At 33.4% G+C, this 144179-nt stretch overlaps 12 protein-coding genes and 3 long non-coding RNA genes across 24 annotated transcripts in view; 8 read left to right on the forward strand and 7 right to left on the reverse strand.

Moving 5' to 3' along the window:
- LOC100777251 (syntaxin-71) overlaps positions 1–2480 on the forward strand; it is a 3643-nt gene extending 1163 nt beyond the window's left edge. The window contains exons 3-9 of the mRNA XM_006592620.3: positions 512–674; positions 764–849; positions 981–1049; positions 1158–1202; positions 1291–1353; positions 1440–1516; positions 2264–2480. Of these exons, the coding sequence (XP_006592683.1) occupies positions 512–674; positions 764–849; positions 981–1049; positions 1158–1202; positions 1291–1353; positions 1440–1516; positions 2264–2276 (516 nt within the window). The 3' untranslated portion in view covers positions 2277–2480. The remainder of the gene's footprint in view (positions 1–511; positions 675–763; positions 850–980; positions 1050–1157; positions 1203–1290; positions 1354–1439; positions 1517–2263) is intronic.
- Positions 2481–2704: 224 nt separating this feature from the next.
- LOC100777776 (NAC domain-containing protein 2) lies at positions 2705–5137 on the reverse strand. Its single transcript, XM_003539361.5, has 3 exons — positions 4857–5137; positions 4464–4750; positions 2705–3700 (listed from the first exon to the last, which is right to left on the reverse strand). The coding sequence occupies exons 1-3, from the start codon at positions 5029–5031 to the stop codon at positions 3113–3115; spliced, it is 1050 nt and encodes a 349-aa protein (XP_003539409.1). The 5' UTR covers positions 5032–5137; the 3' UTR covers positions 2705–3112.
- Positions 5138–37113: 31976 nt separating this feature from the next.
- On the forward strand, positions 37114–40007 carry LOC100815213 (zinc finger protein BALDIBIS). Its single transcript, XM_003540123.5, has 4 exons — positions 37114–37320; positions 37431–37679; positions 37817–38216; positions 38924–40007. Exons 2-4 carry the CDS (start codon positions 37538–37540, stop codon positions 39882–39884), a joined length of 1503 nt encoding a protein of 500 aa, XP_003540171.1. The 5' UTR covers positions 37114–37320; positions 37431–37537; the 3' UTR covers positions 39885–40007.
- An 11399-nt stretch (positions 40008–51406) lies between these two features.
- On the forward strand, positions 51407–59497 carry LOC102662941 (putative aconitate hydratase, cytoplasmic). 10 transcript variants are annotated; one of them, XM_006592621.3, is made up of 15 exons: positions 51411–51732; positions 52626–53059; positions 53159–53283; positions 54270–54487; positions 54577–54665; positions 55138–55184; positions 55267–55346; positions 55441–55606; positions 55697–55758; positions 55880–55956; positions 58055–58096; positions 58292–58366; positions 58472–58614; positions 59129–59196; positions 59308–59497. In XM_006592621.3, exons 8-15 carry the CDS (start codon positions 55559–55561, stop codon positions 59438–59440), a joined length of 648 nt encoding a protein of 215 aa, XP_006592684.1. In that variant the 5' UTR covers positions 51411–51732; positions 52626–53059; positions 53159–53283; positions 54270–54487; positions 54577–54665; positions 55138–55184; positions 55267–55346; positions 55441–55558; the 3' UTR covers positions 59441–59497. The 10 variants fall into 10 exon arrangements, with proteins under 10 accessions (XP_040863106.1, XP_040863105.1, XP_006592684.1 ...); XM_006592622.3 differs by having other exon boundaries at positions 51411–51686; XM_041007170.1 differs by having other exon boundaries at positions 51411–51686; positions 53210–53283.
- A 15405-nt stretch (positions 59498–74902) lies between these two features.
- Positions 74903–77454, reverse strand: LOC100815739 (double-stranded RNA-binding protein 2-like). The gene is made up of 3 exons (NM_001358363.1): positions 77012–77454; positions 76222–76441; positions 74903–75851 (listed from the first exon to the last, which is right to left on the reverse strand). The coding sequence occupies exons 1-3, from the start codon at positions 77255–77257 to the stop codon at positions 75082–75084; spliced, it is 1236 nt and encodes a 411-aa protein (NP_001345292.1). The 5' UTR covers positions 77258–77454; the 3' UTR covers positions 74903–75081.
- Positions 77455–81399: 3945 nt separating this feature from the next.
- On the reverse strand, positions 81400–82464 carry LOC121173167 (uncharacterized). The gene is made up of 3 exons (XM_041007242.1): positions 82327–82464; positions 81955–82236; positions 81400–81450 (listed from the first exon to the last, which is right to left on the reverse strand). Exons 1-3 carry the CDS (start codon positions 82462–82464, stop codon positions 81400–81402), a joined length of 471 nt encoding a protein of 156 aa, XP_040863176.1.
- Positions 82465–88477: 6013 nt separating this feature from the next.
- LOC121173168 (uncharacterized) lies at positions 88478–92903 on the forward strand. Its single transcript, XM_041007243.1, has 13 exons — positions 88478–89290; positions 89377–89573; positions 89695–89983; positions 90082–90294; positions 90386–90451; positions 90547–90651; positions 90750–91445; positions 91544–91797; positions 91886–92053; positions 92125–92229; positions 92330–92402; positions 92500–92595; positions 92696–92903. Exons 1-13 carry the CDS (start codon positions 88478–88480, stop codon positions 92801–92803), a joined length of 3183 nt encoding a protein of 1060 aa, XP_040863177.1. The 3' UTR covers positions 92804–92903.
- LOC100813928 (WD repeat-containing protein 91) lies at positions 92849–94196 on the forward strand. Its single transcript, XM_041007244.1, has 6 exons — positions 92849–92866; positions 93234–93344; positions 93447–93541; positions 93654–93716; positions 93897–93972; positions 94047–94196. Exons 1-6 carry the CDS (start codon positions 92849–92851, stop codon positions 94194–94196), a joined length of 513 nt encoding a protein of 170 aa, XP_040863178.1.
- A 443-nt stretch (positions 94197–94639) lies between these two features.
- LOC121173125 (uncharacterized) lies at positions 94640–95170 on the forward strand. The gene is made up of 3 exons (XR_005887420.1): positions 94640–94715; positions 94896–94971; positions 95046–95170. It is a non-coding gene; the product is annotated as an uncharacterized lncRNA (long non-coding RNA).
- A 4006-nt stretch (positions 95171–99176) lies between these two features.
- Positions 99177–99701, forward strand: LOC121173126 (uncharacterized). The gene is made up of 3 exons (XR_005887421.1): positions 99177–99318; positions 99391–99555; positions 99691–99701. It is a non-coding gene; the product is annotated as an uncharacterized lncRNA (long non-coding RNA).
- Positions 99700–101291, forward strand: LOC121173127 (uncharacterized). The gene is made up of 4 exons (XR_005887422.1): positions 99700–100296; positions 100372–100482; positions 100775–100851; positions 100932–101291. It is a non-coding gene; the product is annotated as an uncharacterized lncRNA (long non-coding RNA).
- A 16237-nt stretch (positions 101292–117528) lies between these two features.
- Positions 117529–122531, reverse strand: LOC100816794 (vacuolar fusion protein MON1 homolog). Its single transcript, XM_003540126.4, has 14 exons — positions 121963–122531; positions 120944–121023; positions 120763–120834; positions 120588–120627; positions 120408–120509; positions 120094–120215; positions 119736–119868; positions 119572–119663; positions 119236–119317; positions 119084–119148; positions 118615–118902; positions 118447–118538; positions 118029–118093; positions 117529–117695 (listed from the first exon to the last, which is right to left on the reverse strand). Exons 1-14 carry the CDS (start codon positions 122377–122379, stop codon positions 117600–117602), a joined length of 1746 nt encoding a protein of 581 aa, XP_003540174.2. The 5' UTR covers positions 122380–122531; the 3' UTR covers positions 117529–117599.
- Positions 122532–129952: 7421 nt separating this feature from the next.
- LOC121173128 (probable transcription factor At5g61620) lies at positions 129953–130976 on the reverse strand. Its single transcript, XM_041007173.1, has 2 exons — positions 130513–130976; positions 129953–130425 (listed from the first exon to the last, which is right to left on the reverse strand). Exons 1-2 carry the CDS (start codon positions 130794–130796, stop codon positions 130086–130088), a joined length of 624 nt encoding a protein of 207 aa, XP_040863107.1. The 5' UTR covers positions 130797–130976; the 3' UTR covers positions 129953–130085.
- Positions 130977–132771: 1795 nt separating this feature from the next.
- On the reverse strand, positions 132772–133533 carry LOC100817341 (uncharacterized). The gene has a single exon (XM_003540127.5). The coding sequence runs from the start codon at positions 133437–133439 to the stop codon at positions 132990–132992; it is 450 nt and encodes a 149-aa protein (XP_003540175.1). The 5' UTR covers positions 133440–133533; the 3' UTR covers positions 132772–132989.
- An 8472-nt stretch (positions 133534–142005) lies between these two features.
- Positions 142006–142359, reverse strand: LOC102668920 (probable carotenoid cleavage dioxygenase 4, chloroplastic). Its single transcript, XM_006593189.1, has one exon. It carries the CDS (start codon positions 142357–142359, stop codon positions 142006–142008), a length of 354 nt encoding a protein of 117 aa, XP_006593252.1.
- Positions 142360–144179: the final 1820 nt, after the last annotated feature.

Here is a 144179-nt window from a genome sequence, read left to right on the forward strand (position 1 = left end):
ACAGAAAGAAAACCAATTCTAAGTGATCATTGTTTAAACCATAATGAATTTTTATGTTTTTTATGTCATTAGAAGGAATGACTTTTCACACAAGAGATGACTGTGATCATGGACTTGAATAATTTGTCTGCTGGTTTCATTTCATTTAACCTGCTTTAAAAACATGTTCCATTCTTTTGATGGTTTGTTTTCACTAGAGTCCCTTTGTCACTTGTAGAGGGTTGGCTAAAACTAGATATTGTGTTTCAGAAACCTTTCAAATGTGCCCAATGGCCCACCTTCTACTGGTGTATGTTTCAGCAAGAAATCAATGGATAAAAATAAAAACAAACAAGGCTATGCTTTAGTATATTTAAATAAAAACCAATGCTATTTAAATATATTTTCAAAAGAGGGAAGGTTTTAGTATGCTTCAGTTTGCTTTGTTTCTTGGGGTCTATGCTATCTTCGATTAGCAATAATGGAAGAAAGGTTTTGGTTGCGTTTCAAAATCTAATACTATCAATAACAGGTTAAAGGTCTCACAAAAGAGGATATGGCCATACGTCAGGATCTTGTTCTGGCATTGCCAGAGAGAATCCAAGCAATACCAGATGGTATTTCTGGTGCTGCTGTTCAAACTGCAGGATGGACTGCTACCTCATCTCAGCCGCATATCAAGTTTGATTCATCAGGTCATCGGCGTTGCTTATACTAAATGCATTTAATAGCAGCATTTGAATTAAGTTTCAATACTGATTGTCTCTTTCGTTCCCAACCTCAGAGGGGCATCTTGACAGTGATTATTTCCAGCAAAGTGAAGAATCCAGTCAGTTCCGACAAGAGTATGAGATGCGCAGGACGAAACAGGTAAGCAAGATTTCTTGAGTATTTCAATTACCTTGTCTGTTAATTTCTAAATTAGGTTTATAATCATTTTATGGTATTTTGCCACTGGCTGATCTACAGTCTTAAGATGATTTAAATTTTTATTTGTACAGGATGAAGGACTTGATATCATATCAGAGGGACTGGAAACCTTGAAGGATCTGGCACAGGATATGAATGAGGTTTGTTGTGTTGTGCATCTAGCTCGGTTTAGGAGTTTTGTTGAAACATGTTGGATTTCAAGAGAATAATCATTTTCTCATATTTCCCTTCCCCCCAACTATGCTCAGGAAATTGATCGGCAAGTTCCTTTAATGGATGAAATTGACAGAAAGGTAAAATAGTTATTTATTCAGTCTTGCTTTTCTATGTTCAGATAGATAGTTTTCACAAAATAATACCATGCGTGACCTGATTATACAGGTGGATAGGGCAGCAGCTGATGTGAGAAACACTAACGTAAGGCTGAAGAAAACTCTCACCGAGGTAATTGACGTGATTAATTGCACTGTCCTCCTTTCTGCGGAAATTTGCAAGTTTACATTGAATTTCAATTTTTGTTTCCTCTACAGATAAGGTCTAGTCGAAATTTCTGCATCGACATCGTTCTGCTCTGTGTTCTTCTTGGAATCGTTTTGTATTTATACAAGTAAGTTCATTGTCATATCCCTAATTCCGAGCCTTCTAATTGAAACATTGTCGGTGACAAAAACATTTGCTTATGTTGTCCAAAATTTACTTTCTCTGTTATTAATTTGCTTTTACTATTGAACTCTGCAAACAGCTGCTTGATTTCTTACATGAAATACCACTGCTCATTTGTGTACTTTACAAGACTACTTATCGTGACTGCTTTTTGGCACACTACTAAGTGAGGTCATCTATCTAGATTTTGTAACATGTACTGGCCTAGATACCCGTTTTTGTGCCCTTTGTGTTTCGTGGCACCCTATATTTGAATGAATTGTGAAGTGCTTTGACATTGATTGCAGCAGTAATACTAGTCTCATTATCATCATGTGCTTTGCACTATTATATAGGAAAGCCTTTGCTACTTCAATTTGCTGAGTTGTATGATAAATTCTGTTACATGCGTATAATTGATCATGTTATTATGATGGTGGGACATTGGATGTACTTTATTTAGTTGTTTTAAAGCCAATTAACAGGAATAAGCCATATTACTTGTGTCTGCAAGCATGGTCTTTTTCTGCTTTAATTGTATGATTGGTATTCATTGGTTGTGAAGATGACATCTCTGATACATTAAATATCAGCTACTATTTTATTCATCATAACAAAACATGCCATGAGTGTTGATATTTATTTATTTTATGCTAATTCTGCCCTCTTTCTTTCTTCTCCTGGTTAACACAACATCTTCTCTTTATTTCAGTGCTCTGAGGTGACTTGATATTGAATTCTTTCCCTTGATGTACTGGTGTCCGTTTGTAATATGGTATTACATCCTTGCGCTATCTGAGGGCTTTCAGTGTAATTTTCCAATATTACATCATGGTTCAGCTGCTGGATAATGGCAACATATATTATACCAATGTGCTTTGTAATCCTTTGATGTATTAATGGCCACTTTGATATGTCTTTTCTATAAATCTTGCCTACTATTTCTCTTTGACTGAAAGTCTCTGTATACTAGTTAGAAGATTGATGTTTGGGGCACGTCTGTCTTTTAACTCCATTCTCCCATAACCTCTCAAAAACAACTTTTCATTATTAAGTATTAGCTCAATCTACCGTTAATGTTAAAACAATGGCTGAAACACACGGTGCAAAGTGCAACGTAAAAGTTTTGATGTCCACATATATATGCATTTACTTGAAGTTCATGATGATTTATGCTGATTCATCGCTGAAGTGTTTGGCTTAGTACTTCAATATGACTTTCAAATAACACGTAACTCCTGTAAGTTGCAGAAATACAGAATACAAATTGTATCTACACGTTATAATTACTAGGTAGGATAAAGTTCTAGTTGAACTGACACAGGGCACGCTCAAGAAGCTAGTTGGCCGGGGCATTGTTTACAAGGAATTTCATGAATGCATGGAAACTTCTATATGTAGCTATTGCCCCATGTTGACTATGCATAAAGAAATACAGCAATAATTCGCCGGAATAGGGCCCATTATCCTTCAGGTTTCTCCTACGTCTTAAGTTGTATAATCCATGAAAATCTACCTGTGAAGTAAAGGGACGTTGACTGTCTTATAATAAATACCTTCATCACTGATGGTACCTTCCTGAAAAGTCTAATTCGTTTAGCTCTTGAAAATTGATGGTAGGATCTGGTGGGTTCCCATTGAAAATGTCATCTTGAGAATGGTTTTGGTTGTAGCAATTCAATTCTCTACTGTTCAACACTTTGCTAGTAGATCCGTCCATTCTGTTATCAGTGTTGAACTTCCTGTTGAAAGAAATGAGATTTCCATACTGTTCATCTTCATTGGATTTTCTTGTCAGTGGGTTGAAGTAACTTTCCAATGAAGGAATTGTCGTTTGAGAATTCCCTTTAGTGAAACCATCTTCATAATCTGAAACTACATTGTTGCCTTTGCAACCCTTAAAGCTCAGATTTGGCATGCTTTCAATGGGAGGAATAGGTCCACCAACAAGAATAGAGGCTATGATTTGATAGTCTTTATATTGATAATCAGGGATCATGTCAGCCCGACAGTTCATTTTTGTTGGGTTTTCTTCACTCCTCAGTAGTTTTGCTGACAAGTTTAGTTCACTAGGACTCTCTTGATTTTCACATGAATTCTTCTGAGAGTAGCCTTTATATCGAACCCGGCATAGTACCCAGTCATCCAACTGTGACAGCAAGAGGTATCCTTATTATTGCATCGAGTTCATGTATTATGAACTAGGGGATCACATATTCAGAAGCACATATGAAAATAGTGTGAATAGACGTAGCACGTTGCCTAGTACAAACAAAATCCTATATTATCTTTTCTTGGTATAAAATGATTGGTGTGTCTCACATTAATATATAGAATTTTAGTAACCATAAATCTAATTTACGTGAACAAAACTGAATTCTAAATTCATACCTTAGAGAAGTTGCCCGGTCCATGCTGTTCATCAATGGAATCTATATTATACTTTACTACGCTGTTCAATTGGCTTTGTCATGAGTTTTTAGTAGAATGGTGAAGGGAGAAATACCAAAATTCTATCCATGAAGTTGAAGTTAATTTTTTATGTTAAAATTTTTTATTTTAAAAAAACTGTTTAAGTTTGATATATCATTAAAATTGGGAGTGAGATTTTTAATCATGAATTCTTTTTTCTCCCTTTTAATAGGGGCACCAATCCGACCCTTAGCAGGACCATCAAGTATTGAACTCGGTGGAAAAATTTGTGCAGATATTTGTTTTATTTAAACTGTTATATGCTGCATTTCTTTATTCAATAGATTTTAAGTTCCTAGTAATCATGTATTTGATGAGGTGGTTTAAAGCTGCTCTTAAGAACTATGAAACAAAACGGAATGACTATAAATATCCTGTTATGTTAAACTAGTTATTTTCTCCCCCAAGGAACCATAATGTTTATTTACAAGAACACTTACTCTCATGGAGCCTTTTAGCCTTGAGGATTTGATGGTTGTGTCAACCAACCTATACTCATTCATGATCCAATCTGTCTTAGCACCCTTAGGAGGTCGACCTGAATAAAACACCAGAGCTTTCTTCACACCTATGCGCCTCGATCCGCAAGAAGAAAGAATTGGCTTGTCAGTTCCAGTTGCCTTCCAGTATCCTGAGGCTGCAGCCCTGTTTGGCCTCAATCCATTCGGGTACTTCCTGTCTCTCGGGCTAAAGAAATACCATTCTTCCTCTCCAAACAAGGACTTATCTGCACATTCACAACAACAACAACATAAAAAAAGATTCATTTTTCTCAACTGTATAAACTCAAACAAGACTTAGTAAACACAACGAGTGCATGGCAAAGGACAAACTCGGTAGCTCCCACGGGTTATACTTATAGAGATCAATTTCAGCAATAATGCAAGCTGGAAGTGGACGTGAACTGACTTTGTTTTCCAAGTAATGAACTATGAGTTCTTCATCGGAAGGGTGGAATCTAAAGCCAGGTGGAAAAGAGTAATTAGAGCCATGTTGATCTCCCTCCATCAAAGAAAATACTTTGTTCTTGACAAAAGGAGAGACCAAGGGAATCAATAAGTGCGATAATACCAATTTGGCTCCCTTGAAATAAGAGAGTAAAGTGTCATCTACTTATCCGCATTATATATATAATATTTCTCTAGTCCCATGCAGATATTGCTAACATTGTGGAGAAGATATTAGACACAGGAACCAATTAGTTGCATGTAAAGTTTGAGAGAAGAAGACAGAGAAACCCATCAATTTGGCTTTACTCAATGAAATTGACCTTCACCTACGTACTAGATAGCAACTTGCGCATGAGAGAGGTAATATATTATCTGCTTAACACCTCATCAGCACAATGCATAGTAGTTCTGCTATAAATTGAGCTTTGCAGAAAATTAAAATTGAGATTTAAAATTGATATTGTGACATAATAAGTTAGTGTCACTTTCGCAATGGTATTGTAGATAGTAGTACTCTTGTGCAAAAAAGAAAAATGTATCCAAAATGAAGCAGATTCACAGGTGAAGATAAGTTACTTGTTTGATTGGATTACACAATGCAGACCAGCAATTTATATAGCCTCTGACACCGACTCTCTAATTCTCTATTAATCATTCATACCTAATAATCATCCAATAGGGTCTTTCAAAATCAGTAGTTTTCGGATGGTTTTTTTTTTTTTGGCAAATCAACTACGTAGTAGTTAAATTTGGATTCCTTTATTTTTCCCATCTTTTCAGTTTTCCTTTGACTAAACAAGTCTTTGAAATTATTTTTTTCTCTTTTATCATAATTTTTTAATTACCATAATTTGGGTCTTTGGTTTTTATTGGTAAGATTCCAAAATATTTTCACAAGTTTCAATTTCAATCCTTTGAACAGAAATTAATCACATTTAAAATTCTTGATCCTCCCTAAAAATATATACCATGGCAATCAAATTCAATACTACTATTTTATTAGGAGAGTAAAACTCATTCTTTTTTAAAAAAAAATAATTATATGCTTTCAATATTTTCTGTTCTCCTTTCCAGATGTATTACACACATTATTCTTGTAATTAAGAAGAAAAAATTCTCTTAAATATCTCAAATTATATTTCTTTTATTTTTATTCTAAACTGAATTTCAATGATTTAAAAAATATCAATAATTAAAAATAATTTTATATTAAAATTTAAAGTATTCATTATAGATCTAAAACAAAATTTCTGTAAACAATAATATAAATTTTAATTATAATATAATTTATATATTAAAATATTTTGTTATTCAAAAATAAATATTTATAATATACAATACACAAGTTATAATATTAAAATTTAGATCTAATTACCATTAATTTCATAATAGTTTCGGGTAATTATTCCTAAAATAACAAATGGAAATTACTAATTTTTCTTAAAAAACTATTATGAATATCATTATGATACTTGTTGAAAATTAAAATATTTAATATTTTAATACATTAGACATTATATTTTTTAAAGTAATTTTAATTCTTTTCTAGACTTGTCAATGTGATTAAAGAATCAATAAATACAAAGTATTTATTGAAAATTATGATTCACTAATAATATTAAATATAATAATTATAAGAGAAAAAAATCATTTTTAATTTATCAAGAAGATCTTTTCCAATACTAATTAGCCTTTATCCATTTTTTTTTTCCTATTTAACAGTATAGTCTCACAAGAATTAAAGATGCTCTTGAGAGCTTAGTGAGTCTGATGGCATAGGTTTCTGCGCTAAGCTTCTGTCCCCGTAGAACTTCTCGAGTTGTCTTATTACAAAGACATAATAAAGCTTCTTCTGGTTCTTGAAATGATAAGTGTTCTAATGCCTTGAAACTTCCTCATTTGAATATTAGCTTTGTCCTCATTTCTTGTCCTCTTTTCCCTCCTTTCCGGATGAAATAACACTGTAGAGTTTCCAAACAGTGAACTACTTATAAACCAAGTTACGTGGGGACTACACCACGCCTTACATGAATACATGAGTTTTTTAAATTATTTTTCATTATTCAAATGGTAGCAAAGAATGAAAAATGTCGTAACCGGCATCTTACTAATAAAAATAGTGTTAATCAAAAGCAACAGAGGAAAAGATCACCTTAATTCAAACATAATTTGAACTATCATTTTGGTCGCAAACAAACCGATGAAACCCAGGTTGTCAATTTGGTCGTGACCAGCGAAAGCAGCTTTTGATTTGGAACTTACCTGGCATAAGTCGTAAATAATCAAAACACAGGTTCACGTTGACAGAAAAAACTTAGTTCCAATCGATTTTGTTTGTCATCTTTTGCCCATTAAGACCTCGAATCCTAGGAGGGTGTTTTCATGCGTCCATCTCTAAGTTATTTAACTAGTAGCCAAGCATTTTACTGTGCAGTGAGGTCGTCCAACTTCACATGATGTTTGATAAGCTTAATTTAAATAATAAAAAGTATCTACTCTAATGGCATAAGCATTATGCTTGTGAGCTAATTGATTTATAAAACACAAAAACGATTTTAAAAATATTATATAACTTAAACATGTCTGTAAAATCCTTAAGTTATGGTTTGGTTGTGTGTAATGAAAAAGAAGATAAGATAATTGATAAAAAAAATATTTGAATTAAAGTAGTGTATAATAAAGATATAAGACTCACAAAATTTTAATTTGAAAATTTGATCTCAGTTTTTCTCTATTCAAAAACAACCAAACTATAACTATATGATTTGTAGTTAAATAAGCGACAAGTTAAAAAGAAAGAGAAGCAAATTTAACCATATCTCATCTGTTATAGTTTTACTTAAGTAATAGTAGTAATGAGGAAATTGCCAATTTAGTTCCTAAAACAATAAGAATCGGTCAAATTAATTAAGGATATTTACTAAACAATAAAGGTTCTTGAAATTATAAATTATCAATTAATTAGTTACAGATATTTACTAATTTGTGATTCTTTTTCCTCTGTTATGTGATTGTGAGTGTTATCAACCTCAACAATGTCACATATCTTGGTTTTGGTATTACCATGGTAAGACTTTTTTTTTATTATCAAAATCAGTTATTTCATAAAATTAATTATCAAACTGAATATTTTACAAAATTATTTACTTTTATTATGGATGATTTTTGTCACATAAGATATAAAAGGTGTCATACCAAATGACATCTTGTGTTTCTTTTTTTAGGTGTTACCTTAATATATTTCATTAATAGCAATTTAATGATTAGATCATGTGTCTCATTTTCACTTAATTTAACATCAATAAACCTCACACTAAATTATATGTTTAATGATAAGATCTCATGTCACGATTTCATTAAATTTAATGTCGGTGAGTGATGAAACATATCGGGGTGGTAACTCCTATCATAAGAAAAAAAAACACATTTCAATTAAAAAAAAAGAAGAAGTCCCACGATAACATTCTTTTTATTGAGTAGATTAGATGGCTGTTGCATAACTAATAGATATATCAGAAAATCAAAGATATACTAAAGGGAAAAGTTGATTATTATTATGCTAACTCAACTTTTGAGAGGATCATTTTTAACAATAGTAAAAAAAATAAATTTGAATCATATTAGATAATTAATATTTTGTCACGTGACTATTTAAAAAATTCATATTAGATGACTTATGACTTTTGTGTTTTATTAATCTTAGATAAGATCTAATATTTTATGTTTATTTTTGTCACTCTCTTGTAAAAAAGGCCATCTCATATTCCATATGTATATAAAGTATCAAATGGAAACTCCCGTAAGAAATGAAAATAAGAAATATATAATAATATTATATCATATTTAAATAGTAAAAAATAAAAAGCAAATACATACTATTTTTTGTTATTAATTATTTAATTACTAATTAACTTTTAATTTGAATAATCTATGTATAATGTTATATGATTAGATTTATAATTCTTACATTCAATTTTTCTCGCTGAAGATATATATTTTTGTCCCTATATATGTTTGTACATTTAAGTAAGAAAATACTATACAACTTTTTTTCAGCTGTACGAACAATGATTCTGTTAATCAATCGTTGACTTATATTTATTTATATATTACTTCTATCTTTTATTTATTTTTTAATTCTCTATCTTTGCTCACATAGTTAATACTCAACTAATCTTATGAGGTTAAATTTATTTTCAAGAGTTATGCTATTTGGTTCCAAATTTGTTTGAATGAAGGTGTACAAATTAATTAGGAAAAAAGCTAAACTGAGAGAGCAATTACGAATTTTAGTATCTAATCAAATCTGTATTTGCACTAGTTTTTTTTATATATATCTTTGGAAGTTATCTGATGTGATATTTGAATTTAAATTAATTCTTATCTTAGGAAGTTAGTTTCACAAATCCTTCCCAATTGACCTCTGTTGTATCCATATTTTTTGAACACCATGATACCAAGAAAGAGATAAAGGAGAAAATAAAATACGTATTGGTTACATTCTATGTACTATAGTTTTTGTATATCTTAGGAAGTTATCTTATCTGATTTTGATATAATATTTGACTTTGAACTAATTTTTATCTTGGGAACTAAGTTTCACAAATCCTTTCCAATTGTTGTATTCATATATATTATGTACACACTTAATGTAATTCATACACATTTAATTTTCTTCTTATTTGTTTCTTTCTTGATATCAATTGGTGTTCATAAAATGATGATTCTCAAGTTGGAAAGGTTCAGATCAAAGGAAAACAATTCATGACTTGAGAAAATTTCAAGCGACAGTTTAGAAACATTCTTGTAGTTCTTTATTAGTTACATCGCCATCAAAGTTTCATGGAAAGAACATTAATAACGGAGTTACTAACAAATAACTATGAAATTTGTTTAGTTCATGTGGCAAGAAGTTATGTGAGAGTAAGGAGTTTGGTTTTGTATGCTTCTCCAACATGCATGGAGTCTAGTAGTCCTCTAAGTACTTTTCATGGCTGCATGCAAGATCCTTTCTCTCTTTCTCTTTTCGTTTTAGTCTTATTCGTCTCTTTGCCTTAACACACTCTCAATAACTTCAAAGAAAACCCGTCCAATTTGAACTCTGAGAATTATAACGATGTTTAGTAATGATGTTTTATATCTTGTAGATTGGAACGTTCCTTCTAAGGTAGGATGAAATGTGCTTATTTTGCGCTATACCCAATCTAAGTGTTGGGTTCAGGGTAGAGAGTTGTTTATGGCTAAGGAATTCTTCATCATTAGATTTGAGGTAGTATTCAGTTAGAAGATTTGTTAATCCATACCTGACTTTGTTAATTGAAAACACGTTAATAATTATCAAACATTAAGTTATTTATGTTCTTTAAGCAATTTTAATTTGAAAAGCATCTAGTTTGAGCTTTATGTCAAAACAAAACTCATAATTAAACAAAATTGTAACCGAATCTCTTTTTACAATTTTCATTACTTTTTTCCGAACTCATTATTTATCATATATGGCCAAAGGAAAAAGAGTCCTAACTTTTTACCAGCTCCTTTTATATTTTTCTCGGGACCCATGTCTTTGTGACCCCTACTCATTGGCAACTAAATCACATGCAATATCAGTCTTCTTTACTTTGCCTAATTAAATTGTAAAATTATGGTTGCATTCTAAATCTTAATCATTTCTTTTTTAAGAGGCAAGGATGGTTATTTTGAGTAGGATAAGAGGACAAATTCGTTAGCTTTCTCCATCAATAAGTAAGAGGCCCAATGTACATTTATGTAAAATAAGTATTGATATGAATCAAATAATGTAAACAAAAAAGTGTAGTTCTTTACTTATTTAGCTTCTGTAAGTGTAACCTTTTAGAAATTTTCTGCCTTGGTCTTTAGTGACGTCATAAATTAAACTTTATCTCCGTTATCATATTTTTATAGAAGTCTCTCTTTTTGCTGGATAAAATAAATTAGAAATAATATTTGTGTTCAAATTTGTATCCTTCCGAAAATTATTCAAGGCTCCGGCTATTGATTTCTGTTCATTCTAAGCCACAATGATATTAAATTATTTTATTAAAGTTGTGTGTTTGTGCTATATGTATATATGATCATTTTATTTGTATTATGTTTATATGCGACGTTTTTTATATATAAATGATCAATGTTAAATCTTGATAATTTATATATAAATGTATAACCTAGAATTTATTTTCATCCCAAGTACTTAAAACCCAATGCGTGTAAAAGTCGTGATAAAAAAATCCAACAACTTAATAAAAATTGAAACAAATTGAGAAAGCAAACACATTTGATTCGGAGATCCAAAAGACCTTTTCTGTTTTTCTCTTTATTCTTCAAATTGTTACCATTTTTTTAAGAGTTATATTTTTTAAGTTTAATGATCAGGATAAAACAAACTTACCATAAAAATTCGTTATTAATATGATTTTTTCTCTTAAAACATTTAGCCGTTATCAATTTAAATACGAGAATTTAATCAATAATCATTTATAAGTAATATAGTAATTTTTTGCAAACAAATTTACATATTTATTTTGGTATTTAACAAATTTACATATTAATATAACCAGCATAATTTACTTTTGCTATTCAAAATGAGTTGGATCTAATTTGTTGGGCCATTTTCTAATTATAAATAACTAGTTGCATGGCTAGTGTTGCACATTTGATAGAATAACCCATTATATATTTATGTGACTTTTCTTACTATATTTCTTATATCTAGCTGACTTCAGTTTTCTTTTAAAAAAATATCTTACTGACTTTTATTCTGATTTCTGACACACACGTATTTATTAATTCTGATTGGGAGATCCAAAAGACCTTTCTGTTTTTCTCTTTATTCTTCAAATTGTTACACTTTTTTTTAAGAGTTATATTATTTTGGGTTGAATGATCATGACAGGATAAAACAAACTTATCATAAAAATCATAATTCGTTATTAATATAATTTTTAAAATAATTATCATAAACATCAACAAATTTGTCATACATATAAATCGTGATTGAATAAAAATATAAAAATATTTTATATTAATGGATAATCTTTTTTCTCTATTGTTTTTATATATGTTTTTTTTACATTTTTTTCGATTTTTTTTTCTTAATCCTTCTTCATTACATTATCTTATTCCAAAGCTTTCATCTCTTTTCTTTTTATCTTTCTTTTAGTTGTCTAACAATTAAGCTATATAAATGGAATTTCTGGTTTTCTTTATTTTGGATTATGCAAACACTCAAAATGTTAAGTACGTATTTTTTGAGTTATTTATTTATAACATATTTCTAGAATATTTTCTTACTACTTATCTTTTATATATCAAATTATTCATATTCCCACACTCTTTCTCTTCTTTTTATATATATTTGCGTCTTGTATAATTACCCAACAAACAAGATGAATAATTTTAATAATGATTTATTACATTATTAGACAATAATCATAACTAGCAAAGAGATGAGATATATATAGTTGTATTATTGCATGCATGTTGTGTAAAAATTCTTAAGGGGTTTCCTAGATTATCAATTATAGAAAATCAACAGGATCTTGAAACTTATGATTCTCACTAACAATAAATAAATAGATAATGCATACTTTTCTCCACAGAAAGACTTCTCTCCGGTGTACTTTGATTTCCTTGAAAGAGGAGAGAAACAAAATTTCACTTCCTTAGACTATTTTTTCTACCTCTCTACGGTTGTGATGGCTATAGATGAGAGATAACTTTTATGTCAGGAGGGGGACCTCATTTCACGTTAGTGGGTATTAACCCCCTTTTATAATCACTATTCCCACCAAGTAGCAGTTACCTTCAGAAACTTCTCCTATTTAACCCAATTACAGTTTAGTCCTTAATTATTAATTATTTATTTATTAGTCCCTATATAAGTCACATGTCTCTCACATGAGACATTAATTCTAACATTCTCCCACTTGACTCGTGTGACATTACTAAACATTATGAACTAAATAAATAAATAGATTAAACTAACATAATGCGCATTAAAAAAATGACTAAATTGTTCTATACATTGGGTACATCATATATAATTTCATGATTAAGGATATGAATTAATTTGAGCCATGACAATTGTGCATCATCTAATCGACATAGCCCCTTCCATGTACTACAAATTAGTCTTTTCCTTAATATGACCATTAGTTAGGAATACATAATTGGTCCAACATAATGTCTTCATTCAAGACAAAACCTGTTAACATTACTCTAACACAAACATTCATGCAAATATAGAGAACAGGTAATCAAAAACATATCATAATTGAGCTCAGAGCACTACTACAAATTGTGATTTAGCGACTGACAAATTCAGTCGCTAAATCATCAAATCGGTCGCTAAAAGTGTTAGTCGCTAAATCCTCAAAGTTTAATCAAATGCAATGTAAAAGTTTAATAAGTTCAAATTCATAACTAACGTGGCATAATCAAACTAAAATAAATAATAACCAAGAGTCAACGATCATTTCCCATGTCATGAGGACGATCAACCTGAGCATCATTAACATGGTGCTCAGTTCCATCTGCTATGGTAGCCGATAGACTAGGAGTTGGCATGATAGACTGAATATGCAAGTGTTGTAATATGCGCTGCATTTGCTCATTTTGTTGACGAATTTGCTCATTTTGTTCTTGCATCTGTTGTCGCATCTCCTGACTTTGGTGGTCATGATTCTCCATCAGCTGCAATATCTTTTCCTCAAGTGTCTTCTCCTTATTTGCCTTTGCCAAAAGCTCAGCATTCAATTTATTAATTGTCTCACGCATTTCCTCTATTTGGTCTTCCACAAGAGCAATAAAAGTAGATGGAGTTGATTTTGAGCAACTAAACTTTTTGCTTAAAGTACCTAGCCCGTACACGTTCCCCTTGTAATTTGGACCTCCAACAACATTCAAATATATTTCATTATCATTAACAGAAGTAGCAGTGTTAGGGAAATCCTGTGTAGATGTGTCTTCCTCTGTCGAATGTTGTAAGATTTCATTTCGACGATGTTGATATTTTTCCTTCAATATAAAGTGAGGTACGAAGAAAAATTGTTAAATGTGTAGACACATAAGGATTAATATTCAAGAAAATCACCACTAATACATGAAAAAATTGACTTTAATATACTATAGTAGGCTTCAAAGTTATACTAGCCAATCACAAACATTTAACACTAGCTAAAGAAAAACAAATGAAGATGTGTAAATAGGTTCAAGAGATATTAACCAAAGGTAAGAGTTCATTTATAATATCAGCCACTATATATCAAATAAAGTGATATGATTAGAAAAAGCAACTTAAAGCAAATTTGCGTGACTTGTCATTGACCCATTCTCCCGACTTCAATTTCTTAGTTTTCTCCATCACCTCCCAAAAAGTTGGTGGTCTTTGAAACTCCTTTGACTACATAAATTTAAAAAGTTAAAACTATAAAACATTTAACTAATTACATTGAATTGAAAATCAATGAGGTACACACACACATACACATACACACACACAAAGTGAAATTACCAACTTTTCAAAGTGAGCTACAGTAGATATGGAACCACCACAGTATGCTGAGGCTCCTCTATCAACAGATCGATTCACCTTGGCGATGGAGCTCTTGTTTAGGAAATCTGTAGAACCTCAATGTTCATCCAAGGCTGCTCGAACATTGGTCGTAATCCACTTTCCTTTATCTTGACCATTCCTGATCTTGTTCATTGCACTTTTCAAAATGCGTGAACCTTTTGTCTCAAAAATAGCTCTAATGGCTCACTCTTCTTGTGGATGCCACCTATACTATTTCTGAATAAAATAGGAAACAAGAACTAAATTAGAAATGATACAAGAAACAATACATTTTAAATTAAACCACAAATCAAGTTACCTTAAACTCTCCAAACAACCTATCACGAAGGTCAACTGACACCGTCAACCAACTTGCAGCTGGTTCATCAAATTTTGCCCTAATGATATTTGATATGATATTAGAACACCCATATGTTGGTTGAAACCTATGTATAAAGACATTGTCAATACCATATTTAAAAAACATTTTAAGAAAAAATAATAGTTAAATAAAATGCACTTACTCTCCTTTATATGCACGAATGAAAGGCCTCTGATCAATAATATGTTCACAATTTGGATCTGGTGGGTACTCAGGTGTAAGAGAATCATCTGGTGCTGAAGGTGAAGCATCTCTAATAGGGGTAGTGGGAATTGACTCCCTTACAAAGGTAGGATTTGGTTGGTCTTAAGCTGTAAGAAGTGTGTTTGGAGTCGGTGCAACAACATGAATCATTGACTCTGAGGTTGATATGTGAATGGATGAGGTGGAAGGGTTGGTGGTAATTGGAGCTCCCAAACTAAGACTACGTCTTCTACCACGATTAAATATTCTACGACCACCACCTCTACCTCTGTCTGCCATCTGCGTGTTTGATTTTGTTAAACACACACACACATATGATATTTAAGAACAAATAAATAAAAAAATGAAGTACCACAAGCAATACACTTTAGTAAACAAATAAATCCAAGTTGTTAATGAAAACTTACATAAACATTTTTTCTACACCAAAATAGGTCACTTATCTTCTTTTTCATATTCACTACAAGAGTAAAAGTAATAATTATTACAAACCACAGTCATACAAATGTAAAAATACACACATACATATACACAATGAACATAAGACATGCAATCAACTTTAATGTATGAATTACCTAAGAAGTATTTGTATAATCAAAATCACTCTCAATGTCATTCTCACTTAACATGCATTCATCCTCGTCTGGTTCAACCAAGTCTAGTTGTTTGAGTAAATCTGCATCTATCTCTTCTCCACCTCCATCAACATCCGTAAGAGATTCATTAATGACATCAAGGTCAAGTTCCAACACTTCTTGAAGCCCTACAAGCTCATCATCTTGGTATGGAGCCTCTTGCTTAGTTTCACTTACTATATTGTCAGTGATTCTGTTGTGGGCTTTTGTCTTCATTACGGCTAACCATCCTCGATGTCCCTCGGGATATGTTGTGTAATAAACTTGTTCTGCTTGTTGTGCAAATATGAATGGGTTATATGCTTTAGTATATCTTTTTCATTGTCTTACTTCAACAATCTCATACTTTTTATCTACTCGTGTCCCTATATAAGGAGTATTATCAAACCAATCACACTTGAATAGAACTAACTTCATCAATGGGATGCCAATATACTCCAATTGAATAATATCAGACAACATTCCTTAAAAATCATATTCTAGTTGGCCATCAGTTCCTCGTACATGAACATCATAATTAGAAGAATTCATGCCTTCATTCCAGCTAACTATTTGAAATTTGTATCCATTTATAATGTAGATAGGCCATGATTCAACTTTTCTCTTAGGTCCCCATGCCAAATTAACCAATATTGAATCTTGAATATTATTTTATGGATTTAGAACCTAAAAAATTTAACAATTAACACCATATATAACACTGTGTCATTATGGAAGAAATGTTATTTCAATAATATATAAGGTGTTAACCTACATATTGCTTGAACCATGTAGGAAAGTTGGATAAAATGTCTTGGTTAAGTTGAGCATCCGAAGTAGTGGGATTCAACTCCCTCAAAAAATTCTCATAAATATTGGAAAAGAGAAAACAAATTACTCGACGTAAAAAACATAACATCATTAAAATATTAATTAGAGTTATAAAAGTATTAAAATCATCTTACTTTAAATATGACTCAACCTCTGGACAATTTTGAAGAGCGTACAAGTGAGCAACATGAAGATCAACTTGGTCCAAAAAATATGTTTTGGATTTACCACTCGCTCTTCCTGGGTAATTGAAAACTGATATAGGAGGAGAAGATGAAGAACCTTCATCCGCATCAACATTTTGAGGCATCCTAGTCCTTCTTGTTGCAATTTGATCAGGATAGTAAAACGAGACAAAGGTAGATGTCTCCTCCACTAAGTACGCTTCACAAATCGATCCCTCAACTCTAGCTTTATTCTTGACTTTATTTTTGAGGGAGTGTAAAATCCTAAAATTAATATGAATAAGTATTTTTAAAAATGACTATATGTATATAATACAATGGTGTATAAATGATTACTCATTTTATACCTCTCGAAAAGATACATCCAACGATATTGAACTGGACCACCAAGTCTTGCCTCATAAGGTAAATGAACTGGAAGATGCTCCATTGAATCAAAGAAGCTTGGTGGGAATATTTGTTCTAACATACACAACAACATTGGTATGTTATTTTCCATAATTCTTAGTTGTTCAACATTTAAAGTTGTTGAAGTTAGTTCTTTGAAAAATTGGCTAAGTTCAACAAGTGGTTTCCAAATAGGTTTTGGTAATGAGTTAAATGCAATTGGAAGCAACCGTTGCATGAAAACATGACAATCATGACTTTTCATTCCATTAATTTTTCCCTTGTTAAGATCCACACACCGACCTAAATTGGAGGCATAGCCATCTGGTAACTTTAGTTCTTTGACCCATTTAACAACAGCGAGTCTCTCGAATTTGGTCATTGCATAAGCTGCCTTTGGTTTAAAGAACTTGCCACGACCAACATCTACTAGCTCAAGCTCCTTCCGATTACATATTTCTGTTAAATCTATTCGAGCATTGTGTGTATCCTTACTTTTGCCATTGATGTCTATCACAATGTTAAAGACATTCATAAACACATTTTTCTGTGTGTGCGTGACATCAATGTTATGATGCAAAAGCTGGGTTTTCCAATATGGTAACAACCAAAATATACTTTGTTTCTTCCAATTATGTTCAACACCATAACCAGGAAAATCTTTTTCTTCTTGCGACTCAAGGCAGAGCCGTAAATGTGCAACTCTATTCCAAACGTCAAGACTAGACAAACGTGGAGGAAGGGGTGAGGTCTCAACGTGACCCTTCTTGAATGACTTTTTATTCCTCCTATATGCATGATTAAGCGGAAGAAATTGGCGATGACAATCAAAATAACAGACCTTGTGAAAATTTAAAGTTGTGAATGCCTTTGATCGTTCCATACATATGGGACAACCAAGTCTGCCAGTAGTTGTCCAACCTGACAACATCCCATAAGCCGGGAAGTCATTGATTGTCCACATCAAAGTAGCCTTCATCAAAAAATTCTGCTTCAATGACACATCAAAAGTTGGTATGCCATCATTCCATAAGGTGCATAAGTCATCTATCAGTGTTGCAAGTACACATCAATCTTGTGCCTTGGATCTAATGGACCTGGAATTAAGACAGTTAAAAACATAAATTTTCTCTTCATGCACATGCCATGCGGAAGATTATATAGAGTTAAGATAATCGGCCAACAAGAGTAAGTCTTCCCAAATTGACCAAAAGGACTAAATCCATCTAAACATAATCCCAATTTGACATTCCTAGGGTCCTGACTAAATTCTGGATGCATTCTATCAAAATGCTTCCATGCTTCACCATCAGATGGATGACACATGATATTCGGGTCCCTCTGATTTTCACTATACCATCTCATGTGAGATGCAGTGGCCATTGAAGAGTACAATCTTTTTAGTCTTGGAATGAGTGGAAAGTACCACATTTTTTTAACATGAATTTTTTTTTCAATCCCTCTCCTATTAACTTTCAAGTACCGATCACTTTTACAAAATAAGCAATTAGTTATACTCTTATCTGTATTTTCTTTGTAATACAACATGCATCCGTTCGAGCAACAATCAATTTTCAAACAACCGAGACCCAATTTCTCACTAACCTCTTAGCTTGATAAAAATTACTAACCATAGTATTGTTTTTTGGCATGGTGTCGCCCATAAGTTGAACCATACGATTAAAACACCCTTCTGACATATTATAATCAGATTTCAAGCTAAGACAGGCCAAAGAAGCTAACAATTCTGAATGATGCTCGCATCTTTCCCACAATGGTGCTTGAGCAGTTGCAAGCATATCAAAGAACTTTTGAGCTTCAGGATTAGGATTTTCCTCCATGCATTCTGTCTCAATTACACCTTGTTGTTCTATGTATTGGCCAATTGATGGTCTAGCATGATCCATGATCATTTTCTCATAAGGATTCAATTATTTCCTTGCCTACCACTTTCGTAGTATGAACCTTGCAACACTATTGGAGGAAATTGTGGTAACTTTTCACCGTGGTTTGTCCACCAATAATAAATTGGCATGAACCCTTCCTTATAAAGATCCCTCATCACATCATCCACAAACTTGAAAACTTTACATTGCATTTCTTGCAGGGACACCTTGTTTGTTCTCCTTGCATTTGAAACATGTCCTGACTAGTAACAAACTGTACAAATTCAAACACTCCTTCTCTAAACTCATTTGTCCAATGTTTATTACCATCCAACCTTTGATACATCCACTTTCGATTCTTAGGAATCTCCATTGATACAAACTACCAACAAGAAATCTCCATTAAGAAACGTCAAGAAGTAAGACAATATAATCATGAAATGAAATGATTTGGTAGTATTCAATGGAGTGTGTTCATGCAACCACACAAGAGACATACTATTATAGTGTTTGCATGGAAGTTGAAACAGTCAAGTTAATGTTTATTTACTATGATTGATTTTAAACTTTAGATAAAGTAAGGTTGATGATGGAACATGGATATTGTGTATTACAAGTACCTCGATGTAGGTATAATTAGACTTGCATGGACCACTAAAAGTAGTAGGCTTCAGCAAGAATGTTTGTTTTACATGTATGATGAGGCGAAATATGTGAGTTGCTCTGGCATGTGGCTTTGCAAGCCTTTAGAAAGGCCTGTTGAATGTACATTTACAAAAGTTTAAGATTGTGTGTAAGGCATAATTGTGGCATGGAACCGAGCAAATGAAAAAATTATTCAAATTAATGTTATCATTTCTATGAAACACTATAATTAACACAATGAAGAAAAACTCCTGCCCGAAATTAATAAAACACATTATATTAAATCTTAATTAATTAATAGGGAAAAATAGTGCAAACTTACACATGCAATGCTCTTTTTTCTAATATCATTCATGTTCCTTAATCAATCTGTGTCCCGTGATCTAAGGGCTAGCTTGGATAAGTCTTTTTTATTTAAAAAAATTAAAATCGTGTCTATTCTGTGGAATTAATGAATTATAGTAGTACTATACTAGTGGAGAAAAATAAAATAATAGTCTTCCTTTTGAATAAATGATAAATAGGGATTTTTTTTCTTCTTCCTCCCACTTTTTTATGTTGACATATTTTCTGTATAGGGGGCTTTTAAAGCGTTCAAATTATCTAATAGGCCGTCCTACTTGCACGCGACTGCGGAGGTTGGGGATGTGAATATTCAATAAACTTTTATGTAAAAATTTTGTACCCAAAGAAAAAGTATTTTTAAATCAAATTTTATAAATTAACAAAAACTATTGTTCAGAGCTTAGTTCAAATAAGGTAATTATAAATTTACTTACATTTAATTGTGAGCCTAAAAAAATATAAAATAGAAAAGAATGATTAATTTTAAATTATCTAATGAATTATCTTTAACTTAAATTTAAATATATTTAATTAAGTAATTTATTGTATCAATATTATAACATATACGGCAACAATTTAAACATGAACAAAAATGACAAACCAAGAGAGGGGTCCAATGAGATGTGTTGGCCACTATAGCTGGTTTCTCTGTTGTTTGCAATCCACGTACACATCAAACCATCTTGTACTAAAATTGTTCAAAATTCAAAAACACTTAATTAATTAGACAAAACCATTAACTTATATTAAATAATTATAAAATACAATAGACTATAATATAATATATAAAAGCTTAGATTTGTGCGGAAATGAAAAAATAGAGTAAGCAAAAAAGATGAAATAAGTACTGTAAGAGCCATTGATACAAAATAGAAGAGAGGAAGGAATAGTGCATGCTACGGCAACAAATGTAGATAGGATTCAAAAGGTGAAACCCTAATAAAAGAGGAAGAGCAGTGAAAAAAAAAGAAGAACTGAGAAGAGGATAGAGAAGGAGAGTGATATGTAGACCTTTACTCTCCTATTCCTAAATGCACCGTATTATTATTATTATTATTATTATTATTATTATTATTATTATTATTATTATTATTATTATTATTATTATTATTATTATTATTATTATTATTATTATTATTATTATTATTAATTATTATTATTATTATTATTATTATTATTATTATTATTATTATTATTATTATTATTATTATTATTATTATTATTATTATTATTATTATTATTATTATTATTATTATTATTATTATTATTATTATTATTATTATTATTATTATTATTATTATTATTATTATTTATTATTATTATTATTATTATTATTATTATTATTATTATTATTATTATTATTATTATTATTATTATTATTATTACAGTTTCTCTACTCCTTTTTTTCTTCTTTTTTTTTTCGTTTCTTTCTATCTTTTCTTTTTTTTAAGAGTGACACGTTGCTTCTTTTTTTCACGCTTCGTTTCTTTTTTATTTCTTTTTCTTCTACTGTTCTTTCTTCTTCTTTTTTTTTCATTTTGTTTTTTTATTCTCTTTTTTTTCCTTTTTTTCGTTTTGTTTTTCTTCTTCTTCTTTTCATTTTTTTTGCATCTTTCTTTTTTTCACGTTTTTTGTTTTTCTTTTCATGTCTTCTTTCCTTTTTCTTCTTTTCTTCTTTTCTTTTTTTTTTCTTTTCATCATTTTTTACGTCCTTTTTTCTTCTTCTTTCTTTTCTCTTCTTTTCTTTTCTTTTTTTTTCTCTATTTTTTCTTTATTTTCTTTCTTATCTCTTTTTTTTCTCATTCATTTTTTGTTTTTTTTTCCTTATTCTTCTTCTTATTATTATTATTATTATTATTATTATTTATACATTTTTTCTTTTCTTTTCTATATTTTTTTTTCTCTTTTTTTTCCATTTTTTCATATGTTTGCTTTTTTTATTCTTTTTTTCTTGCACGTTTTCTTGTTTATTTTTTCCTTCTCTTTTTCTTTTTTTCTTCTTTTTTCTTTTTTTTTCTTTTGGACCCGGATAGATTAGAGTTTGACAATCAAATCAGTCCCCTTATTTTTTTCGTTCATGATCTGAGTTCTCCTATATTTCAAAATTTACTATATTAGTCCTCAAAGCTAATTTTAACTGTTGACTTATCGTTCAGTGTTAAATTTTAAACATTGACTACACTAGAAATTTGACCAATATTTTCTTAAAGAATAAGAAGTTTAAAAAATGCTTGAAAGGACTACAACCATGGTCCTTGGAGTGAATGACACGTTCTTTAATCATTACAACCATGTGGTCATTTGAATATTTGATGCAAAATATAGTATTAATATAAATTTTATGCCAAAATAGTTCAAAATTCAAAGTTTATTTTTTAAAAAATTTATTATATTTTTATACTCTTATATATTATCTTTAAAATATAATATATAAGATTAAATTTTATTTTTTCACATAAAATAGAATGTGTATACTTATATAAGCTTTATTTTATATTATATTATAAATGATATTATGTAAGACTAAAAACATAATAAATTTTAAAAAATAAACTTTGAATTTTGAACTATTTTCACCTAAAACTTATATTAATACTATATTTTGTTCCAAACATTCAAATGAGTAGTTCGGTGTAGTGTAAAAACTTATATTAATACTATATTTTGTATCAAATATTCAAATGAGTAGTTGGATGTAATGTAAATGAGTGTATTTCATCCTTCAAAGACTATAGTTCTAGTCCTTCTTCAAACTTTTTAAAGTTTAGACAAGTTTCCTTTGAGGTGGATACCTGAATGCCAAGTATAGCTCGTAATAATCTATCTTCGGGGGAATACGAGGATTCTTTTGCCATTTGAGGTGTTAATTTACCCACTAAAATATCGCCCGTTTCTACCCATGATCCGAGGATCACAGTTCCATTTTTGTCTAAATTTCTGAGTAAATGGGCTTCTAGATGTGGAATTTTATTAATGATTCTTTTAGAACCATAGCTTGTCATATGAGTTTGAATTTCATATTTCCGTATGTGAAAAGAAGTATAAATATCTTCGTAGCCCAGACGCTTTTTAAGAAAATGTTGGTAAACTTTCTAGCATTTTAAAATTCTTAATTTCACAAATTTTGTTTATGACATATTTTTACAATATAAGGGGTATATATTTATTATAATTTTTAAATAATTTTATAAAATAAAAAATTATTTTGTATAAAACACAAATAAAAATACTAATGATAACCACAATTTATTTATCTTAATAAAATAATGTAAATATTGTTCTTTTAATTTTATTAGAAATCATCAAAATATAATTAAAAATAATATATAATTATTATGATTTACAAAATAATGAAATTATTGATTTGTTAATTTAAAAATATTACTAATACATTAATTTCAATAATTTTCAAGAATAAAAGTATTTAAAAATATTACATATTTATTATGATTTATAATAAATTAAAAATTTAACTTCTTAATTTTTCTAGAAAAATAAATAAACTCGGTCGCAAATTCAGTCGCTATCGACATAACATGTGACCCAAACAAATTGGGTGGCTAACGGTAAGTCCAAATTGGTCTCTAATTCCGTCACTAAAGCACTTTTGAATTTATGTCTGCATCGCGACTGAAGTAGCGACTGAGGTATTCAGTGACGTTTCCCTTCGGTCGCGAATACGGTCACTGGGGCAACTTAGCTACTAATTATAATTTTGAACGCAAATGCCTCTCTGATTGCTATTTCGGTCACTAACAGCGACTGAATAGTTTCGGTCGCTAGTTTCGGTCACTAAACTTTATTTTTCCAGTAGTGGAGTGTCACTAAAATGCATAAGATAAATTACACTTAATGATCATCAATAACAATAATGTTCATACTTTCAACATGTTCTATAATGTCTTGGGTGGTAATCCATTATTCAAAGGGTCAGCTATCATAAGGTTTGTGCTAATATATTTCTATTGACACTCTTTGTTTTTTAACTTCTTTCTTCACGACAAAGTACTTCAATTCCACATGTTTAGCACCCTTACCCTATGTTTCGATGGAGCAATTTAGCAGGAGAATTCATTTTTTCAAGGAATTTAAAATTATTCATGATAAAATAGCTTGTTTGGATAAAGTATTTGAAAGGAGATTTAATTTCTGGTATTTTTATGAATTATTTTGATTGACTAAAATATTGGGATTTCAAATTCTCTCAAAAAATATAGAATTTGAAATTCTTTTTTCGGAGATGCTCACTCTAACTCACGTTCTTGCTCGCGACTCTTTTTCGCTCATCACTCACAACTACGGGTGACTAAAGTTTTTACGACCGATATCAACATAAGTTGTTTTTCACTGACGTTAGCCGAGGTTTTTTCGGTCAAAGTTTTTTTGTATGATGTTAACCAAAGCTATTTTTTGCCGATATCGGCTAAGATTTTGTTTTAGATGATGTTGGTTAGGGTTATTTTCTCACTGACGTCACTCATGGGAAATCTTTGCTAATGTCGACCAATGATTTTTTTGGTCATTGTCATCCAGGTTTTTTCAGTTGATGTTGACCAATGATGTTTTTGGCCAACGTTGGTTAGATTTTTTCTACTGACATCGGTCATGACTAAATTTTGAGTAAACACTTGTTAGGGTTTTTCAGTTGACGTCAGCTAGGTTTTTCTAGCCAACATTAGCCAAAGTTATTTTTAGCCAATATCGGTTAAGGTTATTTTTTAGGTGATGTTAGCTAGGGTGTTTTGGCTGATGTCAACTAGATTTTCTTAGCTGACGTCAGTTAGGATTTTTTTGTTGACATTGACTAGGGTTTTTTGGCTGACATCAATCAGAGCTATTTCTTAACCACATTAGCTAGGTTTTTTGGTTGATGTTGGCTAGGGTTTTCTCTGCTAACACCAGCTAGGAATTTTTTACCAACATCGAGCATGACTATTTTTAGTTGACATCAACTAGGTTCTTACAGTCGACATCTACTAGAGTTTTTTCGGTCAACATCGGTCAGAGCTATTTTTTAATCAACATCAGCCAAGGCTATTTTATATCCAATGTTGGGTAGGGTTTTTTGTCTAACATTTGTCAGGGCTATTTTTTTTTAGCCAACTTCGACTAGGGATTTTTCGGCCAATTTTGATCAATGATGTTTTTCGGCTGACATCGGGTAGGTTCTATTAGTTGGCATCGACCAAGATATTTTTCAGCCGATATTGAGTAGATTTTTTTGTCAACGCCTATTAGGATTTTTTAGGTCGACGTTGGCTAAAAATAGCATTGGTTAATATCGTTCGAAAAGACCTTAGCCGGTGTCGGCCAAAAAAACCATAGTCGACGTTGGTAAAAAAAATCTAGCTAACATTAGCTGAAAAATAGACTCAACCAATGTTAGCCAAAAAATAGCTCCGGCTGACGTCAGCTGACAAATATTTCCAGCATACTTTGACAAAAAAAAATCTTATTTAATGTCGACAAAAAATAGCATTGGTTGATGTCGGTTTAAAAACATCACTGGTTGTGGTCAGGCAAAACAACCCTAGTTAAAATTATCAATATTTTGTATTTATAAATTATTAAAAATTGAAAATATTTTTTTATTAGTATTTCAAAATTAGATTGTGTTTATTTTCTATGAAGTTTAATATTAAAATTCCATCTATTTAAAATATAAAATTGAAATTTTGCATATGGAGGAAATTGAATTGCCTTATCCAAACAAAGAATTTAAAATGGAAGAAATTTGAATTGATTTATCCAAACAAAGCATTTGAAAAATGAAGGAAATTAAAATCAAAGCAATTCAAATTCTAGGTATTTCAAATTCCTTGAAATTCCTAATTCAAACACAAGGTTAAAGTACTTGTCGTTCATACAAATTACTGGTGCAGAGTTGTCATAATACATTTTCAGCGGCCTAACAATACTGTCGACAATTCCAAGCCCTGAATATAAAGTTCCGCAGCCAATTAGCCTGAATTATAGCCTCAAAACATACTACAAATTTAGCTTTCAGATGCAAAAACAGTTTAGGCATACAAAATTGCTTCCATTTGTTTTCGTTCCATATCATTTCTAGGACATTGTGCGAGACTAAATTTGTCTCCTTTCTAAATTAGAACAGGTGATGTTAAACACCTTTCCATCTTGAATCTCTCTAGTACTTTATTGATACATGCTTTCTAAGGTAATCCTAACAATCCTTGTGATCTATATTGGAATATTTATATCCCTATCACATAGCTTACCTCACCCATATCTTTCACTTCAAAGTTTCTAGAGAGAAATTTCTTAGTCTCATGAAGAAGACCAAGATCGTTAGTTGCAAGTAAGATATCATCAATATACAGAATTAGAAAATAACCTTACTCCCACTGACCTTTAGATATATACATCGATCAACAATATTTTCCTTAAATCTAAAGGAAACAATGGTATCATTAAACCTCAAATACCATTGGCGGAAAGCTTGCTTTAAGACTGTATATTGATTTCTTTAGTTTGCACACCATGTGCTCCTTTCCCTCAACTGAAAACCCCATTGGTTGGTCCATATAAACATTCTCCTCTAAATCTCCATTAAGAAATGCAGTTTTCACACCCATCTGATGTAGCCCTAAGTCATAATGGGCCACTAATGCCATGATAATCCTGAAAGAATCCTTTCGTGAGATCGGTGAAAACATCTCTTTATAATCAATGTCATCTATCTGAGTAAATCCCTTAGCAACAAGTCTAGCCTTGTAACATTTGAAGTTGTCATGAGGGTCATGTTTAGTCTTGAAGACCTACTTACAACCAACTCTCTTACAATCCTTTGGTAATTGTACAAGGTCGTCCCAATCATTATTATGTTCCATGGAATTTATCTCTTCTTTCATGGCATTTAACCACTTCTCAAAATTATCACAACTTATAGCTTGTGAAAATGAAACTGGATCATTATCATTAATGCTTAAGTTTGTTTTTGTACCATGTAGGTATACCACATAGTCATTCAAAATAGCTGGTCTCCTTTCTCTTTGAGACCTCCTTAATGCTACTTCCCGTGGTTCTTCCATAATAGGTTCATTATGTATCATGGGCTCATTATGGTGTTGTGCTTCTTCATTATTGTTTGTAATAGTAACTAAAGGATCAATCACCTTACTGCTAGAGGCACAAGCTAAAGGAACTTGCACTCTAACTTCTTTAATTTCCACTTCTTGTGGAACTGTACTCCCATTGATTTCATCATTTTCAATAAACCTTGCATTTCCAGTTTCGACAATTCTCATATTATGATTAAGACAATAAAACATATACCCCTTTGACTTTTCTGGATATCCAATGAAATATCCACTGATTGTTCTTGCATCCAATTTTCTTTCTTGGGGATTATAAATCCTTATTTCTGTTTGGCAACCCCAAACATGCAAGTGCCTTATACTAGGTGTCCTATTTGTCCACAGTTCAAAAGGTGTATTTGGAACTGCCTTACTAGAAACCCTATTCAACAAATACATAACAGTTTTCAAAGTATACGTCCACAAAGATATGGGTAAAGTTGAATTGATTAACATACTCCTAACCATATCCATTAAAGTTTTGTTATGCCTTTCTCATACACCATTTTGTTGTGGTGTACCAGACATTGTGTATTGCACACAAATGCCATGTTTTTGAAGAAGCTTAGCAAGTGGATCTGGGTGTTGCCCAATTTCATCGTATCTTCTATAATACTCACCACCTCTATAAGATCTAATAATTTTCACCTTTCTGTCTAATTGTCTTTTTACTTCATTCAAGTAAATTTCTAAGGCATCCACTACCTGAGATTTCTCATGCAGTAAGTAGACATAACCGTAACGTGAATAATCATCAATAAAGGTGATAAAGTATCTTTCATTTCCAAAAGAACTAACATCAAAAGGTCCATAAATATCAGTATGCACAATTTCAAGAAGCTGAGTGCTTCTTGTAGCTCCTTTCTTTGTATGTTTTGCTTGTTTTCCCTTAATACAACCCACACAAATATTTAGATCCGTAAAATCTAGATAAGGAAGAATTTCATTCTTTATTAATCTTTCCATCCTATCTCTAGAAAAGCGACCTAAACGTTTATGTCACAAGAAAGTAGATCGTTTATTCACTAAACTACGTTTAATGTCAACATTATAATGCAGAGTTAAAAAAGTTTCAGCAAACAACCCATCTAATTTCAATTTACATAAACCATCACAAAGAATACCAGTACCAATGAGATTATTATGCTTAAATAAACTGAAACATTCATTACCAAAATTAAAAGAGTATCCAGTAACATCAAGTTTAGATGATGAAACTAAATTCCTAGATAAACTAGGTACGTAAAAAGTTTCCAGTAAATCTAAACGATGTCCAATGTCGAGTTTTAAACAATAAGTCTCGACTGCTTCCACTGGAGCTTTCACTCTATTCCCCATGAAGATGAACTTCTCATTTGGGCATATGGTTTGGATTGTAAAGAATCCCTGCATATTGTTAGAAACATGATTCATACATCCAGAATTAATCCTCCATGTATTATGGGGAACTTCAGTTAAGTTTGATTGAAAACATACATGAGCATTAAGCTCACCTTTCTTTTCGAACCAAGACTTACACTTTAGGCAATCCTTCTAGAAATGTCCTGCTTTCCTACAAAATTGACAATTATTGCCCTTTGATACCTTCTTCTGGATTTGCAAAGAGTCGTCATTGATCTTTAATGACTTTTTGCCTTTATCATGCTTCTTCATAAATTTCTTTCTAGCTCCTTGATTCCCTTGGTGGCTTACATAATGACCTGAGTGACTTCCTTGATTCTTAAGCCTCATTTCTTCTTGAACTAACATACTGTGCAATTCATGCACATTCCATTTATCTTTCATGATATTAATTATAGCTCATTTGGAATGGGTCATACTCAGACGATAATGAGTTTAGAATAAACTAAACAAGAAAGTTCTCATTCACAGCCATTCCCAAGCTCTTAAGTCTTGCTGCAATGTTTGTCATCTCAATGACATGTTCATACATAGTACGTGAACCATCAAACTTTATGGTGCCAATGTACTCATTAATGTCCCAACAACATACTTATCAGCTGTTTGAGAGTGCTCTCCCACTAATCCCATAAACTTTTAGCACTTTCGATTTTAGGGATGTGGAAGCAATGCCTTCCAAGGTTATTTTGATGATGCCAAAGAATCAAGAGTTAAGCAAAGTTTCAAGCAAAGATTCAAGAATCAAGTTTCAAGATTCAAGATTCAAGAATCAAGTTTCAAGAATCAAGATTCAAGAATAATCAAGATCAAGATTCAAGAATCAAGAAGAAGGCTCAGTCAAGATAAGTATTAAAAAGTTTTTCAAAACATTGAGTAGCACATGAAGTTTTCAAAAAATATTTTACCAAAGAGTTTTACTCTCTGGTAATCGATTACCAGAAGGTAGTAATCGATTACCAGTAGCCAGCATTGTTTTTCAAACTAATTTACAAAGCTGTAATCGATTACCATAATCATGTAATCGATTACCAGTGTTTTAAAACGTTAAGATTTTCAAAATTCAAAATGAAGAGTCACGTCTGTTGATGTGTAATCGATTACACCTTAATGGTAATCGATTACCAGTGACTGTTTTCGAAAAACTCATTTCCAAAAGTCACAATTCTTCAAGTGACTTGTTTCTGAAGATTCTTTCAAAAGTCATAACTTTTTAAGTAATTAGTTTTAAAGGAATTGCCAAGAGTTACAAGTTTTGACTTGAGTCATCAAGAAATTATAAATATGTGACCTTGGCATGAAACAAAAATCATTGATCTTAATCATCTCTTTCAATCAATCTTTCAATATTTTCTTTCATCTCTTTCAACAGATTTTTTCTGATTCATCTTCTCTTCATCTTTCTAAAAGTTTTTGTTCAAAACTTTCTCTTCCAAGAAAAGTTCTTTGTTCAAAAACTTGTGTTATTAATCTTTTTCATTCTCTTCTCCCTTTGCCAAAATGAATTCAACAAGGACTAATCGCCTGAATTCTTTTTGTTTCTCTCTTCTCCCTTTTCCAAAAGAACGAAGGACTAACCGCCTAAATTCTTTTGTGTCTCCCTTCTCCCTTTTCAAAGAATTCAAAAGGACATAGTCTGAGAATTCTTTTGATTCTTCCTTTTCCCTTAAACAAAAGATTTCAAAGGACTAACCGCTTGAGAACTTTGTCTTAACACATTGGAGAGTACATCTTTTGTGGTACAAGTAGAGGGTACATCTACTTGAGTTGTTGTAACTGAGAACAAGAGAGGGCACATCTCTTATGGATCAGTTCAAGTGGAGGGTACATCCACTTGGTTGTTCAAAGAGAACAAAGGAGGGTACATCCCTTGTGGATTTTTGCTTGTAATGATTTTTACAAGGTTGAAAGAAATCTCAAGGACCGCAGGTTGCTTGGGGACTGGATTTAGGCACAGGTTGTTGCTGAACCAGTATTAATTCTTGTATTTGTCTTTTTCTTCCCTACACTCTTTAATTTCCGCTGTGCACTTTAATTATCGCTTTTACTTTTGGTTAAATTTCTATTTCTGTTCTTTACTTTCTTAACATTATAGTAAAAGCCTAATTGAATCTAGTAACATTAAGAAAGATAGTTTTTTAATTAGTAAAGGTTCATTAATAATTAATTCAACCCCCCTTCTTAATTATTTCGAGGCCACTTGATCCAACAAGGGAGAGTTGTCTTAATCCTATTTGCAACAGTCATTCTCATTTACATTAGGTTGAGTCTGTTAGATCTTTCTCAAGTTTTATAATGGGTTTCTCTTCATTGCTACTAGCATCAATAATAGTAACAAACTTCTCTTCTAACATAGCAAGACCAAGATCCAAAACACCGAGGTGAAATTGGACTTGCTCATTCCAGTCAGAGAAGTTACGTCCATTAAAATTGGCACAGATGATACATGAGAATTCAGTGAATTGGAAACATATATTACATAATAAAATTCACATAAATGTTTTGAGACATAAAATACATGTCATACATATGATTCATTCAGATAACAATCAATGCATATTGATGTTCTCCTTTAGGTGATACACCAACACACAACATACAAACATGATGATGCTAATAAAAATTCTTAAATTTTTTTTGGCAATTAAATATGCATCAATTAATAGTATCTATTTCCTTTCGGTATATAAACCCTATACTTTTCATTACAAAACCAATAAACCTGAAAAAGATGGATTATTTTGTGAAAGAATTTTTGGGCCTATAAAAAGTGGGATTTGTGCTTGTGGAAATTATCGAGTAATCAGAGATAAAAAGGACGACCCAAAATTTTGTGAACAATGCGGAGTAGAATTTATTGATTCTCGGATACGTAGATATCAAATGGGCTATATAAAACTAGCATGCCTAGTAACTCATGTGTATAAAACTAATGATACACACAAATCGCCTATAATTATATTCATTAATTATAAGAACAACTAATCAACATTTGGGCTATCCATAAATGCCTTATAACAATGAATTTCAATTACCCATAAATCAATAATCAATAACTTAGCATCCATTATTCTATGAGTAATTGAAATAATCATTAATTTGGAATTAAATAATTAACCTTATAAATTTGGCCACTTTGGTGACTAACAAATTTAACATACATTTAATTCCAACCAAATATATATGGCCTGCACATACTTATTGCTATTAAAAATTCATAGCCATTTTATTAATTTTATTCTAGGCCATAAAATAATATTCACATTTATTTGTGTTTTGCATTCAAACACGTTCAAAGAAATATACAACATATATATATTTACTGCTATCAATAATTTCAAAGCATTCACGTTAATTTAATTACAGGGTATAAACTTTTAATCCTTTAATCATGTTTAATAATAATTTTCGGGAAAAAATAAGCAAGTGAGATTGAAAATAGCAAAAAAGGGTCACAAATAGCAATTTCAAAATTCCTTCGCCCCCGCCACGAACATGGGTGCCACCGGCGGATGCTTTCTCCATTAGAAATAAAAACTAGTAGTGTTAATGGCTTTTTCCACATTCAATATATGTTAAAGGAAAAACCAATATCAGTCATTATAATCAAATTAAATTAGATAGCACAAAACGATAAATCTAAAATCTTTCCCCAAATTTAATATATACAATTCAAAGTACTCACTACGTACAAATATCATAAGTTTTTCTTCATTGAACACAATCAAAATAATATAATTTTACGCATTCATACTTGTGATTTGAAAGCTAATTTAATTGATACCCTTTTCAATATAAGATTCCATACTTGCAGCAAAAAAAAATCCATAAATTTCATAATTAAGGTTCATGCATAATTGGGAGAAATTAAATCATTCCTAAATTTCATAAATAGGGTTCATGCATAATTGGGATAAATAAAATCATTCTTGGAGAATCATAAATTTCATAACATATGTTCTGATACCACATGTAAAAATTCATAAGGGGTTTCCTAGATTATCAATTATAGAAAACCAACAGGATCTTGAAACCTATGATTCTCACAAATAATAAATAAACAGATAATGCATACATTTCTCCATAAGAAGACTTTTCTCCAGTATACTTTGATTTCCTTGAAAGATGAGAGAAACAAAATTTGACTATTCTTTCTACCTCTCTACGGTTGTGATGACTATAGATGAGAGATAACTAAGAGGACCTCATTTCACGTTAGTGGATATTAACCCCCTTTTATAATCACTACTCTTATCAAATAGCAGTTACCTTCAGATTTCCTATTTAACCCAATTACAATTTAATCTTTAATTATTAATTATTTATTTATTAGTCCCTATATAAGTCGCATGTCTCTCACATGAGACATTAATTCTTAATTCTAACATGTTGTAGAGGTATCATTTTGATGGCTAAAGAGATTTGATGGGAACAAGAAATAGAGTTTGCCAAGTATCATTGGATGCCAAAGAGGACGATTATATTCTTAGATTTAGGGGTTTGGTAAATTTGATTGTTTTTCTCTTAAAACATTTAGCGGTTATCAATTGAAATACGGAGAATTTAATCAATCATTTATAAGTAATATAGTAATTTTTTGCAAACAAATTTACATATTAATATAACCAACATAATTTACTTTTGCTATTCAAAATAAGTTGTATCTAATTTGTTGGCCCGTTTTCTAATTATAAATAACTAGTTGCATGGCTAGTGTTGCACACTTTATAGAACAACATATTATATATTTATGTGACTTTTCTTACTATATTTCTTATATCTAACTGACTTCAATTTTCTTTTAAAAAAATATCTTACTGACTTTTATTCTGATTTCTGACACACACACGTATTTATTAATTTGAATATTTTAATTCGAACAGGGTTTAATTACAATGCATACATGTGAACATTCTCCCTAGATTTGAAAAATCGGATTTCAAACTCGTGACAAACAATGGGGTATTTTATGAATTAATTAAATACCAGCACAGACATAGACGCGTGGAATATTTTTTGGGAGCCCCCATTACTATTAGAAATTGTTATGTATTCCAAGACATTACGTTTTTATAAACCGATTAATATCTATAGAACATGTATTCAAGATTGGTTTTTAAGTTATGAAAAAGAATTACTAAAATTTAAATTACGTATTACGTATTACGTATTACGTATTACGTGAAGATTAATTCAAATCATGATAGTTTTGTAATTTAAATGTCACTAATTTTTTCCATTTCCAGAGCTGCTAGAAGGTTGGTTTTCGTAAATGATGACTTCACGATAGAAAGAAAAAAAGTACCAAACATTTGCAAATGCGTACTACCTTGATTCCAAAAAGAAGTGTATACAGGTTAAGGATGAGGACATTTTTTTTTTCTGAAACAAATTATATGATCCCTCGCGCCTATGCCCTTTGAGCGAAAGATTAGATGCCAAAGCCGAAAAAAGCAGAAGCAAATCAATAAAATAATCATGGGTGCATGTTTAGCCACGATTGTTATTTATTTCTTGATCACGTTCACGTTCAACTTTTATCGTTGAGTATTATAGACGTACCATAGATTAATATAAATTGGATACGTTATGAATGTTAATACGTTTTTTTTTCTTTCAATAGAAGGTTTACAAAATGTGTTTTGATTCTTAAACTTTCAATTAAACTTAGATTAGTTCATGTAGTTTTAAATTGATGAATTTAATTTTTTAACTTTTAAAATATGTAAATTTAGTCTTTCAACTTATCATTTATTAACTGTTTTTTACTGTTATAAAATTAGAAAAAAATATTAAATTCATATATTTTAAAAAAATTAAGGAACTAAATTCACCAATTCAAAAATATAAAAGCGAAATTCAATTTTAACTGAAAAATTAAAATTCAAAAACACATTTTGCTCTTATTATTATTTTCTGTGGTCGAGCAAACAAAGCAAAGCTAAAGAAAGAAGACGAAAAATTGCGCAGGACACCAGATCATGATGTAGGCCACGGGGGCGAATTTATGGAGAAAAGTGAAGCAATATGAATGATACTTGCTAAGGAGTTATCTTATAATTTTGTGTTAATTATCGCAATGTTCAATAAAATAAGTATCACTAATTATTTAAAAATACATAAACATATTTAAATTTTTGAAAATATAAAAATATCAAATTCTTCATAAATAAGTGAAATGAAAAAAATTATACAATAACAGAATTTTAAATTATTCTTAATTAATAATTATTCTCTTAAAAATAATAATTAAACATGATAATAAATGTTTTAATTTATGATAATTATCAAATTTTTAATTCTTATATAATATTTAAACAAGAGAGGGATAGAGAATTACAGGGGATATGCTTGTTCCGATCTAAGAATCACATTTCCATCTCAAGCAAGTATCAATAAAAAATATCTATAATCAAAATAAAATTATCTGTTAAATTAATTTAAATTTAAATATTAATATTTATTCATAAAAAGTATATAAATAAATGTGATGGTAATTGTTTTAATATTCATTCCACTCACATTTGAGCATATATGATATATTAATTTTAAAATAAAAATTAATATTATACTATTTTTCTAGTTTGTAATTGTTGGAGTACAACCTTGATATCAAACTCTATATTGGTTAGAAATGAGAAAATTAAATACTATGTAAACAAGGATAAGATATATAAATTTAAGTTTTAAGATTTTGAGTTAAGATTATTTATAGTCCATTATAAAATAAAAAAGTTGGGTATTTAACTTCTTATATGCACAACAATTGGTATCAACCTTAAGCTTTTAAAATAAATTATGATGTCAAATTCACTTATTACAACAATAGTTATAAAATTCAAAATCTTATTTTAATAACTTAATTTTCTAATATTAAAATTATTATTATGCGTATTGCGTAATACTGTTGCTAGGCCACCTTGCTTCAACTTTCAAGTAACAGGTACCAATATTCAGATACAGATAAATACAAAAAATGAATACTAAAATTATTATTCGTTCAAATATAAAGATAAAAGCAGTTTTTTTTTTCTAAGACAAAAATAAAAACAAATATTATATATTATAATATTGTGTCCAATCTGCTGCAATCGTGATCGTATTCGACACTACAACCGGTACCCGTTATCTCGTGGCTTTGTTGTTGTAGTATCAAACTTTCTCTCACTCACATAATCGTTTTTGTGTTGTGGGCTCCCATTTCCATCCCCAACCAGTTAAGACTCACGGACAGCATCAGCACCACCCTCTTTCTCTCTCTTCCATCTTTGTCCTGAGATTACCCTATTCATCACTACCAGTATAATGATGCAACTATGGCATAATCATTTTCACAGTTGGCTGTAAAGTGTCATGATATTTGTATACTACTCTAAAATGGAGTGAATATATTTTTTTTATTTGTAGAAATACAAATATCAACGAAAAGTTTTAACTTTTAACAACTCTTGAGTTAGATCCGTCTTTAAGGCAGATTAAAAGTAATCTTGATAACTAATATATTAATTAAGAGTAAGGGTAATTGTTAAAACAAAAAAGAGAGAAATGGTATATGCTTGTATAGCATGTTATACAACAAATTAAAGTGTACAATCAAAAAAAGAGAGAAAAGATAAAGAAATTTGAATTTGAAATGTAAGGTGAGAGAAAGAGATAGACATAAAAAATTTGTTCTATAAATTGTTGTATGTGTATCATAAATCAATTTACTCATCAAATTATTATTATTTTAATTTAGAAAAGAGCCAAAACGAGCAGGAAACAAGAAGACATACAGCTAACTAACGAATAAAAGAGATGGGTGATCATCAGCCAGCAAATGAAAGAAAAGAAAATCTGGGGGACATTAAACTATATATATTGCAACCCCAATCCAAAATAACCCATCCCATGTTTTGCCAAAACATCTGCTGGGAAATTTGTATGTTATGCCAAGAAAGGCTATCCGTATTGGCTTAATTAAAGCATAGATTTCGTTAATCAGAGAGCTAGCTGGGTGCAAGTTAGAGCATCTACCAAGAATTTTATTTATTTAAAAATGATTTAAACTTTCTATTAAAAAAAAGATGATTTAAATTATCATATTTGACCACCTTATGAAAAATTAAAATAATTAATGCATGATATAACAAAAATATTGAAATAACTATAATGAGACAATTAACACTTTAATTAACATGATTTTTGAATGAATAATTTAGGGGTTTTGCTTGTATATTAATGAACATAATGAGTATATCTTGAAAATTTTAATAGTAACTGATATTTTATTTTATTAAGATGATAATTAAACCAAAGTTAAATATGAAATTTATTAGGAATGTCTCCCTTCTAAAAACATAAGCAAGTACTCTAGGTAATGGCAAGGTGAAGAAGCAATGCTAGCCAGCTCCATCAGTCTACGAAATTAAGAAAGATATAGATAAATGTATGTATATGAAATTGAAATATTGATCGATGAATGCACGTGCTGGGTCTAACTCAAATAACAGTGCGAAGTGCCTCGAAAACTTGTATAATTTGACTTGGTATAGAATTACACTGTTACTTTGATTAGTAGCTATTGCCTATTGGAATATATGAAGTGCGAAAGCGAGAGGCAGAGAAAGAAAGAAAGTGGTCCAGCTTAGTCTATGGCTGACTGACACCCATAGCAGCCGTGTTGATAAGGAGAGAAATTTAATAACACATTCAGTGGGCAGCAACAATCAATTTTTTATTCTTTCTCTCCTCTCTTTCACCAATTCTCCAAAAATTCAACCCCCCAAACTCAAGCATTTCTGCTGTCAGCGCGATTCACATGTACGTAACACACCACCCAATTTCATTTTCTTCTATACTATATATCTATGTACCTTTTCTTGTCTCAAATCCAAATTTTAAATTTCTTGGATGTTACTTTCTTTATGCAGTGCCTATGTCACGGTTTGTTGTCTGCTTCAAAGCTTTTGTACTTTCGGAATTTGCAAGGTATAGCTTGTTAATTTAGGACAGTTTTCAATTTTCTTCGGTTCCAAACATGATGTCTCAAGAAGCAATACCTGCTCCTTCCAACAATAACAACCTCAGAGACTCCACGGTTCAACTTCATGAACCAAACTCAAACCCTAATCCTAACCCTAATTCGGTTAAGAGAAAAAGAAGCCTACCCGGAACACCAGGCAAGTTATTATTTAATTAAATCCTTCTCTTCTGCATACTATATATGTACTTACTGTTCTGATTCTTAATTCAGAAAAAATATATTTGTAATTAATTACGGGTTAATTATGTGGTTGTGGTTGCATGGACCAAGCAGATCCGAATGCAGAAGTGATTGCTCTGTCGCCAAAGTCGCTGATGGCTACCAACCGATTCATCTGCGAAGTATGCAACAAGGGTTTCCAGAGGGACCAGAACCTGCAGCTGCACCGGCGAGGGCACAACTTGCCGTGGAAGCTGCGGCAGAGAAACAAGGAAGAGGTGGTGAAGAAGAAGGTGTACGTTTGTCCAGAGAAGACTTGTGTGCACCACGACCCTTGCAGAGCCCTGGGGGACCTCACCGGGATAAAAAAGCACTTCAGTAGAAAGCACGGTGAGAAGAAGTGGAAGTGCGAAAAGTGCTCCAAGAAATACGCTGTTCAATCTGACTGGAAAGCCCATAACAAGATTTGTGGGACTAGACAGTACAAATGTGACTGTGGTACAATATTCTCCAGGTAGCTATTAATACAACTATATTACCCCACCCCTTCAATATATCATCAACCTCATTCAATTAATTATATATTAGTACTTCATTTGTTGCTTTAATTATGTCCATTGTAGTCAAAGAAGCTCAACATCCTTATGCATGCATGTATGCTTAATATATTATGAGTATAAGTTAATTTTTTTTATCCAGTTTTATTAGAAATACTAGTTGGAGGTATTTGAACCTGACTTTTTTCTCCATCCCTTCTCCTTTTATCATTTCCCTATCCCTCTAAACTGATATGAAAAAAAAAATTATATATTAGACTTAAATATAAATAAATTTAACCAATTTTGTCATATTTAACACTATTACTCCTAAATATCCTTCATTTAATTCTAATTCTATTTTCAATGATTTTTTTCTTAATAATAAGTTTTAATGAAATACATTTTAAAAATAATTTTATTTTATACTTTGAGATTGGTAAAATTATACACTATCAACTAACTTTCTTAATTAATACAAAATTAATTGTTTTTGCTTGTATAAGAGTTGAGAAGCTATAAGTTAATTTGATTTGTCAAACTATTTATGACACCAGATAAAATATATCATGTGTCTAATTCATTGAATTTAATGCATGCCGGGACATGAATTAAATAAGTTTTTGACTTGAGAAACGGAGAATAATGTTGAGGAATTAATTGTTATACTTGTGTGACAATTCAGGAAGGACAGCTTTGTAACGCATAGGGCTTTTTGTGACGCCATGGCGGAGCAAAATGCGAGGCTTCCGTCGGTTTTGTCAAACCTTGGAAGCGAGATTTTGATGAATGCTGCTCAAGCTCCAAGAGTAATGCCACAGGGTTTACAATTACATGGGTTTCATTCAGAGTTTGGTGGGCCAGGCCAAGAACCATACATTGGAAATTTTGCGGATGTGAACCATCATGAGCATAAGCTAAGGATGCCACTATGGCTAGACCAGACCAATAATCCTCTTCAGCTTAATCATCATCATCCTCTAAGCGTTTCAAGCAACTCTTCAAGTTTGTTCTCACCAGGAACAACTTTGGCTGAAGTGAATAACATGTTTGGGACATCGTCGTCGTCACAGGGACAGTGGCTGAATTACCGATACCCCCCAGAAGCAATATCATTTACACATGCCAATGTTTCTATGGCTCATGGGCTGAAGCTAGAGCAAGAAGAAAACAAAGGAAACTTGTCGCATAGCGTGAGCTCTTTGTACCCAAGTCACATGGAATCTGCAAGGATATTGAGTGATAATAATAATTCGGCCTTCGACAACTCCAACTTTGGCTTGTTGGACCCGAACAACATCTCAAGCACGTCCAGCAACAACAACCGCCACAACAATAACGTGGTTGAAATTCAGAAATTGTTCAGGCAAGGAAACCAGCTGGCTGAGAACTTCAACCACATCGTGAATTCCCAAGCAAGCACCAACATTGGAGATCAAGGGTTTTCATTGAGTAGCATGAATAAGGGCTTGGAGCACATGGTGATGCCGCGGATTGAAGAGTGGGAAAGTGGAGAACCAAAAAGAATGGAGAATCAACAGGTACTACAATCAAGTACTTCCAACACCGAAGAGCACTTAACCAAAGATTTCATGGGTGTTGGAGCAGTGATGAACCTGCAAAGCCAGTTCCATGGACATTACTGATCATGGAGATAGCGAGCTAGGTTCAAAAATAATTAATGAAGTTAAGGTTAAGGTAGTGAAGTTTTATGATACATGAGAAATATTAGAATCATACTCTTTAATTAATATATTCTTTTGATCAAATCTATTTTTATTATTGAAAATTTATTAAAATTATAAAATTTAATAAATCTTACCTAATATTGAATGATTATCTCTTAATTTTATAATTTTAAATATATTTTAATGAATAAAAAAATGTGTTAAAGAGTATCCCAAGTAACACTCCTTAACCTAACATAGCTATTAGCAGTAGTAGCAGATGATATGTGTATTATTTACCTCAAAGTCACGTACGATAACAATGAGATGATTAGGCACATGATATGATAACGAGTCGGATTCGGAAGCATGTACAGTGAACAGGGGTGATATCACGTGATGATAAATATCGATGTCATAAAGCCATCCCGTGAAGGAAGTGGGGGCCATTGCGTTTTGGAAGAGACAATATATATTCCCTGCATTCTATGCTATGCTTGGTGTATTGTATTGTATTGTATATTGTTAAGGTTAAGAATTAATTTGCTTGTTTTAATTTCTTTAAGTTTTAGCTTCTCTCGTAGTTGCATTATAATGTATTATTACAGGGCAAAGAAGTAGATATACGTACGCAAAGCGCTTTCCTCCATGAATATTGTAGAAACTGTAGCACTTACGTGCGTTGATTGAATAATGGCTTAGCTGATTGATTATCTTAATTAGTCGATCACTCGCTTTCTTGTCCTATGTGTCAATTTTAAGATAATTTATTATTAGGTCGTTCAGAATTATTATAGTCGCACCAATTAATTTATGCTTTATACTAGTATATAATTAAGTGTTATTATTATTTTTTTCAATTTACTTTATTTTTATGTCTCAATCGTCACCTTGTCTTTATTCTTTAGTTTATTTTCATCTTTTTTTCCTACCCCATTTACTCCAAAATGACGTGCACGCATGCATTATTTTTCTTTTCCGTATAGTATTAAGTGATGAATAATTAAATTTTAAAATTAAAATTAAGATATATTTTGTAGTATATAATTAAAAATATTATTAGTATAAATATAATATTATGTTATTCATTGAATTAAGAAATTTTATTATTAATGTATAATCATTAATTAAAAGAAGTATAATTTAAAAAAAAAATATACAACCAAAATGGATTTACACGTACAACTCAGAATATATTATTCAATGTCATCTTCAGATCACATTCTTAAAATCAAATAAAGTATTTGTTTGGTTCAACATTCTGAAACATTAAAATGCACCTCAAAAAGTTATAGAGAGTAGTAGTTTCCACATTTTTTGTTTGACACAAAAATTGGGAACTCCTACGTTGAAAACGCTAATCCAAAAACACTGCAATATTAAGAGCAAATTAAGTATTTTAATAGTTTTCTTTTCTTCTTTCACTTAGCTGATGCTGCGTTGATACAACTTTACTGGCTACAGCGTCTTGGCTATGACCTACTTTTATTTGTTTTCTGTGACCTTTGGGAGGCCGTGAACTGCTTTCCTCTTGAAATATAATACTACATAAAGAGGCAAAAGCTTTCTTTCCAGCTATTTCAGTTTTGTTGTTTTTCACACTCACATATGTTATCTGATGTATAACAACATCACGAGTGATTCAAGTTCAACAATTAAACAAAGTAATATGTACAGTAGTTTTCTGCTTATTTATATATAGGAATAGATCTAGAAATCTATGAAAGAGAGATTTAGTTTTTTTATTTCTTTCTTTATAATTGTTTATATATCTAACTTTAAATAAATAATAATTTTAAAAAAATTGATAAAAAATTCGTTTTTAAAAATATTTATTATTTTTAGACACAATTTTATATTTAAAATTTCCATTACATAATTTTTAGTAATTGTTTGTCTCGGGATAACAAAATCAAAAGATGCCGTGAATAACATATCATTTTATTAGTTTAAACATTAAATAATTAACATTTTTTACTACCATTTCTTACCTTTTATCTTGTTTCATAGATATGCATATAAAAAAAAAATTAATTACTTAGTAGATCACTATTTTTTTGTGAATTTTTTAATAAATTCCTGAAGTATTTTTTTTTTTAACTTGGGTCCCTAAACAAAAAAAAGTTGGTCCATGAAATTATCTTTTAGTGGCTTAAAACTATCATATATAAAACAATAATTTAGTTTGTGGTAGTTTTAAAAATCTTAAGAACTCAATTAAACAATAATAATTTAAGAATTTATTTATAAATTTACAAATAGTTTAGAACTTACTTTACTATAATAATTTAACCTATAAAAAATACTCGTATAAAATTAACAACAATAATTAAGTTTTCCACTTTAGTTGTACATACAACATCTTCAACAAATATTTGAAAACTCCTTTACCTCCAAGTTCATTTAATTGTTAATAGTCCATATGTTCAATCAAATGATTAATACTTGACCAAAACAATTATTGATTAGGCTCTACTCAAACCCCAACTTAATAGATCCTCTTGCTTGATGAATGATTTAGAAGAAAAAAAAGTCGTTATGTTGTACTACTACAAATTGATCATTCAACATCATCAAATCTATATCGGTTATTGGAAAATCGATGTAGTAAAACATGCGGTGTTATTTTTGCCATTTAAACCAACTTTTTAAAGGCGTTAATGACAGTTTTTTTGTATAACACCGTCTTTATTTGTAACCTGACTAATGAGTTTTAGCTAGCACCATCTTTGAATTCATCATATTTTATTTCCATTATTTTTCATTTTCTAAGCTGACAACTACAACATCTCATTCACTTTCACTTTCACTCCTTAGCCTGGTTGTAGGAGTCAGGGTTTATCGAGGGTTTGGTTTCGTTCCTTCCTCTCTGCTACAACAATGGCGAAACCTGGGTGAGGTCGTCGCTCTCCCTCCGGTTCTGTTTCTGACTCCTCCTCTCGCTCCTCTTCCCCCTCTTCCTCCTCTTCCTCCCGAAGCTCTCGCAGTCGCAACCCTCCCCCGCAGAGGCGTCGAAAGTACCGCTAATTTCCTCGATCGGAGTGCAATTTGATTTTATCTGTTTTTTCTATTTGAAAGCATGTGTTGTTCTCTTGGCTGCTGAGTGCTGATTGATGTTGAAATTGAGAACTCTTTTTTTCAGTTTTAGGATTTCATGTTGCTGAATGTTTTCGCTTGTGGTATTGACTTTTGAGTGCGGCATGATTGAGAGCCTAAAGATTTCGCTAATTTCTGTGATCGAAGCGGGGAAAGTACTTCGTGTTTCGAAATTTGATTGTGTCTTCTTTTTTTTCAATTTGAAAGCGTGTGTTGTTCTCTTGGCTGTTGATTGATGTTGAAATTGAGAACTCTTGTTTTTAAGTTTTTGGATTTCACGCTGAAAGTTTTTTCAATTCGTATATGTTCTTCAAATTTAAAAGCATGCGATGTTCTCTTAGCTGGGGATTGATGTTGAAGTAGAGATCTATGTTTTTTTCTTTTTAATTCTTAGATGCTATGCTTGAAGTTTTTGAGTGTGGTGTGATTGGGAGACATGTGGAAATTGAATCCTATCGAGCCTACAAGATTGATTGTTCATTTTGTGTCGTTTCTAAAGATGATTAATGGTCAAAGTTTTAAATTGTGCCGTAGTTGTGGTTTTTCCACAATGAATGGACATATGCAACTGCAATTGCAGTTGTCATACAGTCATGGTGACTTTGAAATCTTTGACCTTGCTGCCAAAATTGTGGTCTGTGACTCTAAAATCTTTGACATTCTCCTGAAATTATGGTTGCGAACATTTTAAAACCTTGTTAATGGTCTCTTTGATTTTCTTTCTGCTGTTTGTATTTTTGAGTTGTACACTGTGAGATAATTAGATTGGTAAAGTGGGTTGGAAATTTGACTGTGGGACAACATAGTTGATACAGTTTTCTGTAGTGTCTGGTGATGACAGTCTCATGTTCCTTTAGTCCATATTATATCCTTCAAACTGTTGTAATAATTATATTTATATATTTTAATTTTAATTTTGGATATGATCTATTAACAGACTTTTTTTCCTTTTGTGTTACTCGTACTTCTTGCTTATGTATTTATCTCCTATGTTTGAACTCAGGAAACCTTCTCATATACGCAAATCACTTGTTCTTCATGTAGAAAAGCTTAACAAAAATGTCAATGAATGGCACTTGAAAGAAATTTTCAGTATGTTTTTAATTATTTATACCTTCTAGTTTTATCTTACATTTTGAATGTAATAATATATTATATGCTCTCTGTTATCCTCGTAGTTGCCAAATAGTTGTAAGAGTTATTATTTGGCAATTCACATGTACTGGCATGTCAGTCCCGGGAGAAGTAAATGGGACGGCATTAGACAGGCAACCTACATCGGAGATGGAGACATGTTTCACAAATGAGGAAATAGCCAGAGCCTAGAGGAAGCCACACGACGGAAGCAGTGGAGAGTAAAGTGTAGCAGGGACATCCCATAAGGCAGGGATCATTGACTTCATGCATGACCAAGGCACACAATACGATTGTGGAGTGGGTAACATACAGCTGGCACCATCTAATGATACATGTGTTCTGCAAGCAGATGTTAGTGGACACATAATTAAAAATAAAGAAACAATACACACACCAGTTACCAACAATCACAAGGAAGCATGTGACCTTAGTGCTGACGTTACTGGGCCTCTGATAGTGGGCCTTATTAGCCCTACCCCTGTTGAATTAGTTACTCAACAAAATCTAAACCCAACTGTTAATACTGAAACACCAGGAATGTTGAAGATGTACATGAGAAGTAAGGGGTGTAGAAAGCAAAAGGCCCACACCAGTGCAAATGTGTGTCAAATGGATGAAAGTACAAAGATAAACACTCTGAAGCAGATCAAAGTGGATATCACAAAAAATAATTGGAGTAGCAAGGAAGCTGAGTTACCTCCAAATGAGGCTCTGATGTCTAGTGCATGCCAAGTTCAAATAGTAGAAGAACCACCAAGTACTAGTGCCAATAGCTCACAGTACCTACAGGAGGCAGAACATCAATGGATGATGGCAGGACAAATGGGGGTGTTGTGGGATACAGATCATAAAAGTATCATTGATAAGATATGGGCTATGGAGAACAAAGATAGGAAAGAGGCAGAGAAGCTGGGCAATAAGAGTTGTGGTCAATGAATATCTTGTCATATAACGTAAGAGGGCTTGGAAGGAGGGTCAAATGGCCCACAATAAGGAGGCTAGTGAGGAAGCACAACATAGACCTGTTATGTCTCCTAGAGATGAAGAAAGAGCAAATTGACAACACAATGCGCCAGGCATTATGGGGAAATCTTGATGTGAATTAGGAACTACAACTTGCTGTAAATATAGCAGGGGGACTATTGTGTATATGGAGTGAGAAAAGTTTCAAAGTGGAACGTAAAGTTAGTGGTAGAGGGTTTATTCTGCTGGAAGAAGTATGGATTGGAGAGGATCATAAGCTGATTATAGCTAACATATATGCTCTTTGCGATCCTAGTAGCAAGAGAGCTCTCTGGGAGTCTCTCAAACAACTCAAAAATCTGAACCCTACGGGCCTATGGTGCTTGTTGGGAGATTTTAACAATGTCAGAAACCCAGCAGAAAGGGTGGGCTTATCCCAGAGGGGAGCGGAGGACAAAATCGTCAGTGAATTTAATGAGTGGATAGAGGATCTTGAAGTTGTAGAGCCACCATGGGTGGGGAGAAATTACACGTGGTTTAGACCAAATGGGACAGCAAAAAGTAAACTGGATAGAGCACTTGTATCCCCTGACTGGTTCACCAAATGGCCTGCTAGTACACAATTTATTTTGGACAGAAATTTCTCGGATCATTGTTCGGTTCTGCTCAAATCCAAAAATATGGATTGGGGGCCCAAACCATTTAGGATACTTGACTGCTGGCTCAAGGATAGCTCATTCGAGAAGACAATTTCTGAATGTTGGTCATAGCCACAACAAAAGGGGTGGGGTGTTTTCGCCCTAAAAGAAAAGATCAAATGCCTCAAGGAGAGGTTGAAGCTGTGAAATAAGGAGCAATTCAGAGACACCTTCAAGAAGGTTTGGAATATAGAGGCTGAATTAAATAAGCTTGAAAATGACACAGCTGACAGACAGTTGACCTCCCAAGAAATTATGTATCAGAAAAGGTTGCAGCAAGACTTGTGGACTGTAGCCAATTCACATGAATCATTAATGAGGTAGAAGGTGAGATCAAAATGGATCAAAGAAGGTAATTGCAATTCTCGTTATTTCCATCTGCTGCTTAATTCCAATAGAAGGAATAACGCATTGAATGAAGTGTATATCAATGGATCCTGGGTCGAGGAACCAGCCAGAGTGAAAGAGGAAGTATGCAGGTTTTTTCAACTGAGATTCCAAGACCCCTTACAGTGCAGACCAGTCCTGAATGGCATAAGCTTCAACTGTATTGGGTAACAAGAAAACAATATGCTGGTGGGAAGTTTCACTGAGGAAGAAATAAAGTTAGCGGTTTGGGAGTGCGGTAGTGAAAAAAGTCTAGGCCCAAATGGTATCAATTTTAAATTCATCAAACAATTTTGGCAGATTCTGAAACCTGACTTTCTCCGCTTCCTTGACAAATTCCATGCTAATGGAATTTTCCCAAAGGGAGGTAATGCATCATTTATTGCACTAATACCTAAGGTGCCCGATCCTCAAAGCCTCAACGAATATAGACCTATCTCACTAATAGGTTGTGTTTTCAAAATAGTGGCCAAGCTCTTAGCAAACAGACTAAAGAGGATACTACCACTCATAATTGATGAACGATAGATCGCTTTCATAGCTGGAAGACAGTTGCTGCACTGTGTAATCATCATTAATGAAGCAGTGGAGGAAGCTAGAAGGAGCCAAATGCCATGTTTGGTGTTCAAAGTAGATTACAAAAGGGCCTACGACTCTATCTCGTGGGACTTTCTATTTTACTTGCTGCGAAGATTAGGGTTCTGCAATAAATGGATTCAGTGCCTTGGTCTCGGTGTTGGTAAATGGCAGTCCCACCTTAGAATTTACTCCTCAAAGGGGCCTTAGACAAGGTGACCCATTAGCGCCCCTATTATTCAACATTGTAGTAGAAGCCTTAACTGTTCTCATGAGGGAAGCAGTAAACAAGCAGTTGTTCACTGAATTTCCGGTGGGGAAAAATAAAATACCAGTCAGCATTTTACAGTATGTTGATGATACTATCTTTTTCGGTGAAGCCACATTGCAAAATGTCAAGGTAATCAATGCGATACTGAGAGTTTTTGAACTTGCCTCTGGCCTTAAAATAAACTATGCGAAAAGTAGTTTTGGAGCTGTGGGAAAATCTGAGCAGTGGTGCAAGGAGGCTGCTGAATATTTGAATTGCAGAATTTTGCCTATTCCGTTCATATATCTGGGCATTCCCATTGGGGTAAACCCAAGGCGTAGTGAGTTGTGGGATCCGATCATTAGAAAATTTGAGAGGAAACTGGCTAAATGGAAACAAAGACATTTGTCCTTTGAAGGGAGAGTGACTCTTATAAAATCAATCCTAACATCTATCCCCATTTATTTTCTCTCTTCTTTCAGGGTTCCCAACAAGATAGCGGAGAAGATGGTCAAAATTCATAGGATATTCTTATGGGGAGGAGGATTGGAACAAAGGAAGATTGCTTGGGTCAAATGGGAAATAATTTGTCTCCCAAAAGAAAAGGGAGGGCTGGACATAAAAGATATTATGACATTCAACAAAGCATTACTTGGAAAATGGAGGTGGGACATACTCCACCAAAATAAGGAATTATGGGCTAGAATATTGGAATCCAAATATAGAGGCTGGAGGTCATTGGTTGAAGGTGAAAGAGTCAACAAAGAATCATTTTGGTGACAGGACCTCATGGCAGTCATCCATGAACAACAGCTGAGCAACGTCTTCCAAAATGAAACAAAATGGAGGGTAGGGAGTGGTGACAAAATCAGATTTTGGGAGGACTGTTGGACTGATGATGGTGAATCATTAAAGAGGAAATATCCCAGGCTATATCTAATATCTTGCCAACAACAAAAACTCATCAATCAAGTGGGCAGATTTATAGAAATAGCATGGGAGTGGAATCTTGAATGGAGAAGGTCACTGTTTGATAATGAAATTGATGCGGCTGTCGTTTTTATGGGGGACATATCACATGTCACAATACAACAACACATAGTAGATTGTTGGGTGTGGAAACCACAACATAACGACCATTATTCTACAAGGAGCAGCAGCGAAAGAGATAATGGACACTGCATTTGGGGACTTGTGGAAGCTAAAAATCCCAACTAAAGCTTCAATCTTCGCTTGGAGGCTGATTAGAGACAGGCTGCCGACTAAAATCAACTTAAGAAGGAGACAAGTACAAATAAGTGATGCATTCTGCCCCTTCTGCAGAAATGAGGAGGAGGATGCATCCCACTTATTTTTCGATTGCACCAAAACACAACCTCTATGGTGGGAATCCCTATCGTGGATTAAAACCCTAAGGGCATATCCTGTTAATCCAAGACAACATTTCTTGTGGCACACAAACAGGAGGCATGGAAAGAAAAACTATAACAAATGGAAATGCTGGTGGGTAGCCTTAACCTGGACCATTTGGCGGCATAGAAACATAATCATTTTTTCAAACGAATCATTCAATGGAAGCAAGATGTTGGAAGATGCAGTGTTCCTAGTTTGGTCATGGTTTAGAGCAATGGAGACAAATTTTGTAATGCATTATAACCAGTGGTCTAGTAATCTAATTGTAGGCTTTGGTAACTAGGACAACACATCAGCTGATGGACTGTATAATGGTATAACTGGTAACTAGCTCGGATCCTATTAGGCCGAAATCCCTATTGGATCCAGCAGGTTTCCTAAAAACCTCTACTTTATCATTAGTACCACTGATACTTTCATATATATATATATATATATATATATATATATATATATGTATATATATATATATTACTTTTGCTGATAAAAAAAGGGATGGAGATTCATGCACACACAAAAATCTGACTAGGGTTTCAAGAACGTCAATATAGATTGAAGAAATGAGTGATAGTCGAGAATTGAGAATGAGCTTTGTATGAGTATGGGTCAAGTGAGGTTTGAAAACAAACTAAGAAAGGGTTTCGTTAGTGAGAGAAAGGGGCTTGTCGTTAGTTGAAAAGCTTTGTCCCGAGAGCATGCATTTTTCAAATTTTTATTTTTGCTATATTAAGTTTTAAAAATAATATATATATATATATATATATATATATATATATATATATATATATATATTTGCTATATTAAAGAATAATATAGATATATGGTTTAACATATAATTTTAAAATAACAAACATGCTATTTATATGTTATTTCGAAAAGTACTTTGTAGAACTGATATATGTTATTTTAAAAAGTAATTTCTAAAATTATATTTTAAGAAATAAAAAGATATAATGGACAATAAATATTATAATGAGAAGAGAGAACTTAGCAAACAGAGGTTGAAAATAGCATTTACCCTCCTATTCATCCCGTTATCTCTTTTAATAATATTTTTATGTCCAGGTTTTGTAAACAGAAAAAAGACTTCAGAATTTTTCTTTGTCCAGCTCCAGGTAACAAAAGGAAAATACAACTTAAAAAATCATTAAAGGAATCTAACAAATATTTTTTCATTGTGAAAGATAACAAATCTTAACAACTTCTGATTTGATTTATCTAGTTAGAAACAGAAGCCGCCTTAACAATTTTATCTAGATTCTCAATATAATTTGTACAAGATGATGGACCGTGGTTATCATCAACCCTCTGTCTACTTTCTTGCATTCATTCATTCTCTTTCTTGCCCATCACTAAAAAAACAATGACTTTCTGTATGGGTTCCGGTTCATGAGCCAGCCCGGTCCACTGCGGATTAGAGGTGGGTCGAGCTCAATTAAAAAAAAAAATAGGTACCGATAATTTTTCAGTCCGCCCCACTTAACCCGTGGATTATGTGGGCTCAACCCGTGGGTTGATGGATCAGCCCGTCAACCCACCAAATTTAAATAATATATTATTTTATTTTATTATTATTATTATAAATTTATAATTATTAAGAAATTAAATTTTTATTTTGTAGCTAGCAACTCAAGTGACAATTAGAGCAGGCCCAAACAATAACAAAGCCCAATTGAATTAGCAATTTGTTAATGGTCCGCAACGCAATTACGCAAAGCACACCTTTCTTAATTTCTTAAAAATATAATTTCTTAATATTTTATTGGTATTTAATATTATTTAATATATATATATATATTAATAAATTTATATTTTTCTTAATATTTAGTATCATATTAAATATAATTACATTAAAATTGAGTAAAAAAATTAATTATATTTTTAATTAAGCAGGTATTATCTTCAAATATGTTTAAGCCTATTGAAAGTTTCCATGATTTGCTCATTATGTGTATAAATTAAAAAGAAATAGTAAATATAAATTTATAATTATTTAAATTTAAATTCATTAAACTTTTGCATTATAAAATATTTATAAAATAAATTTTTTTATTATTTTATAATTTATTATAAATAATTCATTATAAATGAAATTTATAAGTATTATGAATATCTTTTAAAATTAAACATATTGATGATCAATCTTTTCATGGGATTATCATCATAAAATACAATATATCAAATATTATGATTTGTTAAAGTAACTTATCACATATTTTCTTATAACCAGTATATTTCGTATTTATTAATATTTAAATAAGTAAAAAGAGTAAAATATAAAATAATTAACTTAACTTTGAAATCATCAAAGATATGAATATAGTTTTATAGCATATAATCATAATAATTGTTCTTAAAATAATCATAACAATAATGTGAGTAAATTTCACATTTATATAATTTCTCACTCACATAATCAATAGGAAGTAATTGGTAAAAGCATAACAATAATTGTTCTTAAAATAATCATAACAATAATGTGTGTTGTTTTATTTATTTGACTTATTAATGATATTGTTTTTTTTTGTCTTTTTAGATGAAATTAATGGTGTTGTTGAAAAAGAAGAGGAAGTTGTTCTGAATTTCACAGTCCATGTCTCTAATGTTTAATTTCAATAGTTTAGAAGTTTATTTTTGATGATATTTAAATTTTAATTATCTTAATATTAAATGTTTATTTCGAAGACTTCAATCACTTTAATATTGAATGTTTGAATTTGATTTAGTTTGATTTTTATATTGGATTTTATTTTAAGTTGTTTGGACTAATTTTATTTTTTTTTGTAAAAAAAAAAGTAAAAAAGTGGGTCAGGCCGCATAACTCACCAATCCATGATGGACCAGGTCAGGTTGGCATTTTGTTAGCCCACACAAAAGTGAGCTCAGTTGGACTAACCCATTTTTAACTCAACCCGTTGCGGGCTAACCCACGTTAACTGGGCCGGCCCGTTTTGACAGCTATAACTTTCTGTATTTCATCACGTGGAAGAAAGTGGGAGAAGAGAAGAGAATGTAGGTGTTGTAAAAGATTTGATGCTGATGGTGACGAAACATCTCTTCTTTGGAAGTGGTTTCAGTGATGAAAATCCAGAACAACACACCAGCCAGAAAGAAAAGATTCATCAAATGCTCTGAGATACATTCTGACGATACGGTCACGTTTACCTCCCAGAGTTTATTGAGTTGAACGCAAAGCAATATCCACCGCCACCAGGTTATCAAGAACCTTCACTGACGCGTTCTCCATTTTCGGCATTGACGGTAGCAGTTCCATCCCCAACAACGATGGCATGGAAGAACATATATGGTGAAAGTGAAATCTCAAAACCCATAAAAATTGTTTCTTTCTCGTTCTTATTGTTATCGTATTTATTTATTACCTTCCTTCCTTCACATGTACTGTTATCATTCGTACCCTATGATCGGGCTTCTGTAAAATGCAATAAAAGCATATCTAATTTGAATATAATGTTCTTTCTTATTGGTTTCAATACTGTTCCTGCTTTGAAAATAGTCATGCCATGAATCTTGATTTTAACTATTGAGTATTGTGCATCTTGAGAGTGAGATCTTTTTAAATCTGTAATATACCTACTTTCATTGCATGATTATTTGATTATAAATGTGCTATTTCCCTTTTTCATAGTTGAGGCTCATCTTTTCTTTTTGGTTTATAATATCCCTAATGATCGATACATGATGTCAAATGTATCAAGGTTTAATAATTGTAACACCATTCCGATAGCAAACAAAGTCTTGATCTTAACATGTGTTTGGATTCAATTCTTCAAGTCTACAATTTCCCAAGCCTCTTTTCTTTTATGTCTTGAATTGCTTCAAAGAGCAAAACTACAATTATATATAAAGGCTAGACAAATTGCAGACTTGAATTAAATCCAATCATCTCAGTTGGGATGTCTGCCCAAAACGTTTTATGTTAAACTAGTGAGTAGTGACACCTAACCAAACTCTAGAATGTTATATATACTTCCTTTCCGTTGCATTTTATAGCTGCCGAATCAAACAGTCTAGAATCATAACAGTGCATTTGAAGGAAGGTAATAACAACAAAGGAAGAAACAACTTTTCAGTTTTCAGATTTCACTTCCACTCTATATTTTTTCTGTCATCATCATCCAGAACTCCTCAAAGTTTATCGTGCCATCATCATTGCTGTCAATGTTGCCAATTATTTTTCAGGCACTCCTCGACAGAGCATTCACTGATTAGGCTGGCCGCCACCATGCACAACTCCTTTGCAGAAATAGTACTGTTACTGCTACTGTCGAAAATTGAGAATGAATCTTCAAGTTTCTCCAACAAGAAAAAAACATTGTCAGGGTAGACACCTTGGTGTTCAACTCAGTAAACTCTGTGAGGTTGATGTGACCACCATCATCAGAATCTACCTCGCTGATCATTTTATGAAGCTCTTCCTAGCTCATGTGTTGCCCAAGGCTTTTCGTCATGGCACCCAGTTCTGAGGAGGAGATTTTTTTTTGTCACCATTAGCATCAAGTTTTTTAAACACATACTCTAGTGCTTCCTTGATGTGGGTGCAGGAATGTAACGCAAGAAAGGCGAACATTTTCCATCGAGAAATTCTCAACAGAGGACAAAATTGAATTTCTGCCGTGAGTATGCAATCATCTTCATTAGCTTCCAAATTTTATTTCATGCAGGGAATTCAACAATCAAGCAATTAATTAGGTTGCAAATTTTACTACATGCAGGGAATTCAACAATCAAGCAATTAATTAGCTTGCAAATTTTACTACATGCAGGGAATTCAGCAATCAAGCAATTAATGGTAAACCTCAGTTAGAACCAGTGGATATCTTTTCAAGAAAAATAGAAGGTGAAGAAAGAAAACATTATGTGGAACACAACGTATAAAGATATGAAAATGAATCAACCAAATGTATATGTCAAAAGCTTAGAAATATTTACAGTAACACCAGTTATGTAATGCTGTAAATGTCATTTGTCTATGAATATCTTATTTTATATAAGTCAGATTTTAAAAAATAATCTTCTCCCAGCAAAAATAATCTTTAGGTTACTAGTTTTTGTAATTTTGTTGAGGATTTATCTTATTAGGGGTTTCATATACTATTTTCTTAAATTTTTAGGAATTTTACGATTTTATCTGATGAGAGATTTTAGTTTGTTTATGATAACAGCAGTAATGGTTGTGATGGGAGGAACTATGATGGTAGTGATGATGGGGATGATGGCAATGATGAGATTCTCCACTTAGGGAATAGAAGTTCATGTAGTATTCTTAGGGTTTTGCTTTTCATAGATGAGTCTTTCATTCTAAATTTTTTTAATTTATTTACTTTGTTATCGGTTCCATGCAGCTGATCTCACCCAGCGAGATAAGGCTCTATTGTTGCTGTTGCATTTACTATGTTATTTGAAGTAAATAAATAAATAAATAAGAGATAACCCATGGATCGGCCTCAACACTAAACTTTCTTAACCCCACTTAATTTGCAGAGTGTGTGGATTAGATGTAAACAAAATTTACTTGAATCTTTGTGTAGAAAGTAATAGGAAAGACTTTCTTATTTTATTCAAGCAGTAAAAGTACTGCTTATATAGAAATATTACAATAAAGTTTGTTCCTTGATTCGAGAAATAATAAAGGAAACAAATAATAGCTAATAATGATAAAGATCTTATTTTAAAACAAAGTAAATCAAATCTTGATTCATCTAATATAAGAAACTGCAATATCTTCTATTAATTCCTACACCCCTCCCTCTCCCTTCAAGTTGATGCATAGATATCTATCATGCCCAACTTGCTTGTTAAACACTCAAAAATGGGTCTTGCTAGGCTTTTGGTCAAGATGTCAGCTGTTTGCTGATTGGAAGGCACAAATGGCAAGCAAATAATTCCAGCATCCAATTTCTCAAATAATTGCTAGGCTCTCGGTAGACTGCCTCAAGGTGTTCTTCATAAGGAGAGTGCATAAACTGACTTACAACACTCACTGAAAAAGCAATGTCAGGTCGGATATGAGACAAGTAAATCAATTTATCAACTAACCTTTGGTATCTTCCTTCAACATTAACAGTCTTTTTTCCCTTTTGTGTTACTCGTACTTCTTGCTTATGTATTTATCTCCTGTGTTTGAACTCAGGAAACCTTCTCCTGTACGCGGATCACTTGTTCTTCATGTAGAAAAGCTTAGCAGAAATGTCAATGAAGGGCACTAGAAAGAAATTTTCAGTATGTTTTAATTATTTATACCTTTTAGTTTTATCTTACATTTTGAATGTAATAATATATTATATGCTCTCTGTTATCCTTGTAGTTGCCAAATAGTTGTAAGAGTTATTATTTGGCAATTCACATGTAATTGGTCTAGTCCAGTGGTGGAGTAAGCAATGTCTCATGGAGGTAGAATCCATGAATTAAGCCCCGTGCAGCTTCTCTTTTTGTTCCATTTTCGTTTATTTCTCATTAAACTATGACTTTCAATCATTTGGGCTTCAACTTAGCAATTTTAATATTAATATCATTAACTGTGGAGACATATTGGCTTGATGTCTTATTGCCTAATTTAGTGAAGAGACATTTTAGTGACTTTAAGGAATTAATATCAGTAATGAAAGAAAGCTCTTAGTAACCTTTATAACTTCATTGTACACATGTGTTTTTGTTGACCTTTTAGTAATCCCCCTTTATGCATTAACTTCAGGTAACTTTGGTGGGATTATAAGTGTCGAGTTGGCAATGGATCGAACTGTAAGTTTGCATTTACTTTGGCATCATAGCTATATAGAGGAATTTAATGTGATATGACATTTCATTTTTTCCTCATTTCCAGGTCAATCTTCCAAAAGGGTATGGATATGTGCAGTTCAAGACAAGAGGGGATGCTGAAAGGCATTATTCTACATGGGTGGTGTAGGTTTCTGTGACTGAATAGGACTGTTTTCAATAAATCAAGCTTGCTGGCTGCTACATTTGTAGATTTATACCTTTGCTTTTTGTAATGCAGGCCCAAATAGATGGCAATGTCATGAAGGCAAGATATACTCTACCTCCAAGGCAGAAAGTTTCACCACCCCCAAAGGCTTTTGCTGTTGCTCCAAAGAGAGACACCCCCAGGACTGATAATGCTAGTGCAGATGTTAACAAGGATGGACCAAAGCGGCAAAGAGAATGTATATATGTGGTGTTGGGCATTTTTTTTGTTTGTATTTATAATATTGGTTGGTTTTTATTTTTACTGAACTTTGGTTCGATGATACCAGCTTCTTAGTCAGAGTGACCCAGGTCTTTCAATTTCTCCATTTCCTCCCTGCACATGGTTGCAGTATGATGTTTCTTTCGTATCTTTACCTATGCTTTCCTTGCACTTTCCTACTGCTGGCTTCTCTCTTTTTTTTTTCTTGTTAGATTCTACTTGATATACTTGTTTATTTTGAAATTTGCAGGAAGTTAGCTCTATGCTGTTGGAGAAGCTTGTTGCTGCTGGAATTGGGAATCGTCCTGTTGTTTTTGTTACTCACAGGTTAGTCTAGCTGCCCGAGTGTACAAATGACATGCATGCAGTGGACATTGGACTTCTGTGAACTCGCCAGTTTACTTATTCATTTTTTTATGATTGACATGCATCTTTTGAAAGTGCATGTGATTCATGCTTCAAAGTATATTTTTTTTTATTCTTGCTTGGTTTCATGTATAACTTAAATGTTTTTAGGCTTAAATATGTTTAATCCATGTAATATACTCACTTTTTTTATAGTTATTTATAAATCAATTAAAATAGTCCTTGCAATATTCAATATTTTGGCATGGGTCCTTGTTACTTAATTTTCATAGCACCTGTTTGCTGCTTACGCCTGTCATGTGATAACATGTTACTTAATACAATTTTTAATTAGTCTATGTCATTCATCTTTTGAAAGTGCAGCGTGATTTCAAAGGATATTTTATAGATCAATAAAGCATCTCTATTAGTGCAGTAGTAGTAGTACTTTCACGTAAAAAAAAAAAAAAATCTCTATTAGTGCATGTAGCCACTCTAGTGTTTCAACATTTAAGGTGCCTAGGCATATATTTATTACACACTAGCTAGGTGCAGAGGAATTAATGCATACACACAGTGTAAAGCAAAAAAGGTTTGGCACCTCTTATTTTTATCTCTACACCTAGCTTTCTACTTCATAATTTTACCCCTTCTAAGTTTTCTATCAAAGTTAAAAAGTTCTAGATTTTTCAATTTAAAGAAGCTTATATTTTGGCACCTCTTAATTTTTCTATTTAAATATTATGATTGAATTCTCATTAAGTCACTGATTTTTTTTAAATATGATTGTTATTTAATGAAATTAGGAAATTAAAATTAAGCACAAAACTTAATGACATGCCATATTACTATAAAAACATGTTTTTTAAATTATAATTCCTTTGTGTGTAATAAATATATGCCTAGGCTTAAATGTCAGTAGTTGTAGTTAGCCCTCCCACTATTAATTTTTAGCCAAAAAAAGTAGTGTTACTAATTGTATAAGGAATATGAAGTTAACTCCATAACAAGTTTCACTTAATTAACAGCTGAAAGTTTTATATATTTTTTGCATACACTAAAATGACATAGGTGTAGTTTTAATATCCCCTCATAACTCAAGTTTACTCTTGCAGAAAGAAAGCCTAATAAATAGAAATGAGTTAGCCATTCCTTCATCTATCTTTATCTTTTTCTATTATTTATCCTTATTCTTGTTTTTAGGAAAAACTGTTAAGAGAAACAATATGTATAGGGGCCCGGCAGAACTGAGGGATAGGAAATTTGTATTCTAGTTTACTATGAATAATCGGGAAGGCTAGTCTTCCTCATCTATAGAGGAACTCCATTGGAACTCAATTTTTATTTTTATTTTTCCGTTATTTATTTCAGAGAATAAATAGAATTTCCCTGTTCTTATTTAGTGCTAATTGGTTGACACTGAATTTCTATCAAAAGTTCTAGCCTTTTGTTGATTTACTTCTTGATCACGTGGATAGTTCTACTACTACTAATGATTCAAATTGTAAGGGGCTTGTACCTTGGATGATTTGAATTTAGAACATACCAAACAAGTGAATTTACATTATATATATATATATATATATATATATATATATATATATATATATATATATATATATATATAATATAGGAGTTAAATACCTACTAATTCATGTCAATCAAATGAACATGAGCTTCATGTTTATTTTGAAAACGCCACTTCGGATCAACTTTTAGGCCAGAAGGCCCGGAGCAAAATGTGGTGAGACTTGAAATAGCATGAAAAGGCAGGTTGCAGTGATTATATATTATAATTGAACTTAATGTTCTCATAATAAAATTGCTTGGTAACTGTCTCGAGCACTTGAATTCCTTTGAATATATCATTTACTGTGTATAGGGTGTTTCTTTGTCATCATTTGATCCATTTAGCTGAGCCTTCCAAGTGGGAAAAATGTTTGGTTGTTATCGTTGTAGAGTGCTTCTCGGCCATGTTCATGTGCCAGTGATGAGTTTTTAAGGATTATAAGACATTATAATGTGGCCTATAGATTCATGATAGTCAGGTTAGGACTCATAGTAGCTGCTTCCATTGCAGCCCTCACAGTTGAGCAGCTGAATGTGAATAACACAAGATCAGGTACTTCTGCTTATTCAATATTCACCACTTATTATTGTTATTAATTTTTTTTGACAATTTTTGATCATTTCACTTCTCAACATGCAAAATACGTAAAAACTCATCACAGTTTGCAACTATAATTAGACACAATTTAAGAACATATACTCCTCACAACGTCCATTTTGAAGTGAAAACTACGCAATGGTGTTACAGCAACAGACTTAGTTCTAACTGTGACTCAAATTCTCAGAAAGCATGGTGTTGTGGGGAAATTTGTTGAATTTTATGGTAATTAAATTCTCTTGTGGCCTACTGTTGCATATTTTTTTCTTCCTTTTTTCAACTTACACTGATTGTCCTTGCTGATTAATAGTTATTTGCTTTGTTCTCTAGGTGATGGTATGGGTGAATTATCTTTGGCTGACAGGGCCACTATTGCCAATATGTCTCCTGAATATGGTGCCACCATGGGCTTCTTCCCTGTGGATCATGTTACATTACAGTATCTCAAGTTAACGGGAAGAAGTGATGAGACTGTAAGTACCATATATCAAACTCATTTATTATATTCTGATGTGAAGTGCTTATAGATCTATTGATCTTCATTTTGTCAACTGTTCTGTTCCATTCACCTGTTCCATTCAACATCAGTTCTGTTCCATTCACCTGTTCATTATATTTATCAACTTTTGCTGGCTTTCACTAGCTTGAGCACCAAGCTATTAGTGACCACTTATGCATGATATGTTTTCTGGCCTTTGAAAAAGTCAAGACTCGTTCGCTCTTGTCTATGACTCATGTTCCTATTTTTGCAAGACTTTGTTCTGGGGACCTTAACAGCAGCAATGATGTCAAAATGAGTGTTTGGGAGATCCATGTAAATGACTTTGTTCTGGGGACCTTAACATCAGCAATGATATCAGGATGAAGTCCTTATCTTCTGGTGTCTTTTTTTCGCTTTGCATAATAAAATGAAAAGATTGTGTGTTTTTTGGATGGTTCTTTTCTTTTCTTGATTCTAACTGTTTACTGTTTTCACTGTTTTGCCAGGTCAAGCCTTGGGTTAAAACAAGTCTTGCTCTAGGCTCTGGAGTTGTTACAAAATATCTACTCCAGAGGTTTTTTGTGCTTCTTATGCAGTAATTTGTATTATAATGTAGTCACTTCCCCTCTGTACAAATTAGGGAAAATATATTCTAATTTTGTATTTGTTTCTGTTTTATTGCCAGTGGACTGCAAAAATATCTAAATGAACAAGGTTTTCATATTGTTGGATTTGGCTGTACTACATGTATTGGCAATTCAGGAGTGCTGGATGAGTCCGTTGCTTCTGCCATCTCAGAAAATGGTCATATTTTGTAACAAATTACAACTTGAACTGAAGCTGGATGAGTCATAATGTGTATATAACTTGTTTTTTGGTTCTTTCTTTTTCTATAATATTATCTGATTTTTCTTCTCTCTTTGTAAAGGTCATTATTTATTGTACACCATACACAAGTAATATAACTTGTACAAGGTAGTTCGTGCCGATAGAGAAGCCCATAATAACAGCCTAAAATATCAGGAGTGACACCTTTTTATACCATTATTAGAAAAATTAAAATGAGAGAAGGAATTTGAGAGGTTGGAATTCTGTTCTCTCAAGAGTGACTGAGAATAATTTGGATTCATGTTTTATTGTTACCCTGTGTTCATTAGCCTTGAAGTGCATTAGGGTTGTGATGTAATAAGGGCAGGAGAGTAAGATACTTTTAAGCAACAATATTTTGATTTCTCATTTAGTGAATTCATGCATTTTATATGAAAGCTTATTTCCTCTAACGGAGAAGAGAATCATGCAACTGTAATTAAAAATAAAGAAATATTATTATAAAAGTTAATGAATCTTAATTGGTAAACTAAGGCTACAAAATCCTTCATCCACATTGAAATTGTCTTGACTAGTTAGAGCCTCTCCAAATTGGGCCTAGTAGACTGATTTGGCCCAATTCCTGCTTTTGAGACGTACTTCCCCATTTTTTGAGAACCTTGTCCTCAAGGTTACAAAGGAGTTTGATTTTGTATTCTTCTTCAACTCCAAGGAGGCTAACAAATAAGTATTTTTATTGCCTGCATGCAAGATCCTCTCTTTCTTTCTCTTTTTGATAGAGCGGATGAAAATTACAGTTGTTGTAGTTATTATTGATCTTCATGTGCTAAATGTTTGATCCATTATATTTCAAAATTTGCTCCGTACATTGAAATATAGGAGGGATCAAACATTTATTTCCCAAGATTGGTAAGGCAGAGGTCACTCAAAGCAGGCCCAAGAGAAGGATCATTGCTCCCAATCACTTGAAAGATTATGTCTGAAGGGTGGCAAGTCTAGTAGTCGTAGTTGTCAATACTTGTTTTATGCTGCTAAACAACTTTCTGTTAGGTAATAGTGCTTGTTGGGTTGTACATATTATTTGTGCCTATAATGGTAGTTATGCTGAGGTGTATTAGGCTGTCCTACGAAAATAATATTCTAGAATACTTTGTAGCAGCTTATATAAACTATTCTATGGAATAAAAAGCCAAGCAGAATTTAGTCTTATTCTTTCTCTGTTCTACTTTGGAGGTCACTTAAGTTGTGAAGAGGGTTTGGATGCGGGGAGTGCGCTGTTACGTGGTGAGGTATGTCTGGTTATCTGGCAAGGAGACTAGGGTGTATAAAACCACACCCTTTTTAAATTCTAAAACTTAAAAAACCCAAGAGTGTATGATTTTATTTTTTGTTTATAATTTCGCCTTTAATATCTTGTTAGAGAAATGAACATATATTAATAGTGGTACATTCTTGGAAAAAAAACAGGTATGATGACATTTCATGTTAATTTTTCTGTTGATTTATGTGCTAGTCCACATCCTTGCAGATTTATCCTATTTTCTAAATTATTATGGTGATTTCTGTATGGTCATCTGTACAAGAGAAAAAAGGCCACGAGACTCCAACGAAAAAAAAAACATTAAAACGAGGTGTTATATCACTATTTTATTTTATTCCAAAAAATGCATTTTTGAATAATGTTTGGTGCACACCCAAATGTCAATCTGTGGATGAAAAAATGTAACTGCAGAGCAGAGATCTCACAAGCTAAAGATGGTGTGGAAAGAGAATTAGAGAATGGATTTTGAGTATTAGTTTTTTTATGTACCTTTGTGTTTGTTGAAACTGCATATGTCGTGTTTTTCTACTGGTTTTGTAGTTTATCTTGATTCCTTGAGGGTGTTGATGAATCACGGGGTGTGATGCTTCGTTGAGGTTTTGACAAAATTGACTTGATCAAAGGAGGAGGTTTTGACATAATTTGAGGACATGTTTTTTTCACTTTCTTCTTAATCAAGTCAATTTTATCAAAAGCTCTGAAAGTTTTCAAATTGTTGCATGAACCTTTTTAACTTTAGAATTATTATTTTCTGAACACCGATGCCAAGAAAAAAATAAAGGAAAAAATAAAACGTATATGAATCACATTAAATGTGTATGCAGTGTATATATGAATATAGTAGTTGGAAATGATTTATGAAACTAAATTCTTAAGATAAAAACTAATTCAAATTCAAGAGAATAGAGAAACTCGAAGATTAAGTTTCATAATCAGCAACAATTCTCCTAAATCCTAATTCAATCTGAGTACTATTTAGAAGAAAAGAAAAAGATATATACTAATATAAACTTAGTTGTAACAATTAGATTATATTTGTGTTCAAATTACAAGATAAACTAAGAGATAAGATCTTGGTTTACTACTTTTGAATTCAAATTTTATTTGTTGATCCATTATGCCACCTCAAGAACTTTAGTCTTGGATTTTATCGTCTGTCTGCTGCTTGGTTTAGAACCTTTTTGTTGTAACAATAGTTTATGGCAAATCGAAAAAATTACTGGCTGAGTCACAGACAATGTTGCTTTCTTTAAGACGTTTCGTGGCACTGTCAAAAAATGTGCAAGCAGACTATCAACCACGAAGTCCCCAAGATAAAACAGTCCAGATCACTGTATAAGACTCTCACTGTACTGAGAGAACCTTTTCTAGAATTACACCCTCTTGTATGACTTGAAAAGTCACTCTAAAGCCACCCAAAAATATGACTTGAAAAGTCACTTTAATAGTCAACCGAAAATATGACTTGAAAAGTCACTCTAATAGTCAACCGAAAAGTATGACTTTAAAAGTCACTATTATAGTCAACTGAAAATATGACTTAAAAAGTCACTCTTATAGTCAATCGAAAAATATGACTTAAAAAGTCACTATTATAGCCAACCGAAAAATATGACTTAAAAAGTCACTATTATAGCCAACCGAAATTTTAGAGCGACAGAAAGAAAGAGGGAGAAGTTTGTTGGAAATGCATCGGCTGAAATATTGGAGGGAGAAAGAAAAGTTGAGGAAATGCTTCTCAACTGGGGCAAGAAAAAAAGAAGAAAGAAACTCTCTATATATAGGGAGTGAAACACTATTCAAGTGTTTATCCTGAGCGATGTGGGACTTGAAGCCTTTTTTTTCTTCTTTTTTTCAAACTTTCATCCACATTCTCCTTTGTTCTAACAATCCCCCCCACTTGAAATTTGAAAAGAAGATTTTCGAGGATTTCATAAAATTGTGCATAAACAAAGGTGTCATACAACTTGAACCTTTGCATAGTGAGTAAGATTTAGATTTTACTAGAGTGACTCGAAGTCTTGAACTCTATCTCTGACATCAAACCACACACAACCTTTTCATATGTGTATTCTATAAAGCCCGTGCGTTAAAGGCCATGCATGTCTATCCCGATATAGTGAACGCTCTAGAAATTTTTGCCCAAAATTTCATATGAAGCGGCCCCCACTTCAACATTCACATAGGTGAGTCTATCAAGAGTACTCCTGTAGCCTAGGTACTCCACTCAACATACAGTATAGATCTCATTAAGAATTATGAATTTTTTTTCATAACTCATCCTCTTGTCACTTGAGGAATCATGCTGCTTTCACTTATAACAGCATGTTCATCTCATATCACTTCATAACTTGTTATTACCCATTGAACCTAGTTCTTGGGATCTCCAGTCATTTAGGTCGGGTTACCATCATGAATGATCATCGCAGTAAGGGCAATAGTCCCATTCTTTTAGAAGTGTAATGGACTTTCTCTCTAGCTAATCCTTTCGTCAAAGGATCTGTTAAATTATCATCAGTGGGTACGTGATCCACTCTAATAGCTCCTGTTGAGAGTAATTCTCTAACAGTGTTGTGCTTACGACGTATCTGTCGTTTCTTACCATTGTAATAACGGTTCTCAATTTTTTGCAATAGCCGCGATACTATCGCAATAGATCAACACAGCTGGTATCGGTCTTTCGCATAACGAAATCTCTGCAAGTAAGCTTCTCAGCCAACTTGCTTCCTCACTAGCAGTTGCTAGTGCTATCATCTCAGATTCCATAGTGGACTGAGCTAAGATAGTATGTTTCTTTGACTTCCAAGAAACAGCCCCACCAGCTATGCTAAATATATAGCTGCTGGTTGCTTTGGAATCATCTGAAAGAGTGTTCCAATCTGCATCGCTATATCCTTCAAGTATAACGGGAAACCTTTTATAATGTAATCCAAGGTTTATGTTTCTTTTAAGGTACCTCATTACCCTTTCGATAGCGTGCCAATGCTCCTTACTAGGTCTATTGGTAAACCTGCATAATAATCCCACAACATAGGCTATGTCGGGTCTAGTACAATCAGTGGCATACCTAAGGCTACCAATGATACTTGTGTACTCAGTTTGTCGTATACCTTCACCAGTGTTCTTAAATAGTTTTACACTTCGATCATATGGTGTACTAGCAGGTTTACAGTCAAAGTAGTCATATTTCTTTAAGATCTTCTCAATGTAGTGAGATTGATCCAGAGAAATTCCCTCTTTTGACTTAGTAATCTTAATACCAAGGATTACACTTACTTCTCCGAGGTCTTTCATATCAAAGTTGTTACACAACAATGATTTCACATCTAATAGGTTTGCAGCCAGGAGGCAAGTCTACTAAATGCCAGGTCTTGTTAGATTCTAAAGAATCCATCTCATTATTAATGGCTTCTCGCCACAAGTCAGCATCCAAAGAAGACAAAGCTTCTTGGAGGTTTGATGGATCCTCCTCTAATGTATAGGTCATATAATCGGGCCCATACTCTTTAGCAATTCTTGCTCTCTTACCTCTTCGAGGCTCTATATCTGGTTCTGGTTGTGCAAGATTTTCACTACTAATAGCAAGAAGATAACTGGATGAAGTACCCACAGTATTCCTTAATTTAAAAGAAAATCATAAACCAGATTCTTTCTCATCTCTGGAGTATGCATCACATCTTTGAGAATCAAAGTTTTTCCAGAGGTAAACTTCAGTTCAACATCTCCAGTTCCAGCAATAGTAGTGGTGTGGGAATCACCCAGCAGCACTTTTTTATTTTCAACATTCGTGTATGTTTTAAACATAGCACGATCATAGCATACATGGAAGGAGGCGCCAGTGTCTACCCACCATCCATTTGATCCTCCAATCATATTGATCTCAGTTATCACAGCTATGTATGACTCTTGAGCAATTTTCTGTATCTCATGGGATTGAGACTTTACTGATTTATCATCAGTCATTTGATACTTGAGGTAGCGGCTAACAACATACTTTTTAGTCTCAGCTTCCTCAGTATCATACTTCTTTTCCAGAGCTAGCCAAACTAATTTGGCAGACTTATATGGGCTATAATAATCATAGAGATCATCAGCTAACCCATTCAGAATGAAATTCTTGCATAGGTAATCATTTTCATTCCAAAGAGCTAATTCCATAGTCATTTTATCCTTCACTTCCTTCTCAGCATCCTCAGGTACCATTGGAATATCAGTGTTCAAAACATAGACAACTTTTCTCATAGTTAAAGAAAACATCATCTTTTGTTGCCAACGTTTGAAATGATACCCTTCAAACCTAAAAGGTTTGTTGAGGTCATTGCTGTTCGAGCCAGTAATATCTACGATAGCCATAGCAGAACCGAAAACGTCTTAAAATTGTTGTAACAATAGTTTATGGCAAACCGAAAAAATTACTGGCTGAGTTGCGGACAATGTCACTTTCTTTAAGACGTTTCGTGGCACTGCCAAAAAATGTGCAAGCAAACTATCAACCACGAAGTCCCCAGGATAAAACAGCCCAGATCACTGTATAAGATTCTCACTGCACTAAGAGAACCTTTTCTAGAATTACACCCTCTTGTATGACTTGAAAAGTCACTCTAAAGCCACCCAAAAATATGACTTGAAAAGTCACTTTAACAGCCAACCGAAAATATGACTTGAAAAGTCACTCTAATAGCCAACCGAAAAGTATGACTTTAAAAGTCACTATTATAGTCAACCGAAAATATGACTTAAAAAGTCATTCTTATAGTCAATCGAAAAATATGACTTAAAAAGTCACTCTTATAGTCAACCGAAAAATATGACTTAAAAAGTCACTCTTATAGCCAACAAAAAATATGACTTAAAAAGTCACTATTATAGCCAACCGAAATTTTAGAGCGACAAAAAGAAAGAGGGAGAAGTTTGCTGGAAATGCATCGGCTGAAATATGGGAGGGAGAAAGAAAAGTTGAGGAAATGCTTCTCAACTGGGGCAAGAAAAAAAGAAGAAAGGAGCTCTCTATATATAAGGAGTGAAACACTATTCAAGTGTTTATCTTGAGTGATGTGGGACTTGAAGCCTTTTTTTTCTTTTTTCTTTTCTCTTTGTTTTCAAACTTTCATCCACATTCTCGTTTGTTCTAACACTTTTTATTCCAGCAATATAAGATCTTATGGTTTATGACGAACCTATCGGGCCCTGCTAGCATTCTTAATATTACAACGAAAGCTACTCCAAGGGACCTCAACCTACTCCAAGAAACACAAGAAATGTATTGGTTCAAGTCAATAACATTGTTACTTTGTTTTATGAAGTTTTTGTGCAAAGAATGTGGCTGGAGTCTGGATATATAAGAGAAACAACAATAGAGGTTACATAGGAGCCCTCTTAGGTAACACAAGAACTGTCTTAACATAAAATTCAATCATTCATGCAGTTCATATATTATAGGAACATTATCAACATACAATAAGAAAACTACTTACAGGTTTATTAACCTCCTCAGGCTGAAGAAGCAGACAAAACCAGGTGGCTTTTTAAGATGACCTTGAATCTCATATGGGTTTAATGACAGGAATTTCAACTTGCTATAGATTAAATAACACCACAAGTTATATGGATTTTCACCAATTTATTGACTTATTTGTTGTTTGAGTAATTAATTGTTCCAAAAAAAAAATATTTTTGTGCCAAGAAATTACTTGTTTTAACTTTCCTAGATTTTTTATTCAAACAATATATAAAAACAATAAACAACAAAGAAATTAAAAAATAAATTATATCTTTAGTTAAATGCATAGTTTTAAGTTTGTTATCTAATTATCATAATTTAAATTAGTTATATTTTTAAAAATTATGAAAAAATAAAATTATAACAAGAAAATTTTGTATGTATATATATATATGCTATAACGAAAAATTGTAAACAAAAAGTGTAACCGATGAGTAATGAATTAGATACTCATGTAAAAAACCATGCAGAAAGTAGTTAACGTTTTTAATGGAGGAAAACGAAAGAGTGGTTAAAAATAAAACTTTCAAAAAACATTAAAAAAATATTATTTTTAAAAATTAATATAGCAAAAATAAAAATTTGAAAAATGCATGCCCTCAAGACAAAGCTTTTCAACTAACGACAAGTCCCTTTTCTCCCACTAACGAAACCCTAGTCAGATTTTTGGTGCGTGCATGAATCTCCCTTACTTGACCGTTATTTTTTATTGTGTTTTACTCAAGGAGTTTGTAGAGTTGAACACCGAGGTGTTGACCTTGACAATGGCTTTTTGAGAAACTTAAAGATACATTCTAGTAGCAGTAACACATAGGCACCACCACCACCTGCCCATGGCTACCTTCTATGGCTGCCATACCAGCTTCAACTACCGCAATCCACACCACCCGCCAAACAAAGCTCTTATGGCTGTCTTCCATGGCTGGCATACCAGCTTCGACTACCGCAACCCACACCACCCGCCGAACCATCTTTCCTCATTTCTTCCTCTCCACACTACCCTCTATCAATAACCACCTTCCCTTCCATTTCAGCACACACCTCGAATGGCAAACGTCGAACTTTCTGCCGCTCGCGAGGAACGCCTCAAGGCCGCCTTGGCCAAACTTGCTACAGCTCAACGCCGCCTCGAATCCACACTGGATGCCCTTCTTCTAAAACTGCCTCCGAGAACCAGCCACCACTACCCTTCTTCCTCCGTGTCGTCACCACCGCCACCTCCGCCGCCCATGTCGACTCCACCTCTACTTCCCGCACTCATACAGCCGCACCCCACACCCTTGCCACAACTCCGCTGCCCATGCAGACTCCATCACCCATGCTGACTCAGCCACCCATGCCACCTCTGCCGCCCATGCCGACTCCACCTCCACTTCCCGCACTCATACAGTCGCGCCCCACACCCTTACCGACTTCGCATCTTTCCGCTCTAGATCATGTTCGTGCCACTATTCCCATTTCCGACCACCTATTCAGCACTGTCCTTAGTTATGGCCATGCAACAGCTCCGCATGACAAGCATGGATAAAATAGAGACATCGCCCTATTTGATGGGGGCCTGGATTCTTTGGGACTATCATGGTATCATGCAAGTGCATCCCCACTGTCTTAGCACTATGGACAAGTGCTAAAACTTGTGAGTTTCTTTGGGACAAACCTTGGGATCCCGGTATTATGTTTGGAAGCCATGCGTTGCAGCCCCAACACCTTGAGGACAAGGTGTTTTTGATGGGTCAGGGAATGATAGCAGTAACACATAGGCACCACCACCACCTGCAGTAAGGCCCCGAAGGAGGATCACCACTCCTGCTTTTGTTAACTGATTTTGCTGAGTTGGCGCATCCTACAAAAAGGCCCACCACTATCGCACCATGCTTGTCTGCCATTTTGCTTGTGCAAATCCAATTCTGTTAGGATAGGATAGAGCAGAATCACAAATTTTTTTATTCTAAGTAACAATATAAATAGAGAAGCAATGTAATAAGGCAACTATGAATGAGAAATATAGAAGTTCTTCTTTTACTCTTCTTCTTCCTCATGGAGGCCCTAGTCCTTGAAACCAGTTTCTAAGTTATAGACCTGTAACACATTCTCAATTTTCAACATAACAGTAAGTGTTCTAATACCCCATCGAGGAGTGCCAGAAAAAATAAAGTGTGAAAGTGAAATTTGAAAACTGAAAAGGTGTTTCTTCCCATTGTTATTGTTATTGCCTCCATTCAAATGCATTGTTATGATTCTAGAGCATATGACGGGTTGCTATAAAATGCAATGGAAAGGAAGAATATATAAACTCCATAGATTGTCCTACTATTTTTTTTTTCATTTTAAGAATAATTGAGTTTGGTTAGGTGTCACTAGTTTAACAATTAACTCAAAGTTATTGGTTTCATTGGTTCCTAGGTTTAGGCTTTATTTGACTTAGTTAGGATGGGAAACATTAATTTCAAAGACAATTTTTGTTGAAGAAAAAATTACAAAGCATCGTCAAGAGAACAATGATTTTAAGGGGTGGGTGAACTTTGATGATTGAGGCCTACCTAGTGTTAAGTATTGAGTTTGTGCACATCATAATGAGATCTATTTAGATTCATGATATGCCTACTTTCATGACATGATTATCACTACTGCTAAAATTTTAAATATTATCTTCATATTTTCAAGGCTTGTTTTGTTACAAAACAACATAACATAAAATAAAATGGGCCCCAAAATAAGTACAATGAAAAGAACATAATTTTAGAATCGTTAATAATCATGATGTCATGAATATTACGAATTTAACAAGATTTCTCATTCAAGATGTACTATGCTCGAACTCAAAGCTAAAATTGTTTGGAATTAATTTCGGCCATTGGTGGGTGTTGGACACTAAGCTTAGAATTTGGGGACTAATGACCTCCAGAGTAGAACAGAGAAGGAATATGGCTAAATTCTGCTTGCCTTTTTATTCCATAGATTTGATTTGCATTTTCATTTCATTTCCTGTTATCATTTTCTGAAAACTATTTTCATTTTCAAAAGATTAGAATTCTGAAAACATGTTTGATTTGATTTCTTGAAAATTGGCTTAGGCATTTCATCTATTTAATAAGAATGTATGCTCTGGAAAATTGGTTTAGGTCTTTCAACAAATACCTTATCAACAACAAAAACCTTTTTAACCCTAGCACACAAGACTGTGTCGTCACCACCCTCTACTGTGCCGTCGAACCACCCCTGTTCGCCAGTGTTGCACCTCACCATCAACAAATAGTTGAGGATGCCACGAAACCTACCCAGAAGGGAACAAAATCGTTGAAGCCCCAACATAACCACTAACTAGACTAATTTAGGTTGCAATAGGGTTTTGGTGTGATAGGTGGCGGTGCATGACGTTTTGATAGTGGAGGTTGGGTCGCTGACGTTTGGGCTGATGATTGTGGAGGACAGGGTGGTGCAATCGGTTTGGATTATGGTTTGGTGTTTGGAGGTGTGGGTGGTGGCCGTTTGAGGCATTGGTGATGGAGTTTGGAAGTAGGTGGTGATGCATTGTGGACTGGTGATGGTCTTGGGAGATAAATGTTGATGGACAAGAAGGTAGGGGAAGGGTGGGTCCAGAGTATCGGAGAAGAGACTACTAACGAAGTTGGTAATAATTACGACTCATGCCACCATGTTTTCCTTTTAGAGAAAACATTGAAAACGACAAATCCTTGTTTTCAGTTTTCAGCCTTTTCTTGAGAATGTTTTCACTAAAAATGTTTTCAAAATTTAAAACAAACACATTTTTAAATGCATTTTCTGTTTTTACTGAAAATGAAAATAGAAAATGGACAAACCAAACATCCCCTTATGTAGGCTTCTACAAAGTATTCTAGAATATTATTTTCGCAGGATCACTACAGCCTAATACACCTCAACATAACTACCACTATACACACAAATAACACACACAACCCGACAAGCGCTATTGCCTAACATAAAGTTGTTTAGCAGCATAAAACAATTATTGACAACTACCACTACTAGACTTGCCACCCTTCAGACATAATCCATCAAGTCATTGGGAGCAATGATGCTCCACTTGGGCCTTCATTGAATGACCTCTGTCTTACCAATCTTGGGAAATAAATGTTTGATCCCTCCTATATTTCAATGCAGAGAGCAAATCTTGAAATATAAAGGATCAAACATTTAGCACTTGAAGATCAAGAATAACTACAACAAATATGAAAATGTATATTCTCCTCTCCATAAGAATAAAATTAATAAAAAAATTAAAAAGCATGAGAATATTTTTTTATTATCTCCTAACAAATATGAAAATGTATATTCTCCTCTTCATATTTTCGGTACTCTATCAAGATTATGGGAAACAAACACTCAGTGTGTTCTGGGTATCTCTGGGCTCAAATTATGACATATACTTGCACTTTCCGATCGTTATGGTTATAGAAAAGATGGTCTGTCTCGATATAATGATTAACTTGGGAAGAAACGTGGTTGAGCTTAAAATTCCGCCCAATTCAGTTATTCAAACAAGCATTAAACAAAAACTAACTACCGCCACGTAAGTCGTTTTGCAGTTCCATTTAAGTCTCCAACACAGTATAGATTCCGGATTACCGGTCTGAGGCTCTGCTTCTTTAATTATAGAATCTGAGAATTGTTGTATCACAGTGATTTACATAGTGAAAAGGGTATCGTCTTTGAATAGTTTTTCATCCCATCTTAAGCAGGAAAGTCTTTAGGCTTGTAATTCTACGATAGCATGAAAATGACCTCAGATGTAGAGAAGTTGTTTCTTCTGATTTAATGCAGCCTCACAGTTTGAACTACTTTAGAGTGCGTGTTTCTATTAGTTGAATAGAACGTGACAAGGATAAATGGGTAAAAAGGATGACAATGCAAACTCTTCAACTAAGTGGTTACTGGTTAGAACTTAAAAGGGTCTATTTTATGAAAGTATTATTTGTCTGAGACAATCTTCATTAAAAATAAAATAAATTTTTTGCTAAGTATAGGAATAGGTAAAAAATTTAGTACGGATGAACAAAACCAATCTCAACTTCTCAGGCATTATTGGGATGCTATGCAATGAGTCAGTTTAGTGAATGATACAAGTGAAATCAATTGAAAAAAAGGTAAATGATCAATTTCATTTTTGTATTTTAGACTCGTTAATAATTTTGTCTTTTGGAAATGATCAATTTAGTTTACAATTATCTAAATATACAAACTATTTAGTCCTACCATTAAATCTAGAACTAAATTGTCGATACGCTTACATAGTTGTGTGGATTAAATTAATCATTTTCATACAAGAGTTAAATTGACAATCAATGCACACTAAGGGATGGAGTTGATCATTTACCCCCAAAAAATAAAGTTAGAGTTAATCCAAAAACATTGAACACGGAACCACATTTCGAGGATGAAAAACCTAGGAAGTTGGGAACTTGCTTTAGATAATATCTAGCGCAAGTTTCTTATATGAGTTTCATAATCATCTTTTTGTGGTCTCCGCAACACTTTTTTTAGTTCTCACGATGTCATGTCACTCATAAGAAACTCATACAAAAATTTGTTCCAATGCAAGAAATCGCAAGAAACTACAAGAAACTTTAAAAATCCAAACATTTAAATTATTTTATTATAGCTTAATTATTATTTCAATAAAATAATTAATTCATTTTTTCAGTTTTTTATGTATACAAATAATAAATATGAATAAATAAATAAAATATTAAATATAAATTAAAAATAAATAAAAATTACATAACATTAAAAGGAAATGTGTAACAATAAAAAAAATACATTTTTACATAATAATAGATAATTAAATACATTGACATTGAAATAAAAAAATATAATGATGAAAAATAAAAAAATATTACATAAAATTAATTGTTATTTTCATTTTCAAAACGTTCCCAAATATGTTCAACTAAATCTGCTTGAAGTTGGCGGTATTTTTGTTTGTCATGAACATGTGCTCTCCTTTGGAGGTATGTTGATCTAATATTAGAGTGAGCACCTAAAGATACTTCGAATGTTGAAGTGTTATTTCCTACACTATCGTAATCAATATTATTTTGATATGTGTCACGTTCGTTCTCAACAGTCATGTTATGCAATATGATGCATGCATCGATAATATTCTTCATTTTACCAACATCCCAAAAATGTGTCAAACCACATATAATTGCAAATCGAGATTGGAGCACTCCAAACGCCCGTTCTACATCCTTTCTTGCCGATTCTTGTCGTTGTGCAAATAATTTTCGTTTTTCTCCTTGTGGCATTGAGATGGTCTTCACAAACGTGGCAAACTCTTGATAAATGTCATCCGCTAAATAGTATCTCATATTATATTGGGTTCTATTCACAATAAATTGCACTGCGGGCGCACGTCCTGACAAAACATTTAACACAGTAATGTCATTATTAGAATTGACGGTTCCAAAAAATGCATATCAAATCCACAAGTCTTGTGATGTCACGGCTTCAAGAATGATTATTGGATTGCGATGATCACCTCGACAAAATTGACCTTTCCAAGCAACTGGATAATTTTTTCATTCCCAGTGCATACAATCAATGAAACCTAACATACCTGGAAATCCGTGTGTCGCTCCCATTTGTAGTAGTCATTCAGTGTCTTCGTTATTTGGTCTCCTCAAGTACTCATTCCCAAATATGGTGCAGACGCCTGATACAAATCGCTCCAAGCATTCCACTGTAATTGTTTCACCAATTTGAACGTATTCATCCACACTATAAATTTGTGAATTTTGAGAACTACCACTGGTATGTGACTCTACATTGGATGGAGGATGCATATACCACATGTGTGGGGGTGGTGGATACATAACATAATATGGTGGATTTTGAGAATTTTCACTAGTAGGGGGTAGTGGTGGACACATAACATATTACGGTGGATTTTGAGAATTTTCACTAGTAGGGAGTGATTGGTTTCGCAAATAACTATAGTAACATTGATAATTATAACGATTGGGGTCCATTTCAGAGAGAATAAAAAAGATTGACACTTGATAGCAACAAAAAAAAAAAAAGCAGTACAAATGAACTGTGCAAAACATGCTCAACGACGCACAAATTTATAGTGAACAATGCATCATAGTGAAAAAATGCTACACAACGGTCATGTTTGCACATTTAACGGCAACATTTTCAGATCAACGGTAACATTTGCATCAACGTTCCAAATCCTTCTGAATTAATTACCTAAGCTATTCAACAATCCAAATTCATCCTCATTAATAAAATGGACGTTCCCGATTGTCCACAACCTTCCCACGTTCACAAAAGGGTCCAGAAGATTCTCTGAACTTCACCACCTACCCTCTCTGTGCCTTTCTATCTTCTCGATAGAAACTTTTCTCTTTTCCGCAATTCGTTCCTTCCTCTGCGCCTATCTATCTCTCCAGAAGCTTCCCCCTCTGTGCCTATCTATCTTCTTCCTCTCCGCCATCGTCCCTTCGTCTGGCCTCACCAAACATGGTCACCTTTCTATCTTCTTCCTTCCCGTAGTCGTGATAGCATCTCCGCCACCTTCGCTATCGTCAACACCTCCGACCACCACTGCAACATCTTTGTCCCGCAACACCTTTCTATCTTCTTCCTTCCCGTTGTTGTGGTAGCGTCTCACAACACCTTCGTCTGGCCTCACCTTCGCTTCACGTCAACACCTCTGCCCATGATAGCGTCTTGCGTCACCTTTGTTGGCGTCAACACCTCTAGCCATGGTCGCGTCTGGCGTCAACACCCTCCTTCATGGTGCATCCACCATCACATTCGCTGGCATCTGGTTTTCCCCTTTTCTCCCTTTACTGTTTTGCTTGAATATGGATTTGAATCACTTTTTTTTTTCAAATTTGATGATTTTTGGGATTTATCATAGTTGTTCAACGAATTTTTTGTTCACTGTTTTTCTCTTGGACAATTATTTTCCCACATGTTAAACCTAGTCTGTGTGAGAAAATCATTTTTTTTTAACTATTAAGTATAGTTTCTTATATAAGAAACGATTCTCAACAGGGAAGGAACACACCCTGCCACGAGGATTTGTTCCAGTGCAAAAAAAAAATTAAAAAATGATTTCTTCCCACTAAGCATCTGGGAAAAAAACCTACACCGGAGATGCTCTTAGTATGAAAGATTCAATTCTACATTTCTACACATGTAACCCTAACAATAACAGGTCAAGATAAGTAGATAACAATCATGGAACACTTAAGTCATGTCTGGTCAGTTTCAAAATTAAGGCTTATAACAGAACTAGCGTGTGGGAGTGTTTTCTTGTTCTTTCCCACATATTTTCAAATATGAGAAAGATGATCAAACAAATAGTGGAAAAAAAAATACGTATTTAAATCAATTTATTTAAAAAAAATTACTTTTATTACCCGCTTCGTGAAAAAAGTGTAATCTTTGTCTTCTGAATTCTGAAATAACTATTACCAACCATGTTGAAAAGCAACGATTTCGCACACCAGAGTAGGGCAGTACTGAAGCATTGAAAAAGCGAGCAATGATCAAGCTCGCAAACTTGCTGACAAGGTATAACAAGATTTGGTATGCATATAAATAAAGTAAAAACATGAGTAAATCGAATGACAAACTGCTCTTGAATTTCACATATATTGAACTGCTGATGCTAATCAACCTGCGCCAACTGTCACACATTTAACAGGACAAAATGGGGTAAAGAAAAAGGAATCGATGATTTAACATCACTCATCATAGGATCAAGTACAAAAACATGACAGCGTTACCATGGATTAGACCTACTCCAATAAATTTCAAATTCTCAGCTGCTCCAAACTACGCATAGTCTCTGATTCTGGTGGAATGTTCTCAGCCTTGTCCATCTCCTGAATTTTAACGGGCAGTTTGTCTTGCTGGCCAGAGGCACCAGCAGTTGGTAGATCTTTTTGTTGTACAGCAGCAGGTTCATTCTTTTTTGAAGGTGGAGCAGCATATACAGGAACAGCTTGCCGAATAGTGACTGGAGGAGCAACTCGTACTGGAGGAGCCCGTATAGCAGGATGGGGCACTGAGGCAGGTGGTGGACAAGGTGGTGTGGCAAATGCAGGTACAACTGTCCTTATAGTTACCGGAGGTGCAATCCGCTGGCAAGATGGTCTCATTTGTCGAATGGGAACATAAGGTGCTGCTCCTGCTGCACGGAATTTCAGTGGACGAGTTGCTCGGCTTTCTAGAGAACAAGATTGTGGTGGCAGGGTGGAATTGTCACTGGTCATTGCTGCCTGTGGATGCCTGCTTCGAGGACTTTCATTTGCCGTTGTTGCCAATGAAGGCTTACTTCGAGGTGCTGTCTTCTGGCAAATTAGGGGAAGGATCTTTGATGAAGTGGCTGGTGGCGGTTGAGAACTGATTGGCCTTGGATTTTGAATCTGAAACCTTTTATGAAATGAAACGGGAGCATTTGGATTAGACATAGCCATCTTTTCCTTCAAACGGTAGTTCAGTAAAGCCCGCGCTATTGTAATCTGTTCCAGTTCGTCATTGTTCTCTGGTTCAGTTGAGGAGCTTGCAGTCTCTTTCGCCACTGGTAAGAAAATTATTGTCCATTCATATTCAGTCATTGACACAGGAATCCTAAATCAGACTCAGATACACAGGAGATGAAAAAAGTGGTTTGATTGTAAAAAGAGGCGTAAATTATCTGGCACATAACATCTTCTAAAGCAAATTATCTTGGAACTATAAGCTAAATTCATCGGCCAGGTTCATTTACCATGTGTGTTATAAGAGTGACAAAAATAAGGGAAACAGGCTTGGGTTGGGTATTTCCATTGTCCCATTTTGTAATCTACGACACATATAATGCTATGTTGATAGAACAAATTGACACGAAGTCGTGTGTATTCCTACAAAAAACAATTAATTTTGCAGACCAAAGTTTGCTGGCCACTTACATTGTTTTAAAGCGGACCAAGCTGCCATAGCTGCATTTTTCTCAGCTTGTTTCTTATTCTTGGCAGGTTCACCAGTAAACGTGATTCCAGCCAGTTCTACTATCCCGGTAAAAACAGGTAAATGTCCTAAGCCTGACCTGTACGTTGTGTAATGAGGCAATGGAGCTCCTACCCTTTGCGCGATTTCCTGTAGAAGGTTCTTGTACACTCCAGTCTCATCCTAAAAAACATCGAGAGCATCCTAAGCATGTGCACGAAAAGCTACTAAAGGTGCAAGGAAGACATAATACCAAGCAATGCGGTTCAAACATTACACATCTTTCTTTCATACCGACAAATAGATATTAAAAAAAGCACTACAAAAGTCTACAGCGAGTGAACTTTTCACAAGCTATAAAGTTCACTTCTAATTTTAGTAACAAGTTCATGTTCTGTTCTCTTTCAAAAAAGGTTTCTACTAATAAAGACTTGTGGATGATTATTTATATATGTTAATTAACTGCAAATGTTAGCTAATAATCTTAGGTTGATTGGTAAGATCAAAGTTCTATACCTACCAGCAACATTTAAAAAATCCAATATTAAGTAAAACATCAGCATCAGTCAAGCAGTAAAAGAGATTAATAAGTTTGAATACGACTATTAATAGAGTCAAGGTTCATGAGAAAGCGCACGATAGCAAAGAGTCTTAGAGTTATTGGCTTCGGTGCGTCAAAGATTAAATTTTGGGGTTAAGGAGAGGGAGAAGAGAAGCAAAAACCCTAGAAGTAGAGAAGCCGCAATGACTCACGAGGATCTTGGCGGCGAGGGAGTGGGAGGGGCCACGGTGGGAGAGGGAATTGAGAGCGACTTCGGCAGCGGAGTGTTCGGCCTGACGGAGAGTGGAGCAGTAGTGAGGGCTCTCGAAGATCTCGCCGTTAAAGTTGACGGTGGCCTTGAACCTCGGCGCGTGATCGGGACCTTCTCGAATGCACGCGTACGAAGGCAGGTTGAAGCAGCTCCGCTGGGCCAGCTCTTGAAGCTGGTTCTTGTACATTTCCACCACCACCCCCTTCTCTCTCTCTCTCCAGAGAAAACAGTAACCACGCGCGGTTCGGGTCGAATATTTCGGGCCGGGCCGGGCCGGTAAATTAGTCGCCGGCGAACAAAATGAATGGGCTTTAGGGTTTGCCGACGGAGAAATGAGGTTAGTGAGAGAAAACGGAAGAGGAGTGAAGAAAAAAAGTAAAGTGCAGAAGAAGAGAGTAATTTGTTTGATTTCTGGGAGTAATAATATTAATAAATATTGGGAGGTTATTTATTGCTTTGTTGTTCTGAGTCAACTCAAACGTTAGGCTGCAGTGCACTACTGCATGGATGTGATTTTTGCCTATATTTTTCATACTTTATGACCACTATTTACTTGGCACTATTTCTTGCTTCTAGGGAGGTTCATTTAATTTTTAATTTACTATTCTAATCTACTTATCTTACAACGCCTTAGTTCAATGTAGCTTTTGCCAGCTTGAATAAACGTTACTAAATATCTTTAAAACACTAAAATTAAGACCATCAAGCGTTTAATCAATAATTAGATATTTTATTATAATGATTTTGTTTGAATAAGATTATTTCTAATGAAAAATACTTATAATTTTTAAAAAAATAATAGACCATAAATTTTTAATAATTCTTTTACTGTATTATAATTTTTAATAGAGAATAGTTATTTTTACAATTGAGGTTTAAATATTTTTTCTTAAAATTTAGTATTTTTTTCATTTTTATCTTTATAATTTTTTTATTTTATTCCTTACAAAATGGGTTTGTTTTATTTTTTACTCTTAAAATGTTTTAAATAACATTTTGAATAATAAAAAATTATTTTGAGCAGAGAAAAAATTATTATCTAAAACATTTTAAAGATAAAAAATAAAATAAATACATTTTATAATAATTCAAATAAAAAATAAATTACAAGGACGGAAATGTTTAAAAATGTTTAAGCCATTGATGAATATTTTGCACCATAGCCTAGTAATCCAAAATAATATTATACTATCTTATCAGTTAGTTAAGGAGACCTTTAATTTTATAGTCGCATTGGTCACCTAAAAACTTTCTCCTCGCATCGCGTTAAGGCGTTAACTATACTATTGTTTAGACGACAAAGCAGACTTTGAGAACTTCCGTTTTGGTCAAATTATATTTTTCTCTCATAAAGTATTGCATTTTAAAAACAAATTAATAGTGTGAAGTTTTGGACCACATTCGATGTTTTTTAATTCAAGAGTTAAATAATGTTTGTATCAATTTACATGTGCTTCGGCTTGTTTCAAGAAGAAGAAGAAGAAGAATTGAAAGCAGGTTATAAACGTCTAAAGGCATATATAATCAACCCAGAAAAATTGAGAAAGGAAATTAGATATACTTTCTCGCGCCCAACAGTCATCTTACAAAACTAAATCAACTTTTGTACTTAATTAAGAGACACATAAATATGTTGGTTAAATTGTTGTTATGTATTATTGTTTTCAAATATTTGTAAGGAATATATTGATATGGAGTATTATCAATTTTATGAATAATCTCTATCAGAAAATTTTAATGATCATTTTTAATGGAGTTTTCTTTCTAATTACATTTATTTTATCTATAAAATTTAAACCTGAGATCTTACTTGTGAATTACTCGGACTAACAACTTCTTTAGTTAATGTATATTTAAATTACATTGTTTTCTTCTTAATTAAAAAATATGCATTTTTAAATATATTAATACTGTATGTTTTATGTTTTGATGTATTATAAAGTTAATTTATTTACCCTGTCCAACTCTAAACTTCAACTAGTTACGAGCTACTACTATTAATTTTACAATTTTAAAAATAAAATAAAGATTTTAAACAATATTTTAAAATTTATAATGATAATATTTAAAATTTCAGTTCATCTTTTAAAGTCATAAACTTAATAATGGAGTTTTAAAAATAATTAATAATGATAATAAATGTTGTATATAAAATATAAATGACTTCGAAGAGAATCATTTAATTTTCTTTGGACAAACTTTTTAAAAAGTAGAAAGTAGTTACGAGCTACTACTATTAATTTTACAGTTTTAAAAATAAAATAAATATTTTAAACAATATTTTAAAATTTATAATGATAATATTTAAAATTTCACCTCATCTTTTAAAGTCATAAACTTAATAATGGAGTTTCAAAAATAATTAATAATGATATTAAATGTTGTATATAAAATATAAATAACTTTGAAGAGACTCATTTAATTTTCTTCGGACAAACTTTATAGAAAGTATTAATATAGGATAAAAAAATAAAATGTAAAATAAAACAATTTTCTTTTATAAATTAAGATCAACTAATTACACTACATCTCAATTTTTGGAAAAGTTAAATGAAAATTTTCTATAAAAGTTTAAGAGCATAAATTTGATTTTAACTTATAAGAAAGGTTTCATTTATTTTACACTTTCATTTTCTTCTCCTATAAATATTTATAAAAAAAATTATCATTGTAGGACCATAATTGCTTATCACATTTAAGAGATTTTTTCGCATTAACTTGACTAAAATGTAACATATTGAATCTCTTGCAAGAAAAAAAGTGTATTTATAAAAATTATACGAGAAAACAATATGTAATCTTTCAAGAAAATAAATGTAACAAAGAAGTACTTTAATCATAACAAGTAATACAAAGTCGGTAAATATATTGCATGTCTCTGGGAATCGGAAATTAGGCAACAAAATTTCAAAATTATGGCTATTTTAGTTAACACTACTACAAATATTGCCTTTTACATCACCTGTGCTACGACGGTTATTTAGATAACCGATTTAAATAGTCACGCGGTGGCATTTTTGCAATTATTTTGAAAAAAATTACATTTTACGACATACATTCTAAGGCGGTTATTAAAAACCGCCTTAGAATGTTATATTATATAAAATTTACGCCGGGTTTTAGTGTAAAACCGTCGTAGTTGGGTTAAAAAAAAAAACAAAGCCCGTTAAAACCTAGGTAATGACGCGGTGGCATTCTAAGGCCTTCCCCTCTTCGTTACTGAACCCTAGCCCCTCTCCCTCCCTTTCCCTCAGATTTCTCACTTCCTTTTCTCCTTTCCATTTCTCACCTTCTCCCTCTCTCTTCATCTCTTCTCTACCCCTTTTTTGGTTTTCCTTACTCTTACGAATCAAAACCCGCAACTTTGGACGTCGTTGGAGGGCTTTCGTCGCTACCCACCATAACTTACGAGGTAAGTACTCTAAATTTCTCATTTCAGGAATTTGAAGCCTGTGCTTTGGCTAAGTTTTTTTTTTTTACCTTTACTCACATTTTTTTACCTCTTCCTTTGTTGATGTTGATTGCGATTGGGTTAAAAATATTGGGTGAGGTCTACATCATAGCTATGTTGCTAGATTTTTGTTGGTATGAAATTAATTGAGCGAAACTAATTGGATGTATATTTGCTGAGTTTTTACAATAATCAATCCATGTTAACACCCGCTTTCCCATTTTGATATTGCTCATTTGAGAAAATCAAATGATTTCAGAAAAAAAATACTTTTCGTTAGGAAAATCACAAACAAACATTTATTCTTTTGCTTTTTCTGAATATTGCTCCCATAGCAGTGATGACTCTTGTCAAACCGTGAGAGAAGAGAAGATTTTCATAAAAAGTCTCATGTTGGTGACCTTCTTTCCCCTCATTCTTCTTTTCTCTCTTCTTCTACACTGTTTCAGGGGTGACCACTGGTAGCAAGGTGTATTAGGTCCAATTCATAGTACCTGAAAGCACACTTTACTCAAAGTGGGAGGAGGTGTTAGTAGGAAACAACACGTCTGGATCCACAGGTTTGCCATATTTACGCTCCTTACAAAAATTATACAGTTATAAGCATTATGATATAGAATTTAGGTGGGAAAGAGAAAGACAGAAAGAAAGAGGGGAAGAGAGAAGGAAACAGAATAGAGAGGATGGTTAATAGTTTGGTTCAAGAGTTAAAACTGAACTGAACTCAACTGAATTAAAACATGGTTATTAAGAACCAAAGTGAACCATTTATTTTTCATTCTGAACAGAACTGAACTATTGCAAGTTCAGTGAATTGGTTCTTTATTAAAAAAACTGAACAGAACTGATACATGTTTAAGAATTTTTTATTTTTTTTGCTAAACTGATCTCTGCTGCAAATTTTCTGTTGACGGCATTGCTGAAGGTTCCTGCAACACATTCCAATTTGGGTTCTGCAACTATTTTCTGTTATTTTGTCATCTCCCATCTTGGCTTTAAATTATTTGAATCAAACCCCACCATAAATTATTATTCAAGTATCAATTTCGGTTATTTAATGTTTAAGTCTAAGTAATAAATTGCCAAGAGCTTCTATGATGAAATTTATGAAAGATTCACAGATCTTATTAAGAGCCACCATAAATTATATAGTGTTGTTGGTAACAGGCACTGCTTAATTGAAAGCTAAGCTTCTATTATTAACAGTTTAGTTCTAGTGCACTGAACTATGTTTAATAGCAGTTTGATTAATAAAACTTAAAACAGTTTAGGTTTAGTTTTTTATAAAATAATTCAGTTTTTAATAGTTTAATTCATTTTGGTATTAAAGTAGTTCACAGATCAAAATAATTTTTTGGACACCCCTAAATACTTTCCATTTGATAATGGCATAATATATGGGAGAATTTACATAACTCATGAATGATACTTACTAGGCCTACTGCAATGTCAAGGTGATACTTGCGTCCTGTAGTGTGCACTGCTCCACCACGACTAGAAGTCCGGTTAATTTTATTTTGAGCAGACTGATCCTTGAACTTCTTATCAGTCACCCAATATATTAAAAGATCAACCCACGCCTGTTCACCTATCCAATGAGGTCTCTTCCTCTTATCCCTAGCTTTGGTGAGCATATCAGAAAGGCGTTTTTTAACTTTTGTTTCATACACTTTTTTAATTTGCCACTCATCCTGAGCTGTCCAAGTAACTCTTGTCTGCAAAAGTAAAGAAAATGTTTGTCAATTACATCACAAGATAAAAGCAAATATATAAATAAATACATAAGAAGTAACATATATAGTCACCTTAAACTCCGTCCACCATCTGACCTGCACATCCTCAGGGACAGCCTCATAATGATGGTAGGGGCCCTCAAAATGTGACCTAATTGCAAGGCCAAGTGCCTTAACAGCATGACGATTAGGGGTCCAACTGTAAAACATTCAAGTTCTGAACACCACCAAACCTAATAATAATGTTCCCATTCTTTTAAATTTAATAATAACATATAAAAATGTATATATGTACTAGTAATATCCGTGTGTGGTAAGGATGGATAATCATCTTAATAAAGTAAAGACCACAATATATATACTTGTACTGCTAAAACACTTTGTTTAACAGCTAAGCATGTGTGCGCACTTAAACGAAATTTTAAAAAACTAAAGGGCGAAAAATTGGATCATATGTGATTTCTTGTGTTTAACATTTTCTTCTTTTGTAGATGTGTAATTTGTTCTTTTTTGGGTGTCTTTTCAACATAGATTAGGATCAACGTTTTGCTATTGTTCGGGGACACTTGAGAGTATTTAAATTGAACCATTATTCTTTCGGACCTAATTGTTTAATACGATACAAATGTGATGTGGCGTGTCTTCTAGAAATCCATTTCTTAATGAGATCAAACTTTGACACTCGCCCAATTAACTTTGCACTTTCATAAAATTTAAAAGTTATGATATTATTTTTCAGATCAATCAGGCTTTTAGAAGATTGTGAATTCATCATCAGCTCAGTTCTAACGTGACTGGTAAGTCAATTCACAGAAAAACCCACTTAGCATGAAGCTTAATTGAGCCAATAATAGTTAACTTGCTTTTAGATTATTAATGGGTGAGAGTAGATGTGATTCAAATTGTTAATTGTATGATATATGATATATGATATGATTGTATCTAAATAGACGAAGTTCTTGTTGCTTAAATAATTTGGCCAGAGATTTTTTTCTTTTAAAGAGAATAACAAGATTTTATTAGAAAGGGCTAGTAGGGAAGTTGATCTTAAGCCGTGTAAAGGAAACAAGAATGCTAAAAAACCAAACCATAAAAGGTCAAATTGTACAATGTCATAGACCTTTATCCTGTTTCATCTTCCCATAATATTTGGAATGGTATAGAATATAAAAGTTTTTCTAACTAGCGGGACAAATCCAACTTTCTCAGAAGATGGACAGAGTCTATACCATGGATTTTAAATCACTGAACAGTGTAGGAATGAATGACTGCTAGTCTCTGAGTAGGGAAAAGAAAAAACAAGAAAGTAGACAGAACCTTGTGTGAGTCATGACTTGGTTTGTACATGTGCTACAAATCATATGTGATTAGTTATGTCAAGTGTTGTCCAAACTCTAAATGATGACTTGACCTTTGTGTGAGTGATGTATAATGGATAAGCAAAGGTGTCTGGCAATTAGAAACATGCCTCTTTCTAGAGATTCAATAAGAATTTTGAAGAATAATTTACGTGAATTGACACTACAATAATACAAATAGTAGCATGTCTATGATCTTAAGGTATGGGTTCTTTGCCAACAACAGCTATTCCTTTTAATCAAACTTGTCTGCTTTTATGTGTGATGTTTGGTCTTCATTCTTTTATGCTTAATAGGAACCAACTTTATTATTTGAGACATGCATTTATCAAACTTTTGTAGTATATAGAAAATCTATTATGTTATTAGCTTTACACACTTTCTTTCCAGTTATATAATTATCAAGTTCATAAAATGTTAAGGAATTATTTTAAAAATATTTTGAGTCTTTATTTTGCATTGGCTAATGTAATTATCCCACAGGAAAAGGGCCGGCCACTTCCAAAATTTGGTGAATAGGATGTCAATCATCCAACCTCAGCTGAGGTTTCACAGTGATTTTTAATAAGGCCAGGGATGAGAAAAAGACAGGTGGCAACCCAGATTCACCAGGAAAGACTGCCACTGATCCTCATAGCAAACCTGTAGTAGAGCCTGACAAAACTCAAACTGTAAGATGTTCTTGATGAATTCTCTCTCTACTTACCTGACAAACACACCACTGTTTTTATTTTTAATCTGAATACAACATATTTTGGTCCATCTGAACAGGAATTTTAACCATGCAAAAATGCTGATTGTGTTGTGACATGTGTGTCACGTCATGTATGCCTGTGTTCTTTGCATGAGTTGAGAAACTATTGGATGTGACATTTTCAGTAACTTGAGAAAATATGGTAGAACAAGAATACTAGCTTTGGCCTACTAAATTCAAGATGTATTAAAACTCTAATTTATAGTTTGTAAATTATAACCTTTGCTGAGTTTTCTTCCCCCTCTTTGTTAACAATACAAAGCCTTGGCATACTAAATCCATGATGTATTGAAACCATGATTTATAGTTTGTAAATTATAAACTCCTCTGGGTTTTGTTCCCCCTCCTCATTTTGGTATCAATCTCTGCCGACCTACTAAATTCATTCACAGTATTCACTCTTGGTTGAAATATATTTTTTCCTTATTAAGCTGTGATTAAGATCTTGTTAAAAGCATTAAAATGTCCAAAACAAAAAAGGAAAAGATGGCCTTAATTCAATATATCTTGAAGCAACAAGGCATGAAAACAATAGAAACATTGGTTCATCCTTCATACATAAAAGATAAAATATATAATAAAAAATAATTTAAAATATCAAATATTTTATTCATATGTCATTATATAACTAATAATAAAATATTTACATGTCTTAACTAAAATAATTAGTATAAATATTTTTAATTAGATATATTTTTCAACAATAAATATAAGTTATACAATGATTTTATACATATGTGAACTTTACTTAAAAAATGCTATTTTCTAATTGCTCTTGTCTTTAGTCAACTAGGCCTCTACCCTTTAGAATCAACCCATTGTTTCCGTTGATCTAAAAGCTAGCCAGCTAGGCAGCCAAAAATGGAGCAATCATAAATAATGGAAAACAAATGAACAAAAGATATAATAATTTTCAAAGACAATAACAACACAAATGAGCCTCATGTCACTCATGAATGCCCTTACGTACAGGGAATTTAATTACTTGACTTTTGTACATAATTGACATTGTTATACACCTACAAAATCGGGCCTTGGTTAATGGATGTTGTACTGATTGAAGTAATATTTTTGTGTAATTCAAGCTCTAATTCAATGTAATTAAATTAGTGGGCACATAGAAACTCTGGAATGGTATTATTATCATGTGAAAGAAGCTTGTTGCCCTCAACATGTTAAAGAATACATGAGTATGCTTTTCCCTGTTCTGGTCAAGTTAAGATGTTAGGCAAAACTTAATTTGTTTCCATTTGACTAAATATTTAAATTATCCTTATTTCACTTAAAATAAACCTCTTTACTGGTTGTACTATTTTATAAACCTCAAACATGATGCATTGTTATTTGAGTATGATTGATCCAGCTGATAGTTTCCCCCATTGATGGTACAGATTATATGTCGTCATTACAACATTTGTGTTAGTGTTTTCCCTGTAACTGCATCCCCGCACTCGTTGTCATTGACACTGAGCATCTTTCGAGGTATGTCTCTATTTTTAAAAAAGTGGTATGATTGTAACATGTCGTTGTTCAAATATCGATATTGTTTCATGTTACTAGTTAGTTGCATTATGAGTGAACCTTAGTTTCCCGTTCGAGATTCGATACATCGATTAATACGGATAGTTTGAATTAATCGATGTATTGATTCTTGAATTGTCCGTTTGGACAGTTTGGGATGACATATTTTTATAGTTGAATCATACGTAGAGGTAAATTATCTTTTGAATGATTTGAATAAATTTTGGTATACTGCATTTGACATTGTTCTTCGGGTGCATATTTGATCGCGGTGATTGTTCACACATTCATCGCTTTCATCTTGTGTACTTGAAGACCAATGCGAAATGCTGCCGAAATTTCATCAAATCACTCGAAAGAGATTTTACTTGTACGTTTGATTCAACTATAAAAAATGTCTTCCTGAATGGGGTAGGGCCACACCTTCAATGCAAAAAAGTGAGTTTAGCATGCATCACAGATAACTTATTCATTGTCATGAATAGCAAAGACGAAACATGGATCGAAGTTGGATGAAAGCAAAACGCATCAGTGATGAGTATGAGAACGGGGTGGAACAATTTCTACAGTTTACGCAACTTAATGCTGAAAGTTTGAGGGGCAATTATTTTTGCCCATGTGTTAAATGTCTTAATGGTAGACGACAGTCAGTTGATGAAATCCGATCACATCTGATATGTTACGGCATCATTCCAAATTACACAAAATGGATATGGCATGGGGAATCGGCCGACATTCCAACTGTTTCTCAGTCTCAGGCGGTTCACGAAGACAGCGGAGAGCGTATAGAGGAAATGATCCGTGATCTTGGACAAGAGACTTTTGAGCAAGCGCATGCACCTCTGTATGATACAATAGAACGTGATTCCAACACGCCATTGTATCGGGGTGCACATCTTTCACGCGGTTGTCAGCAGTGTTAGCTTTGGTAAACTTGAAGGCAAGATTTGGGTGGAGTGATAAAAGCTTCACTGAATTGCTGGTCTTATTGAAGAACATGCTTCCTGAACAAAACACTTTGCTGAAAAATCACTACGAGGCCAAAAAGATTTTGTGTCCAATGGGAATGGAGTACAAGAAGATCCATGCATGCCCTAATGATTGCATATTGTATAGAAATGAGTATGCAGAACTACGGCAATGCCCCACGTGTGGGGTATCACAATACAAAGTGAAACATGATGAATTAACTGATGATGCAGGAACCAAAAATTGTCGTCCTGCCAAGGTGTGCGGTATCTTCCAATAATACCAAGGTTTAGCGATTGTTTGCTAATGCACATGATGCAAAAAACCTTTCATGGCATTCGGATGACTGAAAATCTGATGGATTACTGCGACATCCTGTCGATTCGCCACAGTGGAAGACAATTGATCGTTTGTATCCAGAGTTTTGGGGATGAGCCAAGGAACCTAAGGCTTGCTCTTGCTTCTGATGGAATGAATCCTTATGGTAGCTTAAGTAGCAACCACAGTTCCTGGCCTGTTTTACTGATGATTTACAACCTTCCCCATGGTTGTGCATTTTGCGTAAATACAATCCTATGTATGATGATCGCGGGTCCAAGGCAGCCAGGGAATGATATTGATGTGTATCTTACACCATTAATCGAAGACTTGAAACAATTGTGGGAAGAAGGGGTAGATGTGTGGGATGCAAATGTGCAGCAGACGTTCAGGTTACGCACAATGGTGTTTTGTACTATTAATGATTTTCCAGCATATGGAAATTTAAGTGGATACAGTGTGAAAGGGCATCATGCATGTCCTATCTGTGAGAAAAACACAAGCTTCATCCAACTCAAGCATGTAAAGAAGACAGTATATACCAGACACCGAAGATTTCTAAAAGCTTTTCACCCTTATCGACGATTGAAAAAAGCTTTTAATGGAAGTCAGGAGAATGAAGGCCCCCGGAAGCATTAACGGAAACCAAGTTCATGATCGCGTAAAGGACATTGTAACCTGTTTGGAAAGTCCCAGAAGAAGACATCATCTCCCAACAACATGTGGAAGAAACGCTCAATATTCTTTGATCTTCCATACTGGTCTGATCTATATGTGCGTCATTGTCTAGATGTTATGCATGTGGAGAAAAATGTATGTGATAGTTTAATTGTACTCTTCTTAACATTAAAGGGAAGACAAAGGATGGTTTGAAATGTCGTCAAGACTTGGTTGACATGGGAATACGAGAGCAGTTGCATCCCATATCACAAGGTCGACGAACATATTTACCCCCAGCATGCCACACACTGTCAACAGCAGAGAAGAAAAGTTTTTCAATGTCTGCGGAATGTCAAAGTTCCACAAGGATACTCTTCAAATATCAAGAGCCTTGTCGCCCTCAATGATCTTAAGTTGGTTGGCTTGAAGTCTCATGATTGCCATGTCTTAATGCAACAATTATTGCCTGTTGCGATTCGCGGCATCTTGCCTGACAAAGTTAGAGTTGCCATAACCCGTTTGTGCTTTCTTTTTAATGCCATATGTAGTAAAGTCATTAATCCTCATCAATTGGATGACTTGGAGAATGAGGCTGCCATTGTCATTTGTCAGTTAGAGATGTATTTCCCACCATCATGACATCATGGTTCACCTCATTGTTCATCTTGTGAGGGAAATTCGGTTGTGTGGTCCGGTTTTTTTGCGGTGGATGTATCCAATTGAACGCTACATGAAAGTGTTGAAGGGATATACCAAAAATCAATACCGACCAGAAGCTTCCATTGTAGAAAGGTATGTTGCTGAAGAAGCTATTGAGTTTTGTTCACAATACATGGAAACAGTTGAAGCTGTGGGGGTACCGAAAATTCGTCATGACCGGACACGAGGAGGTCAAGGGACACGAGGCTTCAATGTTGTTACCATGAGTCGACAAGATGTGTCACAGGCGCATTTGTATATCTTGAATAACACACAGGAGGTCGTTCCATACATACAAACTCACAAACAATATCTGACATCTATTAACCCAAAATTGAACATGATGAAATTGTTACAAGAGCATAATAGAACTTTCATGAACTGGTTTAAAGAAACAATAATGACTGATGACAATGCTTCCAAAACATTAAGATTGTTGGCTATTGGTCCGAATCTAAATGTCCCTACTTGGCAGGGGTATGACATAAACAATTATTCGTTCTATACAAAGTCACAAGATGATAAAAGTAGTGTGCAAAATAGTGGGGTGCTTGTGGAGGCTCATTCTGAGCACTTTTCTAGAGCATCTGATAACAACCCAATTGAAGCCTCAATGCCTTATTTCGGAGTTATTGAACAAATCTGGGAGCTTGATTATAATCAATTTAGAGTGCCAGTATTTAAATGTAACTGGGTTAATGGAAATACCGGTGTTCATAGAGATGAAATGGGATTCACTTTAGTAGACCTTAACAAGGTAGGTTACAAGGAGGAACCATTCATATGCAGAACAAGCTAGACAAGTGTTTTACATCCAAGATCCAAATAATCGTACATTATCAGTGGTTCTACAAGGAAGGCCAATTGGTGTTAGGGAACAAATTCATGATGCATCCCTTGACATTTGTGAGACTCCTCATTTTTGCACAAAAATGCCTTCAATATGTGAACAAGCAGAGGTGGATGACGTACATGCGATTCGTAATGATCATGCTGAAGGTTTATGGGAGAACATTGCTCCTTAACCGCCTTGTATCAATGTAATGTTACAATATTATTTTATTTGTTATTGACTTATATGTAACGTTCATATTTATTTTGTGCGCATACATTCTATTTTTAATCCTACCAAATTAATCTAAATTTGTTTCATTTGGACAGCGTCATGGTGACACCGCCAAGGTCCCCTCCGCAGTCAGATGGTAATTCGGAGCCACAACCTAAGAAGACACGACAAAGCACACGTCTTAGAAGGTTGACTTTAAGAAGTTTAGATCAGCCTAGACCAATAGTTAATGTGGATCCTGCAACTGGAAGAGCATCAGGCCCAGAGAAGCAAAAGTTCCACAGTTTTTTAGGGGTTGTAGCTCGAGAAAAGATCTCCATTGTCCACAGCAATTGGAAAAATGTGCCAGAAACTCTTAAGGACATGGTATGGGGGGACATTTTGGTAAGTCACATTAACAATTTGATGTATTCAAACATTGAGTTTATTTTCAAAAAAATGTTTACATGCACTAAAATTGACATGATGAATATGTAATGCAGGCTAAATTTGATATCCCAGAAGCTGAAAAGGCCAAGAAAAAAGTAATGTCCACGGTGGGCACTAGATGGAGGCAATTTAAGTCTTCGCTAACCACTAAATTTGTCTATGCTGACACACAAGCCGGACAGGAAGAAAATCCTTCAGCAAAATATGGTATGGATAAACAAACTTGGGACGAATTTGTTGCAAGTCGCAAGACCCCGGATTGGCAGGTAACATGTTTGTTCAATTTAGTTTAAATTTCTTTAGAAATGTACATTTTTAACAATTAAATAAATGCAAATAATATATTGTCAATGACAGGAAATTCGGAAAAAGGCAAAGGAGAGTCAAAAATACAATGACTGCCCCCACGTACTGTCTCGTGGGGTTATGACTTGCTTGAGAAAAAAATGTTAGATGAGAAAACAAAGCAAAGACAACAGCAGGCACTTTTGACTGAGAATCCATTGTCTGATCTGGAGGAGCCGCCATCTCCCATTAAAAGGCACGTGAAGTGGAAAATGGCTAGAACCAAACGATATGGCCAGATGACATCAAAGGCAGCAAAAGAAATTTCAGATAGAATTGTGAGTTGCAGCATGATTATAATCAATTTGGAACTAATTTTTGTTTGCTTTATAATTACTACCTCATTAACTCTTTCAATATGTTGTGCTTGTTTTAGGACTCGTTAGAAGAGCAGACGACACAGGGTAGTTTTGTTCCCCATGGTCGGGATGACATCTTGAATACGGCCATTGGCAAACCGGAACATCCAGGTCGAGTTCGTGCAGCGGGATCTGGTATGACCCTTACTCAATTTTATGGTAGGGCAACACGTACGTCGAGTAGTTCCTCAGCAACACTAATGCAACAACAGTGGGCTGACATTATTGGAAACATAAAGGAACAAGTAAGGAATGAATATGAAGAACAACACAAGAGGAGTCTGGAGGAATTTAAGAAGGAGTTGTCCAGTCAGATCTTCATTCAATTGAGTCAGATGGGATCACAATACTCTCCCCTTATTGAGGTGGATTTACAGGCATTGGCTGCACGTCTTAGCACTAAAGGAAGTAATGTAGAAACTGCTGATGTTGACCCATCAGGCGACAAAAATGTGAGCTTAAAACCCACTATGGGGTTATACGTGCAACGACAAAATACTACAGTGTTGGTGGCCTTGGGGAAAATATGTGAGGGTGGATCAGCCATTCACAATGTCACTTATGCTGATGATGTTGTGAGGGTGAGTGTTGACAAAGTTATAGAAGGTGATGCCGAAGTGCCCTTCCCGACATCAGAGATTCAATATGTCAAGCAGGCTCTTCAAACATTCATTGCATGGCCAACAAATCTTGTGAAAAAAGTGTCACATGAGGTAAATTTGGTGTTATTATATTTGCTGCATGACATGTTTACATGAATATATGTTAGTTTATGAAATTATGTAAATTGTTGTTTTCATTACACAATTAGGAGTCCGATACTAGTCCAAAGAAACTTCCTGAAACAGATGAAAGAGGGACGAATGATTTTGACCATGATCCGTTGCGTCAACTGATTAAGAGCCTATATTTCATGTACGACACACCTGTTGAGTTGAAGTGGGATGGCAGCAAATTTGGGCTTTCAAATGTTGATGCTTCATTCTTCTTGACATTCTCTGATGTAAATGAAATAGTAGCTGGATACAAATGTTTGAACATATCTATACTACAGTTATGGATGTTGTAAGTAAATTTAATATGATTCATTGATAAGTAGTATTTTGTATGCTATGCATCAGTATCAATTTTTATGTATAATTTATCAAAGCAGGTTTTTGGATGAGTGGAGCTCTACTTTGGGTCATGCTTCCGTGTATGGATTCCTTGAGCCACAATCGATACACAATGCAAAGGATCGACGTGCTGAATGTGAGCATTACTTACAAGCATGGCTCAAGGAATCGCAACGAGAGGTGTACCTAGGAGCTTACTTAAATCAGTAAGTACTATTAATTCAAATGGTTATAAATAATGTTGAAGTTCTACGTACCTAATACTTGTTTCTTGTAGGGGCCATTGGCAACTGGTAGTACTGTGTCCTGCGACCAATGTTGTTGCATGGTTTTGTTCGTTACGTAAGAAGCCTGATACTCATATCAAAACTGCAATTAACAAGTAAAGTTTTGTATTGTCCCTCATATCATGCAGTGTAATATTTTGTGTCAACCATTTGTTATCGTCGTATAGATGTTGATCATGCTATTATTATAAGCAGTGCAATGAAGTCAGCAAACACAACCGCGGATGGTACAAATAATCCAGCAACTCCTAAGTGGGTTGAAGTCAAGGTTAGTGATGCAATTAATCATTATTTTCCAGTATTGATCTTCAAATGATAACCTCAATACAATTGTTAGATCGAATTATTATTTATATTGAATGTAGAGCCATGTACAAAGCGGAGGGTATGAGTGTGGCTACTACGTGATGCATTGGATGTGGAACATCGTCGGTGGGGGTTTAAAGAATGATTGGAGCATGGTATGTTCGGTTTAACATCTTCAAATTACTATTTTAGTAGTATTTTCATTCATTTTACATCTTCATTAAATACACCCTTTGTATTCTTCATATTTTGTAGTGGTTTCTTGATGGAACGGCGTTAGACAACGAAACAATTACAACGATTCGCCAGAAATGGGCAGCATATTTTCTTAAAGTTCAAAGCATTCAATGTACAAAGTCTTAGTTGACATAGGAAATCTTTTGGTTATTGTGAACATTACTGAGACAAATGTCACTATATTGGCTTGTATTTATTTGGAAATATATTTATGAAACTTTGTGTTTTGTTGTCTCTACCGCTTACATTTTTGCTATACCGCTTATTCTTTTTTTTAATAAGACAGCAGACATAAAATTCACAAACTTCTAACTGTTGTACATACTTATTCTTTTATAACTATAAAGAAGCAATGCTTCTTATTGGCAATGAGATTTCTTTGCCTCTATCAGATTTAGAGTGAATGATGGGGAGGACAACTACACAACTCTTCCAAGAATAGACCCTTCTGTGAGCCAAAGGATCCCGACACAACATGGTAATTTTACATTTTTTATTTATTTGTGAATGAGTTTAATTTTTCCTTGTTGAGGCTTTTGCTTTGTAGGCAGAATAGCTGGCCCTAGGCAAATCATATGATACATCAACTCCAGTGTCTAGAAATGCAACCATATATTGCAGCACTGAAATTTTGTCACTTGACTGGGAATGTAAATCAGACCGCTTGGTATGTGAATTGATTTATCATGGTGATTGAGTTTATTCAGTTGTAATGATTATGAGATGAGATTATGAATTAAATTATTAAGTTGTTCCTCTTGATAAAAAGCTTCTTATAGGTACATCCGATGGGTGCATTAAGGCATGGAATGTGGATGCAAAGAGAGTTGTCTGTGACCTCAACACAACCGAAGCATTTCCAAGGTATTTCCTAATTATATATTGGCCTAATATTCGCAGAAACATATTTAAACCTTGTATATTTTCCAGGTTTCTGTGTATTGCCTTTTTAACTCTCCTACTTGTGGTTTTACAGTGTATTGGACATAAAGTGCAGTCCTGTGGAACCTATTTTTGTGTCTGCAGCAGCATCTGGAGGGTATTTGTTAAATTTCTAAATATTGAATTCTTTGTTGAACTAGTAATTTAATTTATTGATTTGATCCTCTGTTGTAACTTTTAATAAAATGTTAGTCTTATTATGATATGTATGTTTTGCTGTTTTGATTTCGGACATAAGGATGAACTATGGAATATGAGGACCTTACTTTCTTTGTAGGGCTGGTTCTAACTATATTGACAACCTGGGTTTTGCTTCACTTACTGTGTGGAACATGAAGACATGGAAAGCCATGGTATGTTCTTCTTTGTATAAAATGTTTTATGTTTATGTTGTTTATGGCTATTTTTAATTTTGGATTTCATAAAGACAGTCCTTCCTCTTGGAGAAGATCCACCAGCAATTACTTCTCTATGCTTTAATCACAATGGAAAGATTTTGGCAGCTTCTGCCGTTGATGGAATGATTCACATGTTTGGTATCCTTAATTTTGTTCATTTGATTGTTTCCTTGGTTTGATATACTTAGTGATTAATATGTGAAGTAAAATATAATGTAATTTTGTTGCTGTTAAACATATTTCCAATATAATTTGATTTGATTGTCATATTTCCATATTTCTATTGTTATTTGATTTCTTTCTAATTTCTCTTAATTCTTTAGTTTCTAATTATTTATCAATAATATCCATCACACTTAAATCCCCACAATTTCAACAATTGGTTGCATTTATTAAGTTATATCTTCCCTTGCTGGAGTTGCCAATTTGCTGGATTTCTTGTTCAGTGAAATAAAATGGTGCATTTCTTTTAAAGATAAATGTATTTAGAATGTTCTAGCAGTGGCCACAAAAATAAAATAATTGCAAGGACTAAAAACAAAAATGGCTATATTCGCAGAAACATATTTAAACCTTGTATATTTTCCAGGTTTCTGTGTATTGCCTTTTTAACTCTCCTACTTGTGGTTTTACAGTGTATTGGACATAAAGTGCAGTCCTGTGGAACCTATTTTTGTGTCTGCAGCAGCATCTGGAGGGTATTTGTTAAATTTCTAAATATTGAATTCTTTGTTGAACTAGTAATTTAATTTATTGATTTGATCCTCTGTTGTAACTTTTAATAAAATGTTAGTCTTATTATGATATGTATGTTTTGCTGTTTTGATTTCGGACATAAGGATGAACTATGGAATATGAGGACCTTACTTTCTTTGTAGGGCTGGTTCTAACTATATTGACAACCTGGGTTTTGCTTCACTTACTGTGTGGAACATGAAGACATGGAAAGCCATGGTATGTTCTTCTTTGTATAAAATGTTTTATGTTTATGTTGTTTATGGCTATTTTTAATTTTGGATTTCATAAAGACAGTCCTTCCTCTTGGAGAAGATCCACCAGCAATTACTTCTCTATGCTTTAATCACAATGGAAAGATTTTGGCAGCTTCTGCCGTTGATGGAACGATTCACATGTTTGGTATCCTTAATTTTGTTCATTTGATTGTTTCCTTGGTTTGATATACTTAGTGATTAATATGTGAAGTAAAATATAATGTAATTTTGTTGCTGTTAAACATATTTCCAATATAATTTGATTTGATTGTCATATTTCCATATTTCTATTGTTATTTGATTTCTTTCTAATTTCTCTTAATTCTTTAGTTTCTAATTATTTATCAATAATATCCATCACACTTAAATCCCCACAATTTCAACAATTGGTTGCATTTATTAAGTTATATCTTCCCTTGCTGGAGTTGCCAATTTGCTGGGATTTCTTGTTCAGTGAAATAAAATGGTGCATTTCTTTTAAAGATAAATGTATTTAGAATGTTCTAGCAGTGGCCACATGATTTGACAATCATGTCATCCTTAACTAGTCGAAGACATGTCTGCTGGTCTACAAATCACTGGCTGGCCTGCACATGATTCTTCCATCAGTTCAATTCTGTTTGGACCAGATGAGACTAGCATTTTTAGCCTGGGCTCTGATGGGAAGGCAAGTATTATAAATTTAATGTTATTCCAGCTTGTGAAATGGGTTGTACATTTATATTAATTTATTCTTTGTTGTCAGATTTTTGAGTGGAGTTTGCAAAATCAAGGTCAAATCCTGTGGTCGAGAGACTCTAGTAGGTATATTTCTAGTTTGACACCTTACACTTAGATGTACACTGTTTCTTTTTTCTTTTGTGCGGCTCAAAATAGTTTTTATTAGCCAAATGCAGGAAAATTTGATGCATGAAATAGAGGATTGTCATATCAGACTCAAGAAGTAAACAGACTTCATTATTTATGAATAAATTATAGAAATAATCTGGTTTTTTTAGGCCAGATTTTAGTACAAACTTCAACAAAGACAGGGTTTCTCCCTAACAAGGAATTTCCTCTTTCAAAATACCAGAAATTCCAATCAAGCATCTTAATTGCCTTCTACAAATTAGTCACACAACCTATATATAACTATCATGCAACATATAAATGCCTAATCCTAGATAACTTCCTAATACAGAATTATAACATCCTAATTACAATTTGGGCTTTGGGTCTAACAACTCAATAATATAAAATTGGTTTGGAAGGTTAGGATTGTCCGAGTCTTATAATGACTATATTGGCCATATTTTTTTTAGTCGATGTGGGGTCCCAATATTATAAGTGTAAATATTTTATTTAGAGTATTTGGCTTGCTTTCTAAAGCATTTTTATCCCGGTTCCTCCTATCCTTGGTTTTATACTTGTTTGAAGAAATAATTCACAGCATGACCTTTTTTTTTCCTTCCATAGGTTCTGTTACCCCCTCAATGATTCAAAATATTGCAGACATGAGATGGCATTAGATGCAAATGGGAGGAGACTCTTGGTAACATCCAGTTCATTTAGAGCACCCATATACCAGGTTAATGATTCGTGGTGAATTGTGATTAGACCATTGCCTTTAGGGATTATAATTATATAATTATCCATACATTGGTTTGACTTGTTACACCCAGTAAATTTTGGCTTTGAATATATCCGGTTATCTTGTTAGTTATCTGGAATTGTTGTGTCTGGTTGTCTTGTGTCAGGTTCATGGTCAAATATAAAATAAAAAATGCTATAGCATTGTTGTTTCCTTTAGCTTAAGCATGTGGCAGCCCTCCTTGAATTACAGTCCTAGCTTCTCTGTAGGAGACTCCTCACTATACAGAGAGCCTTGGTTGAAACCAGGGTTATCCTATCTTGTTGAAACATCTAGTGTCAAGGATTAACGCTTAAACCTTGAAGTTTATAACTAGAATGGTAATTTTCTTATAATTCCCCCTCAGTGCTTAAACCTATTGCTGAAATTTATTTTAGTTATCAGACTGGGACAATAAGGATTGAATTCTTGATCACTAGGTCATGGAGATCTCATGCAGTCATACCATGTTAAGTACTAACTTTTAAAGTCTTACAATTTTTAAGTAGGCCCATGAGTATTTTTGATATCTTGCAATTTTGTCCAACTAGTTAAAATGGGCCATGGCTCATGTTTTGTTCTATATCTAATTAAACATTCCAGAAAATTTCAACCTGGAGACTCCTGGTCCCTAGGCCGTATCTTATGAAATGCCTTAACCTAATATAAGGCCAAACAAGTATATCTTGAAGACTCAAAGATCTCGACAAAAGGTTAGAAAATCTAGCTTGCCTTAATCCATTTATTATTAAGCCACTATTACAATATAATATTGGATTAATAGAAGAATTTTTTTTTATTGAGTACACAAAATTACAATACTATAATTTTTTTGTATGTTTCTCTATAATTTTCAAAATAATATTTTTTTTAGTTTCTTAATTAATACATGTTAACAAGACTCATTTGTAAAAAAAGAAGTAAAGTAAAATAGAGTGATATTTTATAATTACTTTTATAAAAATAAAATAAAAACTTAACTTCACAAACTGAAAACTATTTCTCAATGGAATGTTTTCTGAAACAATGATTTTCTTTTTTTCCTTTTGTAATATAGAAAACGGTATTGTTATTTTGCCCAGCAAAAGTTCAATTGAATGTAGTGCAAAGCAACTAAAAAACACATTTCCATCAAAACTCTAATCTGCAGCAGCCAATATCAGCTGGAGGACTAAAGTCCAGCGGCTTGACAAGCAAACAAACAGAAGGCAAGTCTTGCTTAAGTTTGCTTTCTTCCATGACTCCGTCTTAAATGTCTGCCATTCATTTCTTGGATTGCGTCCATGACTACAATCTGTTCGAACTATTTCCTCAACCAAATCATTTTGCTCTCCTTGTGTTTAATTTCAGCAAGATTTTGGACTTTTATGTTTTCTTCTGCTTTAATCAGAGGAACAAGGCGTGGGTTTTGCTGCACATTTAATAGGTTCATTTTTTCTCACTTAAATAAAGCATTTCTTTTCTGTGATTCGTATTTCTTTCAGTTTCTGTTTGTGTCTCTTCTTTTGTTCACTATTTATTACATTTATTTGTTGCATTGTCTTCCTTCTTGCTTCCCATTTGCCAAGTGAGTGGAAAGGGGAAAAGAACAAGTTTTGCTTCTTATGTTTGCTTCAATTTATTTGAGTTTGAGATATTTAGGGCTACTGTAGAATCAGCTTCATATCTTCTCAACTTCGCAATCCAAAAGTTAAAGATAGATATATAATATAGATCATATGACATAACGTAATGCATACTTAATAGAATATAAATAACCCAATGCTCACAACCTCACACATTGCTTTTAGCTGTTGATAACTTTTTATAGGGATATAGTCTTTTTATATTGTATTACGATTTAGGAGATAAATATGCATCTTATCTAAACAGTAAATGAAGTTTGCGTCTCCATTATCCTCATCAAAGAAAAGTGGGAAGTCTGCTTCCTAGATGTCAACCATAGTAGCAAAACTGTCTAAATGAGCTTAAGTGCTATCGTTTGAAGGCCAAGAAAAAGATGAATTCCCCAAATCCAGAAGTTAGAATTAGATATAAGCTTGAAAAGGTTGGATTTCATTGCGACTGTAATTTTTAGTTTAAAGTTTTGTTTCCTGTAGCTGTTGTACCTTGCTTCTTCAATGTTGTTGATAATTTACTTTTATGATTTTATGATCTATGTTTTATGACATCCTCCAGTTTTCTAGCAAGTAACAATGGTATGAGCATTGTCCTGGTATTCACTAAATTAATGTGGCTCCCCCTTTCTTTGATGTATGGGCATTGAAATAACAAGAATGTTGCTACATATGGATTTGTATTTGAAATACCTCCATGAAATTCTATTTTCTATTTGGGGAAGTTTCTGTTAAGTTATATTTTTCTTTGAGACATTACTACTTCGAATATATTTTTTTCCAGTTACCTGGCTTGTTAGTATAAAATCACAATATACATCAACTTCGATAATAGATATTTTTAACATGGCCATTCACCTCATAAGTACAAACATGATTTAGTGCCTTAGATAGGCTGGAAAGAGGCATTGTTCCTTTCCTCCTTATTTTTTCCTCTTCTAACTTGCAGTCTTTTATTTTAACTTGGTTTATTTTAACTTACAATTTCTATCTTATTCTGAAAATTTTCCGAAATCTTGATCACCACCCAGCTTTTGTTGTTGTATATAACATGGATACAACTGAAATTGTATCATTTTATCAGGTAAATGTTTTTCATCATGTTTTATTTTCTTGGGTTTTCTGTGTTTTCTGACTCATTTTTACATCTTATCAGAATTCACCAGACGAGCTTTATCTGTTGTTTGAGCAGTTCTGTGACCACTTCCATGCAACATCAAGGAATTCAATGTATATGAATTTCATATCTTCTCATTCAAATAATATCCACGCACTGGAACAGCTCCGGAGCATTAAAGATAAGGCAAGCAGCTCTGCACAGGTAGTGTTGTTGGTTGTATCCTTCTAATCACTTGCCTCCTCTGTCCCTCCCTTCCTAGATAAAAGAAAAAACAAAAGACAATGTACGTGATGTGCTAATGTGTTCTGTGTATAAATTTTGTTTGTAGTTTTGCAGTTTGTGAAGAATATTTTTGAATCAAGATTCATTGTACGTACACATTACTTTTGAATCAAGAATATTTTGATAGAAAAGCTTTATACTCTATGATCACATCCCAGTGGCAAAAATATTTGCTTAGTAATATTCTAATTGATTAAAAAAAAGTTATAGGTTGTATACTTGTAATTGCATTTAATTCCAACCAAGACACGAGGACCAATCAAGTCATGGCTTGAGGAGTTATTTTTGTTACAGGATAGGGGAGGTTATTTTCAGCTATTGCATTTATATCTATTGTAATAGAAAAAAATTACAGAACTTATGGATGACATTCGTGAGAATGTCTCTGTGTTGACACTGCTTGCTGGATATGATTGTAAATTCATTTGCTCATATGATATCAACTAAGCCTGTTGATCGATATACAAGACCAGAATTTACAGGTAAGGAAATTGATCATTTCTATTAAAAAATTGTATATCAGTAAGAAATTTCTTTATTGGTATTTTTTATTTGATAGAGAATGGGCCGTTGGCAATTGATTCTAAACAGGCTATTAATCATATTAAGAGGAAGTATGAGTTGGAGAATATGGAAATTGTGAACAAGGAAAAAGAAAAGGTTCGATATGATTTCGTGGTATTTGTAGAATGTAATTTCCATCAACATGTTTCTAATTAATTTGAACCTTTATAGGCTGACAAAGCCATTGCAGAAATTGAGGCAAAGTGTGGCCAAAAAATTGAAGAATGCAAAGAAGAACAAAGGCAGCAGTTGATGCGCATTGAAGATGAACACACGTTGCTCGTAAGCATAGAAAAAGTCTTGAATTTGAAATTATTGGCTGCTTAGAAATATTCTATCATTGCATTCTATTACATGGGATCATAAGTGTTCTGATTTGTCTTTAGTTATATTTTTAATTACTTAATGTTCTAATTAATTGAAAAAACCATTTTTTTAAATAAAGTTACTATCTGATTAGTATTTGTTAGAGATGCAATATAAAGTCATTCATGTATCGTTACCTAGCAGCTTGAGCTTTTTGGATAGTTTGTTAATGACATGGTACGAAATTCTCTATGACTATGTGGTCTAGAGATCAAAGCATTGAGGTGTGAACTTGAAGATGAGTGTCAGAAGCTGGAAGAGGAGTTGCATCTTCAAAAATCCAAAGTATGGAATACCCTGATATGATAAATTAATTTCTTGTCATAATTTTTATTATTATATTTATTCTTTGGAATATATTGCAGGAAGACAGGCAAAGGGCTTTGTTGCAGTTGCAGTTGAAAGTGATGAGTGACAAGCCCAAAGAGGACCAAGAAGTGAATTCAAAACAGGTTTACTTGTGTTTCAATCTATTTGTTTGTGTCTGTCTTCAAATGGATGCCATATTTGCTAATTTTCATGTTGGGATACCTTTGGTAGTTTGGTTTGATAGGATATTCCATTATTTCAGAGCTTCCTAATTTTGTCTGGTGATGGTGTGTTTTTACAAATGCTAAAATTAAGATAGACTCCATGCTATTACTTACTAGTAACTGTTTCCTGGAATTCTATAATTTGTTGTCTCAGACTCTCAGTCATAGCCTCTGCCAGGGAATAAATACCTTGAATTCAAATGTCAAATCAGACACTGCATTCCAAGGCGGTTATTACATAATAACCGTCTTTGAATGTCGACCAGACGTAACATTCAAAGACGGTTATTATGTAATAACCGTCTTTGAATGTCGACCAGACGTAACATTCAAAGGTAATAACCGTCTTTGAATCTCGAGGAGATGTAACATTCAAAGGCGGTTATTATGTAATAACCGTCTTTGAATGTCGACCAGACGTAACATTCAAAGGCGTTTATTATGTAATAACCGTCTTTGAAAATTTTTCACTTTCAAAGACGGTTGTTATAATAACCGTCATAAAAAGCAATTGCGTTTCAACGACGTTATATACAACGACGGTTTACAACCGTCGTTAAAAGCACTTATTAACCGTCGTAAAAAGCCATTTTTCTAGTTGTGTAAGCCTTGAATATGAGGGCTTTCAATTTATAAAAAATTTAAAATTAAGTCATTTTTTTAATTAAATAAAACTAGAATCTAAACTACACTGTGCGAGAACTTATTATGTAAGTGACATCTTGTTTTAAGTAAATTTTTATGAATATTTGAGACCCTCACTCCAAGCAACTGAAATGCTATTCAAGTTCAAGTTCTAAAACGCAAATGAAGATTAAATTCAGAATTGATAATTGATATGCATATTTAATTTGTACATTTAAATTACATATCAATTATCTAATTTGTTCTCTTTTAATACTTCTTTTAATTTAAAAGATAAAAATTTAGTTTTTTTTAAAGTTTTTATCAAGAGAATGTTAAATTTAGGGAAATCACAATGTTTTTGTTTTTTTTTTTTTAGAGTTTGACACAGTAACAAAAGTTTGAAAGATGTTGAAGAATTAGAGCAACGCGTCAGTGCACGCTTAGCACAAGAAGTCAAACTAGAAGTCAATTGTATCGTGCATTTGGAGCAACGCGTCGGTGCGCGCATTTGGAGGCTTAACGTGTGGTCACTTAAGTCAACTGTACTTTACATTTGCGCTCAGCGCACACATGCATACTTAGCAAATATTCATTTTTGAAAAGCATGATTGTGTGACATTTTGAAGATTATAAAGGGGTGACATTGTGCTTTTGGAGGGAGTTATTCAGGAGCGCATGAAAAGGGAGCCGAACTCACTCACTTGGAGTTCTTCTTCTTCCATTTCCTTTGCTTCATCTTGTATTTTTGAGCCTCTCATGACTATGAGAGGCTAAATTATCCATTTTTGGGGGTTTGGATACCAAACACGCTTGATGTAATGATCTTTACTATCCATTTAATGTTATTTCAATATTATTATTTCCTTTCTAAGTTTATTGCCTTGTTCATGGTTTGATCATCCATTCACATGTATGTTATAGGATTTTAATAATTGGGAAATGTTTTTATCCTAAGAACATGAAGGAACCTCAAAGTAATTCATGTCTAGGGAAAGAATGGTGTTATTTAGTCTTATTTATGCATCTTTATTCTTAAAGCAAATTATTTGGTTTAGCTCTTAAAGAATTAGGAGTGAAATTAGGTGATTTAGGCTCTTTCACATGAGGAATCATGATTGGAGTAGTTTAGTTGATGAAGGTAATAGTTGGAATAACTTTAAATAGTAAAAAATCTTTAACATTGCATCAAGAGTAGTTTTGGTAGGCCAAGCATCCAATATCTCCACAAAAATCTGCACCAAACATCAATTTCCACCTTCAAGTGTTTATTTTTTTGTCTCTTGCATCTTGCTCTGCTCTTTTATCCTTTATTATGGTTAAAGTTTATATTTTCGTACTATCACCTTAAAAAATATTTAGTTTAGTCATTTATTTGCTTAAAATTAGATATATACAAACTCCGAATATAGTCAAAGTCCATATGGACTTGACACTCAGTCTTACTGTTTTGATACTACTGGGACAAATTGATACATTTACCAAGGAGTTAACAAGTTTTTTAAACACTAACATTGTCTAACATTTGAGTGTGTTTTTTAAACTCCGAGTACAATTCTCAACTAGTGTTAAAACAATAACATTTGAGTGTGTTTTTTACGCAAAAGGTCATATGTAATCTCATTCAACGTGACTATAGTCAATTATCCATTTCTTATAACATTGTCTAGCTATAATTCCTTTTTTTTTCCTTCCTCTCATTTTTTTTTTATTTTTTGATTCAAAACATGCAAGTTCACTCAAATGCGACTGTTATTGGCCCAAATGTTGAATTCATGGATAAAGGGGCGGATAAACCAAAAAATAGGACTCAAAAATCAGTTTGGTTGAAGGACTTTGTTCAAATTGGGCCTTAGTGCATTTGGGCCAAAGTAGCTCTTATTATTTGTGTGTTGGAACCTTGTTTTTCTTTGTTGGTCTTTTGCTTTGGGGTCCTTTTGGCTTGTGTCAACTAAACCTAGTATTTTATTCTCTTTTGAAGAGAAAACTAGTGTATGAAATGAAGTAGTTAATTTTATCTTCCTTGCATTTATGTTTTTCCCTTGATGTTTATCATTCTTAGAGTTCAGAGTAGTTTTTGCCTAACAATTTTGGTGTTTTCATCTTGGTTTCATTGCCTCCTCGTACGAACAAGGAAACTGATGATCCCCTCAAGGTTATTCTAGATCAACTTGTTGTGTTGCAAACTCAAATGACAACACAAGATGACCATCAACAATAGATCTAGACCGATATGGACTCCAGATATGACAACCTGACCTCTACATCACCGCCCTCCAAACCCAGGTTACCTCTTTGTCTTCCCCACTACTTATTGCACATGTTACATCTTTACCTATTTCTGTTGTGCCCACAGCCTCCCAAAACACTACCCACTACCCAACCTGTTATTCCTGCTACTACCCCATCGACTTCCTTTGGGTTCTCTATGAACTTTCTCATCCCCACCACTAGACCTACCCTTTCATTCCCTTTTGGATTTTTCCCATTACCTTCACTATCGTTCAATTCCCCCCAACCCTCTTCTTCCAATTCCAACTCCAATCCTTGCCCCCTATTTTTCCCTCACATTACTTACGTGATAGTCCTTACTACCACTCTAGCCACTTACATGTTTGTCCCTACCCTTACATCCCCTAATTTCACCTCCATGAGCCCCACCACAACCACGTTCTCTTTCCTTAATCACTCCCCCGTTCGACCACCAAAATTACACTTGGCTATTTTTGATGGATTTGATCCCTTAGGTTGGTTATTCCAAGTCAATCAATACTTTTCTCTGTATCACATTCCTTTGTGTCAACGATTACACATGGTTTCATTTTATATGAAGGGTGACAATTTTAGTTGGTTTAAATGGATGCATCAAAATTCCTATTTTTTTGATTGGGGATCTTTTACTAGAGCTATGAAAATTAGATTTGGGTCATCCTTCTATGAGAATCACTAGGCTAAGTTATTCAAACTTCACTAATTTGGATATGTAATTGCCTATCAAACCAATTTTGAGAAACTTTACAATCAGATCAATGAACTTCCGCAAGATATGATCCTCAATTGTTTTCTTTCTGGTTTACTTCCAAAAATTTGTAGGGAACTTGTCATTCATCACCCTTATTCCATATCTCATGTTATTGGTCTTGCCAAATTGGTTGAAGCCAATATTAAGGATTCTAAACCCTGCCCATCTCATTCCTCCCACCTTTAAATACTAACCCTTCACTTCAAAATATTCCACCACCCAAATCACCACCACTTACCCCAAATCCTTCATTAAATCCTTCCTCCTTACCTGTTACACACCTCACTTCCAATTATATACAGAAACGTCATGCTAAGGGACTGTGTTATTATTGTGATGAAAAATTCATCACTAGACATAAATACAAAAAATCCCATTTTCCTTGACTTCTGATGTGTCATTATTTTCTCCTATTTCTTAACCCTTTTTGTCACCATTTTAATTACTGATTAACCTTAATTCTCAAATTAATTATGCAGTTTTATCATTTGGGCCTACTTGACTAATTTTGTGTTTTTAATTTAATTTCATGAGAATTATAAGCAATTGGGCTTGAATCCAGAATTGGGCTTAGGCTTGAAGAGAGCAGACAATTTTATTTTATCAAATCTTATCTTATCCAGATTTTATTTCATCTAGATTTTATTTCATCCAATCTTATCTTATTTATCCAGATTTTATTTTATCTAGATTTTATTTCATCCAATCTTATCTTATCTTGTCCAGATTTTATTTTATTTATGGGCTTGCACTTAAAACTGATTTGTAAGCTTTGGGGCTGAGGACCTATATAACAGCACCAAAGTTTTAGTTTTAGGAGTTTTTTTTAGAGGAGAATAATTTTAGGGTTTTAGAATTCCAGTTTTTACTGTTCATGCGCACTGTTCACGTAGAATAAAATTAGTTTTCTGCAATTTCGTTTCTGCTTCAATCTACAATTTTGTTTTCTACTGATTAATGGAAGGCTAAGTCTCCAGCGTTGTTTTCTCTTAATGATTAGTTTCGTTCATGACTAATTAGTGTATGTGTTGCTTAATCACATAATGATAGCCTTATGTTAATTTTCACTTAGTAATTTAATTTAGGGTTGGATTAAGTGGTTGAACTGATTAAGGATAAATTCTCGTAACCTAGGATAAGAGACTTGCTTGTGAATCAAGGGGAAACAACATGTTTTAATTCTGTTATTTTCTAATTCAAATTTGCTTGTTGTTTAATTTATAAAAATAAACAACCCCCCCCCCCAATTCGTTACTATTTTATTACTATCTGTTATGAACGTTTGGTTGACCATTGCTCGTCGGGAGACGACCTAGGATTACTTCCTAGATGCTGCATTTTTAATGTTTATTTGATTCAGGTACGACCTTGATCAACTTCCCTAAACTCATTGCCCATGATCCTCCAGAATCTGAACCCCTAACCCTAGAGAACTCCACTACTCACTTCCATATTTTCTCTTAAGCTTTAGTTGGCCACCTTTCCCCTAAAACACTTAAGTTCTATGACTCTATTTCCAATTTTCCAGTTACAATTTTGGTGGATTCCTGCAGCTCACACAACATCATTCAACCTCAAATAGCTCGTCATCTCAAACTTCCCACCACCCCTATCTCTCCATTTTCTATGATGGTAGGCAATGGAAATCATATCCAATGCCAAGGTTTCTATCCCCACATGGATATTCACCTACATAACACAATTTTCACCATTGCCTTCTATTTACTACCCATTGAGGGTGTTGATGTTGTCCTCAACATTGAATGGTTCAGATCCCTTGGCCCAATCACAACTGATTTTGTCATTCCTAGCCTATCATTCACTCATCAAAACACTCCCACTACCCTTACAGGTGACTCTACCAACATCCCTACTCCAACCTTCTTCACTCAATTATGTCACTTACTACATAATAACTCAGTGGCCTCACTTCATCTTCTAACCTTCCAACCCCTTTCTACCACCACTACCCTAGTTTCGTTGGACTCACCATTAGAATTCCATGGGTCCAATCTCAACTCCCTTCCCCAAACTATTCAAAATATTTTGCTCTCACACTCCATTGTGTTCCAAAACCCTTATGGCGTACCCTTATCTCATCCCCATGATCTCCACATTCCTCTCCTACTCAACACTGTTCATGTCAATGTTAAACCGTACAGATACCCTTACTCACAAAAAACAACCATTACCCAAATCATTCAGGATATGCTAGATGAAGACATCATTCGACCTAGTACTAGCCCATTCTTTCATCGGTTATATTGGTAAAAAAAATATGGAAGTTGGTGATTTTATGTTGATTACCGCTCTCTCAATGTTGTTACTGTTAAAGATCGCTTCCCTATTCCTACAATTGATGAACCATTGGATGAGTTAGGCAACACTACTGTTTATTCTAAGATTGATTTATGCTCGGGTTATCACCAGGTTCATTTGGTTCTAAAAAGATACACACCAAACAACTTTTTGCACTTCAAATAGTCATTATGAGTTCCTTATGATGCCTTTTGGGCTAATTAACGCTCCCTCCACGTTTCAATCAACAATGAATGATTTGTTGTGACCTTTTTTACACAAGTTTGTTTGGTTTTCTTTGATGACATTTTAATTTACAGTATTGATTTTACTTCCCACTTAGATCATTTAGCTACTATTCTTGGTTTACTTTGTTTAAACTAGTTTGTTGCTAATTTTCCAAAGTGTTCTTTTATTGTCTCTATTATGAATTACTTGGGACATATCCTTTATGCTCATGGGGTTGCCCCTAATCCTGACATGGTGCATGCTATTCTAGACTAGTCAGAACCACATTCTCACAAGGCTCTGTGGATTCTTGGGTCTTACTGGTTTTATCATCGTTTTGTGTGTCATTATGCCACACTTGCCTCTCCTCTCACCAGTTTATTGAGTTTCACTACTTTTTCTTGGAGTATAGAGGCCATAATGGATTTTACAGAGATGAAAATTGAAATGACAACAATGTCGGTTCTTGCTTTGCTAGATTTTTCTTAGTTACTTGTCTTGGAGACTGATGCCTCTTTTGTGGTGATTGGTGCGGTTCTGATTTAGAATGGTCATCCTTTAGCCTTCTTCAGCAAGAAAATGTGTCCTCGCCTTCGTGCATGTTTTGTCTATGTTCGTGAGATGTACGCCATTACTGAAGTTGTAAAAAAATGGTGTCAGTGTCTCTTAGGAAGGCATTTTCATATATACATGGATCATAAAAGCCTTAACGCCCTATTGACCCAAACAATACAGACTTTGGAGCAATAAAAATGGACAACCAAGTTTTAGGGGTTTCAGTTTGAAATATTTTGCGAACCTGGTAAAAGCAACATAGTCACAGACTCCCTTTCATGTAAGTTTTGTGATGGCCCTTCCTTATTTGCTATTCTTTCCTCCCCCAGTCTAGCTTTTCTTACCACTTTGCAAACATATTACACCTCACACAATGAAGGCCAACAAATAATTAGTAAATTTCAATCCAACCCTGGCATGAATGAACATTTCACAATTATAAATGGATTGTTATATTTCAATCAAAGGTTGTTTATACCTAACCATGACAACTTGAGACATGCTATCCCGATGAAGTTTCATGCTACCCCTATTACTAGCCATTCGGGTTTGAAACCCATCCTTGCTCACCTTACTACCTCATTTTACTTGCTTAGTGTTGTTCACAGCAAAAACTTGTTCACTAATATTTTGCGATGCTAATCGGCAAGTGCACCGAGTCGCACAAGTAATATATAACGATAAGAACCGAGTATCGAATCCACAGGCAACTTGTTTCACTCAGGAAATGTATGTTCAATAGGCAAACATTTATGCAAAGCAAGTAAATATTGAGTTGGATTTATGTATAAAAATCTAGTTAAGCACAAATTAAATTATCTAGAGGTTGAGAAGTAAAAACAGTCAAGTAAAAAACACGTTGGGTCGTCCTACTGAATTTCCTTTGATGTTGTTAAATATTTTTTTCTCTATTTAATGTTATCCTAGTGTTCTTATGCTGAGAAATTACCCAAACCAAGATCTCTCGAGTGAATGGGCCTAACTCTATTTAAACCTCGTCCTTGATCCCTCAACAAATTTAGTCTAAAAGAGTTTCATTATGATTACAGCATACTAAGGACTAGATCACTGCACTCAGTTCCTAGACATACAGTTTTCTAGCTTGCTCTATCAAGTTCTAAGGTTTTAAAGCACTTCCCAGTACTAAAAATCCTAACTATACATACAAATGGGTGATCAAGCCACAAACATGCAAAAATAAGTATAGATAGAAGCAATGAACACATAAAAACAACATTAAATAGATAGTAAGAGAGTTTTACATCAAAGGTTCAGCAAAACTCCCCAACAAGAGATTTAGCCTTCCATTACAAGAAATGAACTTTCAGCACAAAGGATAGATTTTGAGGGAAGAAAATGGCTAAGAATGGTTGAGGATGTCTCCTCCAACCTCTAGAACCCTAATCTCACTCCTCTAACCTAAACTCTCTTTGGAGGCTTGTCTCTATCGCTCTAGCTTCTCCCTTGGCTCTATTTTTCGACTCCCTCCTTTTTAGTTTCCGCCAACTTCAGTGTTTTAAAGGCCTCTTGACGTTTCAGATTCTGAAGGCTCGCTTAGCGAGATTGGCTCGCTAAGCACGAGTTAGTGAAATTTGGCTTAGCGAGCTGGGCGCCTTGAGCGCGAGAAAAGATAAACGACTCGCTGGGTGAGCTTGCGGTGTGCTGGGCAAGCACATCTCTGGTTGATCCTCTTCTAGGGTTTCCTATCACGCTAAGCAAGTTGTGTGCCTCGCTTAACGGATGTCACTCGCTAAGCGCATATGCCTCGCTTAGCGAGATACTAGCTGCTTGACCTTCTCTTCTTTTGGCCTGAAACTGAAGTGGTTTCAACATTAATTCACAAAATGGGCGTATCTACTGTGTAAAATCAAACTAAACATGAAAATATGTACAATTCCTACAAAAAGAACCATAAATTGGGGGGAAAAAGACTAATTTCATGTAACTATTCAATACAAAAGTTAGTCGAAAATAACGACTAACACTTAGGATGTATAAGGATACCAAGTTATTTTTCCAACGCTATCAAGCTTGTCAACAAAGCAAGTACCTTCCCACCAAGAAACAAGGCCTCCTTCAACCCTTTCCAACACCTTGCTAAGTGTAGGAAAAGTTATCTATGGACTTCATTACTCATCTTCCTATCTCTTTTGGCCATAGTGTTATCTGGGTTATATGCGATCACTTGGCTAAATACGCTAATTTCATCGCCTTCCTTGCAAACTACACTGCTTCAAATCTTGCCAATCGTTTCTCTATGGAAATCTGTCACCTTCATGGTATCTTAAAGTCCATAGTTTCTGATAGAGACCCTCTTTTTCTCAACTCCTTCTAGAAGGAAATATTTAAGTTATAAAGAATGACTATCAAATATAGCATTGTTTACCATCCCGAATCAAATGGCCAAATAGAAGTTTTGAACAGAGGCTTAGAAACTTACTTGCGTTGTTTTGTGGACGATCAACCTCGCAAGCAATTCAAGTTCCTACACCTTGTTGAGCAATGGTACAACTCCACATTTCATTCGCCCATGCCATCCAAATATCTCCTCTCCAGGCCTTATATGGTTGTTCTCCCCTAACTCTCCTAGATACAACTCTGCAACAACACAAACAGATTTTAATAAAATTAAAAGAAAACTTGAAATGTGCTCACCAAAGAATGAACAAGCAAGCAAACAAACATCGCTCAAATCACACATTCACCATAGGCGATCGGGTTTGGCTTAAATTGCAAGCTTGCCATCAACACACAGTCGCACATCACACCTCTTAGAAGCTAGCTCGACAGTTCTTTGGTTGTTTTCAGATCATGCAGCGTATTGGCAAAGTCGCCTATGAGCTTCGCCTTCCTCTGGAGTCACGGATCCATAACGTTTTTCATGTCTCCCTCCTTTGTAACACCTTAAATTCTTTTTCCAAAATTTTGCTACAAAAACTATTTAAACAATAAATATTGCGGAACACACGTCATTAACTTTTAATTTTTATTTCTAAGTTGGCAAAATATCTCATCAATTTTTTTCTTTTTATAAACAGGATACAATAAAATAAAGTACAATAAATGGGTTGCTTGAAAACATTAAGTTTTTGCATCGCAATTAAATCCATAGATAAATTAACGTAGATTTATAATACGAAGCCTTTGTACATAAATAAAGAAAATAAATAGTATCACGGTAGAAGAAATTTGGATACAACCAAAGTGTAAAAGTAGTAAAACAATCGATATACATCTGCTACATAAAAAAAACATTTACAGTGAAGATCCTACCCCTCAAAATGCATCAAAAAATCAAAAGGATCTAGGATCAGAGAAAATCACTACTCGACTAAAAGTATTGAACTACACCTAAAGTATAGACACGGGAAGGTAATCAACCCCCTCCTTAGATGAAGGCTTTAACTCTCGTAGAAGCTTGCGATACTCTTCCTCCTCCTCAAGAGTCACATAGGTGTGATCTCCCTAGTCCTTAGTGACCTGCACAAGATGTACTAGCTCAAATCTCCAACTTAGGACATTACCTCTCGCATCAAACCTCATTGGGGTCACTATGAATTCTTGAGCATCGTGAGACACTTCCATGCCTAAATAAAAATTGATGTCTTCAAACCACTTCAGTTGTCAGCGAGATGTAAATCCCCAAGGAATGTAGCAGTACCAAAAGTGATCAATGGTGATAGGTGTGGCATCTAGTCTATCTAGCAGCACCATGTGCACCGGAGTGTGACACTTGTAAAGTGATGTGCGTGTACCCCGACACGACCATACTTTTTTTGTCTGCCTACTATGCCAAGCCCTCAGAGGGCACGACTCCTTCAACATCTCCTAGACCTAAAAGTTATTGGTTGTAGGGGTGAGTCCTCTGCTCCTTAAACGCCATAAACAACAAACAAAACAATAATATATAATCTATGGAACCACTGTGTGTGGTTGTCTATGCAAACAACACTCTCACATCCTAAGTGCATAACTATTACACTTGTTTCACAATAGGGCCTAACCACTGCAACCAAGTCTCCCAGGTCATCATGGTCATACATTTTTATATGGATGGCAGTCGAGAGTGATTGCCACATACAAATACAATGTACATCGACCCCCAACTCCCAACCTAAAAAGCATAGTCTCAGAGCCAGTCAGGAATAGAAAAGTGAGGCATGTGAGCTCCTCATGCCAAATGAGTGCATATAATGTCAGGTAGTCATCACTCACTAATTCCCATACGTCTCGTGAACCTCTCTACCCACTACACCCCAATGTATCTCTATCCATCATTCACTTTGTGAATGCAACCTCGCCATTCACCGATGGCATAGAACCTTCGGTTCCTTACTCTTCCTTTGGTCCTCTCGCTTTTGTTGTCATGTCATGTATGTAGCCCTCGTGCCACATATGACAAACATATTCAAACATTCACACAACAAGAAATAGAGGCGAGAATCAAGCATACTTACTATTCTCAGGAAACCAATCTCAATCTCTCAAGTAATAAAAAGAACACGAAACACGTCGATTCATGGATAATGTAACGGCTAAAAATACAACCAACCAGAATCTATAACAAAAAATTTGATGAAGATCAGAAACCCTCAGACCCAACCCAGAGCATGTACAAAAAATGATAATCGACATATATCAAAATATAAATTTCACACATCATAGATAGAATTTGTTGGAGTTCACACTCTCACGGTTTTACTCATATTCAGTGACTATCCTAGGGTTCCAAACCAGAATAAAATTCACACACCATAGATAAATAGTGTTAGAGTTCACACTCTCACAGTTTTATTCATATTCATAACAACAAAAATTCAGAATAAAAGGTCCAACATGTTGATTCATGTCATTCGGAAATGCAAAACACAAAGTGCTCAATTCTAGCGATTTTATCTATCTAAATCTATTGTCTTGTAATTTTGCCAGAACTCAATTTTTTCACTCCTTACTATCCGATGGTTTTTCCATGTTCTAAATTCATTTGTGAGCTTAAAATTACTGAATTAAATCATCTAATACTCAAAATTCCCCTACTGTCCAGGTTCACCAAATGTTGTTCCTAAACATTATTTGGATTTTCTAGGTGCTCTGAAAATCGATTTTTCCTAAAGGTTATGTGTTATCCTACCTTTTCATACCTAACAAACTCATTTTTGAAATTCAATTAAAACAGCCTATACATCAACACTAACCAGTTCAATTTCATGCTAAAATTATGGCTTCCTAAAATCTCATTAACTTGTTTTGCTCATAACTTTCTCTAGAAAAATCCGGTTAAGACACACCTTAAGTATAACCCTAGGTTTTAATAACCAAAGAACTCATTTTTGGCATCAAAATCTCAAGAAAAAAAAAAAGCTTAGCACAAAAATCTAGAACAGGGTAGCAGTACGAAATTTTTAAGACAACATATTTAAGGAAGTCTAACAACAACAATAGGGTTCAAGAGTTGGAGAGACCCGATCTACCTTAATGATACTCCACGAAATTTAGAAAGAAGAATGAAGGAGTTTAGATTCAAGTTTCCAACCTTTAAGAGTTCAAAGATAAGATTTTGAAACTATAAGTGAGAATAGACCAAGAAAATGAAGTGAAAATCAAGCTTAGAATTGAAAATGAGGTCATTTACCTAAGCTTGATGGAAGAAAGGTTCAAGAACACTTGGAAAAGCTTGGAAGAAGAACGGAAATGGTGTCTCCTTCCCTTGTGACTAGCTCGTGAAAGAGAGGAAGAATGACCAAGTTTTTTGAGCTTTTGGAGTTTAAATGAAACTTGTTGAAGAAGCTTAGAGCATGGTCCATTGGAATCTTGTGTAGGATTTAGTTAATGACCAAATTTGATGCATTAAATGACCATGATCAACTATGTGCACCTGAGCCATCCAATACCAAATGTGGTGTGCTTCACTTTTAAAAATTTTACTCAAAAAGATTAAAGTAGTGTTTTGCCATAAATGAGTATTCTTGCTTTATATCAAAACTAGTAAAATCTATCCTAAATGCCTTGATTATTGTGCTAATCTTCTAAGGATTACGCATAATCAGAGCAAACCTCACACAGAGATCATTGTCACATAGAGCTAAATTACACTATCACTCAATGTACAGTATACTCTTGTCACAAATAGAATTTTTGTTCAGGCAGTTTCCATATCTCTTCCAGTTAAGCTAAACAAATTATATATATATATATATATATATATATAACACAAATATATACTTAAGATTATACAGAGAATAAATTAAATCACATAAGCATGAAATCATTTACTTAGTATAAATTTTCACTACCTAGCCTATCACAATGTAAATTTGCATAATGTAGAGTAAATAAAGAAGGAAATTTCAAGGAGTTGTATCCTTCATGGTTATTGTGGTCCTCCCCCTAAAGAGCCTCTGTCTCCTTTTCCAATCTCTCTGTGCAACTTTTGGGGGCCAACTTACAACTCCTCTTGAAGATTCCCCTCTTTCACACACTTTACCTGTTTTTCTCATTTTCTCAAACCCTCTCCCTCATCTGAAACACAATTTGCCCCTAGATTTCCATACCCATCTATTAAGTTTATTTACATTGCCCTAAGTACAAAAGTCTATGCTAACTTAACCTACTCAAATTGCACCACCTCAAATCCTTCCCTACATGCCCACCATCTCTCCTCACTTAATTCCCCGAAGTGCAATCCAACTAGCACACACTCACCCATCTCTCCATCTCCATTATTCAATCCCTAACTATCAGCTCTCCTCCCATCCCAACCTGCATGCTTCCCTACACCCTCACCTACTCCCAATGCCTCCCTCATGAAAAGACAAGAGAAAACATAACCCATCCAATCCTCATCTCCACCCAATCCATCATCCATTACCCCATGCCAACTCATCAATCCCTACCCCTCTCTCTCATTCACTAATACCCACAACAACTTACTTTGAGGACAAAGTGAATTATGGAGCGGGAAGTATTATTGTTGGCCCAAATGTTGAATTCGTGGATAAGGGTCTAGATAGACCAAAAAGGAGGACTCTAAAATCAGTCTGGTTGAAAGACTTTGTTCAGACTAGGCCTTAGTGTTTTTGGGCCGAAGTTGCTCTTATTATTTTTGTGTTGGAACCTTGTTTATCTTTATTGGCCTTTTGACTTTGTTGGAACCTAGTATTTTATTCTCTTTTGAAGAGCAAACTAGGGTATGAAATGAAATAGTTAATTTTATCTTCCTTACATTTATGTTTTTCCCTTGCTATTTATCATTCTTAGAGTTCACAGTAGGTGTTGCCTAACAGAGCCATGGCAAACATATGATTAATGGAATGAACAAACACATGAGTTTCCTATCATTTTTGTAGGATTAAGGATATATATGGACAAGTGTTGACTTATCATAGACAAGTGTTGACTTATCATGTGTTAAATATTTTTATTTTGAAATCTTTTTCTTAAAGTGCTGAAATGTGTCAATTTGAAAAATAATTTTTAAAAAAATGTAATATAGTAGGCTAGTAGCAGCATTAGAAGAAGAGAAATGTTATTCTCATTCTTTTACAGCATTTTTTTATAACAAAAAGAGAAATAAAAGGAGAAGAGAAAAAAAATGATAGAGTAATAGACTACAGAGAAAATTTAAAAAATTGTAAATAGGAAATAGAAATAATATTATTCTTACACATACACTTTTCTAATTTTGTCTGCACTAATTAATAACCCAAACTCTATCAGTCTATGCCTAATGGCATGTTCATGTGCTACAATGGCTATTTTGTGTCGATATTTAAAACGGGTAAGCAAAGCATAAAAAGTCGGTGAAGCACAGCTAAGAAATGCATATTTAATTACATGGACCATGTGTTCAGTTGTTTTATTTTTCACCTTGGTCGAATGGACTTCAATCCAAGTTTGTAATGCACTAATGCGACATAAACGAGAAATAATATTGAATATCTCTTATTAACGTAGCTAAAACAAATATCTCTATTTATCTATATTAAAAGTGTTTTTATTTTCCTAGAAAATCTTATTTCTTTCTCATTTATGAAAAATCTTTAAAGTATTTAAGAATTAGATAAAGATAAGAGTGTAATTAAAAAATAGCTTTTTTTAAAAAAAAAACTAATGAACAGATAAAAAAAAATATCTGAGACGGGTTAAAAGGAAATAGAAAAACTGAAGAAGTATCCATATAAGATAGTATACAGCCTGTTTTTTTTTATCTCCCCAATTTCATATAAAAATATTGTTCCTATTTATTTGCCCATTTAAAAAAGTTGAAGATAATATTAAATACTATCTTCTCAAATATATTTTTATCTTTAACTAATTCTTAAATATTGTACACACTCTTCATAGAGAAATATATTTTAGGAAGTTAAAAATATTTTGAATATAAATTATGTGTTTAAATATATCAACCTTAACTCATTAACATTTAAAATTAAATACATCTTTACTTACATTTACATACAAATTCACTTTATGAAAGTCTTTCAAATACTTTTCAAAAATACCAGGTACAAAATATTATTAAGCTGCATCTCGGTTCCAACTCAAGGCTCAAAATAACATTTTTTTTTTTTGTGTAAACACCCTCGTAGTTTTCGGCAAGTTAAATAATAAAGTACTGACGATATTAAATGCATTTCCTTGGAAGAAAAAAAGAATGGAAAAATTAAAATACTATATTGATTGAAGGAAACTTCAGCCTTTATTTTTCTATCATGTGAATGTGATATGACCTAGCAGTATTGGTAGTGTTTGGTTTTCCTTTCCTTGGAAGGGTCCTCTCAAAGAACCAAGCCCACATGCCATAAAATAACAGAAAAAAGTTAAAAAAAGACATCCTTTACTTTTGTGTTTCTCCATCTCAAAGAAGTATCTACCCGCAGACTGTGAATGGCTTATCCATTCCCAATTTCCTTGCCTCCATGAATTGAGTAAAGATATTATTTCATGGAGAGTAATGTTACGTTAGACTTGTCACTTTCTTCAAATTCACCAAACCAAAGGCAGATTCCATCCCCACTTCCTTGATAGCAGCTCAAATTCAGCCCAAACCAGAAGTAGAACCAAACCTAACGCCCACACCTCTGTGAATAAGTAGCTAAGCATGGGGCCTCAACCACATTACACTCACATATTCACATCATATTCAAAGCACACAGGACAAACCCACCTTGCTCAAATCTTCAATCGATATTTAGACACAAAAAATGAAGCAAAGATGAGTCCGCAATCGTCCCGCCAAGCTCTCATCTATCAATGGAATCAGATTTTTATTACAATGAGCTTTAGATGAAACATCATCCCTCAAAAATAGCCCACTGGAGCCACCACACCAACCAAGGCCTTGTTTGGATAAACTCCATAAATATTTATAAGAGAAATAAATATTTATAAGAGAAAAAAATAAGAAAGTAAAATATATTGAAATTATCAACTAATGCACTCTAACTTTTGTAGAAGTTAAATGAAAAAAACTTATGGAGAAATTATCAACTAAGTGTATTAAGTTTATTTTAACTTATTCAAGAATTTATTTTACCTTCTTATTTTCTTCTCCTATAAGTACTTATGGAGAAATTTATCCAAACATGACCTATAAACTACAGGACTAATGGTATTTGAACCAAACTGCAGTTCTGCTGTAAACACTAATATAAAGATTTTCCATCAGATACTTTCTTAATAGAACATAAGGGAGGGAAAAAGGAAAGAATAAATTCTACAGAAATTTTATTAAATAAACATTCTCGTACATGTTTACAGTATTTGATAGAAAATCACCATGAAAAGGGGCTAGCTCCTAGCAAAAATATTTCATTTTCCACATCTTTTACCCACTGACACACCCGATTGCACGTCTTTATTGCCAAGGCCTGCATACCTCAGTGTACAAAAATAGTCAGAAGTTATCCAGCCAGAGTAGCACAAAAATGCAACTCTTTTACTATCATTCCCCAAACAAATGGACTAAAGAAGATTTTTTTTACCAACTGCAGTACTCTTAATGAAGAAAGGCTAATAACAAGATACACAGTGCTAGGTTTCAAACTTAAGAAATTTTATTCAGATTTTCATTGAATGTTAATTATGAATATACAGTTGGCTAGTGATAGAAAATATAGTAGTTAAAGCCTATAAGTTCACGTTTTTTTACAAGATAAAATAATTAAGATTTGAGAAATGATGAAGGCAAGCAAAAACAATACCTTGTCTGCAAGGGGATCAAATGCAGCATAAAGCTCAAAATCCGGTGTTACCCAACAGAGCAGAACTGCCAAATAAAATTATTACAAGTCTGATTAGTGTTCATCGAAGCATCCAAATGTAATAGAGCAATTATATCCCACATGTATAGATTGGCTTGTCTATTATTGGTATGAATCTCTAAATGCATCTCACAGAAAATAAGGGGTTTGCTTATTGATAGAATCACTCTTTCTGAAACATCCGGGACTAAAACTGCAAAAAAGGACTATTACCACCTCCCCTTCTTCCCCATAAGAAGAAAACCGCAATTCATAGAATTCAACATAAATAAATGCATCAGGTCATAACTAGACTTAAAATATCACAAATCCATCACTTGGATGTATACTACAAAGCAAGAATTACAATATTTGTTACCGTAGTTTTCATCCCTTCTAAACTGAGTTTTGTGTGGCCCAATTCCTTTATCATGCATGGATGCAAAAAGTTTCTGGTAAGCTCTATATAGTCTGCAACAACGGAGGCAGGTTATATTGCTGACAATAACAAAAATGCATTAAAAAAAAGCTACAGCAACATCGCTACCTTTTCTGCTGCTTAGGAGTGTTAATTGGTGATGAGAACTCTGAAGATATATATTGATCCAGATAAATGCTGCGATATATGAAATGCCACAACCCAGCAACACCACCAATGCGACAAGTAGGTTCCCTTTCAGGAGAATCTGATGGAAGCCTATGCTGACTCAAATGAGGAGATGATCCAGAACGAGGTAAGGGTGGTAGATCCTCAACATGCATGCCACCATCTAGCAAGGATCTCTGAACTTCATTAAGGACATTTGACTTCAAAAGGACCATTTCAATACGAATCCTGTGAATTGGCAAACAAGATTCTGAACCATGCAGCCAAGAAAGATATTGCTACATAGAGACTGAGGATCTCTTTGCTATGAATCATTATGTTCTTTCCTCTTTAATTTTCTTCTTTTCTCCCAAATAAAACATCATGAACCCAATAATAACAGCAGTCAGATTATTAAACCATCATTTACCTGCAATCCTTAAGATGATAAAATGCATCAGAACTTGTGGTCAGCAACATCAAGTATGTGTCATCCTGCCACACATGTAAAGCTCTGTGACCTCTGTCATTTATAAGATGTAAATCATATAGCAAATTTCAGTGCAATCAAATCTGACTCACATCAAAAAAGTGGATATAAGCATACAAAAATGCCAAAGCATTGTATCTCGGCAAGCAAACAGGAGAAAATGCTTCTGAAGTCCTGCATAGTCAAATCCCAAGAAGGAGTAAGAAAATGCAAAAAGGCACCCTAAAGTAAACAAATCCAAAGTCCAAATGATTTGCTAATGCACTGTATTTAAGAAGTTTTATTGTTTGTGTCAAGCAGACTGAATAGATAGAAAACTATACCATCAAACATCAACTAGAAGTCTAGACTGAATGAAAAGTAAGCTATACTATCAAACCATCTCTGAGATGCTATCTAAAAGATAAAATAGTGTCAGTTCTACTTACCTAAAGGATTCTGATGACATAACAAAGTTGGCCAACAGCAGCATATCATCTGGATGAAGAGAGGCTTTCTGAGCACCAACTAGACTGATTACCTGCTTTCAATCTTTAATGAATTATTTTATCATTTTATATTAGCATGCAACTAGACAAATTCAGTGTTAAACCTTGTGTCTGCACATCAGAATAGCAAACAGAACACCAGAATCAGCAACGTCTTGCAAGATAGCACCAGCAGCTTGCCTGGTTGCATATGCAAGAGGTAGACAAGTGTAGGCATGAAGAAATGTAGCTGGATTCCTGATACGATCAGAAAAATAACAATATTTATCACCCAAATATAACATAAGAAATTGGGAAATAAGGGGCATTAAACATACAAACAACCGTCAGTCCCCAACTCTGTCCTACCAAGGAAATGCATAGAAGATTACAGAAAAAAGCACCCTTTATCTTACAGAAAATGTTTTAGTATTTCTATTTTGAAACTAAAAGACAAACTGTGCACAGAGCAGAGAAACAAACCAACTAAAAGAGTGGATTAGTGAAGAGAAGACAATGTCTGTTCCACCAAGCAAGGGTGTCATATCAAACTTCGGATTCTTCTCAAAACATCTGTTTACTGACTTTGTTAGTATAACAATCATCTGCACACATATCAACAACAGGGATATATCATACAACTGCTGCAACATAACTAGTTCATCTGAATGACAAAAAAAGACACAATAGCAAGTTGAGAAACAAAAGCTGAAGAAACAGGAATAGCAAGCAAGCAAACAGCAAATCATTTTTCTTGGGACATACAAGCATCCAACTCAAGTCCAACTCAGTTATACCTGACCATGAATAAGCTCCAACTGCCCCCTTAGTGACTCATAAGGCTCTTCTGTGCAGCTGATGCAGACCAAGTAAATTGGTCCTTTTACAAGAAAAACCACCTGTAGCACAACTTTAATGAAACAATGCATTCATGAAAAAAAAAAAACCTTTTACAGGAGAAAAGTGTGCGATCAGACCTGATGCTTTCCAGCCCTCACCAATTTGACATGGTCACCCCTGAAAACATAAAAGATAGCCATTATAAAATTTACTCAAATTATAGTCAGATAAAGACCCAAATGTAATTAGGAATATGGCTGTAATTAGAAACAATCAGGCTATAATTAACCAGAACAAAGACAGCTACAATACCCATTCTCCACAAAGGAAATGATTGCTTGCAAAGTTGCTGAAAAACCAGCAAGCTTGTGTTCGTCTCCATACCTGAAACAAGAAATAGAGGTACGAGTCATGTTGCTTGAGGTAGCAATCCCAGAAAGAGATATGAACAGCAATCAAGACGAGTTTGTGTGAGGAGTTGATAAACACTAACCTAGAATATATTGGTTTGCCAGAATGACTCAGAACAAAAAAATGCTTCTTCCTTTTCCTCCATGAAATGGAAGCATCATCCTGCACTTTATTCATTAATCAAACAGAATATGATATTACAGCCTTTACAGATATCTTCAGTGTAATGCCCTCATATTGCTTGAATTTAAAAAATAAACGTCTGTATCAGAAAATATAAAGTACTTCACTGGAATTTCCAAATATCTCATAATATCCACAACAACAGTTTGTTGGAATTCAAAAGTTAATGATTGAAACCAAAACAATATTTATTCAATTTTGTTTCCCATTTTCCCATGCAATTTCTTATCATTTCATATCTACTCAAGCATTTACTTTGTGACTATAGCAACCAGAATTCTAAGTATAAGAGAAAATCGTATCATTTTCATTTCTACCAAAGCATTTTAATTGTCACTTGCAACCAGAATCCTAAGTAAGAGAGAAAATCCTCAGATGCTAGCCCCCCTCCCGAGGGCCACAACGGCGCATTTATGATTCTACACAACTGCTTATCTCAGCACAGGTTCTACTTATGTAATAAACTCAAAATCTTGATCATCATAGACTTGGCACAAAAAGTTGAATGAATGCAAAGTTAATAACGGAACTGTCTTGGAATAAACCCTATACTGCAGCATTTAATCTTCGTCGATGAAATCTAAGGAGCAACTGAAAACGCAAAGAAATAAGTTTCAAATTTATCACTCGTTTTGTTCTAAGTGTGCGTGTAGAATTTTAAAACCATTCATCAAACACTACTTCATCATAGTCGATGATAGCCCGAAAAAATATCCAAATGTAGGTTTCCTAATCAATCATTAGACAAGCCGTATTTGCATTATGACGAGAACAATTACAACGGTCACACAATTCTACATGAAACTGTAATCAAATCACTAGATCAATAATCAGTCGTTCGTTCATAACAGTGAGTGAGTGAGTGAACGGAACTAACACGAACTAGCAAGGAATTTTGCGAGAAGCGTGTATTTATACCTCATCGCCGTGTCGTTTTCCGGGAAGCCAGGAGGAGTGAGAGGAAGGTTGGGAATCGTGGATGGTGATCTCTTGAATTTCGTGGTGGAGGACGTCATCGACCTGGGAGACGCTTGTGGCGGTGCTGCTGCCGCCCCTTTCAGCGGCGTAACCGCTGCTGGTGGGACTGGAGGGGTCGGAGGAGGGTCGGGCGGAGGATCCGTGAGAGAGCTCCGGTGGTTCGGAATCGAAGAGGCTCGGTGAGAGAGGAGGCAAGTGGAGTCGGATGGGAGGGTCGGAGTCATGATCCGCTGAACTCATCTCACTCACTGCAATTCTCCAATTGTGAAAACGAGAGAGAGAGAGAGAGAGAGAGAGAGAGAGAGAGAGAGTTGCTGGTGCTTTGCCTCCAGTGTGCATCCCGCTACGCAATGCCATCTGTGGGCCGGCCTAGCACGTTTCCAGGGGCCCAAGCCTGCAATTAGCCACTCCTACTTTTAGGCAGTTGCTTTCTGCACCTTCAATTGCTTCCTGCACATATCATTGACTTTGTTAGTAAAGGTCTAAAGGATTAAGATTCGGTTGCATCCAAATCTACAATATTGGCTTTCTTACATTATTTATGTATATAATTGGATGTAAATATAATGTTTTTTATATGGATTATATATAATCGATATAAAAAATTTATATACCTATATTCAAATATTTAAATTGTTACAAATAAAAAAAGACACATTATAATTATATGCATAAGAAACTACTCTTTTAACTAAAGTCAATCTCTGCTAGTAAAATTGTGTATATTTTTTTTTGGACAGAAATTGTCTACTTTAATGTTACAAATTTTTTAATGATTAAATGAGGAAGCAACCAATGAGAAAAGGCGAACGAGCAACGGACCCATTGGTTCCCACTTCCCACATTCATCACAAATTGGGTGCAAGGAAAAATAACAGTCTCAAATTATAAGATTTGCTTCTGAATTCAAAAGTATTTTTTCAGTATAAAATGGACTGATCTAATGAAAAAAGATTAGTTAACGGTAGATAAGAAACTTTAAATGTGTCTGATTAAAAAAAATGGGACTTAAATTAAGTCATACAATTTTTTGCCTCCACCACAAAATTAAAATTGGTAAATTTGAGCCGAAAATGTTGTTTTGATGAGTAAGAAGTCTCTGGCAATTGTCGTGGATAGATGGGGTCATAGGCCTAGGTTTTAGTCGCAAAACTAAACCCACCCAGTCATCAATTACCCCAAATCTATATCTCAGTTGAGATGAAAAAATAGATTCAAATCTGATGGATATTTAAAGGTGAGAAAGATAATTATTTATTTATTGAGATTGAAGATGGAGATGAATATTTATTCATAAAATTTTGTAGGAATGAATGGGTGGCTCATATGGTTCTACACATGTGATATATATAATAATTGAAATGTGTTATTTAAGTAAATAATTTATATTATACATATATTTATTTGTAAGAATATACTTATGTTTTTTTAATTCAATTTTTATTTTAAAGTCACATATTTATATTTTTCAATTCAGGTATTGGTGACATAATTAGTCCTTTTATGTTGAGGTTAGTTAGTTATCCATATGTTCACAAATAACATTTTAATTTTGGATTGACTTATAAAAATTAAATATTGTTTTGTATATGTAGGAGGACGGTATTAGATTTAACATACCATTACATTATATTTGTTTCATGAATAATACATTCATGTATATCATCATATATCTAAGTTTAATGAGAAATTTTGTTAAACAATTAGAATATTAACTTTAAAAATTATTATATTAGATGATTATTTTTATAATGTTTAACTATGATTTAAATTTTTACGATGTTATGTTTGTCTATTTTTAATATTATTTTATGGGTGCTTAGATTATTTAAGAATAAATTTTCAATTTATTTATAATAAATTTTTAATTAATATATATTTTATCAATTTATTAACTTAATACATAAATAAAGTTGGGTCACAGATGGGATATATATATATCCAACAAGTAAATTAAAGTTGTTTCATGGGAAAGAATGAAATCGGATACACATTTTATAACACGCAAATATTAAAATAAGTAATATAAAATCCTACCTATTGTCGGCAAATTGACCCCAGGGGGTTAGTTTTACAAACTAATTCCCCATCTGGGTCTCTTTCCAAACAATTTACAAATGGGGTCTCTTTTTAAACCTAACTCGTCATGCATGCTAGCGAAACATGCAAGGGATGCGACACGTAGCGACGGTTTCGCCATTGCCACTTGCGAAATGGCATGAGTATTTCGCCAGTCAAACTGGCGACACAGGCAGTGACGTGGAGAGGGTTTCACCATTGGCATTGGTGAAACACCTCAAGTAGTACAGGTAGGCTCCTAGGTGCAGCAGGTGTAGCAGGGAGGGCACAGTGTTGCATGCACATTTCGCCATTACCATGGGCGAGACAGGTGCAGTTTTCGCCATTTTGAGTGGCGAAATAGGTGCATCCAAACCCTTTAAATGCAAGCCCCTTATGCTTTCTTTGTTCTTCCTTCAAATTTCTACTTTCAATTTTTTTTTTACGTTGAAAAGCCTTCAAGTTTTTAAAGTTTGTCTTCTGAGATATCTCTCACAAGTTATTTATTTGAGTGGTGAAACAGGTTACCCCTTTAAATAGGAAGCCCCTTAATGCTTTGTTCTGCCTTAAAATTTCTACTTTGAAGTTTTTGTACGTTGAAAGCGTTCAAGTTTTTCAAGTTTCTCAATAATTCTTCTGAGATAATTCACAAATTATTTATTTAAAGTAATAATTTTTTTTAGAATAAAGTTTTAATTTGAAGTTTAAGTGTAGTATTTTTTGTAAATAGATTTTTTTATTTTGAAGTTATTGTTGTTATCATTAATTATTTATAATATTGTTTTTGTAGGTCTATGATGAATTCGGTTATTTTGATGTTTTGTTCTGGCATAAAATTTCTACTTTGAACTTTTTGTGCGTTGAAAGCGTTCAAGTTTTTCAAGTTTCTCAATAATTCTTCTGAGATCATTCACAAATTATTTATTTGAAGTAATAATTTTTTTAGAATAAGTTTTAATATGAAGTTTAAGTGTAGTATTTTTTGTAATTAGATTTTTTTATTTTGAATTTATTCTTGTTATGATTAATTATTTATAATATTGTTTTTGTAGGTATATGATGAATTCAGTTATGACAGTCTTGTATTTCAATGGAAGGATATATGAAGAGAATGATGGTGTAATATTTGAAGGCAGTAAAAAAGTGATTCAGATTAAACATGGAATTAGTTTCAATGCTTTGAAAAAAAATTGGAGATAAGGTAAAAATAGAAAATAATTAAATTATTTCTGCTATAAGTTGTAGATTTTTAGTTTCAGGAAAATATGTTGCGTTGCAAATTTGTGATGACGAAAATGTTGAAACTATGATCGAAAGTTTTCAACAACAAGAACAAATGTCAGTTCTAGAATTGTACATAGAAAAGGATGTTGCTGGTGGTTCTATGTTTCATTCTGCAAATTTTGTTACATCATGTGGAAATAATTTATCTAATAATGAGTCGGAACCGCCAAGAAATGTAAGTAATTTACATGATGATGAAGATGATGATGATTAACTTGTGCCTAACTCATACGTTGAAGAGTCTTTAGATGAAAATGATAGTGTTGATGATATATCTGATACAGACGATGAAGTCATCGACATGGTTCAACCAGTTACAATTGTTCACCCAACAGAAGGTATATTTTATTAAATAAAAAAATAGGCGAATACATTTATCATTTTAGGACAATTGTATTTAATGGTAAATAAATACGATTGTGATATTGACCTGAATTTTTTTTTAACTATTTGGTATAGAAGGAATTCAAAATCCATTTTGAAATGATGCTTTGCATTATAACAATATCAATTGGAGTCATCCTGATGAGGAGGACATTTGAGGTTTGGAGATGCCATCGAGTTTTAATGTTGGGCAAGAATTATATGTTGGCATGGATTTTGATAGTAAAGATGCGGTAAAAAATGCACTGAAACAATATGTTGTGAAGGTGAATCAAAGTTTTAATGTTGTTGACACCAAATCGCACAAATATATCGTTTTTTGCCTCGATGTCTCCCCGCTTCAACTTGGTCAGCCTCAATAGAAAATTTATGACGTAAATCAACACCTAATAAGTCATCCATATTAGGTATTGTTCCGGGTACATTCCATTGAGTACCGAATGGGGCATTAAGTGTTGGAATTGGGGCATCATGTTGCTGTGAAGGGGTCATAGTAGGCCATGAAAAATTAGGATGTGTTTCTGCAACACCACCCAATGAATGTTCGCTTGCAGAAGTATCACTTTGATGACCTTCGAAAGGATATTGATACATCTGTGTCGGATACTGAGAAAATGTTGGTGGTGTGTAATACATTCCATGGCCACGCTCTTCCATCTGTGGGTAGAAATATGGTTCCGCTTCAACAGCTTCCCTTCGTTTGCCTATGCCTTGAGTTTCAACACTTGACGGGAGAATATGAAACTCTTGTGGATGCTCTGTTGCTTGACCATGTGACACAAGCTCCGTGATTCTCTCTTGCTCTTTGGATAAAATGCTTATTTTCTCCACATACGGCACGAGATCAACAACTGTCCATGTATTCCTCCTTTGTGGAGACACCATGTACTGTAATGTCTCTGCAACTTTAGCCTGCAATTATTAGGATCAGCAAATTAATGGCGATGATTTCAAAAATAATTTGAAGTTAAATATTCAAAAAACAAAAAAAAAATAACGATGTAGCTGTGTTTGCATTTTTAGGGTCAACAAATATCTTCGTTTTTTACCTATACCAGACCATATAGTCGGAGTTAAAGCTCAGTAGGCCCTCTTGTCGAGGATAACCATCGACCCTAAAATCAACTCGATTGTTCCATTGATTGATCATTGAGCCGAACAGTTGCCCCCCAATTTTCATCATGTTTGTCTTTTAGTGTTATGCCATGAATATTCAAAGGTTGCGAAAGACAATCTGAAATTGGTTGTTGCATTCCAAATTGTCTCAATACTCTATCGGGTTGGTGCCACTCAATAACTTGGAAACAAATTAGTGGCACCACTGCGCACCACGCTACACTTCCAACTAAACAAATTGGATGCAACACTGACATAACATTTGTTGTGTAAGGCTCCTACAGAAACTGCATATAACAACATAGTTGTTTATTTTCAGTAAAATATGACATATTATTTATTATTTAACCAATATATTAACATGTTCTTACCTCATGTTGTTTCATAATATCTAATTTGCGACGAAAAACTATCAAATCATCATTGTCGATATGTTGATTTCCACGTCGCAGCCACCTAAAAAAAATTATAAATTAATATATGTTACATTATTAATTATTTTGAAATAAAATCTAATTTTTAAACGACTAACCTGTGCCCGAGTGGTTTATTTTCTATTAGGGGAGGAGTCCTCTTTGGAGCCAAACTTGTACATTGTTTCCATGCCCACGTTTGTATTAAGATACACATACCTCCGATTGATTTAATTTTATAATCAGTGACACTGCACATCTCTATATAAATAAGCAAGTACGGCAGGTCCCCATGCATACTTGCTGCTCTCTTTAAAGTCACGTAAAAATTATAGGTACCTTATGGAAACTTTGTTACTGCCTTTGTCAACAAATAAGACACCTCCAATGAATCTTAGGATCCATGCAAGGGTAAACCTTTCTACTTGTTTTAGGTTACCGTCATGGTTATTTAATCGTGAAAAATGGTGAGCCAACCAACTTAATTTAATCATATTACCTTGAAGCTCACCTTCTTGTGGTCTGACTCCTAACAATTCTTCACATAAATCAACCTAATTAAGGTTTGTTGGACCAATTAATGGTGACCCATCCACACGAAGACCTAATAAAATAGAAACATCTTAAGAGTAATAGTGTATTGTTCGCATCTCATGTGAAAAATATATGTTTCCGGCCTCCATCTTTCTATCAAGGCATTAATTAATGACGCATTTATTTTTAAATATCTCTTCTTCATAATCCAGTAAAAACCAGATTGCCGAAGTAGAGGAATGATTTCCTCTGATATTTCTTCTTTGATACGTGGGGACAACTCGTCTAATGTGTAATTTTCTATCTTTTTTCCCATTTCAAATATGTTCTTGCATCCATTAAATTCTTGTCTTTATTGTTTTAATTAAGAAAGAAACAAATTTCAAAACAAAGCAAGATAGATTTACATGTTATTTATGTTTCAAGTCGTAAAGATACCGTGTGCCAAAATATTTAATATAATATCATTCATGTTTAAAAAAAGAATATCTGTTGATATAATTGATGGCTTCGTGTTTCCATTGCCATCCTTAGCAATTGCCAGAAAGAATCATATGCATCGTTATATTACTTGAAACAGATTGGAACACTACAATATGACGAGCAATATTGATAGATGCAGGTAAATTTGGAGCCTCTTCCATAATCATGTTAAAATAGAAAGCAACCAATTTATCAACACACCGTGATCAGAAATCAAAAGCGTTGGACAAAGGTAGAGTACTAAAAGAAATCAAATACAAAATATTTACACCAGCAGAATCTCACCTAAGGAAATGCCATGGGTTCAGAGAACCACTGAATTGGTTTCAGTATATTAGTCTAACATAAGCAAGCCAGCTGACCTGTTTCAGTATTTGCAGTTCTCACATTCAATATCAATTGGAACTTGTCCAATATCGGATCTAGTAGTTATCTACCCTTGCATAACCTAATAAGTTAAACTGTAATGTAGTTCAGTATGATAATATTATAATAACATATTTATAAAAAAAAAGGAATAATAGCAAAAACACAACACAGATGAATTGATGAAGTATCTCCCAAAAGATATATCTCTAGCTAGAGTATATTGCAGGCATGTGATGCTCAAAATCATGATTACAACAAAACAATGTAAAAAAAAAAAAACAAACAAAAGTAACTCCATAACCATGTACAAATACAAATCATCCTCAAAAGCATTATAGAACTAAACCATATTTTCACGGCCTGTAAATTCCAAGCCCTACAACTTTTCCTTTTAATAGTTTTGTGAAGATCATTAATCCTTCATTTTCATCAGGATCAAGGAAAATCATCAAGGTTGAAAGCAGTAGAGATTTCTGCTGCATACACTTCCTTGTCTTTGATTTTCATATTCAGACTAATTGATTTTCCCTTGAACTTTGATCTTTCAGTATTGTGTTGTATAGGTGGACTAAAAATATGTAACTTCACCCGTGCAAATCGAGTCTATATCCAATTTACAATCAACATATTTGGTTAGGATTAGATAAAAGATTCACTTTTGATTGTAAGAAATGGTCAACGGTTCTGTGGACTGAGTACTATAGAATTTATTTAGTTTCCCATGTTTAGTTAATTTAACTGTCTCCACTCTCCAACACTTGCCAAGTTCCCAAAATTAAAGTATTTGAAAAGGACATTCAATTGAAATAATACAAAGAGGAAATCATAATGATGGGTGGTTAATATGTAGTACTTTCAAAGTATGAAAAGTAGAGGCAATTTTTTTTGTTTGTAATTGTGAGCATCTTCCAAACACATGTTTAGAATGAAACTTAAACGATATAATTATCTCATTCAACCAATTTAGTTATCCCTCAGTCACTTAGTTGTCATCATTATCTATAGGATTATGATTTTTTTAACACTTTCTCTTTTATATATATATATATATATATATATATTGTTAATCATACATTATTGATCACATCTATCAAATATAACAATTTTCACTAGACACATCGTATTTCAAGCACACACGAGCAATTAAAACGAAAGTCTTAATTATTTCTTAACCAAAAGGGGATATGAAATTCCATGAATTATAAGATAATAACAATATTCTTGTATCTATCCAAATAGAAAACAAAAGTTCATACATAATCTGTTTAACAACTTGTCAATTTCCTAGAGTAAGCTAAGCATGCTATACAACCTTCAAACACAAAAAGACGGGCTTCCAACGTTGTCAATGAACAATCATCAATGTGATCTCTTGCGGTACTTTTGATATATTTATCGCATTGGTCTAAGAACCCAATTTTGCTAATTAATGTAGTGAGGGACTGCCAAATGGATTTCATATAACTCCTGCATTGTAAGATTTTGAAAAGGAACCTCATTCTGATGATCAATGTGGTGAGTGATAGGGCCATCAAGATTTGGAAAAGAAACTCCATTCTGTTGGTAAATGCGGTGAGGGACAGGACCATCTGGTAGGACCATGTCATGAATGCTTCTTCTTTTGCCTTTATTACTTGAGGCCTGACGAAGGAAATACTTTTGGGCATGACTAGCAACTTGAGTTGGGTTTCTTGTTTTGATGATTCTTGAAATGTTTATCCAATCTCCCTTTCCATATTTCTGAAGCTCATGCAGAAACAACCTGTCATAAGAAAACAAATCGGTATAAATATTTGAGAAAAGTGAAATATTCAAGAAACAAAATACTTTTAAGAGACACAGACAGTACCTGTGTTCTTCTTCACTCCATCTCCTGCACTCATTGGACTTCGAAGAACTGCCCTTCCGTGACAGCGAGTGATTGATTTGGGAGCCTGGCCACATGGGAGCAACCTGGTTCGTTGCGCTATTAACAAACTGTGTCTGCGGGTGATCATAAGTGTTGTTCCCGCTATTGATGTTCTGTAACGCTAACAATTGATCTTGGAGGTTGGGTTGAACGTAGGTGGCATCCTCCACCGGCGACAACATAGGAGGAACCCGAGTGGCGATGGTCTCCGATGGGGGAGACATCGATAGTGGAAGAACCTTAGGGACGAAGTTATTTGACAGAGACGATAAATCGGGAGGAAGGCAAATGAGGGTGCCTTCCCACTCTAGATCTTACAGCGCGGGGTACTTCAAATACAGTGGCTCATCGAAGCCATCATAAAACGTTATCATCAATTGGACCAGACTTAATTTTTATATTTGATGAACATGATGAGGAAGATGTTATTGATACTGTAAAATAAAATATAATACAATAAGTTGACAAGAAAATTTATACATTATTTGTACATAATATAAAAAAAATTAAGTACATTTATAAAAACTTAATTAAATATATATACAAAATAAATTATGTAACACAATATGTAACAAAAATTAATATACAAAGAATATACTATACAAATAACATAATATATATATATATATATATATATATATATATATATATATATATATATATATATATTTGAATAACAAAATATATTATACAAATAACAAAATTTAAATATATTCTACAAATATATTAAAATACATACAAACACAACTTTAAATAAATAACAAAATATATATATTTGAATTTATATATTTGAATAATAAAATATATTATACAAATAACAAAATTTAAATATATTCTACAAATAATTTAAAATACATGCAAACACAAATTTAAATAAATAACAGAATATATATATTTAAATAACAAAATATATTATACAAATAATAAAATTTAAATATATTCTACAAATAATTTAAAATACATGCAAAGACAAATTTAAATAAATAACAGAATATATATATTTGAATAACATAATATATTATTCAAATAAAAAAATTAAATAAAATAAAATAAATTAAAATACATGCAAAGACAAATTTAAATAAATAACACAATATATATTTGAATAACATAAATTAATATGCAAAGAAAAATTTAAACAATATATATACAAAATTAATACAAACTAATGTACCATATGTTTGAATGATAACTTAGAATACCTAAAACAAATAATATTAACATACAAACTAAGGTACCATATATATGTAACACAAATAATAGCATACAAACTTAGAATACCTAAAACAAATAATATTAATACCTAAAACAAATATAGCATACAAACTTTATAATACCTAAAACAAATAATTTAATTATCAACAACAGAATAAATAGAACACAAAAAATATTAACTAAGTTACCAAGATTGAGACAACCAAATATGGACTCGAGAACACCACAACTGAAGCTACCACACAGCACAAGCTTTTTGCCATCACCACAAGCGTAACAACAACACCAGAAGATGAATGTGTTCATTCATTCGTTCAAGAGTGTTTTATACAAGGGAAACCATAATCATGAAGCTTATTTCGCCACTCCTAATGGTGATACCCTTCTGAAAAGCTTGCCTGCTACCCTGCTACGTTCTGGTGCCTGCGACCCCTGCATGTGTGCCACGTCACCCTTTATCTCGCCAGCGCCAATAGCAAAACGCCTACTTCACATGTTTCGTCAGTACCACTGGCGAAATATGCTCCACGTTGGATGTAGCCCGTATTTCGCCAACATTTTGGCAACATGACCTGCCTGTTGCTGTATCGCCAGTCAAAGGGGCAAAATCTAATGACAATTATTTTGCCAACAGCTTTGGCGAAACTAGCATAAGCTACCACGTGTCAATCCAAGACATATATCGCCAGCCGAACAAGTTAAGTTTAAAAAGAAACTCCCTCCGTAAATTATTTGAAAAAAGACCCGTATGGGAAATTAGTTTGTAAAACTAATCCCCTAGGTCAATTTGCCACCTATTGTCATCCACAAACCGCTGCTTTGCATCGAACACCTACTACTATGCCTACTTCCACAATAGCACAGCCAATTCACCATTTCGATTTTCATCACCGCATAATAATCGGTCCAATCCGAAAGCTAACAAAATAAAGCGAAGACTGAAAGATAATAATACTGTAATACTAAACAACAACAATATCAATATTTTAAATAAAAATAAATAAATAAAAACCTCTCGATACAAATTAAAATCTCAAATTCCGATCTGATACACATAGATGCTGATCGAAGAAACAAAAAATAAAACTCCGTGGTAAAATGAAAAATCTAAAAATGACCTCTCAACAAAACTCGTTTCAATTCGTAATACAGTAGTAAATTAGTACGGTAATTAACTCATGTTATGATCCTATGGTAAGGGTCTAGTCCTGGAATCCTGTTTTAGCCCAAATCGCGTTTCGAACCCTACTGAGATCGCGTCCTTTGAGAGTCCTTCCAACTCCTTCGTGCACCGAGAACGAAGCGATTCCCGTCTTCGCCAGAAACTCGTGCGGAGGCACTCTCCCATCTCCATCTTCCTCATCGCTCTGCGCTTCGTCGTAGTTCCTCCTCTGGTTCCGTCCGAACTCGTCGCCGAGAATCTTCGACCAGTCCGGCACGTTCACCGGAAGCGACACCGGAGTACCGACGCGGCCGCCGGAGGAAGAGTAGTTGTGAAATCTGGAGGCGCGTACGGATTTGCGAAATTCGGGAGAGTTAGCGCGAGCGGAGTTGTAGAGATCGGATTCCTGGAATTCGAAGTTGGAATCGGAGAAAGAATCTGTGTCCATGGCAGGGAGAAAGCGATAGGTTGCTCTTCGAATGTTGGTCATGCGAATCGCACTTTCGATATCTTTGTTAGTTGTGGAGTTTGAACGTTCAATTGCTGAAGTTTTCTACTATAGTACTGTGTTTTGGGTTGCTGTGACTGTGCTTTTATAAAGGTTAATGGTTGGTTTTTGTCTGGTTGCTTGCGTAAGCATTTTGGATAAGACACAATGGATTGGAGGGGGTGGCATAAATTACGAATGTACCCTGTGTCGGATAAAACCACCTTTGTGGTTGGATGCATTGAAAGTTTCATATAATGGATAATCTTAGATAAAAGAGAAATATGTTAGAAGTTTTAGTTTTACATTGATTATTGAAGATAGTGACGAAATACATTGTTTTTTTATTTTTAATTATAAGATTTTTTTTAAAAAAATCATTTGTTGCTTTCATAATTTTTAAATGTATTATTTTTTTCTCTTATATATTTTTATTTAATTTTTTTTTTCATACAATGGATAATTGTAGATAAAAGAGAAAAGAGGATAGAGGGGTCCCGCCATGAGATGGCAATGGCTTGGATTGGATCCAGTGCACAGTCGTTTTGTATTGCCAGCTGAGTACTAACTGGATATCAATTGTCCTCTCAAATCCGACACGCCATAATCACGCACCATGCTTTATCGTTTCAAACTTCGAAAATATACTTTTCATTTTCTAATTTGATTAATGGAGCCCTATGTTTTCTGTTTCGTCGTTTCATTTTCTATCATCATTTCAATGTTCTAACGCCATCTTTTATTTATATATAATACACAAAGAACAACCATAAAAAAGGTCACATTTGCGCACAAATATATTGAATTCACTATAAAATTCTATTCCGTTTAGATGGTGATCTGAATGAAATCATATAGGAGTACTCAATTAAAATTTTATTTAATGAAAAATGAACTAAAGATATATCCAACCTTTCAATACTACACGTTACTATGCTCCTTCAAAAAAAAACATGTTATTAGGTGTTATCTATTATGTAAAATTTGATTAAATTATAGAGATTAAATTTCAATTTATTTGTTTAGAGATGGATAAAGGAACCTCTTCAAAAACAAGCAAAAAAGAAAAAAATTGAGAAATTTAATTATGCAATCGAAACAACTTATTTTTTTATTGGAATTATTTATTTCGATAATTTCATTCACACGTGTGAGATTCGAAAGGATTGACGAGTAAATTATTTTTCGACAAATCGAAGTACAAGTTACTATGATTGTGAAAAAATTATGCAAAAACAATTATTAATATTAGATCAATGTATATAGGAATGTCTTTGTATACGCGTCAAAATCATGTAATTCGACTGTTAATATTGTAAATCTATAAATAAAATTGTTGATGATCAATTTAGAGAGATCGATCCACAATCACTTAATTCCTCAAAATAGCAACACACCTACCATCCAAATTGGCAAAAGTTCATCATCATCCTCGTATGTATTTAATTCTCAACTTTTATAAATTCATATATGTTTACTTTATCGCACATTCCTAAACCCTTGATTTTTTTTTCCAATTTTCATTTCTTCTCAAAATTTTTTTACTTTTCCAATTCTTATTTTTTATTACTATCGAAATCCCACTATAGTAATGCCAATAAAAATAGAAAATGAGAGACCCAGAGTAATGAGAAAATGACTTGAAATTACTTACAAACTAATTACTGAATTCAAAACACTTTTATCAAAAGTTATTCTATTATCTTATAAATTATAACTAAAATTGATATGTTTATTGAAATTATTATCGTAATTTGTATTAAATATTAAATGATTATCTATTAAGTTAAAAATTATGAACTTGCTTGTTTAAAAAAAAAACTCGTAGTTGAAAATGAATTTTATATCTCATTTTTAAATATTTATTTGTTAATAAAATCATTCAATGAAATTTTTTTTACTATCTTAAAAATATTTTCCTTTCAAGAAATAAATATAATTTTCACGATTAACACTAAGTGTGTGATAGGTGCTCATCAATTCTATAAAAGAAAGGGTGTTGATCATCAAGTTTTTTTTTTTAATACTTTGATGTACTAAGTACTACTATTCATTTTCTGAAGAAGAGTCATTTTCTTATGTGTATATACGAGGTGTAGATTTGTGCATTTGAGCCACAATTTCATTTACTTGTCACTTAACAATTAACAGATGCCAAACCATAGAATTGAAAAAAGAATTGCTTTATGCATGTTAAGTATGAACATTGAAGGCAAGATAACATTACTAAAAATGTGTTTTTTATGACGCGATTTCTAAGTCGGTTATTCGGAATCGTCTTAGAAAGTGACGCGGTGACAAACTTGTAATTATTCTCAGAACTGTCTTAGAAATATCAGTCTTTAAAGACAGTTCAAAGACCGTCATTGTAAAAGTTGACACATTTTACAACACTGCGTGTTATGACGGTTCAAAATCGTCGTAAAATGATCTTCAGAACCGACTTAAAAAGCTTTATTTGTAGTAGTGTAACTAAGCTCAACAACGGGAAGTGCAAGTGTTACTTTCAAATATGAAATGACTAATACAAAGCCTATGGGTCTAGCAGAAATAATTTCTTATAACTTGACTAATTTAAGTTCAAATATTATTAAGAGAGGTGGTTTCGTTTACTGTTCAACCATGCTTTGCATAACATTGCTTTGGAAAGATGACATACATATGGGGAAAAAAGCTAATACGAATAAGTTTCAAATAAATATGAAAAATATTCATCTGATTATTATCTGAAAAAGTCTTATATCAGATAAAAATGAAAAGATTAAACATCATAAAAATGAGAAAAAAATATATAAATTTAAATTTTAAGATTTTGAGTTAAGATATGATGTTAGATTCACACAATTTATATAATTTCCTCAATTTATTTCCAATATTTAATTTCCTCAATTTATCAACACTTTCTATTTCCGAGCTTGTCGAAACTTGCTTTTGCAAGCATGAGAATGCAGAATTGAAGACTTATTTGTATTCATCTCGCCCTTTGCTAGGGTCTGCTACTCTGCTTCGTAGGACCTAGGCTTAATTGGTTGGAGTTTTCTTGCAATAAATAGATAAAGAAATGTTATTTATGCACGATATTGTAATTTCTACACAATTGTTGCTATATAATGGATTGTACAGGTTAAGTTGGATACATCACCACTACTCTGCAGTTTCTAATTATAAGATTTTTTTATTGTTTTTGTAAAAAATAATTAATTTAGTTCATGGTATTAAATTTATTAATTATTTATATTATTATTTCAAAATTATTATCTTTTTATTTTTCTATTCACTTAAAAGAGAAAATAATTAAGTAAAAATATGGAGGAAAAAAATAATTAATACTTTTACAAATAAAAAAATCTTATAAATAAAGATAAATAAAATTTTGAATAATTAAAAATGAAAGAAATACAGTATTTGACTGTTGATAATCAATGAACCCCTTTTAGATTGTGAGAAATTATTAAGTGATTCTTCTTATCATGTAGTTTATGATGTCAATCAATCTTTACATGATATAATAAGATACTATTAATTATTTTATCTTAAATTTAAAATTTAAATAAATGTCACTTAGAAATTGGTTGAAACCGTGATAATAATATAATTATCTAATTATTTTTCATACGTTGCACTTTGAAGTACCTTTTGTGAATGGACTTGTCTTATGTTTGTGACATTCGCAGTACGATACTGTTGTTGGGCTTTGGCCTAGCCTTATCATGAATGCAAAAAAAACACTTGAACAAATGAAAAGTTCCTACACTGTCAGAATGGTGATCTTACGCAATTAGGTGAAAACTATGTTTTTAATTACGGGGCAAAATTTATAATTACAAACCATAACCCCGTGGCTGCGATCTTTTCACGTGGAGATTAAGCTGATAATAAAGGATGAGTTTATATACACAACGAGAGGGTTTATATATATGATCCATCATGTTGTGGATTCTTCTGAACGTGTCATTGGTAACGAGTAGTGAAAATTAGCCAATAATTTTAACTGATCTTACTATATAATTGCCACTGTCAATGGACCCTAGCTAGCATGTCATCTACAATAAGATTTCAATCATGCATATACGCAAAAACACCCTTTCAGTATCCTGTTCCATCATGCTGCAGCCTAAACAAAAGAGAAAGAGTAAGTTAAAAGGTTTTGAGAGTGAAGTATATATAATGACCAAATTTGGCTTCAGCTGGTGCGACGTTTAATTTAGTCACGCTAAGAAGGGACGAGAATGGTGCAATTAATGCATAGACTCTCGTGCTTTAAGGTTGAGATGGTGATTCAAGTAGTCGTCCTCTGGTGACATTGTTTGATGGGTTGAAAAATTGACTCAGCTCTCTGCAGGAAGGAGGGTGAAGTCGCAATTTGCATGAATTATAACTTATTGATCCTATTCAGTAAAATATAAATATATCTAATGGTGGAGAGTTAGTTGCCTTTGCAATTCTGTATCTATTCTATACGCATCAAAAACTTAAGTATTATATTATAAATATTTTTGTGTTCTTAGTTTTACTTTAATAATTAATTGTACCGACTTTCATTTGTGAATTATGAAAAAAGAAAATTTATTTGAAGAATAATATTAAAAATATTTATAATATTATTTTTTTTTTCTTTCCTCGAAAGTTGTTTGATACAAAATATTTAAATAATTAATTTATTGAGGAAAAATATTTACATATACAACAGAGATTAAGGTATGTTTGGATTAGGAGAAAAAGTGAAAAATAAAGATAAAAGAAATATTAGAAAGTGATATGATTATATTAAAGTTAAAAAGTGTTTTTTTATTAATTATATAAAAAAATAAAAGAAAAAAATATGTATATAAAATAACATAAATACCTCTAATAAGAAAAAAAAATCATATACAGAAGAGTCTTTATTAATTATTACAACATACAACTCACCCTTTTCTTTTCTCCCCAAAACCAACGGATTATATTAATTGGTGGTAAGTTACAATTTTTTTTTCTTTAAGATATTCCAAGAATGAAATAAAAGAAAAAAAGTTTTGTTTTTTTGTCCGTTTATTTCTAATCTGTCTTGATTTTTGCGTTCCAAACTTGCGATAATTTGAGAAATAAGGATAGAAGAATAGAAAACTTGATTCCCCTATGTTAAGCTTTAATCTGTCCTTTGTTGCGTTAATTATAGAGTAAAATAACAAATTGGTCTTTCAGTTTTTGAGGCATTGTCAATTTGGTCCCTGAGATTTAAAAAATGTCAAATCATCTATTTTACATTCTGTTTGTCACGTTAGTCCCTGCCGTTAGTAGTCTTTAACACCGTTAGTAAATATATGATGTGGTACGTTAAGTGCTACCGGGACACACGTGGAACTTTCACATCAATTTCTTCTACTTACCACGTAAGGAGAGACTAAATTAACATTAAAGGGATTAAAATGACATAATTTAGGTGATTATCTTTTTCTCCAAAATGTTAAAACCCTAACGCATTCACGCTTTCATTCTATTTTTTCTCCTACTCATACTCTCATCCAATTCTTATTCTTCTCCTATTCATCTTTCTCTAAGTTCTTCTTCTATTATTTTGTGGTCTACCATGTCGCTAATTCAAGCACAAGAGGAAATGTCACGTCAAACCATCTTTGCTATTGTCGTAGAAGAGTTATCATTCGAACAACAAGGACGACAAGAAATAATGGGAGACTGTTTTATACTTGTCCATTACCACAAGTAAATAATGTTAATGGTATTTTTTGTATTCTAATTTTTGTGCAAGATTGAACATGAGTATTTTGTGTTGTGCAGCAAGATGCAGATCGATGTAATCTCTTTTCGTGGGTTGATGAATACATTGATGTTGGTGCAACTGAAATTGGTAGAATAGAACCAATACCAAACTTTGGTCTAAGGTTGAGATTGGAGATTCTGCAAAGAGAAGTTAGGGTTTTAACATTTTGGGGAAAAAGATGATCACCTAAATTATGTCATTTTAGTCACTTTAATGTCAATTTAGTCCTTCCTTACGTGGCAAGTAAAATAAACTGATGTGAAAGTTACACGTGTGCGTCCAGTTGACATTTAACGTGGCACATCACACATTTACTAACGGTGTTAAAAGACTACTAACGGCATGGACTAACGTGACAAAGAATGTAAAGTCAATGATCATTTTGATATTTTTTAAATCTCAGGGGCCAAATTGACTGCGCTTCTAAAACTGAGAGACTAATTTAATACTTTACTCGTTAATTATATGTTTTTTCAATTAATTTTACATATGCAATTAATTAGTTTAAGAAGATTAACACAAAAAAAGGGCTGACGACTAACGTGTTCATATTTTCCACCTAAATCTAAAGTTCTTATGATGTTTGCCCACTTACTGTTTTGCTGGAGAGGATGTCTCCATAGTATACATATCCTAGCCTACTACGTAACTTAATTCCCAAGGAATTTGGACAAGATTATTCTACACTAAACATCTTTTAAAAAAGCTTGGCCCAAATATCATATACGAACAGTTTATTCTGTCAATCAATTAACAAGAAGGCGAATGTTTAAACCTAACATTTAGAATATCACATCAACTATTGGAAAGCCTCCAGCGTGTCAGCACGCTGTGATATATAACAGGCTGACTAATCGAATTGGACCTAAATAGCTAGTCGTCTTTGCTTATTATATGGTATTAGAAATATGCTATGGTCTTATTTTTCCAACCACTCTCCGGACATGGACAACAAATCTGCCATTGAAGCAATGTTTTTAAGCAGATTTTTATTGAAATAAATAAATGGGGGCAAATAATGATGACGACCATAACGATAAGAACACAAAATTGACATGTATCGCCGCCACCTAATTCCGGTACATATATGATTTAGTCATATATATTATTCCCGTATTTCAAATATCATGTGCATAATTTAAGAATGAATGAGTGAATTGTATTTGGCATTTGTCATATGAATTTCGATTTTTCAATACCCAAAGTGATGTTGTGGCTGAGAAAGCACCACGTGTTGAACGCTTGTGCACCAAGTTTTTGTTGTGTACAACAAATCAGCTTCTCTCACACTGTCTGTGTAAGATGAGAATGACTCTTTAGGTGGACGGTGGCTCCTTTGAAATTTTTAAGGAATAAACACAATTTCATTAACTTATCTTTGCGTTTCAGCGGAATTTTCTCGCCTTGTGAATAGAATTTTCACTAGGCATTTAAAATATAAATATTTTTACTAAGAGACATAAAATTGTAATTTATAATTAATTTTGTTTTAGTAAGAAGACGATCATTATGTATGTTACTCATTCTGACTGGGATTGCCACGTTTTTTATGTATGATGGACCAAAGGCAGCTTAATTATATGTCACTGTCCAATAATTCCTTCTCTCTACAGAAATTGTAGACAACTTCATTATTCACTGGAAGATGAAGGAAGGAAATCAGCGTATTGAAGCAAAATATCCGCAATCCGTGAACAATTAGCCAATGGAAAAAACTTGTGATTCTAATTCATTAGTAATCTTTTCGACAGTCCCTACTAACAGAAGAAAGAGAAATTGTTATCGTCCATTTATACATGTTTTATTCGTGAATTGAAGTTGACTTGAGCTACACTGCTACGGGTGATAAAATAAGCTTACCTCTAATAAATATAAGAAATTCGTTCTTGAATGGATAATAACAACATATATAATTTCCTACCCGTAAAAATAGCCACACATATAAGCTTTTTTGGTTAAGCTTAAAAAAATTAATTTTCTTTAAAATCGTTATAAAAAGTATGTTATTTTTTTGTTTAATTATAATTGCATAAAGTATTCTTATTTTATGTCAAAAAAATGTTTTTATTTATTTTAAAAATTGGTTAAAATTAAATCTTTTACAACTATTCAAAACAACTTCTTGAAATAATTAAAAAAATTACTTTTTGTTCTTCTTTCTTTTGAAAGTTTAAGAATTACGTACACTGAAAAAATTGAAGTATTTTTTAAAACAAAAATTGAAACAAATTAAACTAACTCATAAGTGACGAAGTACACATTTTGTTATGTTATAACAATTTATTTGAATCAACATGGTTGGGTCAAAGGGAAAGGAGTTACTAAAGTTTGAAATTCTTGTAGAAGATGTGCCCAGATCTAATGTTCTATAATGTATTAAATAAGATTCACTACTACAAACGGTGCATTTTACGACGCACATTCTAAGACGGTTATTTGGAACCGTCTTAGAATGTGACGCGGTGGCAAACTTGTAATTAAGTTACTTGAAAATTATTTTTTACAACGTTCATTCTAAGACGGTTGTTATTAACCGTCTTAGAATGTGCTTTAGTGGCAAATTTGTAATTATCAACATGACAACAACGACAGGTTTTAAAAAAACCGCCTTCGTTTTAATGCGTTTTACACAGCTGGCACCAACAGCTTTCTCATGATTCCCAGTCTAGGTCGTCGCGACACAAATTTTACCCTAATCACAAATCTGCTTGTGTCCTTTGAAATCTCTTCCATTTCTTCCTCTACTTTGTTGCGCTTTCCCTTTGACTCTTCGAGTCAGCCACCAACTCAGCGCCGCTCAAGCACCACTCATGGCACGGGGCCGTAACGGAAGGCGAAGCACTCCACTGTGTCAAGGTCTATCTTAGGGTGCGTCGTCATGCTGAATGTGAGTTTTTCGTCAAAGTCGTGACGGCCGAGCCTGTCGATGTCGCCGTCAGGGGTTACGTTAACGGCGTAAGGGAGGTCAGATTCGGCAAGCGCGAAGAGACGATTCCCGATGAAGGCTAAGCTGGTGTTGGCCAAGCCAATGCCATTAGCGGGGTTAAACTGCCCCGTTAAGACACGTGCCACGGAGAGGGAGCCATATGTCGCGGAGGCCACGAGGGAGTTGAAGCCGGAGAACACGTTGGGGATGAGAGGGAAACCAGTGTCATTTTCCATTGTGTATTTGCAGGTTTTAACGTAGCGACTGCAGAGCGTGGGTTTATTTGCAGGTTTTAGCTCCACGTGTTGTTGCGGTGTCGTTTTGGTGGTGGATGATGGGCTTTGTTTGGTTTTAGCTTTTTGAGTGGTGGTGGTGGGGGTTTAGGGTTTGTGTTTGGGGCTTTTCTTCTGTTCTGAGGGGTGAAACTGCGTTGAGCGGTGGAGAGGGTCCATAAGTTGCCGGTGGTGGTGTTGTGACTAAGATTGGTTTTGGGACCATTTTTATGGTGAGTGCGAACATGAGGGAGAGAGGGTTCAGGAGAAGTTTTGGGACCATTTTTGTGGTGATGCTGCTTATTTTGTTAAGCAGAATTTTTGGCCAGAGCTTGTGCCTAATTTGCAGTCTGCTATTCCGATGATAGTGACCACGCCTGAGAAATGGGATGCCATTACACGCAAGAGCAGTGACATGTCATTGTCCATGGTGGTAAAGCTCTTAATTATTGATGAAGTCCATCTACTCAATGATGATAAAGGTCCTGTGATAGAGGCTCTAGTTGCCAGGACCCTACGGCAGGTAACGCATATGTCTTATTTCCTCTTTTTAGGTATGTATGAGATCAATTATTTCATTTAACCTTAATTTAAAACTATGTTTGGCCCATTTTTAGTTAGAATGTAACTATTTAGGAATTTGATTAACTAGTCTTTTAAAGTTTAAGCTAAATTATTAACATTTGAAGTCTTTTTAATATAAAGGAATTTGGAGTAGCTCAAGGTCAAGGTTTTGGAGCCTAGAAAATAGAAGTTAGAAGCACCACTTTTCAAAAGCTTTATTTGCTCGGTGAATCTTTCATTTTGCCCAACAAATGAATGTAAGTAGGTAATAAACATATGAATTTTAGGAACTAGATAAAGTTTTGTGAGAAGATTTCTGAATTGATTTTCTCTAATTCCTAGAAAATTGATGTTAAAATTTCAATTTCTTCTTAAGTTTATTGTAGTAGGTCTACAATTATTTATTTTCTGAGTTTCATTGTTATTCTAGGATTTCCTTGGAAAGGAATTTGCTGTTTCTTCTCAAGTTTATTGTAGTAGGTCTAAATATATTATTAGACAAATTATAAAAAAATAGATACTTGTTCTAATTTATATTAATTTTTACTATTTTGAATTTAAATATTTTTTAACCCGTTTCTAATTTGCTAAGTTCTCCTCATATTCTAGTATTGGGATTTGGATCTAAGCATCGTGCAGGGTGATTTAAATGCGAAAAATAAATTTTTGACAAATATTATTGTAAGCTACGAAGATGTCATTGAATTGGTTATATGGTTATTTAGAGACTATCTAAAATTGAAACATTTGTAATGATGATACGGTGTGTTTTAAAAATATAAACTAAACAATATATATGCTTATCTTCAATGCATTTGTTTTTTTGTTTGGTCAGCGCTTGCTCATCTTCAATGGACAAAATAGTGCGACTATGGCATTTGTCTAGCAAGTCTTGTCTGAAAGTTTTTTCCCACGGTGACTATGGTGAGCACATCCATCTATCACATCTTGCATGCTCTGTTCTTTGCTTTTCCCTGTTCTCAATAGAGTTTATAGACTACACTCGACTCCTTTTGGCACAATAATATTAAGTAATTGTCAGAGTACATGCAATTGTGTTAGCAATACACTTTACACTTATTATTGTACTTTTCAACACATAATTATTGGTTGAAATTTATTATTTTGTGAATTTCAATAAATTTCAACTAATAGCAAATAGTTTGTTGGAAATAATGTATTTGGAAGTGTGATGCTAGGCATTTCTCAAATTTGAATTA

This window comes from Glycine max, chromosome 12 (assembly GCF_000004515.6).
Source record: "Glycine max cultivar Williams 82 chromosome 12, Glycine_max_v4.0, whole genome shotgun sequence".
Lineage (NCBI taxonomy): Eukaryota > Viridiplantae > Streptophyta > Magnoliopsida > Fabales > Fabaceae > Glycine > Glycine max.

Coding starts and splice junctions, on each gene's coding strand:
- LOC102668920 (XM_006593189.1), bottom strand. CDS start 142,359: ATGGAAAATGACACTGGTTTCCCTCTCATCCCCAACGTGTTCTCCGGC.
- LOC121173167 (XM_041007242.1), bottom strand. CDS start 82,464: ATGTTTTACAGTTGGACCCCTAATCGTCATGCTGTTAAGGCACTTGGC. Junction 82,237..82,326: donor GATGGTGGACGGAGTTTAAG/GTGACTATATAT, acceptor TTACTTTTGCAG/ACAAGAGTTACTTGGACAGC. Junction 81,451..81,954: donor TTGACATTGCAGTAGGCCTA/GTAAGTATCATT, acceptor AATGTGTTGCAG/GAACCTTCAGCAATGCCGTC.
- LOC102662941 (XM_014764980.2), top strand. CDS start 55,559: ATGCTAGTGCAGATGTTAACAAGGATGGACCAAAGCGGCAAAGAGAAT. Junction 55,607..55,696: donor ACCAAAGCGGCAAAGAGAAT/GTATATATGTGG, acceptor CGATGATACCAG/CTTCTTAGTCAGAGTGACCC. Junction 55,957..58,054: donor GTTGTTTTTGTTACTCACAG/GTTAGTCTAGCT, acceptor CTTCCATTGCAG/CCCTCACAGTTGAGCAGCTG.
- LOC100813928 (XM_041007244.1), top strand. Junction 93,717..93,896: donor TCTGCAGCAGCATCTGGAGG/GTATTTGTTAAA, acceptor CTTTCTTTGTAG/GGCTGGTTCTAACTATATTG. Junction 93,973..94,046: donor TGAAGACATGGAAAGCCATG/GTATGTTCTTCT, acceptor GATTTCATAAAG/ACAGTCCTTCCTCTTGGAGA.
- LOC121173168 (XM_041007243.1), top strand. CDS start 88,478: ATGGTTCACCTCATTGTTCATCTTGTGAGGGAAATTCGGTTGTGTGGT. Junction 90,652..90,749: donor AAGAAATTTCAGATAGAATT/GTGAGTTGCAGC, acceptor TGCTTGTTTTAG/GACTCGTTAGAAGAGCAGAC. Junction 92,403..92,499: donor CTAAGTGGGTTGAAGTCAAG/GTTAGTGATGCA, acceptor TATTGAATGTAG/AGCCATGTACAAAGCGGAGG.
- LOC100817341 (XM_003540127.5), bottom strand. CDS start 133,439: ATGACCAACATTCGAAGAGCAACCTATCGCTTTCTCCCTGCCATGGAC.
- LOC100815213 (XM_003540123.5), top strand. CDS start 37,538: ATGATGTCTCAAGAAGCAATACCTGCTCCTTCCAACAATAACAACCTC. Junction 37,680..37,816: donor AAGCCTACCCGGAACACCAG/GCAAGTTATTAT, acceptor TGGACCAAGCAG/ATCCGAATGCAGAAGTGATT. Junction 38,217..38,923: donor TGTGGTACAATATTCTCCAG/GTAGCTATTAAT, acceptor GTGACAATTCAG/GAAGGACAGCTTTGTAACGC.
- LOC100815739 (NM_001358363.1), bottom strand. CDS start 77,257: ATGTACAAGAACCAGCTTCAAGAGCTGGCCCAGCGGAGCTGCTTCAAC. Junction 76,442..77,011: donor CCCTCGCCGCCAAGATCCTC/GTGAGTCATTGC, acceptor GATGTTTTTTAG/GATGAGACTGGAGTGTACAA. Junction 75,852..76,221: donor TTGGTCCGCTTTAAAACAAT/GTAAGTGGCCAG, acceptor TTTTCTTACCAG/TGGCGAAAGAGACTGCAAGC.
- LOC121173128 (XM_041007173.1), bottom strand. CDS start 130,796: ATGTCTCCCCCATCGGAGACCATCGCCACTCGGGTTCCTCCTATGTTG. Junction 130,426..130,512: donor TGGAGTGAAGAAGAACACAG/GTACTGTCTGTG, acceptor TTCTTATGACAG/GTTGTTTCTGCATGAGCTTC.
- LOC100816794 (XM_003540126.4), bottom strand. CDS start 122,379: ATGGCATTGCGTAGCGGGATGCACACTGGAGGCAAAGCACCAGCAACT. Junction 120,216..120,407: donor TGGAGCTTATTCATGGTCAG/GTATAACTGAGT, acceptor ATATGTGTGCAG/ATGATTGTTATACTAACAAA. Junction 119,869..120,093: donor CTAATCCACTCTTTTAGTTG/GTTTGTTTCTCT, acceptor TGATCGTATCAG/GAATCCAGCTACATTTCTTC.
- LOC100777776 (XM_003539361.5), bottom strand. CDS start 5,031: ATGGAGGGAGATCAACATGGCTCTAATTACTCTTTTCCACCTGGCTTT. Junction 4,751..4,856: donor TAACCCGTGGGAGCTACCGA/GTTTGTCCTTTG, acceptor GTGAATGTGCAG/ATAAGTCCTTGTTTGGAGAG. Junction 3,701..4,463: donor GGCTAAAAGGCTCCATGAGA/GTAAGTGTTCTT, acceptor TTGCTGTCACAG/TTGGATGACTGGGTACTATG.